This window comes from Apteryx mantelli, chromosome 3 (genome assembly GCF_036417845.1).
Source record: "Apteryx mantelli isolate bAptMan1 chromosome 3, bAptMan1.hap1, whole genome shotgun sequence".
Classification (NCBI taxonomy): Eukaryota; Metazoa; Chordata; class Aves; order Apterygiformes; family Apterygidae; genus Apteryx; species Apteryx mantelli.
This window is the reverse complement of record NC_089980.1, coordinates 66,304,094-66,448,272: the sequence shown is the minus strand read 5'-3', so window position 1 is coordinate 66,448,272 and position 144,179 is coordinate 66,304,094. Positions and strand designations below refer to the sequence as shown.

Here is a 144,179-nt window from a genome sequence, read left to right as displayed (position 1 = left end):
GGCTAACCAGCCATGCGCAGGAATCCATTGCTTGCTGACAAAGACAAGGAACTGCATGATGCAAACATCTGCCATATAGCATACAGGTTTGAGTTTGTTGTCCCAAAGACAGCTGGTGAATATAGGTGTGCACATACTAAATCTGCACTTGCTCATTCAGCCCTGATCATTACACAGCAACTCCACTGGAGAACATTTTAACTGTCTAACAGATGAAAGCCAAAAACTGAAGAATATACTTACCTGTACAAGCTCACAGAGCAATAGGTTAAGAAGATTGTTTAGATCTTCTAGCCCCTTGTAAACATTTTAAAAATATTAGAAGTTTTTGCAGACAGTATATTTGCTTCTCTGAGCACTAAATTCAGCTTAAGAAACGCTATGAATAAAAAGCTTGAACTATCTTTTATATTGCAACGTGGTTAAATCAAGAACCTTGTCTCTCCTCAGGTTTGAATAAGAACTCATGACATTTATGTTTTGCTTTGTTTTCTTTTCCTCCACACAGCCCAAATCTTTCAGGGTTACAAAATACTTCATCTGTACTCCAGGCTTGTTCACTTTGCTGCATTTGCCAAAACATGTTTAGTGTTTTAATGAGTCCCAGCTAATTAGAGGAAGATGGAGACTCAAAAAAGTGCAGTAACAAAGCTGCTTACAGTTTTTAAAGGAAAAACAATGCACTTCAGATGCAAAGAATCTCTATTATTAATCCTGCTAGAGACTATTGAACTTTCCTCTAAGACAGCTTGTGAAAATTTTGCTGTACTAACAGCAGCTGGTTCACAGAATAAAAGAAATAATGAGGGTCAAATCCATTCCTGGCCGAAGTCAACATTGTTAGAACAGGGATGAGATTAGGCCAGGACATTACAGTAATGATCTGAAACACATGAGTTCTCAAAAAATGAAAATTTATTTCTGACACTCATTCAGGTAACCTTGACCAGGGTCCTTAGCATAACACTCCAGTCATACACAACAGGGGCCAGGCACTGATGCTGAAAGGCCTGGAAGGTTTTTTTGTGGGGAGGGGGGACAAAACCTTTTGCCTATGATAAATCTTAAACATTTGTGGCAACCAAAATATTTTGCATGGCTGGGCCAATTTCATCAAATTTTTTGGCAAAAAAAAACCGCCAAACAAAAGCTTCACATGATAAACATCCTCAAAATGAAAGACATTTTAAAGCATGTGAAATTTCTATGGTTTGACATTTTTGAGAAGGAAACACTTCAGTATTTCTATTTGAAAGATGTTTCATGAAACTGTGCTTCAATTTTATTTTAAATAACATTTTTTAAAGTTTGAAAATGAAATGTTTGATGCTGTTGAAACGATTTTTTTTTTCCTTCTGGTTACACTGAAAATAAAAAGAAATTGGAAGTGCTCCAAACCAGGCCCCACTGTATAGTTGTTCAAGCAGCTCTCATTACCATACTGAGTAGTTTCTAAATAATCAGTCAGTTCTTATTCATTATGGCTACAGGTAAATCTAGAAAGACCATATGCCAAGTCCTAATTCCCTCAGCTTTTGTATATCACTTTAACAGAGTTGAACAGCCATGCGGTAGTCTTTTTTTTTCAGACCTTCATCCATTCAGTACCATACCTGCTGTTCTGATGACATTATCAATAACTTCCCTGGGGACTGGCTCATCACTGAGAAACCTGACAGACCGCCTCTTATTAAGAAGTTTGTAAAACTCTTGTGACCTTTTAATCATTTCAGCCTCAGAGTAGCGCTCAGCGAAGAAGGGGACATGGGCAATGTTTTCATCAAATCCTTGCCACTCCTCATCAACCTCTGCAAGAAAACAAAAGAAGTGAAGCAGGAACTATTAGGCCTTTCTTTGTTGGAGAAAGCCGTTTATATCTTTGGCATTCATTGCTGTAATGTGCTTTGACCTGTATTTGCATACATTGCACTTCTGCACTGCTAGAAAGCCTAAGTCTGAGGTTCCAGCTGACACAACTCATTGATTCCCAGCTCCAGCTACCAAATAAACATGTTTAAAAGCCATCAGCCAGAGGGGGGACTGGAGGAGGGGGGGGTGTCCTGGCTCACTGTAGCAAGTGTGATCCAGGAACAAGTTATGGCCTTCTGCACTCCAGTTTGCAAACCTGCCTGCAAAAGTGGTTTACAAGCTAAAACTGCAGTGAAGGAGAGGCCAAACTACAGCCTTCTTTTCTCATTAAGTAAATGTGAATATGTGTGTGTTCTTTTCGCAAGCATTCTACTAAGAAAAAAATCAATCAAATCACTAAAGTCAAGGAGAGGGCTTGACTACCAAGATGTGTAAAAGCTCCTCCGAAGGGTTGAATGTCGGCTTCTTCCCATATTCATGTTTCATCACAGGAATGTTACAAGGCTGGGCTCTGTGCAAATGTGACTTTGTGGTTAAGTTCTTTGGTTTCAAAATACTTCAGCATGAGGGGAAATGGGTGAGAGACATCTACACTTAGGATAACAACATATTAAATGCAGGATATTGTATTTCTTGCCTTTAATTTAAGAACTTAAATTGTGCTTCATTTCATGGAAATCTGCCCCCTCCCCCCTCCCCCTTTTTTTAGTACCATAGATGTTTTAACATAAAATACAGCTTCTGTTGCCTCGGAGATCTCTTCTTTCTCCCCTGCATTCCTAGTATCAGCAAGGATAGCATTTTTTGCAACTATGACATAGAAGTGAAAGCCGTTTCAATTTTGCATTTCAGTTAGTCAATAGTATTGAGCAATCGGCTACAGAGTGCTGAGTCAGGAGAAAAACACTCCAGTTCTTTTTTCAGTGACCGTTAGGCTATTATTCAAAAATCATAGCAGTCTCCAGTGCAAATTCAGATAGCAATTATTTCTATGTTTTAGTAGTATGCAGTTGTCTTGGAGACCAGGCTGATCACTTGTTCATTTTATAAACAACAGTAAAATGTTTCCAAGTGTGGCTCAGCATGTGCAAGAGGCTGCAATCTATCCAGTTTCATATGCTGAATCTGGACCCCGAACAACATACATTTTGCATACAAAGAAGTCACCATGAATGTTCCTTTCAGCATTTAGTGCCTGTGTTAGTACTCTCAATTACAGTCTGCAAAGACCTGTCTCCAGGGTAATGGGAAGCAGTCACCAGTTGTAAAAACTATTTTGAGGGGAATCTTGCACAACCAAACCAAAAGAAAGAGGACATATCTTTCTAGTCTGCCCTTTCTGTTTTACACTTATTATTGTGGATGATTATTCAATAGCAGCTGGCTGACTAGACTTGTCCTTTGCTAGCATTCTGGTGACCTTCAGAAACTTTCACATTCCCTTTTTGCTGTTCCTCCCCCACTTGGTGAAGGCGATACCATGGGGTTACAACAGCTGTGTTTACACTAGCAAATAGTGCGGTGATCTGTAGAGAGGAACAGCTTCAGCTGGGGACCCAGTGTTCAACACTCTGTGTTTTGGAGTGGTTATTTTGGAGGAACTCTAGTTTGGTACAGTGAACTGAACACTCACCAGTAGTTGGAGCACACCAGGTGCTTTCTGGGGATGCATCTCTGGCTTACTTTTATTCTAAAGGAGTCCAGTTCACTTGTTATAACTGTTCTGGGATGCGAACAAAAGTGTGGTACTGGGCACAATTAGGAGATTCACTTGAATCTGATCCAAATGCCTGATCCAGACTGAAACACTAACATAGATGCATCCAAAAATATATTTCCTTGGCCCAAAGAAATTAACTCCAGCTATATTTTTTCAAATATACTCCTCAAAAAAAGGGGGGGTACCATGTTAGACCACTAATAAATAAGAGTGTGTTAGGTAAGACTGACTGACCTCACTCCCACTGTATAAAAGTCAGTATGCAACCTCTCCATAAAGACTCACAGGGAATGCAGTTGTGAAACAAATCTCAGGATACTTATCTCTACCTCTTGCCTCTCTACATCACGGTTTGGAAGAAGATGTAACCCTCAGCCCAGGTGACTGGGTCCATGTAATAGGAGGCCTAGTGACCTTAGCTCAGTTTTACTGAGTCAATTGCTGTGAAGATTGAGAAAGAATATGAGATAAAGCCATACAAGATAAGAATAGTAAAAAAAAAAAAAAAAGCAAAAGTAAAAAACTGTCACAAGCAGAAGTGTAATATCTGAGACAGTGATAGTTAGCAGCTCAAGCATTTGAGAGAAAAAAATTCTGACCTGAAAATGTGTAAAGCCATACGAGAAAAAACATGGAGCTGGGAGATGGCAACTGGCAACTCAGCAACCCTTTCCAACCTGACCGATAACAGTCTGGCCAGCAGAGAAATTCAGAGGGTGCCTCATTAGGGCAGATAAGCCTCTCACTGTTTAGCCTAGTAGCTCATTTGTTCTAGCTATCTACTCTGTATATTAGCCAATAAATATTTGTTTTGTAGTCTTAAAAGTGTACATTTCCTGTGTGCAGAGTTTCTTTACATGCTGTAGAGCTTGCTCAACAACAATTAACCCACAGAGGGGGGGTTACGGAGAGATAACACTCTTTATTAGGCCAGTTGATACAGATATGAGAAGAAAATATGCAAGCTTTGGACACAAACTCTCATGCAAGCTTCTCTTGAAGGGCCGATGTGCCTGCAAGCTGGTTTGCTGCTTGCAACTGCCTTGATATGTCTAATAAAATAAATTCTCCCTCCCCAAATCCATCTTGCATATAGCAGTACTGCTACTACAAGAAAAAAGATATTCTTTGATGAACTGAGACCTAACAGTTACACAGACATGACATATGTCTTAGTTTTATCCATCGGCATTCATGTAAGAGGAGTTTCTAAATAGGATAAATTTTGTCCTTATGTTAACAAAAGCCTGAAATCGACTCAGGCTGTGCATGTGTATCAGAAGGCAGAATCTGACCAAAAAGCTATAGTCAAAGTAGGTATTAGATTGATGTCCTGGTGAAAATTTCAGGTCAGACTGTACTATTTGCATGATGCTCACATCAATATGCTGTAGAGATCATCCCTATCCATTTCCCAGTAACAAGTTACCGTTGTGTGTCCTGGGAGAAATCCTAGAAGCAGTCAAATAAAACTAACTCCAGGACCCAAGAGTTCATTATTTACTTTCTTAGGATGAGGATTTAGCAAAGTTCAGAAAGCAGGAAATAGCATACATTCAATGCAGTATACCTTTTATTCAGCCACTGATGGAGGAGATTTACTAGTCTGATCTTGGTTCCTAAGCAAATCAAGGGCCTACTTGGTCATCTCTTTTTCTAGTATTATTGCAAAACCATGAAAAATCATTTTGAGTTAGAGATACTTAAACTAGTGTATAAACTACCAAAACCCCTTACAAAAGAAAGTTTGTCAAATGGGAGCAAAGCCTGGAGGAACTTTATGTAATCTGTGTACCTGGTTTTGAAACATAGGGAGAGGAAAATGAGGTAGGTGATAAATCAGCAATAGATATGTAAATGTCAAAGAACAGCAAGATGAACAGCAAGATTAAATTACTTATATAGATGAGGGCAGTAATCAGAGATCTGACACAATGGAAAGATTGTACTTAGTCAAAAGGGGATGTTATTTGTGGCCAGTCGAATGCAGGGGCCTAACACGATAAACTGGAAGAACTATCAGTGTCTGTATAGCACATGAAACAAGACATGACAGGGAAAGGAGAATCAGGATGCAGTAACAATAGCAATACCTGATCTGACTTGTTCAGGAAGCACATCAGTAAAAAAATAAGGAATAATTGATGTTGTGCTAGACTGCAAAGAAATAAAAACATAGCATGGCTAAAACAAAGCTTGCTTTTTCAGATGCGCTGTCTTTTGTGATAGTGTGGAGTTTACAAAGGCCCCCCAAGGTCACATCTGAATCACAGGCCATATTTTTAAGAGAAGGACATATTGCCTCAACTGTGTCACTGTTATGAGGTATATGTGGGTGGTATAGCTTTCTAGGTATATACAGAAGAGGAAATATTATGGTAGCACTAAAAACCAGGCTTCCTGCTGAAGCATCTGATACCTTAATCAAATAACTTGTTCCTTTCTTGACTCAGTGACTCTCTTAGCTTTGGTTTCATTGGGAGGGGAGGGCATTATAAAAAAAGTACTCCTACATTGAGATTATCAGTTCATTCAGTTTAATTGACCAAATGAAAATGGTAAAGAAAAGTAGGTCTATAACTGTGGGTCTCAAGTTTTAAAAGAATAAATTTAGGGAGAATAAGGGATTAAGAAAAATTAAGTTGGAGAAGTCAGACTGAAGAACTCACGGATCAAGAAGAGAGACTTGTCATTTCTTTAAATCAGAGGTATAAAATCCATCTTTGTTCTAAATGGATAGAATTAAACAAAGAGAAAAAGTTTGGGAGGAAGAGGCCTTAGATATAATTGATTGAGTTAATGTCTCAAAGAAATGATCTATAAGCAGCTAGGAATGGAAGAAAAGGATTGGTTAGCAAAGAAAGCTAGGCCTTGTAAATCAGAAAGCATTAAACTTGCAGTATTACCTAAGGCCAGACTGAGTTAAATCTTACGAGGTTTGTTTGTTTGTTTTTCCATATAAGAGAAGAAGCTCTTAAGAAATCATATATAAGAAATAAGAAATTTATATAAAAGAAATATAATAAATAAATAAATAATATATTATATATATAAGAAATAAGAAATATATATAAGAAATGAAGCTGCTGTGCAGCCAAGATAGTTTGGATTAATAATAACATAGCCAAAAAAGAAATGTACTTTCAAAGATGTTGAACATGAGACAAGGGTGAGGTGACTGATGAGAATGGAAGTAGGAGAATCATAATATCCAAGATGTAAACAAAACTTAAAGAGCTTAACGCATTCAAAATGAGAATACCTAAAAAAGCAGGAGAAGAACCCAGAAGTGACAGAATTGACTTACAAAACCATATCTCCTAGCAATTTTTTTAATAAATTCATCTATTATTTATTCTCTTCCACTATGTGTCTACCATTCAGTCTTAGCAGTTAACGTTATCCATATGTTAAGCTAGAATCATTATCAGCACCATCTGTTTAGTGCATGCTCTCTATATCTTTAATTGCTGTGTTTGGACATATTCCTGTCTGTACATTCACATTAGACAATACTACAAATGCCTTGTTTAGATTTCTATGTATTCCATCATTTGATGGACAACAGGCATCCTGCTAGTGAGTCTATACCTTATTAGTCACATTCCCAAGATTCCCATCACTTCTGTTGTACATTTACAGTAGCCAACTCAGCTTCCTGCTTTTTAAGCAAATCTACATTGGCTTTAACTCAGATATCCCAAGTGAAATCTCATAATAAAAGTGCTACTTCTCTAATTCTATCAGAAATTCCTCTCTGGATGCCTTTTAGGATCATGTTTGCCTTCTTCCCAGTGGTTCACACTGAAGCTAATAATCAGCCTACAAGCCATATAATAAATTCTGCCTCTCAGTTTGTAGCAATAATTCTTGCTAGTACATTACCAGTACAATGACTTGTCATTTCACTTCTGTTGGCCACTTATTTTACCCACACTGATACTTCCTTGTGTTTGTGGCTCCTGGTTTTATATAACAAATTCCACTTGCACACTCCTTGGTTTTATGCCAAGACCATCAGATAATAAAGACTGGTCCCAAGACTGATCCTTGAGAAACATCACTATTAACCCAAGTCTAGACTAATGCGTCTGCTTTCCAAAACAGCTGTTTCAGTTTCTCCTCTAAGGAATTGCTTCCCAAGCTTAGAATTCCTCTTCCCATCCTGTTCACCAGTATAAGGATACAATGTATGGGAAAGTAATTAAATGCATATAAAGTAAGTCCCCACATCTTTGGACTTTAACTGCTGGGCAGCTGACCTCCTTGTGGTTTTTTTGCTTCTTTGATGGCAGACTGCTATGTAATATGCCACTGCAGGAATCCCAGTAATGAATTCCAACCCTGAATTGTGTGGTTAGTAGAAGGCTAAAAGTGGTGGAGTGCCTTACTGATGGAATATAAATAGTGGCTAGCAGGCTGACCCTGGAACCCACAGGAGCTGGTCAGGGGTCTTAAGCAAAAGAAGTAGCTATTGGGAGAGGCAGACCCTGGAAGAAGGAAGCCAGCAACAAAATTTTGTGAAAATGACCTCAGCTAGAATAGGGTTGGAGAGGGATTCTTAAGGTCTTCAGCAGAATGAAGTGGCTGTCTTATAAAGAGAGGATTTGCTGGTTTACCTAGCAAAAGGAAGATTGAGAGGTAATCTGACTGCTGTCTATGCACCACAGGAGTGTATATACCAGGGCTGGAAAAATACCCTTTAAACTACAAAAGAAGGATGGAAGAGGAAAACTGTATGTAGACCAGTATTAAATAAGTTTAGGGTGGCCATTAGAAGAAATTTTTTAACTCATAGAGTGAAGTTTTGGAATAGCCTTCCAGCAAGATTAATGAAATGGTATCAAAAAATGCCAGTTTTCAAGAGAAGTTCAATCAGCTGATGACAGAGACTGGAGGTGTCTGCAGCAGCAGGGAGATAAACACAATGACACACTATATCCATGTAAATCCTATGTTCCTAAATAACACAAAGCATGAATTGTTATTAAATTGGAAAATTAAACTGCTGCTGCCTCACTTATGTCACTACCTTTATTATTAAAATATATGGGAAACCTTTGAATGTGGTGGGGAGGGAGAGAAGTACTTCTAAGTGGGAGAGGTGTGTTTTAAGAAGTATCACAAGCAATGAGCAGTGCATTTGCAGAAGAGATGGAACATTTAGGCCTTTGCACCTTGCTTTATAGTCCTTGAGTATAGTATATCACCAAGCAAAGTCCCCGCAATTAAATATATAGCAATAAAATACCTTTGCTAATAACCTCTGCGGTTGATGCCCAGAGTAACAAGGGTACAAATAAAATTCATTCTAATCCTCCACACCACTGTAAACTGGGTCTATATTTACCTTATCCATCAATTGTTTGGCCTTAGTATATGAACCAGAAAGTGATTTATGCTTCTTCTTGATTTGAGCCTAACAGGTGTAGTGTAGTAATTAACTGGGGAAGGATGTGATTTCAGTAGCACTACATTCACTAAATTCCCCGGGCTGAAGAATGAATGATTTGTCTGAACTTGCCCTAACAACAGTCTAGATCAAACCATGTAAACTTAACGCTGTGAGGAACTAGGTACTACCACTTTGGGATCAGATGCCCATGACTATGAGAGATCTGATTCATTGTTCAAGACAAAGCTGAAGAAACACGTCTTCTGGCGGTGTCTATTTGGTAATCACATATGGCCTAATACAGTACATGGCCACATATACACACATAAAGACCATTTTTGTCAATCTGCAGCATGACAATGTCTCATTCTGGATCTCATAAATGAGGAAAGAAGTTATAGGACAGGTGATAGGCATGCAAAAAAATCTGAAGTACTGCCAGCCGAGGCATTAAACAAATAGACTGAATGCTATCCGCTTAACCAAAGAACTGGCTTTCTGGCTGCTCCAAGAAACATCCTTCCCTTCAGCCACAGAAAGCATAAATAAGACAAGCTTGGTAGCACCTGAATAGCCATTCACTTCCTGAATAGCCACTTCTGCCATTCACTTCCATTAAGTGACTCTACTGAGTCTGTCCAAGCAGTTCAGCTAATGATGCTTAATGCTTTACTGCACACAGGTATGCCACTCGCTGGCGAAACATCCCTGTGGTACTGCTTCACGGTTCACACAGCTGGTGACTGCCCAAGCAAGCTCAAGTGTTTTTGTAATGCAGTTGAAGAATATGGTTTGCCTCTTGAAGCATCCCAGTACAGTAAGAGTGCTATGCAGGTTTGGTTTGCTTCATTTTCTTGGTAAAGTGCCCTTTCTTTGATCATGGTCAGGTATGGAAAGACTTGGTCCTTAGCTGCACTTTCATACTCGGGGGATATTCAAAATTCGGCTCATTTAACTAGAGCAGGCCTAGATTCTAGTTTTAGAGGCCTTAAAAATGCTTGATCTTATTTAACTCAAACTCTCTCCAGAGGAACTTTGCCTTTAACCACAAGCCAACATGAGACATTTAAGTAGAAAGGAGCATTTCTAATAAAGTAAGATATATTAGTGAAGTAGTAGAATTGATACAGCATGCAAAGTGTGCTCTAATATTAACAAAAACTCTGTTTACATTCCATGTTTCTATTTCTACTATTTCTACTTCTAACATCTACTAAGTCAGTGAAAATTTTAACATTGACTACAAGGCAGATATAATTCGATCCTTAACTATAGCATTAGTAAAATAACATATCACTACCAAGGTGGCCATATTCTCTTCTCACTTGTGCTGTAGTTTTCTCTGCCGAGTAAAAATTTCCTCAACCATGTTGCAATTGTTCTAATTTTTCTGGAGATAAAAGACAGACCTGTTTTGCAAAGATGCTGGTTTAAAACCACATAGTATTCAGGAAGGGGTCATTATTTGTTATTAAAAACAATATAGCAAGAAAGCCTAAATTAAGATTGGAATATATGGTACACAAAGGGAGGTTTTATTAAAAAATCACTTCCTTTTAGCAACAGGGAAAAAGTGCCTATTTACCTGTCAATTTTTTATAAGCAATTTTTAACTAGTACAGTTTTGAATTCAATGCCTGAATAAAAGACAGGAAAAAAACCTAAGACATAAAAGAATAACATTTTGTACATAAAGCTGTGCCAGTAAGGCTCGTTATTAGGAGCTAATAGCTTTGCTTACTTAGAGGATCTAAAATTTTAAACTGATGGAAACAACTGCAGTCAAAGATGTCACAATGATAATAATTCATAGATTATCACTTGAACTAGCCACAGGAATTTTGATTTGCAACAGTTTAATTGAACTATTTAATGATTAGTGACAGAAAGAAAATACTGGATAATTTTTCAAATAATGTTTTGAATTGTATAAAGGAAGGTACGGTCTAGAACTAACTTTTAAACAGATTTGGGATATTTTGGAAATAGTCCACTTGGTTTAAAAGGTTCCGAGTATCAACTATTTCTGGAAATTGATACACAACACTAACTCAAGCTACACTCAACACTGAGAAATAAACAGAAATAATGTTTCTTAGCAGTAGGTATATTGCTAAGAAAAACAATAGGTAATAGCAATAGGTATATTGCTGTAGCAATAGGTATGTAGCAATAGGTATGTAGCAATAGGTATGTAGCAATAGGTATATTGCTAAGAAAAACAATTTAAGTTTTGAGATTCCTAGAAGCTGACTTGGGGAACATGTCATTAAGCGACAAAAAGCCTTCAAAAATCAACATTAGAAAAAAAGCTGTGTTAAATGAGAGTTAAAAACATTACAGGAACAAAACTATACATTTTTACTTTACAAGAAAATGAGGGGAGCTTATGCAGGATAATGAAGAAGAAAAAAAGATGGAGAGTATATTTTATGCTCCTACTTATGCCACAGCTGTGCAACTGAAGTCAATGCTGTGGAAAAGGACATTCTGTGCAGGTGCAGATACACAGTTGAGTGAACACAGATTAGCATCATCACCACATTTTGTTCTTAAAAATTTGACACAAATTACTTCCAAAATGATCCCAGTTCTAATCCAGCTAGTGCTCTCATGGACATTCACAGAAGTCACATAGAAGGGACTTCAGGAATGAAAACTGAACGCATATTTTGTTAGCAGAAACAGTTCAAGAAGATGAGCAAACAAGTGTAATAAATCCATTTCCATCTCTTTTGGGGGTGCTGAGATCAAATATAGACTGTGCTGTGTAGCACTGGAAGTTAAGTTGGATAAGATTTTTACACAATTAGCATGCTGACAGAAACTCAGTGGTCAGCTCTTCCCTTTCCTCATACTAATGAGGGCTGGGAAAGGGGAGGGGGCTTTAGCAGTATTTGCTTTCTTTTCCTATATTCTCCACAGAGTGCTTCATTGGTATGAGATCTGCTGGGCAGAGGGACAGAGAGCACTCCTTGAAAATGCATTTTCTTTTTGCAGCCTGACCTGTGGAATCTGGGGAAATGCAGATTTATACCGAGACCAACATTGCACCTGCACAGCCTCCTTCCCCAGAGCTGACGAACTCAAGGCACAGCAGCAGTGTAGCACTATGTATACTCCATCACGCTGGAGAGGTTCAGGAGTTCACACCTCATTTATTTATAACAGCAGATCAAAGTCAGACATCAAAATTGCTCACCTGGCTAAGATTTTTCTTACCTTCTTCCTCTAACTGGTGGTCAGTACCATCTTTTAAGTCTTCATCCACCCATGGGCGAGATAGAGCCTTGCTTTTAGTCTCATGTTTTTCTCTCTCTCCATTCTTCTTCTTCAGTATTACTCCAATCAAAACACATATAATGGCTATAAAGACTGGGGTCAGGGAAGAAAAGAATGCCATGACTACGGAAACGTGGAGCCGTCTTTCCAAGTTCAATATTTTCTCTCCTGAAAAAAAGAGGAGGAAATGGGAACAGCAGAAAGGCAGTAAGTGCAAAGGGGTGGACCCAGATACAGAAAAGAAAGGAAGGTTCAGTCCTCAGACTCTATTCTGCTTTCACTTTTCAGCCACTGCCCCTGCAGTCTCATCTGGGATGTGCTCCTGTTGTTAAGCAGACCCAGATTTATCTATTTTCTGGGAAGAAACTGCTTACTAACACCAAGCAGAGGCACTGACCATATACAAATACATAAATGCTGTTAAATGCAAAAAAACCAAAACTTCAAAACACCAAAATAAGAAAAAACACTCACTCCATTTTAGTTATGTAGATCCTAATAATCTTACTTATAATAATGAGTATGAGAAAGATTCAAGTAGGAATGTGACTTTTTAAAACTGACAGCATCTCTTTAATGATTAACTTATAATGCTTAGTCCTACTACATGTATCCTAGAAAAGCAGAATATGATCAATTGAACATGAGTTTATAGAGCAACCCTTGGCTGTATAAACAGATCAATAGAACAGATAAGTAAAGTGGTAGCATTACCTCTGTATGAAGCATGAATGAGATTATTCGCAGAACCCTATATCCCTTCTGGATGTTCTGGGGTGAAACAGAAGAATTCAGGGAATAGAAATGAGAATGGTTTGAGGGTTGAAGAATCTATGCTGTAGTGAATTTTAAAACTCTAATTCATTCAGCTTATCAAAGGAAAGATTAAAAAGTGGTAGGATCATGGTCTAATCCAGGAATGGTCAATGTCTAAATGCTTAACCCATTTTTTTCTTCTCAGTCAGCTGCCTGGGAACTGAATCAATACTGCAGTGTTGAATCAGTCTCTTTATGTGGGATAGTTGGGACATCCTGGATAATGAAAAAACAGATGGCAATGGAGGCTAAAGGGCATGCTGGAGAGCACAGTACAGCGATACCGACCATGTGCAGTTACCAGCACCCATCGTCCTTTTTAGCCCTGGCTAAGCACCAACCCTGCCAAGCCTTATCTCATTCTGCACAAGGCCAGCTTTGAAGTCCCTGCATCCATGACAGGCTAATCTGCATTTGGATAAGCCCACCGAGGGTAAGGGAAAGCAGTCTGTAGCTGTAGCCATTCCAGGAGACAGGGCGCCCAGGGCTGGGCACGTCGTGCACTGAGACTGGCACCCACCAGAGTGGACTGCAGTGCCCCCACTCTGTTGGTTCAGAAAGCAAAGCACACAGGGGAGAGCCAAGTCAGGGTGTGCCGAGGTTTTATCCTGACAGGGTCTCACTCATGTCATAGCCACTCATGTCTCTTGTCCCCCCAGTTTTGCAGCACTGAGCACACCCCTACTGGTCCCACTAAACACTGCCACACCACAGGGTCCCCGCCAGATGCTCTCTGCCTTCCCGTGCTTCGAGGAATACTGTCAGATGCCTAGAGGAGGGGTCCGTATGTCAGGAAGCATAAACTAAGAGCTGCCTTAGTGCACAGGCAGAGGAACGTGTGGTGGGGTGCAGGGCCAACTCAGGCCATACCGGTTGGCCATGCACGATGACTGTCTGGTTGATGGTCGAGGCACATATCCTGTTTTCATACAAGGCCCTCGCTGGTTTCTGCAGGCCAAGGAAATTGCTGAGCTGTGCACGTGTCACCTTGATGCCCTTAGAGACAGGATGAAACTGCCTCACAGCTTGGACCCAGGCTGGGCATTACCAGCTGCCCATCTCAGGTACAGAAAGCTTCATTGCTGTTGCAGTGCATCCTATCTCATCGCACAGTCCCCAGGTACAAGATAGGTCCTGGTCCTTCCATGCAAGCAATGGGATCCATGTAACGCTAGTTCATCCAGAACTAGCGTAAGTCCATCAGAGATGAAATACAGAGGACATGCAGAAGTCGACTTAGGTTTCCAACCCAGTAAAACTGACGCTAGACAGGCACCTACCTCTCGCTAAGAGGGCCACCTGCTTGAAAACTTTAGCCACAAATCTTCTCTTCCTTTTTTTCCAGTCCATATACAATCTGGATCATCTGCATGGGTCATTGATCTTGGGTTTTCTGTAAAACTATAAAAGAAAACACGTACACTGCACATGAATACAAAGGACAGCAATTATGTGGGAGAAAGAGTTCAAATTATCCTCTCTCTCCTTGATTCAGAGCAGACATTTAAACCCATTTCTCCTGCTTGCTGGCCATCCAGTCAAGAGGAAGGATACTTCACCTAATCCCAATTAGAAACATTAATTTTGTTCATGTGAGTAGAACAGATTTTATCAGATAGATTTTCAACATCCTACTGTATGTCAGGGAAGGAAAAAGGAATGCAGTCTGAATGTCACCAACTGTTTCTCTTGCTAGGAATATATTCTTGTTAACCTTGGATATTCACGTACACATAAATTAGTATCTGGATGCTTTGCAGCTGAGAATCCATTCTGCAGAGAGACAGGTCTGTGCTGAAAGAGAGAAAGAAGCAATATAGAAAGCTGAATCCTATTGTTTAAGATAACTACCTCTGTTTGCAATGCTGGGAACTTTGTAATCTTTCTCTCTTCTGGAATAACTTTATTTTCTCAGAGGTGATGAGATATTAATTTTTCTCTTGTAGAGCAGAGAAAGAAAGCTAAATAAAAGTCCCTTTGGTATTAACTTAAGCAAAATCTATATTAGCTGCTATATATTCAAGACTGGTAACTTGAACTTCGGCCCCACAGAAATCTCACAATACCCTGGTTTATTAAAACCTGATTTAGTTTCAATAACTCCATATCATGGATATTCAAAATATAAACACAGTGATGCTCTGAGGAACTGTGGGGAGGGGTGGATGGAAACAGTCAATTTGTGTGTAATGGATTTTCATCAGCTTTTCTTAATGCACTGGTGGATTTTCTTCCATCCAAACTTTATATAAATACAATGATTATTATCATGACAAGCAGAAACAATTTTATTACAATTATTTCTTCTGTTGTATTGTAAACCCTGAAGCCTAGGACCTGGGATGTAAATGATAGGAGAGCCCCCAAATACACAAATTATCCGTGAGCATATTATCTGTATAGGGTGAATTCTGGCCACACAAGGATACAGAAGTTGATGAGAAAGAGACTGTGAATGGCCAGGCAAAACCCAAAGCCAGCCTTTCCCACAATCTTCCCTACTTATGTTTTTCTAACAGTATTTTTGCAGAGAACTCTAAGACTTCTTACAAGATGCTATGGGAAACCAACAGCATCAAGACATTCAAGATGGGGATTCTGTTTATTTAATGAGGTTGAATTAGCTATTAAATACTTAATATGGTAGTTAAAACACCTAATTCAGTTAGTCTCTGAACTTCAGACTGGTGAAACCTGAGAAGATATACTGAAGGAGGGACCCCTTTGTGCAGTCCTCAGTCTTCTGTTTTTTCCTAATCATTTGCCTTTGGCCATGGCCAGACACAGGCTATAGTGCTAGGTGGTCTCAGATGGATTTTGGCTCAGTATGAGAATTCTTACATTAGCCAGAAGTACACCTGCGTAAAGGAGAGCATGACTAGAAGAGAAGAATGATAATGGGGAATATATAAAAGAACAGAGTAAGATGAAGGAGGTAATTGTGATAAATATAGTTCAAGTCTGTGAGAGAAAACACATTTTGAGTGCTATCTACAGATAGAAGTACTCCTCATGCATCTCTTTCTGAACGTTACCAATTACACACACACAAGGAACGTGTCCATTAGTTCTGCTACTAGTCAGTACGCATGCCACTGTCATCTGGACCCTCGAGTGATATACCAATATGTGCCCGTGAAAGTGTTCACATAGACAATTTGCAATAAATTTAGTTAGAAGCAGAAGAAAGTGGCCATGGGATGTTGTCTAGAAATGCAATAAAATATAGGTATTCTATTGGCATCAGAGATGGAAGTGAGTTTCAGATTAGAGCTAGTGTTTACTGAAAAACAAAAACAAAGACTGTTCAAATGCCATCTACGATCAGCCACTAACTCAGTGCATATCTGCTACGGGCAAGGCAGAAGCACATGTAAACTACTTAATCCAATTTCCCAATCAATGCATAGAAACAAATGTCTGCGATAAGTTGAAACTTATACTTCATCAGGTATTGGCATTACTAAAAATATCATTAGCTTGATAAGCGTCTTTAACTCCATGCGTCATCTAGTCCATACTCTTTTGCCTCCATTGGTGACCAGCACACAGTGCTTCTGAGCAAGGTGACCCTCACTTTTGTGCTGTCTCTTGCCTCCTCTGCCCTCCAGACATACAACCGCCTCCTTCCCTTCCCCCAAGTCAACTGTATGATCTCTTTATGACCCCTAGAGATATCAGATATCATGCTCTGTAGCATCAGATTTGATTATCTTTTTCATTAACTTAGCTCAGATTGCTGCAAATGTTATTACTGGTTATGAACTAGCCTTTTGAAATTTAACAGCACAGAAGCTTATACAATTACATCCCATCACAATGAAGGCACGAGACAAGGCGCAATGCAATAGAGCAATTCTTTCCATTTGTTTTCAGTGTACTGCCCTTTAGTTGCAAGCTCCTTGTATTTATATATTATGGGGCAAAAGAAATAACCTAGATAATGTGATTCATGAATATCTTTCTAAATAAAATCACCCATTTATTAGGATCTGTGCTACCAGGTAAATCATTACTCATGTCCAAGAGGACCACAGTAGTCCTAAAAATATTTATGATTTCAGAAAATAACTTAAATTTTAAGCCAGATAATAATTTACCCCCAGATTCATACCAAAAGGTGTGATTTGCTACTGCCATGCCAGTAATACCACCATACACCTAAAAAAGGGACTTTACCTGTGGTAGGAGTCTGACAGACATTAATGGTGGTGCTCCTTGTAATAAAGCTGCTTGGATGAGTTTTCAGGAACTTTAAAAGTTTCAGGTCTCCAAACAGGGATCTCAAAAACGCCACATAACTTGTAGGAGGAGCCACCAATGGTCTACAATTGTCAGAGCTTGAAAGTTATTTGCCCAGACTGTAGAGGTACATAAATCAGAAAGTCATAATATTATTTTTCCAAAATCAGTTTTAGGCATAGACTCTAATAGGCTATGTTTAAATCTGTTTTATTCTGTGAGTACCACTTGTTTACCCTTGATACAAGCTCACAGGGAAAACCAGGAAAAAATAAAGCATCATTTTTCTCTGTACTGAATACCCATGCATTAGGTGGGAGAGCGCAGACTAGTAAGGGCTGTTATAACCTCTTCAGAGATGCAGTGTTTGGGAAGATGGAAGGGGTTAGTAGTGACCCCCTCCCAACAGCCAGCAAGTTGAGAGTAACCTACACCAGGTAAAATACACAGCAAATTAATTCTCAGCATATTGGACCAAAGAGGGGGAGGCAGTGGCAAAAAGCTCAAACAGAAATTAAATAAGCAGATTCTCTATGTCCCTGCTGCCCACAGTGTGGGACTGAAGCATGTATAGAAATACCTCAGCCAGTTCCCTTATTAGAGCTGCATAAACCTGATGCCAAAGGCGTCAGGGAAGCCGTACCAACCTGCCTGAGACCCTGGGCCAAGACTCAAGCAGCTCCCACAGGCTAGTGCCCCACAGCTGCAGCACCCCCAGCTGCCAGCCCCAGGGAAGGAGATTAAAGCTAACACAGGTATGCCTGTACCTGCTCTGACTCTGGCTGTGACTGCAGCATGGACACCACCCCAGATCTCTGCTCCTCATCTGCTCATGGTGCAGGGGAATGAATGTTTATAGCGAATTTATAGCAGTGCCCTATATGAGCAGACTGTTCAAACAGTGCTGTGAAGTCAGGTAACTGCTAGTGATAGAGAAATGATAACTGGATATCCTTTGTAGCTGACATAATAAATACTCCTATTGTCTTCCTGATGTAAAGAAAAAAAACAGGAAAAGGGGAATAAAAATAGGATAAAAGGAAAAAAAGAAAAAAGTAGAAAACAACCCTACTTTTCAGAGGTAGATTTTTATTTCTGGTTGTTTAAATACTTTTTTTGTATGCTTATAGAGAGGAAAATTGTGTTTTGTTCCACCCTATTATGACAGGACAGCTGAATGGCAGCATGCAATATTTAAAATCAGCATTTCAAAGCCTCAGCTGTTCCTGGATACTTCACTTCTTATTTGCACCAAATCAAAACACAGCTAGTTTGTTTGAAGAGTTCCTTCGCTTTTTACATCTGAGCCTCTAAAGACTTCTTCTAGGAAAGCAGTTCCTAGCTGTGAAAGTGCAGGAAGCCTTGAATTCCTCTGTAATCCTAAACAGCAGTTCAAAGGTGTTTGTTTTTTTCTTCTTTACATGCTTTGAGTCATAGTTTCAGCTTCTCATGCCCTCTCCTAGTCTCATGAGGAAATCTGTCACAATGCCGATGCCCTGTCCCTCCCACAGAGAAGGTCCTCTCTCTCCCACGAGGTGGCTCTGCCCTTCCTTAGCTGCAGTTCCCTCAGCTCTCTCCTCCATGGGGGCAACCTACCTTCTGCAGCAGCACTTGCACAGCCAATCGCCCATGCAGGCTCCTCACCAACAGAGCAGCAAGACCCTGCCCTCCTCTGCTCTCCTCAAATGGACTTTGCAGCAGCCTGGAGATGCCTCCTGGCAAAACCCTTCCTCCCTGTCTGATCAGCAGCATTGTCCACCAAATGTTAAGGGTCACCATGACTCCAGTTCAGCTGCATCAGCAGTGGGTCTGTTCCAACATTTCCCTCCCTTTGCTCTAAGATGTCTTGCTTAGGAAGTGGAGGTGGCAGTGCCCCATGTGCGCACAGCCTACCCCAGTGTGTATGCTGACTCTGATCTCAGACAAACCGCAGAAATGGTCAGACATCATGGGAGACATTTTTCAAGTACCAGATAACAGGAAATATCTTGGTATCTGGGGAGGGAAGGAGAGCTGGGCAGCTGGGCCAGTGTGCTTGGGAAGGCAGGCTCCACAGGGGCGCCGAGGCTCAAAGGCCAGGCACCACGGGACCCAAGTTCAGAGATCACCTTCACATTTTGAGTCTTCCTTTTAAAGAATGATCCCAAGCACAGAGACGATTTAAAGCACCACCACAAAGAACCTGACAAAGACTTTTTCCCCTTTTTCCCAAAGGAAAGGGAAGGGAAACTTCTTTCTCCAAATTACTGATCTAATACTTCAGGAGATGCAGATCTCTTGCACAGCTCTACTGTTACTTTCACCCTGTGCATAAACACTTCTTTAGTCACCTGTCACATCAGCTAATCAGCGAATCACTTGTCTTGGGTTGCAGTGCCACCACCTGACAGATTGCCAAGGGGTGATTAACATTTAGTGTCTTCCCTCCCAGGGAACGAGGCTGCAGCTTTCCCTGGCTAGTCTGCAGAAAGACAGCATTTCTCACAGCAACATTCAGTTCAAGACCCCAGCACTGTTCAAACAATTCACTTAACCCAGACTTTCGTTACAGGCAGTCACTCTCTGAAATTGGACATTAGTGGACTGTCTGAAAAATACAACCACGTACTGCAGGCAGACTGTTTGAAATTTGCTACTCTGCAGTGTAGCACTCTGCAGTGCTACTTGGGCAGTGTACTCTGCAGTGATTTAAGTATTGTTTCTCTGATTGGGCTTCAATCTGATTTAAGCAAACAGGATTTGGAAATGGGCTCAGCTCATTTTTCCTTAGGACCTTTGGGACCTAAATTCTTTGAAAAGCTCTGACTCTAAAAATCTGCATCCCACTTTGAAATGCTTTGCTACCTCAGTAAAACAATAAGCTCAGGCCATTACAAACTTTTGAAAAGATTTTATTTTCTGAATGAACCATATTTTTATATATATTTTTTTATTATTATTATTTTTTTCTCTCTCATTCCTTCCAAAATAGGGATGGGGTCCCTGACACCAGGAGGAAGGTTCATCAGGGGAAAAGATGACCGGTGATGTCTGAAAGATATGGAGAGTCCCATGTTCAAATCCTTGCCCCACCACAGATATATTATGGCTGTAGCCAATTGGCTTGGTATGAGAAAAGGGAGGCTCTGGCTCCATAGAAGTTATTTTATTTCAAAATTCATGAATGAGTATTTCTAAAAAATACGTTGTGCACCTTTACTGAGTAAACTTAGAGAGCCACGCCTTCTGCCAGCGCACCCTAACCCTCACCTGCGAGCATAGCCATGGCCCTCTCTTACTACAGACCAATACTGGTGATGGAACAAGCTAATGCACTCTGATGCTCCCCAGTTATTTTCTAACAACAACAGAGTCCATGTGTACTATATGTTACGTTCATCTTAACCATCTCACTGGTAGCTCTGCATCTGTGGCTGCTGCTCTTTTAAAGATCACCAAGGTGCTGCCCCAAGTTCAAGTGATCAATCCAGTGATCAATCATATCTTACCTTGCAATCAGTGCACTGCAGTGGGTTACAGTTAATCAATGCCAGAGTTCTTCCAGGTCCGAAAAGATAAGTTAGCTCATTTTTCAGTATTGACTGCAAGTATTTGCTTTTCAGAGTAATTTCATTCCAAAATTAAAAGGAATTGGGAATTATATACTGCTCTCTCTGTGCTAAGAACTCTCCCATCCCTGCCACCCATAAAGTAGTCTGTCATCATATAACAGCTTTGCCATCCAATATGCACAAACAGAGGATCTTGCTTTAGTAGTTTCCCAGTGGATTTTGTAGATTAAGAACCCAGTTGCTCATTTTAGTCAGGTTCTCCTCAGAGAATGAAAAAGTAGCTCAACTTTATCTATGAAGCCAGACAGGGGCCCTGTCCTAGGCCTGCTGTTAAATGAGATGAGCCTGAGTAGCTTTACCTTACACCCAGTGTCAGCTGCCTTTGAGGTTGTGCTGACAGCAAAAAGAGAGCTGGTATGTGACAGCATTTGGTTATTTCCCCTTCCTTGGCCTATTCCTTATTCTACAAGGCTCTGAGGGACATGGATGTACAACCAACAATCTGTGAAAGCGTATTTCCCCAGCGGTTCCTTCCAAGCAGCATTGAAGTGTCAGATGAGGATAGAAGCTGGCCTTGTGCTACTGGTATGACTGAATCAAAACAAGAGGTCTGTGGTTAACTATTTAACAGTCTAGATATATCGTACAGCACTGTCCCATCTGGTTTCTGCTCTGCATTAGAGAAGGTTCAGGGAGCTAATTGTCCAGGAAAACTGTATAATAAGCCTGTCTGATCAGACACTCTGACAGATCCAAGCAATGGTGCAGCTCTTCTATCACTTGAGCAGGGATAGCAAAAAATGCCTCAGACATTGCTAAAACCCTTCTCCTCCAAAACCAGGCCCTTTCATGGCAGCATTTCCTGAAGATCACTGAACTGTGAAAATATATCAGTCTAACCCTCATGCCGCTTTCGTTGATGATCTCCTCTGTGCTGGTAGTCTAAGAAAAGGTTACATAGAAAAAGGTATCATTTCCATGATGTTCAATACATTTTTATCACACACACCTGGAGATATGCTGACAACATGCTAATGACAGGCTGAAAATGGCAGTAACAGTCAAGGCAGAAACACAGAAGCAAGTTAAAACCTTCTGGAGACAAGTATTTCCTCATAAGCTCCTTCTGGTGGGAGACACCCAGAAGCAAAAAGCTCTGTTCATTAAATACACACAAGTACAGTTGGAGTGTATGTGGAAAGGGGCTGCCAGAGGAAGGTGTGTGGTGCCAGGAGAGCTGTGCTGTGAGGAGTTTCTCGTTGGGACCAGAAATGACAGGTCTGAATCCCAGCACTAGTCCAAGAAATCTCCTAGGATTAGGAATAGGGTTAGGTTACAGTTAGGGTTAGAGTTGAGAGAGAAGGGTTTAAGCATGTTAGGAAATGGGGATCCTCCTGGGACAAGAGGTACCTGTACAGGTTATAAGGCTGTGCCTTAGTTTTAGTGAGCCCAGGTTCTCAGCACTGAAATTTAAAAAGGCTGTAGAGAAATATTCATACTATGAATTGTTCTCCCTTTTTTTGTCTTTTCTAATAAAATCGGGCAGAGGAAAAGTGAGATCTCATCCCTGAGAATTTACAGATCATTTTCCCAGACTGACAAATCACCAAATGCAATTTGCTTGCTGCTAACTCATCAACAGAGATGTCTGAGCAAAAGTAAACTCAGAGTCATTCAGAGCAGGATGTGGTGTTAATGGGGGTTTAATTACCCAGACATTTGTTGGAAACAAAACACAACAAAACATAGATGGTCTATCCAGTTTTTAGAGTGTACTGGTGGTGAGTTTTGAAACAGGGGTGGTGAGAGCAACTGGGAGGGAAGGTCCTTACAGATTTATTTCTAACTAGTAGGGAGAGTTGAGAATTTTATGTTGGAGGGTAGCTATGATGGTGATCACGAAATTACGCAGTTTATGGTCCACTGGAAGAGAGGAGGTGACAGAGAATAGCCAAAGTACCAGAAGACTAGAAAATTACAAGTCTGATAGTGATACTTAGAATTAAAAAAAAGGAAAAAAGGAGGAGCCAGGGAATTAATTTTGATCAATTATTTTCAGTTCTCAGAAACTCTGAAACAAGTAGTTAAACAGTATTCTGTAGGCGCCCTTGAAATAACAAGAAAATAAGTAGCATCCAGTATGAATTAACAAAATGTGTTAAGCCAGTCTAAATTCTCTTTACAACATGATAGTAAGTCTTACAGGTAGGAAAGAATCAGCAAGAGTTTGATATTAATAATGCATTTGACATTGTCTCACATGTTCTTATAAACAAGCTAGAGAAAAATGGTCAAAATGGAATTGCAGTGTAGGAGCAAAACTTCCTGAGCACCCATTGTCTCAGGTGATGTCAGTGGTTCATAGTCAAAGTGGAAGGACAGATCAAGTGGAGATTTGGGAGGTATGTTTTGAGTTTGGTTCCTTTTAGGATCAAAAATCATCTTGATAAATTGAAGAAATTGTGGGAAAATTAAAGAAGACAGTTCAATAGGAACAAGTGCAAGGTACTAGCCTTAAGTAGTCAATAAGTAGTCGGTATTTGCCCTGAGGTAGTCAGTCAACATGTGCAGTAGTTGATACTGGTATAAGAAGTGAGGGTAGTGGAGAGGTAGTGACTCACCAGAAAAGGGTCTGGGGGGTTACAGAGAAGCTGTAACCAGACATCTGCTTTTACTGGATTGGTCAGGCCTGGGCCAGAGCTTTGCACTTGATTTTGGGCAACCAACTTAAAGCAAAATGAGGGCCACCTCGGAGGACGAAAGTGAAGAGCCAGTGAGAATGATCAGAGGGCCAAAAGACATCATCTACTGGGTTGGAAGAATGAGATTAGTTTGCTGAAGCAGGGGTGATTGAGGGGGAATAGACAGCAGATTTAAATATCTGGAAGGTTGTTATAAGGAGGAGGAGAGTAAAATATTTTCCATAGTCATGATGAATAGGGCAAAAAGTAGTGGGAGGAGAGAGCAACAAGGAGGAGTCAAATTATATGTTAAGAGAAATATTTCTAGAATAAGGATGGTGAAGGACTGGAATATTTTCCAGAGTAGTAATGCTAGGGTGGCTCCATCACTGGATGGATTAGCCAAACCTGTTTTGGACGAGATAGTGATATAAGTTGATTGTGCGGTAGGATGCACAACTAAGCCCCATCTTGAGATCCCTTTTTTCCTCTTCCATATGAGTCTGCTTTGTTATTTAAAATTCAAAATCTTTTGTGAACTGCTTTCCCTTCTGTGCTCTATTTTGTGTTCTTGATGTGATTTTTTTTTGAATAGTGCTACTGATGCTTTTTTTGCTTCTCTTCTACCCAAACAAAACATCTTAGAAACTATTTGCATGATACTTGTACTTCTAGTCTCCAAAACCAGTCTGATGCTTGATGTGATAATTTCTAATTCCTGTGATGAAAAGTTCAGCAAACAGTTAAGGGATTGGAAATACTTTTCATTGTTTGCTTTCTGGTTACCCCTTGTGGTTTTTTTTGTTTTTTTGTTTTTTAGGATTCTGCTCTTCATCTATTTTATTCTTCATCTATTCTACCTGTTCTTGTTCTATTCTCTTCCCCAAAACCAGTAAGTATATTAGTGAGGAATTATTTACTTCCTATACTCACATAATCCTGTTTCCCTCTCCAAGTGATACTGTTGCCCTCACTGTTACCTGCGCTAAGGAGTTGAGCACTCCTATGTAATTATCTTGTGAAGTTGGAGAGATCTTTGTGTTGTCAGTAGCTGGGACTGTAATTTAGGTGCTTGCCATATGCAAACTTGAGCAAACTGCTTGAGCAAAAGGAAAGTTAGATGGATAAAAGGCTGCTGTCTGGTCTCTTTCATGTATCTGTTTATTCCTGAGGTAACTTTTTCCCTTACCAGCTGGCATGTGCCATGCACTCTAGATGGCCTCCTATCAGGAGCAGACAGAATAGCGAATCAATACATTTCCTTCTTCTGCAGGTGAGTACCGAGCTTTCCAAAAAGTCTTCCCATTGTGAGATAATGCGGTGGAAAGTCTGTAGCTTTTTCCATCATCGTAACCTGGAAGCTGGGGAACAAGAAAAGTTTCTTCCAAATCTGTTCAGCCTTTTGGTTCTGCTGGGATTTCTGAAAAAGGTTTCATCTGTGAGATACACATAGGCACCTTCTGCTACAGCTGCATGAGAAACTGGTTTTAACCTTCGAGCTTGACATGAACTGTCAAAAAGCCATAGTCAGGATAACTCATCCCTTGGGCTGGGTCTGCTATCGAAGGGTGAAATATGAATGGGACTGATGCTCATGAGCAGAAAGCACAGGCAGTCCCCTGTGACAACCTGCGCTGGGCAGCAAAACTGCATCCTTATCTCAGCTACATGCCCAGATGGTTTGTGCTGATGTTGCAGAGCATGAGTGAGAATAGCTGAGATGCAGGCCTTGGCACCTCTGGGGATGGCAAACTCCAGCTGCACCTCTGTACTGACAAAGGCTATAGTAGACAAAATAAACCTGGTCAAATCTTGCTGGGGCAGGTGAAGAGATTACAGTTCTGAGTTGTTTGTTTTGCCCTCCTGCTGGAGTTTGTTGCCTCTTTAAGTGAGCGGGATGTCCCTGTAAGATTTGGCATAGCTAGTTTACAAGAGTGACTCAGAGCTAAGTCGCATCCTGCTGTCTGCAGTCTCCAGCACAGGAAGAGCAGCTCCAGGGGTGAAGGAGCAGACAGCTGGGCATGGTATTGCCAGAAGCAGTTTTTGAACTGCTGAAGGCCATGAAAAATCTTGCCTCTGTCATGAACATAAATTCGCCAAAAAGCTGCCTCACCACTGGTAAATCCCTCCCCTGGGGCCATTGCAGGCAGCAATTGGTTTTTCAGTCCCTTGGAATGTCTGGTCAGACCTTCCACCATCGTCCCAGCTAAGTTAGCTTTGTAAAAAGGTGCACATGGGCTAGAAAAAGGTTTTACTCTCCCTTTGGTCAGTCTAACAATGCAGAAGGCAGTCCAACAAAAGATTCAGTGGAGTGGCTTTGAATGGAGAAAGGGCTCTGATGTAAATGTATGGTTGCATCTGTTCAGCCTTCATGCTGCAGTGGTAATGTTCATCAGGGAGTCTGAACTGGTTCAGCGGATGCTGTTGTCTTGGAGAGAGAGTTAACACTGATACCCTCCTTATTGCTAGCTGTGCTCAATGATTTCAGTAATAAAGAAGGAATCAGTACTTGCCTGTTAAGATTCTGTGCTAGAAAGAAGTATGAAAGATAGATGATAGAGCTTGATGGTTGTGACCTTTAGTTTTCCTAACAAATGTAAATCAAGTGTTCTACATTCAAAGGAAAACTAATGAATCAGTCACCAACTCGAAGTTCTTGTGTCCCTGCACCACAGGGTACACTGTGGGGTTTTAGAGAAAACAGGAGCACCCCTGTTGCTGCTAGTGGGAATGGGGAACCTTGGTGGGTGGCCAGGATGGGGTGAGCACTTTGATCGCATGGGTAAGATGGGAGCACAGAGACCTTCTCGATGTGGTGGTATCCCAGAGTGCCAACATCGCACCTGAAAGCAAAGCTCTCAGTGTGCACCAAGGGACAATGTGGAGGTTGTGTCTGTTTTTAGAAATGAATTATATTCCAGTTTGGGTGTCATGGAATGGCTGCTGCTGCTTGGGGCAAAGCTGAGCTAAGCCACACACATCCATGTTAAGCGTGGGAGTGAAAAGTGGCACTTGTCTCTCAGGGCAGTGGGGATCTGTCAGATCTACCTAAACGTGAACCCTGTCAGTGCAAGCTCAATTTCTGCCGATGCTATGGATCTTGCTCCTGCCAAGCCTGTGCGTTCCCTCAGCATCTGGATACGCTCTTTGCTCTTTCAGGCCGAAACCATCAGCTGTGGTGGCATGAGATGGAAAGGCTGATGTGCGGGAGATGCGTGGGCTGGGTGCCAGCTGTACCAGAGCTGTGGTAGGCTGGGCACACTTGTGCTTTCTCTTGATCATCAACAAGCAGGTCAGACCTACAGCAGTGCATCTATCTAAGAGGGCATGGAGGGCTGGAGGGTCTCAGCTACTGCTCCGCAGTAACTGGGATTTGGGTTAGAGCTGACACATGCACTGACAACATGGAAAATGAGGCAGTTCATATTGAGTTAGCATCCATATGAGGATTAAGAATCACAGAACTGGAGCTAAACCAGTTCAGTGTCAAAAAATATTGACTGTGTTTTTGACTGAGAATTAGGTTTCCAATAACTTGTGGCAATCATGGTAAGTGTAAGTTTCTCTTTAGACCTTTAAAATTGTTTCTGTCTACATGTAACACAATATTAAACATAAAACCCAAAATCTGTCCAAAAAAAAGAATTTTGCTCAGCTTCCAGCCAAAGCCTGAACATTTTTCAGACTGGTACATTCTTTTGTGGAAGTATCTTGGGGTATTTTTGAGCTCCTCTGCTCTGTGAGCTGGCTCTTTTGACAGTTTCTGGTTTTGGGGGCAAAGATGGCAGTCAGATAGAGCAGAGATTAAATTACTACAACCTAGGATAGTGAAATAGCATTTGACAGGCATTCTAGGAGGGAGAACAAAAATATATTACCTTTTCTAGATCATCCTGTGACTGAAATTCTTATATGGATCACAGCTGGAATGAAAAAAGCCTGTGTTTGGGGAAGTGAAAATTATTCCTCTGTTGCTTAGTTCCTTGTGACAGAGAGTTTACTTCCTTACATCTTAAAAATAGAAAAGCTCCCTCTCCACACTTTGAGCAGTAGCATCTTAATATAAGACACTTACCTCTACAAAACCCTATTTCTCAATGAGTGTGGCTTCTCTTCTATTGATGGCATTTTAAATTTAGCATAAAAGAGGAATATCAAGGCATTTTTCCTCTAACATTCATTATTTAATATGATTTAAATTGACTTGAGAAAACATTCTGTAAACTCTTTGGCTTTGGAGCCTCCTGTTTTTCTCTCTTTTTTCCATTTCTTCTTTTTTTCTTTTTTTTTCTTGAGAGGACAAATACGTCAGATCACTCATGTGTTATAACAAGAAGATGTTCATTCAGTGATTTCAGGCAAGCTAGTGCCCCCATTCCGTGTTTTTTCCTTTGATTAGCACCCATTACAATACTTCTGTGCATGAATTCATCATATCCTCCTCCAGCTCTCAAGAGCCTAATGCTGCCGAGGCAGTGCTGTAACAAAGAAATGGACCTTTTCTTTCAGTATGTGCATTGAACTAGATGGCAGTGATTTACAGCATGCCTTAGAAAAAGCAGGAAGTCAAGGGACTCTGTGAATTGCATTCATAAAACCACTGGACTGGCACTTTGTGACACTCCCTTCTGGGTGATCCATTGCAAATCCAGGCATAATCCCTCCTGTTACAGATGCCATCCTGTGTGATTACTGCAGCTCCACTTTAACCAGATCTGTTCCATGTAAGGTTTGTTTCTGTCTGTGTTTGAGAGGAACCAGACTTTGGGGGTCAGATTTGAATCCAGTCTTTTCCACCGTTGCCAGCAGAGGCTGAGGCAGAGTATGGGCTCAGTCTGCTCTGTAAGGCAGAGCTGTCAGTCAAGCAGCAAGCCACTGGTGGCATCTAGCCTATGACCTTTGCAAGGGGCAGGGGGGGAGTTTCATGCATGCAGATGTCTGTGTAGGAAACAGAAGCAAGTACTGAATTTGTATGAGGATTGATGCATATTCCAGAGCTCTCCTAACACTGATCTTGAGACACACACTAGTCTTGAGGCTTTTTCTGCAGAAGAGAATGCAGTTGAATAAAGGAACAGTATGCTTTCTGTATATATTTCATTGCATTCAAACAGATGAATGGGTGAGGTACACTCAAACCTGTGCAGCAGTCTAGGCTGAGAAGTGCTTGAGAGAGAGCACTCTCTTCTGTCCACCTCCCCATCATGCTTCTGCTGAGCTGGCACAGGGCTTTCTTTGCCTATGGTCAAGCTGTGGATCCAAGCTCCTACCTACAGTTCCTTTTTTTGCTTAGACAGCCTTTCTACCAACTTAAACCAACAAGAAATGATACAAAGCTTCTTGACCCTGTTAGTGGCCCTTAGTTTTTCCTGTTTAATTTCATACATCTCACTTGTTTCTGCATTAAATGTGGCACTGCACTTTGCAACACAGATGTGGACCAGATCAGTGAATTTTTCATGATCACAGAAACAGTGATTTTAAACTAAAATATCTGCACTGAAGTAAAGTGAGATATATATTGAGTTGATGACTGCTAAATAATTGATGCTGTAGTTCCCTTCACAATAAATGTGAGTTATTCCAAAATCTGTAAGACCATCTATATGCTGGGCTTCAGGCTGAATTTGGTACAGAATGCGTATGATAGAGGATTGCATTATTAGAGAAATTAAATGCCGGCAATGGGCTGGCAGCTTAATTTTGTTAGTTGGCAGCTCTTAAAAAATGGTGACTCATTTTGGATGGAAGTGTCTGTGTGATAACTCTTTCTGACTTCTTGCAGTTCTTGAAGTCGGTGCTGCAAGGCAGGAAACTGCCTGGGACAGGGCCCTGCTCAGATGGCTTATCTCTAGGTTCCTATTAGCACTTTTTGTTTTGACATGTGGAACAGCTATTGACCAGAGCCACTGAACAGCTCTGCAATTACTGTGCAGCAGTACTCTGTCAGATCAGTCAGAGACGCTCCGTTATTCAGTTTGTCTGGCTGTTAGGTTTTAGTTTTTTTATCAATTTTCATATCAGATACTGTATATGTAAGCATTAGACTTACATGGAAAAGAAACACTCGCATGAGGATTACTGGACATGGCTTGTACTCTCTGCAAGTACTTGAAAAATACACCCATTCAAAAGTGAGCATGAGGTCGTTTCATACACCTATGCCCTGGGAACCATGGATTACTATATTCTGTTGCATCTCTGTCAAATCCTCTGTCTCCTTCTACAGTGCCTCTTTCCTTGCCAGCTTCAAAGTCCTAAGACAGACTGGCTTTCTGGTAGGAATGACCAGGCTCTGCAGCGAAGGCCATCAACAATATTGGATTTCTCAACATGGCTCGTGAAAGAATTTGACAACAAGTATACATAGTCTAAAGCAAATGCTATCACTACTATCACTCTATTTTTAAATGATCCTTGGGTAAGGTCATCTACTGCATTTCAAGATTCAGTCAAGAGTTGCTAAGGATGGAACAGGATGTTGCACCTTGGGGGGAAAAAGGTACTAGTGGCTCTTCCAAGTAAACTTCTATTAACTCTGCTGTGGGGCACAACCCTGTGCTGGCTGCAGCACTGGCTACATGGCTAAGCAATGAGGTCTCTTTCCCCTCCAGGCTCTCTTGACAAACTGCTGTTCACCAGCAGTGAGCTGTAAAGCACTCCCAAACAGCTTTGAATGGTATCTCTCTGACTTTGCCTCCTCTTCATGCCTTTTGCCCATTTATGTGAAAACACTGTGTACCTGTTTCATTCCCCAGTTTGAATTTCTTCCTCCTTCAATTATGTTAGTTAGTTATGGGAACAGCTAATGGGAGAAAATTTGGTGTTTTGCCCAAATACAATATGAAATCATTTCAAAACACATTATGCATTGAATATCTGGGTTTCTGAAGGATAAATTAAAAAAGTGAGAACTGGGATGAGGATTGCTGTGTGAACAGCTTGTAAATACTAAGTATGCGGAGTGTTTTTCTTGTCTTCAGGCTGACTGGCATCATAAAAATGCATTCTAGTATTTTTGGTTCCACATGTTATGTGCCATGTAGTAGAGTGGTTTGTATGTGAAATTACATTTTAGTATAGTCTCAAATTCTTGTAAAATGCATATATTTTTTAGCCATGATGGGCATTTCTAAGGAGTACACTAACAAATGCTCCTAAATTCCAATGAGATTTGGGCCACTGAATCTCTTTAAATACAATAGTATTTTAAGAAAGTTCTTCCCATCACAAACAGAAAAGAACATGTATTATACAACTCCCTTCCTCTCCCAAATATATTCAGACCTTACCACTGACTTTCTTGGACCAGAAGCAAGACAAGAGATAGAGATTCCCAACACATCTTTTCAATGTGGTGTCATACGCTTTTATGTGGAGAACACTCATGTAACATGGCACCAGGGAGCAGCTCACAACTCTAAGATGATTTATTTTAAGTAAAAGTTGCAGATGACTGAGTGACTGAAAGAGTTTTCAAGCGCAAAATTTCCATTTTTGATCGGTGCAAAAAACTTTCTTCATAGGTGGTGGTTTTATTTACCTTGCCCACCGTAGTGAAGAGAATACTAGAATGAATTTTCAGAACAGCCCAGGACTGAGCTTTTGGTATTTGACTGAGACTGTAGGCCACTTTCCTAAGAGTTATGGTTTCCAGGTAGCCATCATCTGGGTCACCGTTTGTGACATGCTGAAAAGAAATGGATGCAGCCCTGCAGCTTATCGCCTGCCTTCTATAGATCTGCGTCACATCCCATGAAGAAAGATTTAGTACAATCCTCTATCTTTAATGCCAAGTTTGTTCAGGGTTCAGGCATTGATTCTGGACGTGGTACAGGTTTAGTGTGTTCACGGGGTGTTAGGAAGAGGAAAATGGACATGTCTTGAAGCATTCTGATTCAAACTTCAGGTTGCCCTGGGGATGCCTTAGGTGTTGATTTCTGGTATAAATTCACCAAATGCTATTTATATGACTTTAAAAAAAAACAAACTCACAGACAACACAGGTTCACACGCACACACACAGGGAAAAGAGGGAGATGATATGGAATTTGTACAAAAAAGTGGTGGTAGGTTTTTTTCCTCCTGTACAATGCTTGTATCAAAAAAGGGCTCCTCCAGGATAAGGTTGCCACCCCACCCTTTTCATAGTGACCCTACTGAGAAAAAAAAAGCCTGTTGAGATATCATAGCTGTTGCAGCTCTTTCATATTTATTCCTGGTTGTGTTTTCATCTGATATTTCTACCTGCTTTGGGGAATAGTTTCTGCTCAGCATATGCAGATTCCAGGGTAACAGTGGGAAATGCATCAAGGGTCAAAGCTCAGTGTAAGGAGTGCATCATGAAACTTTCTCCCTAAGTTCATGGTGCATATGCAGTATATTACAAGAGACACTGATAGCTGGGTTCATGCAGCATGCATTGCACCACTGTGTGGTGAGGCTGGGCACAGGTGCTAAGATTAGGCTTAATGTACTGGTTTGGTCATCTTGGAGCTTCAATTAGGATTGCATTTACTTAATGAGATCAGTAGACTCCTTCAGACTGCAGGTTGCCCCAGAAATGGTATTGAATGTATCCTTCACATATTCCTGGGATCTGGCCTGAGCTTGGTACTATTTAATGGTTTCCTTAATGGCTTCAGAAGTGGAGTAGAAAATACACTTTTTCAGTTCACAGTATCCTGGGAGCTGCTGCACATATGCTGGAGGAAAAGATTGGAATTTAGACTTGTCTTTGACAAGTCCTTTCAGGGAAAATGCAAAGCGCTACACAGAGGGAAGCAATAAGCAATTGCATTGTTCATTTACAGCTATCTAGCAATCTGGCAGAACGTCCTAGGTGATACAGGGGAGACGGACAAGAAGCAATAGCTTTAAATGAATCAAGAGATGTTCTGTTTTAACTTCTCTTGTAGTTTTCTAGTGCTAATGATAGTGAAGCTCTGGATCAGGTGAGGAGGTTGTGGAGTCTCTAGCAGTGGGGGCCCTAAGAAAATGTTAACAAAATATGCAATTGCATAGGCACAGCTGATCAACTTCATGGCAATAGGATGCACTCAGTATCTCTTGAGGTCCTTCACAGCCCTGGTGTATAATTCTGTCATTCTGTATAATTCTGTTTTAGTACTGACATCCAAAATTAGAGTTTCTAGAAAATTTGCTAAGTTGCCACCCAACTCTTGAGGTACCCAGACTCCAGCAGATGAAGGTGAAGAGATTGCTCCAGGGCTGTATGGTCTTTATGCAATGCAGCTTTTAGGCTGGGAAGGCCTAAAATAAAAAATTTCTCCCTTTGCAGTCAATGTGAGATGTACAATGAGGCATCCTCCTCCGCTATACTGTAGGATTCACCTAGGGTCTTTCAGTATTTTAGAGACTGCAGTGGGATTTAGACCTTTGGCCTTAAAAGCCTGCTGCCTTCTTGTGGTGTGAGAGTAGCCCAAACCCTGTATCTCATTTTCTACTCGAAAAAAGAAATCTGACTTTTGTGACAGCTAAGATCATCCTTTCCCCTTCCCTTGGAGAAGGTTTCCAACTGCAGTTCAGCAAAGAGAATTTCCACTTCCAAAGAAAGTCATCCCAAAGCACTAAAATCTTGAAAAATATTTTGTCCGACCCTTTCCTCGTAGGAGGAGAAGGGATTCTCTCAGTGAGGGCTTTCCCACAGTGTGGGTGGTGATGAAGCAGATTCTGAGCCAAGAGTAGTTTTATGATCCCAGCTTTGCCCAAGTCTAGCTAGTTTGAAGGGCTCTTTCAAAAGAACTCAGATATATGGTTTGCTGTATTTCTTAATTGCATCTAATGCAGAGAAACTTCCTGTTGCTTGCTTCTGTTATTGATGTAAAGCTCCACTAAGGTTTTCTAAATGTACTTTCATTCTCATATACTAAGAATTAATTCTGATTGAATACTTTGCTTCACTGAACAGCAGATAAGATGAACAGAGAATTATTGGCTAAGAAAGGGCTCATACAATGTGTTTTAGACTTCTGTGTCCCTGGGCAGTTGATCTACTGATGGGTTTTGCAATGCTGTTATCCCTGCTGTTCTAGTTGCAGCATTTTGCCTATACTGCAGAGCACCTGCAGAAGAGAAGAGGGAGGAGGGAGCAGTGGTGACCCAGTTTTTCTCATGTATGCATGCAAGGTAAGTCCTGGATGCCCTCCAAGTCATTTCTGTGCACAGCATTCTTTAACCTAGGGTTGGTCTTAGAGTTTGTTACTCCTACTAATGTCCATGGGAAGAAAGCAGCAGGGCAGAGTCTACAGTACACTCTGAATTTGAAGCATATTGTAAAAAGTTTTAGTTGGAAATGCCTACAGATGTGGCCTTGACACTACCTTACAGTCTGAGCCCCGAATCTGGCTTTTCAGCATTACTTTAGGAATATCCTCAGAAACCTCTTTTGAGGCCTAGGGTTTCTTGGTGGGAGTCCTGCAGAGTGAGGAATAGAGTCGATTTTAACTGTCCACTTTAAAATAAAAACAGTCCACTAGCCCTCAAAATCCTAATGCTGAAAGTGCAATTAGCTTCTTCCAAATGCTTACTCCAACCATAAGCTTAAAACTTGCCCGGAGGGAAACCAGAGATTTATTTAACTAGAAGAGACCTAACTGCAACAAAGGGGTGTTCCCTCTGGGACTTACGAGCATTTAGTGCCTCTTCTCAACTCCAGCTTCCCTGAAGGGAATAAAAAGCAAGTTATTTGCATTGTGGTTGTACATTCCAAGGCATAATCTAATTCTCATTCCTACTCCCCTAAGCCAGTCGTTTACATATTTCAAGCAACTGTAGAGTTTTTTTCCTTCATTAAAAATGAGTTGCCTTTGCTGAGTTCATCTTCCAGATTCAAAGCTGTACCTGGACGTTACAGAAAGAGCAGGGGAAACCATACATGCATACCATTGTCCCTGCTGTTAACACTGTCCATTTGCTTAGGTCCTTTCAGCAACCAATTACACATTTCTGGTCTTCTCCTGCCCCTCAGATGCTGTAATAGGTTTATAAGGAGCTTAAGAATAAATGTATGTATATTCTGTAGAGGGATGTCACATTGTACTGCATACCTCTGTTGCGAACGTTGGAGAGCAGGAAAATTAATCCCATCTGTCAGGCAAAGCTGCTCTGATGGTATTCCAGAGACAGGGTGCTCTCTGTCTTTGGCCAGTGCTGTGACTTTTTGAAGAGAAAAGGTAGCAGCAGGTACAAGAACCTCAGCAGACTGTAGTGCCAGCTAATTTCACCAGGATAAAGAAATTTCTTACTCTTTGGGTCATCCCTGGCTTGGTATATCTAAAATAAAGGGAGAAACGGTGCTGGAGAAACGCAGCAATTGCTGAATCTCAGGTCCACATTCCCAAAATTTCCACAGGAACAAATGACACACTACAGTGCATGTGGGTAAAGACCTACACAGCAAGAACAGCAACTAACAAAGCAGGATCAGATTGGCTCAACCAGGAAAAGGGGCCCAGTTTAGCCAAAAAGTCAGTAACATTACAACAACGCAGTACTGTGAACTACCCCATTATCTTCCACAGTTCTGTCCGCCTAAATAGGTCTTTAAAACTGAGATCCACATGGCCAGATTCCCAAATACTTTGCTGCTTCTTACTGGAGATACACACATATGGATCATCTGCATTTCTGGGACTCTTATTATAGTTTTATTGTGTACTATTCTTTATGAATCAACCAAGAGAAAATGAAAAATGTTAACTACTAACATAATATGCAGAATCCGTCTAAATAGCAAATGTTTTGGTCTTAACAGCAATCCGGCTTCATGTCACAGAAAAGTGCTACTCTGAGTCTTACCCATTGGGTAACCTGTGTGAAAAATCACCCATGGCCCAAAGTAAGATCCTGTTCAGATTTATGGTAGTATTGCCACGGTTATCAGTGGGGAGAAGGTTGTAGGGCTTGTGTAAATTTGTAACTTTCTGTGCCTGTAAAATTGTTGTGACTTTTTGTGAGATATAAAATGTACTTACGTACTCCAACCCCTTCAACAAGTTTTTACAGCTGACGTGTGTACACATATATCAATCCTTTCAGGGAACTCTGGCTGGCTGCCAAAACCACTGAATACAGTGACAGCCCTCTGTGAATTTGAACACACATCTTGACTCCTCTGAGATGCTGCTTAGTAAGTTATGAGCAATTGAAACAGTTAAAATGGTATTTATAAATCCACATTAAGGCAATGCTTGGAATTCTTCAAAACTTTACAGGGGTCTGTTGTTTGTGGGTTTCCCATAGGGCTTCTTAGTGAACTGTTTTTGTAGGGGGCAGAAAATTTTCACACAGTGTAATTCTGAGGTAGTGCTGCAAGAGATGAGCATAGGTATCTTTACAAAACATTTTATGCTGAGTATTGTTTGGCTATAAAACCACACTACATTGTTTTATTTTCACTGCCACAGTAAATTGGGGCTATCCGGGTTTAAGATAGAGGGCTAGCAAGAGAGATCCATAAGGAGTCTTTGACCTATCTGACGTTCCCTTCAGCAGCCATTGGCTGGGAGATCCAGTTTTAATGGGTTGGGACATCAGAGGGGAATATGAATTGCCTGACTGGTCTCTGTTCATTTTAGTCTGAGAAATATTTGCAACTAAAATTATAGGGTGAAGTTTTGGTAGAGGCAAAACAAGGGCTCTGTTCATGACTGACTCCTCAACGGCACTTGGAATTTCAGGAAAATAGAGTGGAGTTTGTCACAAGGGATTCTGTTGCCATTTCAGCTGTCACGGCTGCATGTATTGATTAGATCAGAAATGTCTTTTTGGAGGCTAGGTATTCCTTGCTTTGACTGTCATATAGGTCTCAAAGAGGGACAGTATCCTGGAAAGATCATTTCTTTCATAGCAATCTTTTATGGGCATATGCAACAACTCTAGGAGAGGCTTGGGAGAAGAGGCATAGTTTGAGTCTTAGGCATTAGGACTGAGAAACTGGGAGAGGTAACAGATGGAGGGTGAGCACCAAGGGTGTGCTGAGGTCAGGCACAGCTAGCCCGCAGTATGTGGGATCCAAATGGGGCAGTACAGCTGGAGGGTTCAGAGCAACTGGTCCCCCCCGGCCAATCCACACTTATGGCTTCTCCCCATGTCCTGTATGAGAGGGCAGCTGGAGGGCCCGGGCAGAGAAGCAACAAGCTCTGCTCAGTGGAGGTGTGTGGTGCTCCTGCTTGGTAACTCCTCCAAAAATGACTGCTGTGCCAGAAAGACCTTGACCAGCGCACAAGGGTAAACAGGGAAGCCCACTATTTTATCTGACTTTTTAACTATAAATGCAAGCATTTTCATTTCAGGTACACATGTTACAGAAGATGGTTAAGAGTACATGTGCTTAATCTATCTGAATGCCTGTCAGCCTGGGAGTCTTGGATCTTATTATTCACTAGGGAAAGTCTCTTTTGTTGACATTAGCTTTATCTGTAATAACTTGTCTTCTTCCAGAAAATATGGATGTATTGCAGCACAGAACCCAATGCTTGGCCAATATGTGAATATACTTCAAAGATGATATTCACCAATATATGTGTTCCTCTATATTCTAGAGAGCAGTCTTTAATTTTAAGAAGAGTGCTGAAAGAGGAGGTTTCTCTTGTAAGTGGGGCATTTTTTAGCTCTCTACCACATTGCTTTTCTAGTTTCTAATAAGAGGTGTATTCAGCTAGGGCACTTAAAATGTCTCTCTCTTCTGTCTGGCCATCTATTTTCAAGAAACATGAAGTAGCTGAAAATTACTGAACCTACTTAATGGCTTTTGCTCTTTTGTCAAGTGTGGTTGAATTCGGCCTGTGAGTTTAAGTTTCCACAAAAATTGGGCTAAGAAGGACAAGCTGCCCAGAGGTCAAATATCACAGAGAGGAAACTGAGTCTCAGTTCTTGGTTCAGTTCTGAATTAAAAATACTTGTTTCTAACTTCTAACAGTTCCTAGGACTCCAGTAGTTTCCCTACTTTATTTGAGAATTTCTGCAATTAGAACAGAATGAATAATGCAAAAACAGATTTGCAAATTAATGGGCTGACTTTATTCTGGTGTTAAAAATGAGGTTGTATTATGAATAATTCATGCATACCTGGGTGAACATTAACTTTTCTTAAAATGTTTGTGAGGCACAGAAGACCCAGAGTTTCTCTTCTCACCAAATTAGGCTTGTTTGGTAGTCAAAAGTAACTGCAGCAAAATCTCATAAGAATAACAAAAAAAATCAGATGAAATAGATTATGTAAGTCACAGTCATTAAATATGTAGAAAAACAACTATCCGTTTTAAATACAAACTAAAGGTTGAAGAAAAAACATAATCTAAATATTAGACAAATAAATCAGAATGAATGTTGAAGTCTTTGTAGAAGGGAAAGATTGTTAGACAGTGTCATGAATTATTTGTTCATAAACTTACGTTAGAAGGTCTTCTTTAAAAAGATTCAGCAAACTTCATAAAAGGTCAGAAACAATATTCTTGACTTAAGTGGCTAGGGACTTGCCATTGAGAAATTTAAAGTAAGTAGTATTTTACTTGGTGAACAATCTCAACCCTGAAGAATCATTTGCCTTTGTGGATGGCCAATATGAAGCATGATAGTTTTTAGGATATTAAAGATGGTTTGGAAATAACTAAAGATAGAAAGAAATGCCATATGGGTAGTAATACATAACTACATCATAATAAAGAGTGTACTACTTGTATGAAAAAGCTAAGTTTGGGATTTAAGTGCCCTGTGGACGTCTGCTCAGTACTAAGCTTCTGCAGCTCCTCATCTGGTTGCCTCTGGCTCGCAGGCTCAGCAACGAGGGGAAGTGCTGAAAGGGGCGACATACTGAGTTCTGACTTCTCTCCTTCAAATCTGAAATGGAAAAGGAAAATATTTAGCATCAAATGAAGGTGTCACATGAATGCAGATTTACTCACAGAACAACTATAGGCTTATACGTACCAGGAGCGTCCAGTTAATAAGTCATCGACTGATCCAGAGACCCCTACCTGAGGTGCCAACCTACTTAATGCTTTGTTTTAGGGCCCTGGCCCTGAGTGACACAGTAAAGTTATCTCTGCAAACTGCTGGAGAAGACAAAAGGCCTAGATGTTTCTCCTGTTTTGCTTTGCACATGCGTGGAGGATTCTTGAGATTATTTGTGGAGGGGAAAGTCAGATCATGTCCTATTTCCTCTCATCTCCACCTTTTACTTTGCTCCTATTTAAAGCCAGATCAGCATTAGGGTCTTTTGGATAGTCTCTGCAGATACTGGGCTTGTTCAGACCAGCTTACAAAGGGAAGAGAGTGTCTGCTCCTGAGATGCTGAGTACCCCAGGCTGAATACCCCAAATTTACAATGAGCTTCTTTTCCAATAAGTAAGTCTCCCCACCTTCATCTCATGTAATCGCTTCCATTAGGGCAAAGGGACTAGCAGCTGCTATTGCTAGTGGTAAAAAAAATTGACCATTTTGCCTGAGCAGCATTTTATGCTGACTCAATACAGGGATAAACAGCACAGGCAGCTCTCGGGGTATAGGCTAACAGTATGCTTCACCAGAACCTCTTTCTTCATGTTGATAAAGGGAAAGTAAAAGCAGAGGGCATAGGCTTAAATGTTCTGCTTTCAGGTTCTGTTTTTTCAATACATGTTTTTCTTTAATAAACATTATAATGTTTCACCAGTTATCTGTACTGTTATAGCACCCTAGTCTTCTGTCAGTGCTGACGTTCCGGTTTGCCAGGTGCTAGGCAGTGGCTGCCAAATTGTTTATAGCCTAATGAAGCCAAGATACTATGAACGGATAGAGCAAACTACTGAAAAGAAGGGAGGAGCATGAAAGGAAAAAATAGCCATGGGAACAGATGTAGGTTTGCAGGCCAGAAGTAAATGTAACTAAATGGCTTTGAATGGTTTATAATATTTACATCTGAATATTATCTCTCCAGGTTGCTATATTCACTTTCTCCCTGGCTGTCAGCATGTGGCACATCACACGGACACCCAAGTAGAAGTGTGTACAGAAGGATTTAAAGGGAGATAAATATTATAATTCAGTCACCCCCATGAGACTCTTTACATCTGTTTTTGCAAATACATATTGACACCAGGATATTTTCCAAGTCAAGAGAATGTGGTTGATGCCAAGTTCTGACTCTGTCAACCTATGAGCAATTTGAACAGCAGCTGCTGTATGTATTTGGGGTTGGAAGAAGGGGAGAGGAGCAGTGTTAGCTCTGGACAGGGAACTGCTAAGAAAAGCAATCATTTCCAAATCACTCTTTTTTCGAAAATGTGATGGCTTTGCACTAGAGACACTAACTCTTTCTGAAGTGTCTCTGTGCTTTTTTCCCCTTCTGTAATACTAACCCATTTCTGAGACACTGGGCATGGCTCTCTCCTGTCTCTTTCTCCTGTGATGTTTTACAGTGCTGTTGCGGACTTTGGCAGCTTCCCAGTTAGAGCAGATTCCCTGCCAACAGGCTCCCCTTATGGCTCATTTTATAAAGGGCTGATTGCTTTGATGGTCTATAAGGCTAAGGAGAATGAGGGAACAAGGGATTTGATTTTTAAAGAGGAAAAAAGCCCTCTCCCTTGCTTCTGAGAGACACATTGCAAATAGAGTAGATCCAAACCTTGCAGGGTTTTTATCATGGGGGAAGCCTATATCAGGGATGAAAGTCGTTCCTATGATGCTCTGTGTGTGATACAGTGGGGGTGAAACATTGAGGCAGGAAAGGCCAAGAAATGAAAAGAAAAAGGAATGAAAATCTTAGGCTAGGAAAAAAATATAGTGAGTGGAGTGACAGGGAAGATAATCAACAAAGGGAGAGGAATGGAACAAAGAAGGAGAGAGGCTGGAAAGAAGAGAGGGAGTGAGAGAGAAACAATAAATGGCTAAAAGCAGACTAAGACAGAAGCTGAAACTGAACAAAAGTGCTGGAGGAACATAAGACTGGTAGAGAAGGTTAGTGTGTGCATGCATGATAGAGGAAGAGGGAAGAGCTGAAACCCAGCTGAAAAAAACATTAGAAAAGATCACAATTCATCTTACAACCAGGCAATGAGAGAGTGAAGCCAATATAAAATGAAACAACATCTGAGACAGGAAACATCAAAAAACTAGCAAAGGACTAACCCCTGCTCCCCACTTCTGCTACTCCTGAAAATTTTACTTGCAGCAGTAACTCATGACATCTCCACAGCACACATTTTTCCTTGACAGATACCCAGCTTCCTCGCTACTACTAGGGTTGACTGGACAGCAACAATTAGTTTCATGGCAACTTTTGAAACCTATTTTCATTCTTTATTGATTTGGAAACAAAACCTTTTGACTGTGTTTGCAAATTTGTAATTGTGCTGATTGGATGTATTTTTATGCCAAAACTCCAACTCTTAGATGCAATAATGTATTTATCCGGTTAGGGCTGAGGGAGATCCAGGTACCAGTCCTTGCTCTCTCTGATATCATTCAGATCTTTTTTTTCATTCTGGAATCATCAGAGCAGGGATGTGCTAAGCCTGGGAGTGTAAAACTGTTTTCCCTTTCCTTTGACTCAGTTTTGTTGCAAGCAACATGTTTCTGCAACTTGTTTAGCAAAACTTCATTTTTTCAGAAATGCTCTGATCATGTCTGGTGATGATTTGCATGTAGGCTGCACAGTACTGTCCTTGTTGTCTGCTTGCTTTTTACCAAATGAAAGATTGTTATAGAGAACCTTTGCAGTTTGCCGTCCTTCTCATCAGTCCAGCTTGTTCCCTAGAAATGTAGTCAGTATATCTCAGCACTGAATTTAATATTGGCTTTTAGCACCATGCAGATCTCTGGCTGAGCCTTTAAGGCCAAGATTATATCCATCCTTTGTCTCAGTGCTCATACTTATTGCTGACCCAGAAGGAAATATATATTATGGATTGGCTCAGTGTTTCCTTCATTTTGTGTGTCCTGGCCAGACTCTGGTGTGGGTGACTAATTAAGCTTTACTTTCCTTAAGAGTTATGTTGTTTAGCAGCTATTCGCATCTTAACAACTCTTGTGCAATGCTACCATCTCCTTTGGACTCCTTTCACATCCCTTGGATCTATAGTGTAGAACATAAAATGAAATGAAACACTTCCAGCGTACATATGGTCTTTCAGCAGCATCAATATGTCACCTGATTTCCTGTTCCTTTCAGCAAGACCACTCATACAAGTACAATTATTCAGGTGCATGCAAGTTTAAGGGAGAGGCCCTACAGATATCAGGGCAGGAGCATACAGGTCCTGCATGCTTGTATAAAGCTCTCTTGGGTCCCTCTCTAGATTAGTTCATTATATACACTGCAGTCACACTGCCATTTTCAGAGGCAATGTACAGCATATCAGTGCTTACTTTGTTAAGCTTTTTTTTGCAGGGGATAAGGACTACAGCACTATCTTTAACACAGGGTAATTCCATGTGCCAATCCTATTCCTAGTAACAGAGGTAATTCTGCTTTCAGATTTGGACACATTTTTCCTCTACACCAGTAGCTCCTGGTGGCATTTCCATCTCATTCACACTTATTATAATAGCACAGATAACATGAAGAGAACAGCTCTCTAAAAATGATACATAAGGTCTTTTTCATTTCATGGCAGATTTTCTTTCTTTCTTTGACACTGCTTGTTGTGTTCTCTCTTTCCATATAGAGTCAGTGGAGTTGCCCATTTGCTTCAGACTGTGCCATAAAAGTTGGCACCAGCAGAGCTAGCGTGGCTCGTTGGTCGCTAGAGAGAACCACTGTGGGCCCTGCTGGAAGGGGGCTGCAGCACCAAAAGGCAGGAATTTGGGGAGACGGGAATATGGACATGGATGTGCTGTGGGTGAGTGGGGGCTAGCCTGGCAATGAAGGTTTCTACAAAAGAGAGGAACCCAGGGCATTTTCTTTTCCTTTCCAAAACTGGGTTGAAGCAAGCTGTGCTTTTAACAGTTGCTGACCTTCTGACTTCTGCTGTAACTGCAAAAAGCTCTGATTGTGGGGCTGGGAGGGTTTTTTTGGCTATTCATTGCACTGTCTGTTACAGGGATTGGGTATTCTTCACCATTACTTTTCTGTTTTACAATATAACAAACCAGAAATGATTTTAAACCTCAGCCCAGTTTGCTTCTTTCTATGCCCTAACCTCATTATTTTGTCCCTGCTTTAGTCATTGATATACCCAAGTTTATGAATCTGTTTCTTTAGGACATGGAGGGGACTTTGGAGGTATAACAGGGGCAAATATCTGCTTAGCTCCCATTGAGGTTTTGTGGTACATAGGCACTGACCTGTGCTCTGGACTTTTGAAAACAAACCGTTGGGTTTTTTGGGGGTTTTTTTTTTGAAGGTAGCAGGTGCTCACACTTTCACACTGAATGGTAGGATTCAAACCCGTTGTCTGAGTTACATATACATGCAAATCCTTCCCGTGACTGCCTAGTGCCATAAGAATTGTGTCTTCTGGGATTATACACTTCAAAAGGGCTTGCTGTGACCATATAGTCTGACCTCCTGTATCCACAACCCTTAGAGTAAGCCTGAAGGTCATGAAAATAAAATAAATGAATTAAAAAACCTCCCCACAAAACCAGAAGTAAAAATGAAATTCATTGCATTTTGCCTATACCCTTTTGTGGGTCTTTGCTTCTTCTAGCAATCAAAAAGAGATTAAGCCTCCACACTTCCTTAATACTTGGTTAAACATTATGTAGTCCATTGGCTCCAGCTAATGTGTCCCCAATTATGTGGGACTTCCACTAATACTACTCAAGTTAAGCAGCAGTCATTACAATAAATTGTACCTCTCAATAAAGTGGCCTTCAGCTGAAGTTGGGTGCACTGTAATCATGGCCCCAAGGACACAGCTTGATTGCTTACAACTTTTCATGTTGCACTCGGTATATTTCATTTTGCTAAAGGCAAAATTTCTTTTTTTTTCTTTTCCTGGAGCTCCTTTCAATTCATGATAAATGATCTCAAATATTTCTTTAAATTCCTTAAGGGAATTCTTTTTTTAATGGAATTTTTGGAGGGGAAATTAATGGGAAGAGGGGGAGAATTCTTGTATTTCCTCTTGCTCACCAAAATCTAACCTTGTTTGAGCTCATCAGTCAGAGTATATTCAGACATCAGAGAAGCAGAAGGTATTCAAGTTCATGGAATAATAGGCTTAAAAAATGCAGTGCTAAATATTGGATGATTAGCCACATGAAATCTCCAGACTTAGAGGGTGAGATCATTAGCCAAATTTCCCTAGGAAATGAAGCTTGAGCAATCATGCTGTCTTTCTAGACAACCTATCACTCCCCCAGGCATCATTTCTGAGCCCACTGGCCACTTCAGCAAATCTGACAGAGGCACAGGGTTTAAGAAAACATGGAGTTATTCCAAGTTTTGTGAAAGCAATCAGTTAGAGGGAAGAAACAAAGCGGCTCCGCAGGAGCTCAGAGATTTCCTGGGTTGCTGGGCTGGCCAAGGAGCAGGCGGGCACCCGAGGCCAGCCAGCCCCACAGCTCAGACCCGTGATAGCATGCACAGCCCTTGGTTCAGCCGATGGGGAGAGCAGGATGGGGATGCAGGCACTGCTGGGAGGGTGCTGGAAGGCTCCCATGGGTCACCATGTGGTGGGAGAGAGGCAGCAGGAGGTGGTGCATGGGGCCAGGAGGTCACTAGGGCTGCAGGGCATAAATTGGGAGGAAACCAGCTTCGTTAGTTCTATTGGTAACAGGACAACTTGTTAACGCTGCATAGAGGAAGGGAGATGGGGCTAATGAATCTCAGCGTGTGTTTAGGTGACCAATTTTCACGCATGGTTCAACACTCAGGAATGCAAAATAATACTGCGACTCCCCTCTCCCCCCTTCATCTGGTTCAGATAATAAAGCTCATGAGCAAGAGAGGAAGCTGTTAATGCAGAACAGTGCTGGGAAGGCATGGTGGGGACCACACTTGGAGGCAGGCTTGGTGGGCAGCTCTGTCCCCCCAGCACGATGCTCTCCAGCAGCCTGTCGCACCACGCTGGCCCCTCTGCTGGCACCCCTTCTGCCAGAATTACCATCCGATTGGAGGGGCCACCTGATCCCATGATCATATCCTATAACCTTGCCTCAGCATTTTCTTTTTATCTCTTTTTTTTCAGGAAAGGAAAGGGGGGATATGGCTGCTCAGCATGAACGAGATGTCTTTCCATCACAGCTGCTCCCACAGAAGCTCTGCCTGCTGCCGTTTTGTTTGTTTCACAGTAACCCTGTGAAGGTTGTGAGAATGGGACCAAACATACCATGTGAGCTCTGCTTCAAGGGATAGCCTTTATGGCATCTCTCCTTTTGCATTAGAAATGTGCAGAGAGAAAACAGCCTACTTTTCCTTTTCTTCTTTTTTTTTGCTGCAGTACAGTTTCTCCCCTGCCTGGCATACTGATTTGCTGGAGAATCCAGACAGCAATTCAGTGGAAAATCATTGAGATTGAGTACAAGCAGGCCTTGCTCAGCACTATATCATGACTGGACTACTACTATCACTTCGCTTTCTTTTTTTTCCCCTCCTTTTCCATTTTCAAAACCCTTCTTGTGCAAAATAGTGTCTGTGGAGGAAAAAGGATGAGCAGGGAGGCACTGCGGGGCGGAACATGGGAAGGTTGTAACGGGCGGAGCACTGCTGCCGGAGAAGAAGGCGGGGCTTTACAGCTTTATAATAGAGTAGGACACGCTTCATTAAACGCCATTTTGCCACTCCTCATATTGGTGTCTGTGTGGTGATGGTCCGGGGTCTGGGGGAAGGCCCCGTGCCTCCTCGGTACGAGCGAGAACGGTAACAAGTGGTGACCCCGACGTGATACCGAGGAGGCGGCTCGGCCGGCGCAGGCGCCGGGAGCGTGAGGAAGGGATCCGGATCCGGAACCATGGAGGCCATATGTAAGGTAGTAATGGCCTGCGCCAAGGAATGGCGGGCGCCGCTGAAGGCGGGCGCGATACGAGCGTGTGTAGAGAGGCTCGTGAAGGAGGGAGTGATTACTTCTCCTATGGAGATTCTGTGGGAGGAACTGTGGCTGCAATGCACAGCAGCGCTGGCGGAGTCCCCGATGAACGGGGGATCCGCGAGGGAGTTAAAGGTGTGGGGGCTGATAAGAATGCTCCTGCGGAGAGCGAGGGAGGAACGGGAGACGTGGAAGGCGGCTAGAGAGGCACTTAGAGGGAGTGGGGTACTCGCGGGGTCGACGGAGACGGAGGGAGCGGCGGAGGGGGCGGAGGAAACGGCACCAGAGGGGGGAGAGGAGCGGGTCGAAGAGCAAGGGGAGGAACAACGGGACGGAGGTCTGGTGATGCCAGCCGGGCTGGGAGAAGAGGATTCGCGTGCCCCTCCACCACACTACCCCTGGGAAGAGTTGCGACAGGCAGACAGAGCAGGACAACCTTGCCCCGTCGCGCCCAGTGAGCCCGAGGGGGAAGGAGAAAGGGGGGAGAATGAGCGAGAGAATGAGCGAGAGAATGAGCGAGGGAGAATACGAACACCGAATGAGTGGCTCCCCGGGGCACTCATGGTACCTGATAAGAGCTGGAATCAGGGCGAGTCAGCGGCCAAAGATGGCGCCGGGGACAGAGAAAGAGGGCGGAGGAGAGTCACCTTCGATAGTACGAGACGAGCCAGTGGGAGGGAACGGGTGAGCGAGGATGAGATGGACAGCCTTACAAGGCGGTTTCAAGAAGTCTATCGGGGGGGGGAGCGCGAGGAAGGCGTGAGAGCGGAGGAGGTGGAGGAGGATGTGGAGATAGGACTAGAGCAGGCGCTGCGGCTCATGCGGAGGCTGGAGAGAGAAGTACAAAAACAACAGCGGATGCTGCAGCGACTGGCCGACACACGATCCCAGGACGGTTCCAGTGGCGAAAAGCCCCGAGCCGAGTTATACCTGCCAGATTGGCAACTATCAGCGGGGGCGGTGACATTACGGGGTCTTAAACTCACGGCACCCCCTGAAACGCCATCGGCGCTGCCGGTACGCCTGGCGCCCGGAGGGCTCATAGAATGGACGCCCATCGACCCAAAGGCCGTGAACCATCTATCGAAGTGCGTTGCGGAGCAGGGCCTGAAACACCGGGACACACAAGTGGCACTAGACACGGTGTTCTCAGCATCCCTGACCCCCTCCGACTGCCGAATGCTAGCACGCGCAGTACTGGCTCCCTCCCAGGTTCTCCTATACAAGGACATGTGGGTTGGCCGATTGCATCAGGAGTTGACTCTGGGAACTCGCGATCCGAATCATCCACTTTACGGGTCGACACTGAACCGCCTGAAGGGGAGTGATAATGCCATGACCACTTCGCAACAGCAGGCCGCCTTACTGACGGCCGGTGAAATACGAGCCATCACAACGGCAGCGCGCGCGGCGTATGAAGACTTAGCGCGCGTGGTGACAAAGACGGACCCATGGGTGGCAGTAAAGCAGAGGCTGACAGAGTCGTTCTCTGCCTTCTGCGATCGACTCTATGCCGCCATTGAGAGCGCTGAAGTCCCCGAAGCGGTGAAGGCGTCACTGATGCTCGAGTGCCTGAAGAATCAGGCCAACGACGACATAAAAGAGATCATCCGCCGAGCCCCGAGGGACCTGGGGCCTACCCAGTTAATGAAGTACGTGCTGGAAGAACAGAACCGGTTGCCCGTGAGAGAGATCCGAACCGTTGTCGCCACAGCCATGGCAGCACAGGCCGCGGTCGTACGATCAAAGACATGCTTCGGATGCGGCCAGTTTGGCCACATCAGGGCGGCCTGTCCGAAGGCGCGTCAGGGTCCGAGCACCACCCATGCCCCACAGATGACATGCTGGGCCTGCGGCAGGCCGGGGCACCGGGCACGGGAGTGTCGCCGCGCGGCGCCGGGAAATGGGAGGAGGGGAGGCCAGTCGGGGACCCCTCCCCACCCTCAAAGGAAAGCCCCGGCCGCAATGTATACCCAAGAGGAGAGGGGAAGCTCGACAGGCGAGAGCCCAGAGCAGTGGCCCTGGTACTAGACTGCAACCACAGGCCCGGGGCCATGGTCACCCTGGAGAACCCCTGGGCCTATCCCCAGAAAACACGGCTCAAAATGTTGGTGGATACTGGGGCTGACGTCACTTGCATCCCGGGACGCATGTGGCCGAAAAACTGGCCGACGGACCAGGGAGGAAGTCTCACCGGGGTGGGAGGCAACGCGAAGGCGTACCGCTCGCGGTTCGCATTGAAACTCACCCTGCACGATCCTGACGCGGAACGGCACGGCGCGCCAACACAGGCGACAATCACACCTTACGTCACCGAAATTGCTGACCCGGTACTGGGCCGGGACGTGCTCAGCCAACTCAACATCAAGATCAGAAATTTTTGATGGGGGCCACTGGGACCGCCGCTAGTGAGATCAGGGCTATACCCTTAAAATGGAAAAGTGATGACCCAATATGGACTGACCAGTGGCCCCTGACTTCAGAAAAATTGAAAGCGGCGCAGAAGATAGTGGCTCGCGAACTGGAGCAAGGGCACCTAGAGCCCAGCAATAGCCCTTGGAACTCTCCGATTTTCGTGATCCTAAAAAAGACTAAGGACAGCTACCGGCTATTACATGACCTGAGAAGGATCAATCAACAGATGTTTGACTTTGGACAGTTACAACCGGGACTGCCGGTACTGACGGCAATTCCTGAAAATTGGCCAACTATGGCCGTAGACATCAAAGATTGCTTCTTTTCTATCCCGCTGCACTTACAAGATAGGGAGAGATTCGCATTCACAGTCCCATCGGTGAATAAGCAGGAGCCGGCGCGGCGATACCAATGGACGGTGCTTCCACAGGGCATGAAGAACTCACCTGCAATTTGCCAACGCGTTGTAGCCGACGCAATAGCCCCGGTACGAAAACAACATGCGAAGGGGGTCATGATCCACTACATGGATGATATCTTGATGGCAGCACCCAGCGCAGAAGTGCTGCAGGAAATGGCTGCTGACCTGAGGCGGTGCTTGGCTGCGGCCTCGCTGGCGATAAACGAAGCAAAGGTCCAGAAGGGACCAGGCATTAAGTTCCTAGGGGTGGAGATTGGATACTCGCAGATAAAGCCGCTGCCTATAACTTTGAACCCAGACGTCCGCACCCTACATGACGCTCAGGCACTAGTGGGGAGCCTCCAGTGGCTCCAGAATATGGTGCCCATAACACCGAGCCAGATGCAACCGCTGTACGAAATGCTGAAGGGCAGGAACCCATGGGAGGAGAAGCGACTGACCGCAGAGGCCAAGGAGACTCTGAAGAACATCTCTGAGATGCTGAGCCACCCATCGGTGCAGCGCTGGGACCCTGCTGATAAGATCACGCTCTACCCAGTGCTGAACCGGCAAGGTGGCATGGCTGTGCTCGGACAAGGACAACCAGAGCGGATGCGAGTGATCTGGTGGGTCACGCCCACGCGGCCGGCTGGAGCGTTTGTGCCGCATTCCAGCCTCTTAGCACGAATGATCACTAAGGGGCGGAAGACATGTATCTCTGCATTCGCACGTGAACTGGACGCGATTGCCCTGCCTTTCAAGAAGGGCACCGATGCACAGACAGAGACCTTCGCCGCGGCGATGGCAATGGCCATGGAAGGATTTCCAGGAGAAATCCAGCATCTCCCGCGCCTCCAGCCGTTGAGGCACCTGGACATTATAGAGGTTGGCGGGCCTGCTCGAGTGCTTCCTACTCCGAAACCGGGGAACACCGTTTTCACGGATGCCTCCTCAAAGACCCAGACAGCGGCCGTCGCCTGGCAGCAGAATGGAGAATGGAAAGAGGCCACCTTTCGAGCGGCAGACGTCAGTGTTCAGTACCTTGAAGCCAAGGCTGTAGAAATGGCCTTGAGGATGTTCCCTGATGACCACCTGAATATCGCCACAGATTCCATTTTCACGTACAACCTGGTGAGACAAATGGCCACGCGGGGTTCGGCGGGCACGCCGATCGCCACAATGTTAGAAGACGCCTTGCAGGCACGGACTGGCACGGTTTGTATTACGCACGTCCGGAGCCACAGCAAAATACCGGGATACTATCAAGAAGGCAACGCGGAAGCCGATAAGGCGGCCGGCAGAGTGATGACCCTGCGGGAGGCCAGGGACCTCCATGAGTGGCTGCACGTCAGAGCCAAGGCCCTGGCCAAGACTTGCCACATCCCCATCTCTGAAGCCAGAGGCGTGGTCGCCACGTGCCCGTACTGCTGCAGGCGGCCTTTGCAGGAGGGAGGGACGAACGTCCGAGGCCTGATGGCGAATCAAGTCTGGCAGACCGACTTTACTTTCTGTCAGAGGCTCCGACCAGATCCCTGGCTGGCAGTCACGGTGGACACATACAGCGGCATGATCGTAGCCACGCAGCACAGGAAAACCACGAGCCGAGCGGCCCAAAAGCACTGGGCGTACGCTATAGCTGTGCTGGGGCTACCTCAGACCATCAAAACCGATAATGGATCCGCATTCACATCGGCGAGCACCGAAGGGTGGGCGCAGCAATGGGGAATCAAAATAGTCCACGGCATACCATACAATAGCATGGGGCAAGCCATAGTCGAGAGAGCCAACAGAACTCTTAAACAGAAAATTGATGTGTTGGGAGAGGGGGAGGGCATCCCCAAGCACTCAGCCATCCCCAGAGAGAAACAAACTGAAATTTTACAAAAAGCACCGTACGCCCTAAACCATCACCTCCAAGGGGAGAATAGTCATGAACCGGTAGCAAAGCATTGGGGAGGGACAAGCCCAACGGAGGGTCCCGAGGTGCGGGTCAAGAATCCCACGACGGGGGAATGGGAGACCGGGTGGAGACTACTAACGCAGGGCAGAGGTTATGCTGCGGTCGCGAGCGCGGAAGGGGGCCCGGAGACCGCGAGGTGGGTCCCCACACGATGGGTAAGGCCGCTTTTACGCAAGTTAGAAGCTCATCGAAACAACTCTGACACCTGAACTACAGGCCGTGCTACCGCGCCCTCCATCGAGTGCCAGAGGACTGCCCCCGTCTTCGGAATGTGCACTGGGCCCACCCCTGTTGCCTTTAACGGTCGAGGTTATATATGTGTCTCCGCAGATCGTGGTCCAGTGAAGGTACCCAGCAAGAACGCGAAACCTGTCTTGACTCACCATGACTCGTCCAACGGGCAAGAGGATGGGAAACCTGATGCTGGGGGTACTGCTCCCAGTGGTAATGACACTTCACAGGATTGACCCCAGGCCCAACATGTGGGTAACCTGGGCGAACGAGACGGGCCAGCAAGCGTTCTGCTTGTCACTGGCCTCAGCTAGCCGACCCTTTAGAACGTGTTTAGTAGGGGTCCCAAGCTTTAGCGCGGCAGCTTTCTCGGGCTTTGCTACCAGCAATTGTAAAAAGAGTATCTCAACCGCTACCTGCAGTGCTACGCTCATTAATAGCTTAAACGTAACTCTGCCCTGGAACCCGCAAGAATTAGATCTGCTCGGGGCAATGCGTATCGGAAACTCGTCCAAAAACTGGACACAAACGTGTCTGGTCTTTGGGGGGGGCCTGGGCTTTGGAGGAAGTAGAGAGAGGATTACACCACGCAATTGGACTAATATCAGTGAATCCATTCACAAACAATTGCGGTGGTTGAAGGAGCACACAGGCAGAATCCGCCAGAACCATGGGTTTTTAGACGAATGGCTAACTAACCTGTTTGGCAATCTACCACAGTGGCTAACAGGACTGCTCGCTGAAGGCTTGCGCATTTTGCTAATCCTCATAATTATAGGCTTATGCTTGTGTGTAATACTGAGCTGCGTTAAGAAAGCCTTGCTGAAAGTAGCGGGCCAAGTCTGGATTGCTCGAAAACAAGAAGGAGAAATTCTGGAGGAATGGCTGGGCTTTGGGGGGGGGCTATAGTCTGTTGGAACTGAGCAGTCCCGCCTATGGCCGCTGAACCGACGAAGACAAGGACACCGCCTGCGTTAAGAAGCGGAAGAAGGGGAGGCAGCACACAGCTCCGCTCACGAAGCTACTAATGCAAGGAACCACCCGATGGCGGTCCCGTCGAGACACGCCGCACTTCCGCGTGTTTTGTTGCGTCCCGCTCGATATAACGAAACAACGTTGATGGGAGAGGGGGAGATGTGGAGGAAAAAGGATGAGCAGGGAGGCACTGCGGGGCGGAACATGGGAAGGTCGTAACGGGCGGAGCACTGCTGCTGGAGAAGAAGGCGGGGCTTTACAGCTTTATAATAGAGTAGGACACGCTTCATTAAACGCCATTTTGCCACTCCTCATATTGGTGTCTGTGTGGTGATGGTCCGGGGTCTGGGGGAAGGCCCCGTGCCTCCTCGGTACGAGCGAGAACGGTAACAAGTGTCACATTTCAATGGTGAGATCTGCTTTGTTCATCTTTTCAACCTTTAACAGAGGAGAATGGCTGAAACTGAGCTCACCAGTCACCTCTTGGACATGTTAGAGACCATCTTTGTCCTTACCTGTGCCATACAGTTCTTTCTTAGAGCATTTTCACATCCTTGAGATGGGATGTTGCAGTGCCATGATTTCTCAGTTGTAAAGGGGTTTTGTGTTTAGACTGAACTGCACACAGAGCTATGCTGCTGATGCCAAGCCTTAAAATTATCAGGAGAGTAGCCTAAAAGTTGCGAGTTATAATAAATCTTGGATTTACAATTGTGTTCATTTATGATTATGCTCTTATTTCTGGACCTGGAAGTTACGTCCAAGTTTCTCTCTGCTGCAAGAAGAGCTACAAACTTTTAAAAAATGGACAATTCAGGCAGAACTACAAAATGCTGGGGGAAGGAGCTAAGAAAAATGGCAGGTTTAACCCAGATCCCCAATTGTGAATTAATCCATAAAAATGTTGTAGGCTTGTTGTAGGAGAGTTTTTAGTGTTTTCAGAAGATAGCAAGAGTGATACAGAGTCAGACCAAAGGTTTGCCCAGCCAAGAATATTATTTCTTACAATAGCAATAGGTGAAGGTCTAGGGAATTATGAACAAGACAAGCATGCATGGGACTCTGTGCTCTCCCCAGCCTTCACCTTTTTCCATCTCAGAGCTAGATATGGTCCCTGGGGATTTTTCTTCTGTGAGAATTTGTCCAGTTTTCCCTTGAAGCCATAGAAACTTTTAGCATCTGCAACACTCCTTGTTAAGAAGTTTGTGCTGCACCTTTTTTTGTTTTGAACTTGGTTCAAACTAGCTTCAGTTTATGTCCCCTTGTGCTGGTACTGTTAGAAATGTGGTTAATCAACCTCTATCCACTCTCCCCACACCCTGTCATGGTTTTGCAAACATTTGTCATATACCCGGAAGTCACCTCTTTCACAGACTGATGTGTCCTACCTTACTGATTTTTTTTTTTCCTTGTACAGCAGCCTTCTATACCTCTGATCATATATGCTGCCTTTCTCTGAACATTTTCCAGTTCTGCTACAAACGTTTTGAGGGATTTTCTTGCTCAGTCACATATGATTCCTCTGCAGTTGTTCACATTTGGTGCTAGTCCTTATTATCCTGATAACTTCTCTCGCTTCACCACTCATCCCCTTTTCTAAATTGCCTATGAGTACACTGAGCAGCAGAGGTCCCAGCACGGACCCCTCTTGAACTGTTGCTTTCTCTGCATTGAGAAAATACTCCTACTGGATTTCCTAACTTTCTACCAATTATTTATCCATGCTGGCACCTTCCATGGGTGCTTAGTTTCTTATAACACTTTGGTGAACATTTCTGGAAATCAAGACAATCTATGTCAAACACATCACCCTTATCCATGTGTTAGCTGACCCCTTTAAAGATCTCCAGTGAGGGCAGGGCAGATCTTCCCTTTATAAAGGCCATACTAATTCTTCCTGATAAAATCATCCCAAGTAGATTGTACTTTTCTAGATGCCCACTAATTCTAGTCCTTATCACAGCTTCAACTAACTGTTCCTGGATCAAAGGTCAGGCTAACTTCCCCAAATCTCTTCTGGTGCTTTTCTAAAAATTGGTATCACTTTCATCCATTACAGTGAGCGAATGCTACACTGGATCCTGAAGCTGAAGAGAGTCTCCAGTAGCTCAGAGCTCTGCCAGCATGCAGGTTTCTTCTCAGGACCTCTGTAGAGCCTGATGGTCTATGGGGACACATTATGCTGTTCTCAAGTGAAAAACTGTGTGCTCAGACAGAGGGGCTTTACAGGTGCTTTATACAGCATCTTTTATCTTAAATATAAACAGGAAGCATAGCCTGGGTGTTCAGACAGCAGGGGAGGTGTTTGGCCCCTACTGTGCCGCAGCAAGGACTACCGGCAAGTCAGTGTCGTCTCTCTGTGTCTCACTTCTCTGCCTGTGCTTAGTGGTATTTCCTAGCTCGCAGAGATAGGGTAGGATAAATAAACTGAAAACAGTGAGGACCTTATTTACTGTTGAAATTGGTGGCATAGTAGAGCCAAAAATAGATTGAAGAGTATACATACAGCACCAGTGAAGTGTAGCTAATGGTATACGACATAGCCAGGACTAATGCGCGAGGAACTTGTGGTGGGAAGGAAATCAGAAACCCCTGGCTGAGCAGAGCAGGGTCAGTCTCTTCTGGTACTAAAGGCAATGGTGACTATTTAATGCCCATACAGAATAGGGGAGATTTTTATTGTCAAAATGCCTTATGCAGTACATTTCAAACAGATATTGATTTTTCTCTGACTTGACCCCTTGCATGTGAATCTTTGTGCCCTGCTTAGGACCTTAAACCCATACCTTCAGATACGTCTGGGATCAGAAATAAGTTTTGGGGGGTCTGGATGTGAAACTAGGACAGTGGAAAGAGTGAGGCCTTGTGAAAAGTAGATCAGCAGGTCTAAATTGTCACACAGGTGCATATTGGCTTCAAATATGTTAACAGTAGTTAAAAATGTCTGGAGCACAGTTATTTCTTATATTGAACTAGACCTCTCATTTAAGCTTCCACATCAAAATTACTTTCAGCAGGTAGTGATTTGCAGCAAATAAAAAACTGCTTTACTGACTATTAGGAGAGAAATCACAGACTGCTTGAGGAGCATTTGTGTGCCTTCACTTACTGTATGGATTGTGCATTAGTCCAGACACACTTAAAGGAGGCATTTGCATGAATAATTAACTGTGATTTCCTGCAAATCAAATCACTTTGAATTAGGATTTGAAATGACTTTACAATTACTGAAACATACTTGTTAGCAAGAGAGAGTTATGTTTTTACCCTGTGACATTTAAAAAGGGGCAAAAACTCTTAAATCTTCCAAGAGAGCAATTATTTCTGAAATGCATTATCTAAGAAGCACATTGTGCTAAGATCCAAATCTTATCTGCTATATGCTAGCAACCCTCCCAGAGCTGATGAAGCTGCTCTCACAAGTGAGATAAATGAATTTGGATCTTAAACTTTATGAGTAAAAGAACATAAAATGTCATATATTGCTTTCATATTTCAATAGTATTTGTATGGGTTTCTGTACTGAGTTGTTTTCTTTTTTAAAGTGTCCAGCCAGGTTTTTACGGTTTTTTTTGTTGGTGGTGGGTTTTTTTATATGACAAGCTGGATAATTGTATGTGCAATTATGCATATAATTGTAAATTAAGATGTCCATTTTATCAGCTCTAGAATCCATTTAAGTTGCCCATAGGAACTGTATTATTTCCTAAAATATATTCTCTGAAAATTTACAGATTCTGAATTTCCTCACAACTTGTGTCGGAGAAGTGGATGCTCTGAGAGATCATCTGTCTTTCTATCTACCCGAAATACAGACAAATAATAAGAGGAGTTACACGTAAGTGATGGAATTAGGGCATCATATTTTAAAGTTATGTTATGGGGACTTTGACTGGTATACCACTTCCATGCACCGAAGAAAATAAATGTATTCATGTTTTTTTAGTTCTTGCGAACCAGATATTGCATGTAGCATAAATGACTTCCTGGCTAGCTAGCATGACTTCACAGAGTCAGAGCCTTAATATGAATGTCTGCTTGAAGAACACAGTGCCCTGTTAACTGTTAATAGGAGTCAATGAATCCTGATTGATTCAGTGACCAGAGAATATCTGATGCTCAAGATCATAAAGCATTATGAGAACAGACATTAGTTTTACTGTCTGCTGCCTGGGAAAGGAATTGATTTAGTTAAAAGAAATAATAAAAGAACAACTTGTTTTTCCATATTATATAAAAACATAATGACATCGTGTAGCTAACTTGAGCTGACAAGAGCAATGAAATGTAAGGTTAACATCCTTACTACCTTTAACCTTGCTGTGGCTGGCGGTAGTGCAGTGCGCTGAGCAATAATACCATGGAAATATGGAGACCAATGTAATAGTAAGCCAAGGGTGCTGGAATAAGGACAGTGTGACACATTTCTTGTCAGGTTTATAGGCAGAACGTTAGAATAATCCCTCCTGAAGCAAATAGAATTCCCCAAATTAACAGTGAGAAGACAATTTGCTTTAAGTTTGCCTCTTCTCTTCCTGAATGTCCCTCTTAATTTACCTTACCAAGTTATGGGGTCGGTTTTTAAGGATGGACTGACCACAGGAGAAGCACTTCATTAGTGCCCGCTTCCTTCCTGTGTTTGTGGGAGCTCTCCTGCAGGCCATGTAGCTCTGGGGAAATGTGCAGCGTTTCCTTGAGGCTGTCCATGGTGCAGTGTGGATGGTGGCTGCTGGAGGTGGGCTCCTCTACACCTGCCCCAACAGTTCACGTTAGGATTTCACCAGCCCTCACACTATTCAGAAGGGAGGGCACTGTTTGTACCTTTAAAGAGTATTCTGATGTGCATTGGGGACTGGAGAGGGAAATGTGTTATGGATTTGGATGGAAGAGAATAAAAGGAGAGGGGAGAGGTAGGTAGCAACAGGTAAAATATACTCCATTACATGAGTGACCAAGCTAACCTGGGGCACTCTAACTAAATCCTCACCAGCACTAACTGCCCCCTTCACTGCACCCCCCGACTGCTCAGCCACTCTCCAGGCCTGGGCACCCCATCCCCATGTCAGCCCTAAAGAGACCATTTTCCAGGCCAGTTCACACTCCCGAGGAGCAGCTGCCCTGCACAGCTCCTGGTGGCTCAGCACCTTCTCAGACACTCACCCAAAACTCACAGCCACCCCCAAAGGACACCCACTGATTCCATAAGGCAGAAATTCAACAAGCTTATTTGCTTTCCAGGACCCAGACCTCTTTTCTTCTTCTTCTTTTTCTTTTCTTTTCTTCTTTCTTCTTCTTCTTTCTTCTTCTTCTTCCTTCCCTTTCCCAGCAAAACGGCCCCCTTGTTTGCTCTCTTCTGTTCATTACCCAGAGAGGGAAGGACAACCAGAAGACTTCTTGGCTATGGAAATTGCAAGGTTAAGCTCCTGATGAAAAATTTTGAAACCAGTCTTCTCTCCCACACCTGTATAGATGGATACCCTGGGACACCTTGAGCTCAGTTTTGCTGTCTAAATATAGGAGTCTAGTGCCACCTGAGATATCCTAGTTTATCGCACCCAGCTCCAGCTCAGTAAGGTATGGATCACTTGCTCCGTGTCATATCTGCAAATGTTGTGAAGATCTATCAGATACTCTAAGGCACTCAAATGGCACTAGATGGCTATTGTTCAGGCAACTGAACTGAGTTCCTTATGAATGTGAGATTTGCCCTAATACAGTAGAGAAGGGCTCCCAAACTGAAATTACAGAGAGGTTTTGGCAGAGCTAGTTATATACAATGGATGTTACTTCCTCTGAGGAAAATGCGAGAACAAGAAAGCAATTATAGATTCTTTTTTCAGAACAGAGATATTCAACTTGATGCTATATGCTGCTGCTCAGAAAAATGATCCTATCATAGCAGTGAAAACAAAAATAGCAGTGAAAAAGCGGCCAGAGGTCCTGGGCTCAGAGAATTCTTTTGGGCCACTTTCTGGTAAGCACCTACTGACAGGAACCAGCTTTTCTGAGCAGGGCAGCAAAGCAGAAGAAAAAGCCCCACCAAAAACGCTTAATGAATCCTTGAATCCTCTGGGGTTTGAAATCAGTTTTGATGCTTCCTTTCCAGCAGACTTTAAACCCCTGAGATCAAGGATGCTATATGCTACACATTTTGTTATTAGTAGCAAATTCTTTGCCATGAGGTTTGTAGTCTCTTTTGCATTGCATATTCTTTTAAGTATGGAATAAGGGATCTCAAATAGAATATTAGAGATAACTATTTCTAACCTCATAATTAAATGCTCTTCAAAGTCCTGACTTTCAGTATACAGTGATTGAGGGCTTTGTAGGATAAATTCTGTGCTTTTAGAGGCATCTAACATCTACACAAAAGTATCAAGAGTACAGTCGTGCTGAAGAACATGTAATCTAATTTGCTTTGATTTTTCATGCAGCTATGGTTTCTGCATGTTCCTTCCAAATACAATTCAAATTTGAAGATACATAGTTTTTCTGTACAAAAATGCTCTTCTGCATGACCAAGGAGATTGTCTAGTGCCACGGCACGGTGTACCATACTCTCATATACCATGTAATTCATTTTCAATTAAACCATTACCTGTGTTTTTCTTTGAATTTGCAGTCTGGCTCCAAGGCCAGTGAAAGCTGTAGAAGGGTCCTGCTGGGATTTCTCCCAAAATTTCATGGAACATTCATTTTACATTTCAATGCCTTATGGAATATCACTCACTGATCTTTTTCTGTGGGTGTCTTTACAAAAAAGCATGTACTTATTGCTTGTGAAATAACCTCATTATGGAATATACAGAGCTACACACTGCAAAGTATATTATGACTAAAAGTAGGAGTTTTTCCTTCAAATGATGTAAAACCATGGAGCACAGGGCAATCCATACTTAAATATGGGCTTTAGTATTTCTGATTTGGAGGTGACTGAGCTCACAGGTTCTCTAGGGACAAAACTTATCACCCTGGAGGGGTGATATGGCTATGGAGCAATAACTCGCTGGATGTTTTACTGTTTCAGATTATATTCCCAGCTCCTGAGAAGGCACACTGTAATAAAGTAAGTCATGCACAAGGAGATGAAGTCGTCTTTTGGACTGTTTTACAGTGTCACTCTTTTGACTTCAGTGAGACTGATGAACACCAGTTAGATAAGAATGCTGCCAAGGGTGGGCCCTGTATTGTGCAAGAACAAATGTAGCAGAAAAGTGTTTCAACAAATGAGCTATAGCCTTGATAGGAGGCTGCAGCATTAGTTGTCCAATTTAAACAACATACAGGCTAGGCTCTTTTTAAAGAAGTCTACAAAATTTCATTTTTGCTCTGAGTCAACACCCAAAGAAGTCATTGAATATTATTTCATCAGGTCTCCATTTCCCCAAAATATTTTTCGTTAGCAAGGACAAAGAAATCCCAGGTACTGCAAAAAAATGGTGCTAGTGATTCAGCAGGGACCTTCCCTCTGTATCTGTGCTGAACTAAAGCCATGACACTTGGACAGGAAGCAGAAGATTGCTTGTTCATTTTCTTCCATGCTGAGAGAAGTTAACCCTAGTGTCTTGGGAAAACTGTATTTTGAGTCATTAATATTCTGCCCACACAAATCTACACTGTAGTTTCACTTGGGCATTGTACTACCTTTAATGTGTGCCATAAACTATTGTGTAATGTTGCAGCATATTGTTAAGCACTGGTCACATTTCTTTCAAAAAATAGTTGTATTTCAATGGCAGAGGAAACAAGCATTTAATATAAAAGCTTCAGAACAAAAACATATTTTTGACCTTTTCAGAGTAAAGATGCATGGGATAGTGGTAATGAAACGCAAAGCTGACTGGCTAAAACTCAGAGGAGTTGGTTTGGGTTTTACTTTTTGTTAAACATCCCCAAATAAGCCTGTTTTAGCACATAGGAACACTTTTTTTTATTTTTAAATGCTGAATAGCCTTGTTTCCAATCCAAAAACTAAATCCTGTTTTCAAGCCAAAAAGTTTTTTTTTTTTTTTCCAGAAGTATAAAGGAAAGAATAGGGTTGTTTTATTTCCTCCAAGTTGTGTGAAATGTGGTAACTGGAAGCTGCAAGATGAGAGATTAAAAAAACACACAAAGTGGTGAAAATTTGTATGTAAAACAGAATTTTGCACAGCTCTACCAGAGATAAAGTGCCACTTCAGTGAAAGATATTATTAGAATTTGCAATGCTCTTGCCATAGAAATAGCTGTCCTGTCACCCACCAGGATTATGGCTGGGTGGACGAATAAGAAGAGCAGATGATACATGAAAGCAGTAGTGATGGAAGCATTTTTCAGAATTAGACAGCAATGACAAGGGAAATGAAAATGACATGTAAGGTCTAATTGGAATTCCTTTAGTCATTTGGAAAGGATATTAAAAAGCCTTTCTCAAAAGTGCTCTTATCAACATTTTCTTCAGGAATTAGATTACAGCATAATTTAGTCAGAACATAAGCATATTAATTTTTCATTCTGAGAGCAGGTGGCAGAAAGCTTGCAGATATTAATGACAGCCAGTGAATTCTTGTTTGACTCATAGCAGCGAGCAAAGCTGGGAAGCAGCAAGCTGTGGGCTGTCCCCTGCGTGGCTCTGTGGGTTGCCCTCCCTCTGCAGCCTGAAGTGACACTTGTCCCACAGCAGCGATCCTGCCACACAAGCTCACAAGAGCCCCCCAACTTTTGGAGCTGGCTCAGGTTCATCCCAGAAAAGGAGGTTTCCAGGTGCTGGAAAAATTGCAGTCCCTAAACTTCTGACACTAGGAGGAAGAGAAGGTCAAACCTTGTATTTTTAATGCTCCCATAATGTTAAGGAGCCTGACCTGTAACTTTCAAGCTCTTCTCCAGATGCACAGAAAAAGAACCAGAGAGTAAATTCAACATGAAGCCTGGTTCACAGCAAGGCAACTCTCACTACCGGAGGCTATAGGCACACAGCTGGGAGGCTGAGTTGTGAGCCTAGGGAGGGAAACACCACAAACAGGGTGTGCAGACTTCATTTGTATTTCTTCATACTGTTCAACAAATGGTGCAAAAAGCAGCCAAAAGAAGGATTCAAGACACAATCAAGTGTCTACTGTCTTTGACTGAATACCTATTCGATCCACACATGCACACACACACTATCTCTCACTCCACAAGACAAATCTACCCTTGGAAGCAGTGGTCACCACTATAGCAATGGAGGTTGGTAATAAATGACCAATGGGAGGGAAAAACTGGCATTTCCAACCAAATAAAAAGTCTCATCTGCCACCCATGTACTGACCAGTTTATTCTGGAGACTGGAAGGCCCAGAGGTTGTTTCTGTTAAGGACAATATGCTCAAGGCAATCAGTCTGACTCCAGCCAGAGGCCTTGTTCCACTCAACAGCTGGGCAAGGACAAGCTCTCACAAACACAAAAGGCACCTAATTTTCCCTGTCCTTGTAGAGTGCATTGGGGGTCAGTCTTATCCAATCACTTCTCAGACTGGACAGGTCCAAGTGTCAGAAAGATTCTGTTCATAGCATATATCTGCTGTTGACTTCCCAACTCAGGCAGGCAGCGTAATTATCCTTTTATGCCAATGTCTTGCATGAATTGGCCACATCACACCCCCTGCAAAAAGCAGGCAATGTGAGTGAATATGGGAAAAGACTTGCAAAATTCATGACTTCTTCACAAACAAGACCAAGACATAGCGATCCACAGTCTGTCCTGCTGTGATTAGCCTATGACTGAGCATGGGCCTGGAAAGAGAAACTGCACAAAAAAGTAGCCATTGAGTCACAGATAGACCCATAACAACCTGATTTAACTTTGAATTTAGCTCTGCTGTAGGCAAGTGGTTGGATTAGATAAACTCCAGAGATACCTTCCAATCCAGTTATTCCACTCTATTCTTCTAATAACTCCTTATTATATCTGGCCACTTGTAGCTTTCATGTATCAGTTGTATGTCCATGACAAAAACTTATTCAAGATTCTCACTCTCTTCTAAGCTCATTCTGAACTATAACCTCACTTCAAGGTCAGTTCTAACCCTGTGTTGACCTTAACAAAATTAACAGGAATCTTAACCGTCTTCAGGGTGAAACAAACTAGAGGAGGGGCTATTGAATTCCCTGCCACAGAGGTTATTGGAGGACTCATATGTTGGCCCTTTGCCCAGTGCAAAAACTGGCCTTTTTTGATAGAGGTATAAGTTCTTCTCCATACCAAAGGCATGGGGGGAAGAGACAAGGCCTGCAACTGCTCCTTTATTAGCCGTCTCCATTTTCTTTCTCACACTAGGAAATAACAAAAGCTCTGTGCACTCTCATCATCCAGCCCCCAAGAAAACCACAGTCAAAGGAAGGGCAGAGCAAAAACTGCTGCTCTACCAAAAGTAATATTTTCTGTAAAAGAACCATACTTGCTGCCTACATAATGCTGGAATGAGGGCCATACAGTTTGATTTGTCATGAAATGAGTGTTGGATGCAGATGTGCTTTTAAGAGAATCAGGAATACTCAGAGCTAGTTAAGACATTTCAAAACAGCAATTCAAAACTTCATTATAAAAATGTTTAGTATACTTTTTTGGCCCATTCTTTGGTTTGCATGAGAAATTCCTACATTCTACTGAGAGAGCAAGTAGTGACAAACCCAGCGTCCTGCTCCTGGAACTGCTCTCTCCAGGAAATAAGATCAGCTCATCTGGATCAGACCAACAGCCCACCTGGCCCAGGAACCTCTCTCCAGTAGTCGCCATAAGCAAATGTCTAGGGAAGAACAGGCATAAGACATGCTTGCATGATTCTTCCCCCAATACTGTCCCACCCTTTTACTACTTCCAGCTCGAGCTTGTCCTGAATCAGATACGCATGAACGTTTCTCTGTATTTGGGAGCCAATGACTCTCCCTACTATTTGTTCCAGCTCCCTTGAACTTTTGGCACTCACAGCGTCCTGTGGCACCAACTTAGTTCCTCAGGTCAGCTGAGCAGTTGTGTAAAGAATCCCATGTTTTTATTTGTTCTGAATCTGGATTGATTATCTTCATTTGTTGCCTCTTCGTCAGATCCTATCTGCCCCCCTCATGATTTTGTAATCTTCCATCCAATCCACCCTTAGGCATCTCTTTTCCAGTCTAGCATCTTTCTTCCTATACAAAAGGCTTTCCGCACCTGTGGTCACCCTTTCTTGAACCTTGTCCAGGTCTACCATAACCTGTTTGAGAAGAGATGTCCAGAACTGCACACAGAATTCAAGGAGAGGGTAAAAAAAAGTTATAGATTGGCATAATCTGTTTTGTTATCCATCACTTTCCTAATAATTCCTAACATTTGATTTGGTTTTTTGATCACTATTGAGCACTGACCACTATCAATGTTTTCAGGTATTTGTGATAACCCCAGATCAAGCTCCTGAATTATATTGTTCAGCTCAGAGGCTATTTGCCATTTTTTGCTCTGCTGCCCAGTCTTATAAGATTCTTCTACAAGTCTTCGCAGCTGGCCCTTCTCCTTACTAACTTGAACACTTAACATTGTCAGCAAATTTTGGCACCTCACAGCTGACCCCCTTTTCGAGGTCATTTATAAATCTGCTGAACTGCACAGATCCTAGCACAAATCTCCAAGAACTCCTCTGCTGATTTCTCTCCATTGCAAGAACTGGACATTTACTCCTGCCCTGGTTCCAAATTTTAAACCAGTATAAGGATCTTCCCTCGCATATGATGGACAAGACTGATATTCTAGGAAGCTGCAAGTAAATATTCCCCACTCTGTGCTAAATCTCAGGTCTTGAGTTTGTTCTGCTGGACTCTCTGTGCCTCTCACACATTACATTCAAAATTACATCTCTGAATCCTCAAAACTACATTAGTAATATTTCCACCCTGGAGATATAAGATACAAGATATACAGATACAGTGCACTCTGTTTGCCTATACCCATTCCTCACATACCAACCTCCTGCTAAATTGAAAGAGGACCTAGGAATACACCTATACAATTTTAGCAAGATGCTACTCTAGTGTCATGGGCAAACTAGAGTCTGGTCTGAAAGACTGCTGCAGAGATCCTTCCTGCTTAAACCTGTCTGCCTGACACTAAGCACTACCTGGGTGACTGCAACCTCAGAAAAAAAAAAAAAAGACATCACTTCTATCGATTGCTTTCATTTACTCTACAGTCTTTATAATGTGCCCACATTATTTTTTTCACTCTTGCCTTATTTAGTATACAGAATAGTTGATTTTCACTTAGCAGCTATTTAATATTTTGTTTTTCCCTTTATTTTTCTGCATGTAGCACAATTTAATCCTTGGTCTGAAGAAAGAATTAGTCATTTCCTACAGTGTTTTTCAAGGCTACCATCCCTATCAGATCTCTGTGCATGTCAGAAACATTCAGATGTCAAATGGGGAAAAATATGCCCAAGCCCTGCCTGAGTTTAGATATGCAGCTGACTGCTGCCACTCAGAAAAGAAACACAGTTGGGAGCCCAGCTTGGTTTGCTTCTTTTATCATCTGCAGCACCAGGGAAGATAGGACATTTTGCCTGAGGCTTCTGCACTCACCTGCTGACAGCAGAGGAACAGCAAGAGAGGAAACCTTGGGCTTAGGAGTAAAGAATGCTTGTAATGGACAACGTTTTGGGTCCTCTGCCCATGACCTAAAGCTTGACCTCTTTTGCCTCTCAAACCTAAAATACAGAGACACTAAAACTTCTCAAATAAAAAGTCACCAGATTTTTTTTTCCAGCACAGTCACAACAATGTCTTTCATCACAGCATCACAGAACCAAAGGGATGTTGGTTGGGAGCCAGTCTATCCCACCACTCAAAGCAGGGCTACTATCAAAGCCACACCAGGTCAGTCATGGCTTTATCTAGCTCAGTCCCAAAACCTCCAAAACCCCTCTGGGTACCTGTTCCTGTGCTGCACCACCCTCTTTGCTCCTCATGTCCAGCCTGAACATCCCATGGTGCAGATTGTGGACATTGTCTTTTGATATTCTGCCTGGCATTTGGCTCCATCATCTTTGTGACTACATTTTGAGTATTTGAGTACCTCAGCCTTTTCCATGTCATCCCTCACGAGGTTGTCTCCTACATCTGTGAACAGATCCATATTTTCACTGCGTTTCTTTTGGTAACTAGTTTCCTTCTTTTTACCCTTACAGTCTGTCTCAAGTCTTCATGCCAGCTGGGCTTTTGTCTTGATTTTGTTGTTAGTCATACAGGTGATGTTTTTATACTCTTCTTCTGTTGTCTGTCCTTGCTTTCATCTCCCGCATGTTTCCAGTCTTGTCCCAGTCTTCTTGAAACACGTTTTTTCAAAGACATTCAGCATAAGGCAGACAGGTGGTATGGAAAATTTCAGCCCAGTCATAGTTTCTCAGAGTTATAAGTAACTGAAAACAGGATCTAATAATGAGCAGTTTCAGAAAACTCTAATAATTGGCAACTATAGTCTTCACATCTATAAATATTTATTGTCACATATTACAGCCATCACTCACTATGGTCTGGCCAGAGCCACATAATCCTTTTGAGCAGCCCTGAAATATATTTGTGTTACCTAAATAAATATAATGTTAATGTAGCCCCATAAATGAGTGTGCACTTGCTCCGCTTAATATTATTATATTACCTTCCACCATTTCTGCAGGTCCTATCATTTCTACTTTATTTCCATGCTTTCAATCTTCTTTTCCCCCAGCCATACCTCACCTTATGCTCTCTAGCTCTTGCTGAGTTTTCTATTCGTTTTTTTAATTATATCTAATATCACTTGCCTGTATTCTGTTCCACATTTTCTCTTTTGACCTCAAGCTGTTCTCTGTCTCTTAAGCTCCCTCTCCCTTTACTTTCCCCCTCCTGTACCTCACAGACATGCTGCTCCCCTGCATCTCTCTCTTACACGCAGTCAGTTCCTATCTTCATCTTTCTTCTCAGAGACAGCTCTCCAGCTTGACACAGCTCTCAATGATAGCCATTTTATTCCAGCACAATTCAGTGTCACGCATTACCTTCCTTTCTGCCGCTGGAAAAGCACAGACTCAAGTGCAGCGTTTCTCTCTGGCACATTCATTCCCTCACTCTCTTATGCAAACCTCACCCCCGGCCCCACAGCCGTCTGCTGTCCTCAGCAGCCCAGCACTTGGCAGTCCGGCCTCGCATGCAGACTTGTCCTCAGCTCACCCACAGAGCCACCAGCCTTTGGGGTCCTCTGAGAGAGCTAATGCTGTTCCTTGGCTTCAGCTGACAGACAGGAGACATGCTAAAAAGAGCTGCTCCTGCATTCAAACCTGAAAGCAGGCTGGGATTCCCCCCCCCCTTCCTTTTTCACCTCTTTCTAGGGACGCAAGATTAGTGTTTTATCTGCTGCAAAAGTCACCAGCCTTTCCTGGAGAATTGAGGTCAGTAAGTCATACCCACTCCTCCCTCCCAGGTGCTGTAAAGCGAAGCGGACATCTGCCCCTCACGATTTCTGGATGCCACTGGCAATAGCAGGAGGGACACCTTGCTGAGCTCCCGCAATGGAAGCCAAAACAACGGTCTTTTTTAGAGAACAGTAGATCTAGCGAACTCAGAGGGAAATTCCCCACAATGTATTTTCTGTGTGATCTTGAACAAGTCATTTAGTTGCTTCAGGCCTCACAGTCCCTAATGAGGGTAACATGCTGTCCTGAACCTACTTAGTCTCCCACCAGCCTATGAGATATCCTGAAAATATACAAAGCACCATGAATATTGATAAGTTAGGCATGATTTTGGAGTCAGGAATCAGAAAAGCTGCTGGGAGGGTGTTTTATATTTTCTTTGCCTTGCGAGAAGTGATTGCTCTCCATTCATTTTGGCAACATCCACCCATGCAGAAGGGAAGATGGAGGGAAGCTGGCAAAGAGGAAGCCCCAGTTCAGGTCTATGAGGACATACCACAGTGAAATTTGCTGACAGCAGATGCGTATCTAGAAAGAAGAGGGGGGAGAAAAAGCACGTAATTCCCATGGTGGTTAACTAAAACGATACATTCAATAGCTATAGAACAGCTGAATCTACAGAATAGTCATTCTAATAGCATTGTTCATTAAACTGATTAGTCAACCCCACACTGAAATCCAGATCAACCAGATGGTCTCCTATTACTGTGCATATCGCTCAGTACAAGGCAAATGGCCTTTGTATTCTTGTCTTTTGAGGTGTTGCCTAATTTGTTTTTAACTGTTTAAAAATTAAGTGAAGCCTCAACCCTTTAGTTACTCTTGTTTGTTTGCTTCATTGTGTTCGTAAGTACTTAATATTTAAAATGGTCTTACTAGGTAGTGTTTAACAGTAGGTTCAGTTGTTGCTGTGCTGCACATTAATAATTTAAAAACCCCTGGAATAAAAAGGAAGCCTGGAATAGCGTATTGCTATAACCTTTGTATTACATCTCTGTACAAAGGCACACAGACGACTATAGCAAGGCACTTCTGAGATTGCAGTAAGACAGCTCTGAACATAAGGGCCTCCCTGGTGACACCTCCATCCGCTGCTGCCTCTCTCCTTCTCGCACACATCCTGCCTCCGTGGAGGCCAGGCAGATGTGCGCGTGTGACTCAGAAAATGGATGGCCCTCCTTTCCTCTTCAGCTCTTCCCCTTATTTGCTCCACGCACCTTGGAAGCCTGCTTGTCACTCTGGTAATGCCGCAGCAAACAGGCAGTCTTCTTGCCCCAGGATAAATGGTGCTTTATCACAGTGCCACAGGCTGACTGGCATCAGCGTGCTGGGGTCCCCCTGTATATTGAAGGGGTAAGAAACACACTTACCATTGAGCACAAGCTTTAGACTGACCTTCCCCACTCCTGCAGAAAATTCCTATTCATTAAGGAAATTTTTTATGAGCGTTTCAGCCTTTATTGCAAATATTTCTTTGGTTTGTTTATTCAGCAGCTCTCCTTCCAAAGGCATTTGCACATTTGTTGATATGTATCACAGGAACCCTTCCAAGGGAGACAGATTTCCCAAACAGCTCCATCAGCAGTGCAGAGGCTTTACGTGTCCCAAACAGTAACAGAGCACGCTCTCAGTGCAAGCTTCTGCAGGTGATTAGAGGCAGGCTTGCAAAAAGGAACGTTGTGTCTGTAATTAATTGATCTAGCAACTTGCCTGTACATGTTGAGTGGCACTTGCATGGCCAAGTTGACTATGAAGGTATCAAGCCATCAGGCTGAAACTCACAGAAGCCATGCCGAGTACCCACAACTAGAGCCGCAAAGGCGCTGGGCCTTTGAAAGTACAGCTCTGAATATTTGAGCCAGACAGCAAAAGCTTTATCAAATTCAGTTTTCTGTCTACAAGATTAATTTTTTTAGCACAGAGCACAAGAGACTATGATGTAAGTAAAAAAAAAAAAAAGAAAGAAAAGGAAAGGAAAGAAGAAACCAGAAAAATAATTGACTTTTGAGTGTAAACCCCAACTTTGCCTCAAGTAACCTGGCACTGGGAGGCACTGCTGGGTAACAAAAGTACAAACAATACAGGCAGAACCTTAAAAATAGTAACATGGGAGTTACTGGCACATCAGCTTGTTATTCCCTTCAGCTCTGTAACCTGAGAGGACTCTGCTTCTGTTGAGCAAAATGTAAAGCATGTACTGTAGGTAGCATTAGCCTTGCAAGTACAGCACTTCCCACACTGTTAAAAATAACCTTTCTTGTCTCTATGCGCTGGATTTCTGGGTTGTTTTTGTTTTGCACTTTAAAACATCAGTACAGTTTTGAGGCAATCTGAAAAGTTTACTCCACCTGGGTGAAACTACATGGAAGAATTATGTATCCTGTTTATTCCATTCTATTTAAGAGTCAAAAGGCTCTCGTCACCACAGTATCTTCATGTTTCAGCTGCTTTTATCCTCACAGTACCCCTGTGACAAAATTAGCCCTGGATTATCACTGAAAGAGGGCCTGATGCACAGAAGTTACTTTTCCAAGGTCACTTAGAAAGCTGATATCAAAACAGTAAGTCCAAATTTTCAGAGCTGAGATGATCCCCTATATTTTTTCTCCACTCTGTCAATCAAGCTCATTTATATCATGACAATTACTTCCAAACAGGTGAAAATCTCAGAATAAAACAGAAGTGACGCTTCACTACAGTCACTACAATTTTTAGCGCAGTAGCACTGCACAGCGTGCAGGAAGGTGAGCTCTCTGCTCGCCGTGGGACCGGTGCGCTTTGCTCCTGCTGGCAAACAGCTCCGGGATGCCAGGACTGAATGGAGACCCAGGAAGGCCCAGCTTTGCAGACAGGAGCCAGGTCAAGCTCACTGCATTGCGTGCCAGTGCAGAGAAGGGCTGCGGAAGCAGGAGTGGTGAGTGAGCATGCCAGGTTGGGCACAGCCAGCCAGAGCCTGGGGGTAGCAGGGAGACCAGGTCAGGAATACTTTATCTGGCTTTTTTACTGAGCTGGATCAAGCCTCCCGCTGTAAAGCACGGGTCCAGCATAGGCTGGCAACATCTGGAAGTAGCTGTTGCAGAGTAGTGTTACATAGCCAGCACAGCAAGTTTAAAAAAAAAGAGCAATACCTGAAACTAAAAACAGATCAAGCACCCAAGAAACCCCACACATGCTATTTCCTATCCTAGAGCAGCTGCAGTGTGGTAATACTGTATTTGAATCATCTAGGTCTTTCCAGGCTGCCCACTGAGCTGGAAATCTTGGCCCTCAGAAGGTTTCTTCCCTTCTTCCTGGCTGGGTAGAAAGAGTCCCCCGTGGTGTTCAGCCATCTCCCAGCTGGGCCAGAACCAGCACAGGTACAAAACCAAAAGTTACTGGCTTAATACAGGCAATCCTTTAAAAATACTTAGGGTCCAAAGTTTCTAATTTCATTCGAGTCCATTAAAGCCAGCTCACACAGTAACTCAGCTATTGCCTTTGTCAGCGACACTGTTTGAAGCTGACCTTCTCCACGGCTGCAGCATCCCGAGATCTGATAACACAGCCTTTCTCCGAATCTCATCGCCCATTCAGAAATGCACCATTTGGTTTCAGGATTTCAAGCTTCGCTTGCTGACGGAGCACATTGCCTACCCAAGGCCTTCTCTTTATTCTTAGTTAGTTACCAGTGACTGCCTGTGCTTGGTTCATTGATTTATTCCCTTCCTCAGCCTGCTGTGTGTGACCTTGCTCTGTTCCACACACAAGGAAGGCCATGCTCTGTAGCAAAGAATGACATACGCCCTGCATTGAGGGATAACCCACTGAAATGCCTCTGCCCCGTTAAAATAACAGAATGTGCCCCTTCCAAATTATGGACAAAGAAGGAAGCCACAGTCAGGTTTAAATACACATTCTACATTACATTATTATCTACTGCATTTTAAAAAGACTTGTTGGGGCAAGAGAAGGTGGCTTTTTGGACACTTCTTTTTATTTGATCTGTTATTTCCACTGCCTGCTATACAAGTCAGAAAACATTAACATTGTCCCTTCAGAAAATGGCAGTTTGTGTAACCGTATAGCTTATCTTTTTTTTTTTTAATTTACTACTGTAGCACTAAGCAGTCACAGATGCTGCCTAGTAGATGGACAATGTTCGTTTTTGTTATCAGCATTCAGAAGTTTTTCAAGAATGACCAGTGAGTTCAGGAGCCTTGCTTTCATAGTGCTCCAGACGAGAAACATTGTGAAGAGAGAATTATGTTACTATTTTTTTAATAAAGGTTCTTCTAAAATGTCCCATGTCGGATGCTGAGAAATCAAGAACATTCAAATTAGCAGTTAATTGTGAATGTCTAAGCCATCGGACTTAACAAGCTTGCAGCAGAATAGGCAGTGTGCATTGCCAGTAAAAGAAAATCCTCAGGCTGGGTGAACTTCAGCTAGACTATTTAGGCTATAGAAACTCTATATTTGCCCACAGAATATTCCTCCATGACGTAAAGAATGGCTCATCTCTGATGTTCTGGAGGGATAGAGATTATTTCATCATTATTAATCATAAATACTTTAATCCTATTTAAACTTTTGAAATACACCCACACAACATCAATCGTCCCTCAGCAGGATTCCCATTTGTTTCATCTGGCATAGCTGCTCCTTACAGGTGACTCCACACAGTTCGCATCAGTTGCTTTGGCAAAAATAAATCTTTTCAAAGTCATATTAAAAATACTTCATTATTTATGACTTCTGTCAGTGAGCAACTGAAGGGTGATGGGCAAGAGAGACAGACAGAGAGACACTAGCTGTCTGTTCCTCAGCATTTATTTAGGAGTACGCCTTAAGCAGTAAAAAAACATTAATTTTCAGAATTTGAAGAGGTCAGGCTGCTGCTCCTGCCTCTGATGCAGTCACCTTGGGCAGGGTCTCTGCAGCCAGGAGGCAGGTCTAGTTTGGTGGTAGCCAGCAGCTCTGTGGGGAAAGATGTTAGAAAGCCACTAATCAGGCAAGATACTCCCTGCCGTTTTGCTGCATTTTTCCAAGTCACTGCCAGCTTCCTGTAGTCTCCTCCTGGATGCTTTTGACATGTCAGCTGCTAAAAGGACTGACTCTGCTCCTTCAGGAAACTAGAAATGAGAGAACGAGGGAGAAGAAATACTGATACACCATTAGATAGTAGCAGCATCGTGTTTAGGAAGCTGCTGTCCTGACAAGCTCTGTTGTCAAAGCCGTGAAGCGCACTGGGATTTGAGATGAAGATTTTTCCCTTCCTTTCTCCAGAGAGAATCACCACAATCTGTTTTGACAATGCAATCTAATATTAGATGCAGGAGAGCTGTATGTTTGTTTTCCTATGGGTAAAAGCATATATAGTACACAAAGTTTTCAGTACATTGACTGTTAAAGCTCCATAAATAAGAGCGGAAGGGATGGTCCATGGTTTTTGACACTAAACATCAGCTGTATGCCAGTCTGAGAGGTGTACAGGAAGGAAGTACTACCCATTTCCTGGTTTTCGGCTCTGGGGTTTGCCGACGCCACTTTAGGCAGCATCTGTGCGAGAGTGGGAGAATCTGTATTTTCTACCTGAGTCCCAAGGGGAACAAGTAGGCAGGATGTGCTCACTGGAGTCCTTTTAAGGCTCTGTCTCTAAGCAGAGATGGATAAAAGGCAAAATATATTGTCATGATCCAAATAGGAGATAGTGCGAGAAACAGGATTAAACAGCCGGTTTCTGTCATGGCATTTGGTTAATACAAAGCAGTCTTATACCCTGTGTTGTGAAAAACATTTTTCCATGATCTGCAAAGCAGGAGAGAACAGTGAGATAACAAAACTGCAGACAATAAGATATATTTAGGTTGGAACAGGATGGACGGGAAAGAAACCTCAGAGACGGAGACGAGTGTGCAACAGAACAACAGATTAAGTAAAGAGAATTCAATTTTATTTAATTAACACCAACAAACATTATAAAATTTAGGACTCAGCCTCAGAGTGTCTGCATTACTTGCCTCATGATTTTTGAGGATTTGGGATTAGCAAGATTCAGACCTGGAGGGAACTTTGAAAGAAGTGTAAGCTCAGGATATTCCTGTCCCTGCTATTTGACCTGGCCTGCTAGCCCTGATGCATATTTCTGACAGCTGCTGCTCTGTTTCTAGTTAACGAGTCAGTGGTTGGGTACATCAGATCTGAATGATCCTACTCTTATAATAGTAGTAATAATAGTAATAATAAAAAAGTCAGCCTCATCTGGCTGATCTTAGATTTTTGAACCAACTCCCAGAGTTTTAAGTGCTTTTTTTCAGGTGCTTCCTGCCTAGAAAAATACACCTTCTCTCTTATGAAGATTCTGCTTTTAGGAAAAAGAAAAGATGTGAAACTCAGGACTGGGGCTGGGCATGACAGCCTAGCTTTGTGTAACAAACAAAACAAGAAAATATTATGGGTTATTCTAGTTTATTTAAGCTCTTGAACCCCTCCCTGGTTAACTTTGCTGGTGCTGCAGAGGTGGTGTAATTTTGACACATTTAATTCCTGCTGCAAAAGGGATGAGAGCAACAGAGAGGAATTCTGAGGGAGGGGAAACATTTGTTAGAGTTAGATCAGATACCAACCACAACCATAAATAAAAGCTGTAGCAAATATAAGTACTAAGAGAACAGGGAAGCAGCTAACTATCAGATTGAAAAAGTCATGCTAATTTCAGAAAGCACTTACAGAATTTCAGATTTGAGAGGTAAGTAGAAGGGAAATGTTAAACAATTATCTTTCATACATTTCTCACAACCCTGGCATTAAAACTTCTTGCTTATTTTTGAAGAGTCTATATATATTTTTAAACACTTTGTCCTTGCGTCAAGGACAGAAAATCCAGTCTTACCGTGATTAAGTGCTGAGCTCAATGCACAACTTCATAGACAAAGAAACAATCAATATAATATGCTAAGTGGCAGCTCTTGACCAAGGCACATTGGAGGACAAAAGAAAGAGCAGACGCATGAGGTAGACTATTAAAATTTCAAGGATTTATCATTAAATAACATGCACCACTGTAGTAAATTGTTGATATGGAAACAGAAATACCTTTGACAAGTATAAAGAGGCAAATATTACAAACAAGTTACACCTTGCACAGCTTTTTTCCAGTTTAGAATCATTTTGTACTTGTTTAAGTCTAAACCAGCACCAGAGTAATTCCCCAAAGGGGTCTGTTAATCTGGCTTTCCCAGTTGTCAGAAATGCCTTAATAGGACAGCTGAGGTTTAGGAGGCATGAATTAAACAGATTCGGATGAAAGAACATTAAATAATTTCATTTTCTATCAGAAAAAGTTGTCATTTTGTCTTAGCATATATGCAGCTATAACTATTCAAGAGGCTTTTTTAAAGTACATACATAGAAGTGACAGAGGTATTTATTTTTATGTTTGGGTTGGCAACAAACTCCCATCCCTCCAAAAATAATAGCATACTTTTTTCTAATTTCAAGGATGAAAAGCTGCAATATTCCTTACTGGCAGTAACAGCAGAAACTACATGCATCACAACCACTGCAGAATGGAAAAGGGCAATACAGCCTGCCGATGCTCTGCCTGACATACTGGCTTATTAGTAGCCCGTGCATTGGATTCAGGGTTGAGCAAATTAGCAGGTACATGACTACACAAATGTGCTTATATCTGCATTACTCTTCAAGAACTGGTACTCACCTCTCCACAGGGCCACTGCTTGGACCCAGCGCAGAGCTCAGTGGAGCTTGAGGAAAGGAGGTTAATCTCATTGACAAGTGCTGGGTTCAGGAGACACAGATTTCTTTTTTTTTTTCTAAAGGACACAGAGAAGTTCTGCACTTGGTAAGTTTATATGGCAGCCACCAGTTATTTTTTGTTTTGTTAGCTGTGTTACACCTTCAGGTTTCCAGACAAGAACATATTCTGTGGCCCTGTGCAAATGCTACTTGAGCAACTTCCATACGTTTGGGGAAGAAATAAATAAAGGCCACATTTTTCCTTTTTTCTCTCAGAATGTAAAAGAAAGCTTGATTAACTTCAGGAGCTTTGTTCTCTCCTTATTGTACGTGACTGAGTTGCATTCACACACTGATGGAAGACATACTTTGGAAAGTGAAGTCAAAGAAATAAGGAAAAGTGAGTAAGCTTCAACAGTACTAGACTGTAATTCAGAAGACACTTGCATTTACAGCATCCTTTCTAGTCTTTCAGAATGATTTGGGATTAGCAGCAGAGCTTCTGTGGCAGAAATAGCATTAGAAGACACATTTCCCAATTCCATGCAATAGTAAAAGGTCCTTAAAAGAAATAATCAGGCTGTTAAACCTAAGGGAAGGGGGAAAATTAATGCAGACTATAGACAAATGCACCATGACAGTGCTTGAGGCAATGGATGCTAAAACTGACTTAGTAACTACTGCTTTGGTAGGCTAGAAATTAAGACTGGAGAGACACGAGAGGAAAAATGCAGCTCACTGAAGGTCATCAGCTGCAAGAACAAGGTGTGAAACTGCCTGAGGGCCCACCTCAGTACAAGCTGAGTCCAACACCATCTCTGGTGTGGCTGTTACAGTCAGACAAGGTGTAATCCTTTGCATTTCTAAAGTTGTGAGGCAGCACACCGGCACACTCCGCCCAGTGTTGTCCAAACAAACTGCAGGCAAGCCATGAGCAGCATCCAGAAATGCTGTTTGTTGTGGCAGCTCTTAGGAAACACCTGAGGAAAATTTTTAACCTACCAAAGCAATAGTTCACTAAATCAGTTTTAGCATCCTTCATCTCAAGCACCATCACAGTGCATTTGTCTATAGTCTGACATGGCTCAGACTCCATACTGGTTACCAGGCAAGCCTGAGGCACCCACCTAGGTCTCAGAAGGGCACCGCTCTTCCCCTTTATTTGCTTTATGGGGCTACCCCGCTACTTATTGCGGTAGCAGAGTCTGCACAGCCAGATGTGGAAGGCAGGTGCTGAACCAAAGCCTAATCCAGCCACAGTTGAAGGGAGACCTGCCTGTGGTCTCCCAGTCTGTGTCTCTTTCAGCCACCACCATCACAGATTAGTTTCTCTTTCTGGGAGACAGCAGCTGCTGGTGAAGCTTTGACATATTATCCCTATGGGGATACTCACCGCAACAGGTCCCAGAGGCCCCATCTGAATACTGGCTATATGAGGGGGCACAAACCTGTCCACAAAGCCAGAGCAAGAGTCAAAGCCTAGCTGTCAATAATGTAGGGTCTTCATGTAGGAGGTAGGAACACTTCTGGTGTTCCTATCTCCCTCTGCCACAAACAGGGTGGTCAGAGAAGTCTGTGGCCTTGAAGCGGTTCTGCTCCTGTATTTTTTGTTTTTTAGCTATTTGCTCCAACTCCAGCCCAACACTATACTGATAGTCAGACTGAAATTTCTGCCAAGGACTACGCCACTATATTTTTGATTTTGAACTTGGCAAAAAAAGTTCAAATAAATAAATAAATACCAGTGCAGCAATAGAAGATATTTAATTTACTACCAAACAAAATCTGTTAAATTCTTCCATCCAAAAGAGCTTTGAGTCTTAGATACATTTTAAAAAATAAGTTTTCAAATAGCTCAGTTTCCTTAATTCTAAATAGTTAATCTCAGTTTTTGCTGGACAACAGGAAAGTCTACAAATAGTGTAAGCCAATAGTTCAGAAAATTTGGTCACTACTTCTACTGAAAAAATAAAATAAAAAGAACAGAGAAAAGCCTACCAGCACTAGATAACATTACTTCAAATGGCAGTTTCAAAACTTCAGAAACACTCTGAATATACACTGTTGGCAGCGTCCTACTGTTAAGAACAGATTTTGCAGCACCAGTTGCTTAGTGAGCATATTTTCTCTTCTTCACTTCAATTTCTCTCTAGCTTTCAATAGCAGCATTAATTACATTCACACTTACCATTTGCTTACTGCCAGGAAAAAAGGAAAGTGAAGCAGCATGACAGTCAAATAAAAACTAGTACAGATGAATATGTGTTACTGGTGCTGGTAATTTGATTTGATCACTAAGTAAGTATGATAAAGATACAAATCAGTTTGTTTTACTTGTTTCCTCTGCTTTACAAAATAATAAAGAAATTTTAAAGTTGACACCTAGAATTTTAAGGCATTTGATCCTCTTGACTGAACTGAATAAACTTATGTAATGAGAACTTATCTAGAAAAACAAGCAGTTTCAATTTGAGGATATTGAGAGACTGTGATCCCATTTATTCCCTCAGAGGACTCCTTACCTTTAACATAAAGTGCTCTACCTTCTTCCATATTCCACCTTCCCTACCCTTATCTTCCAGGTAGGTATTCCTCCTTTTTATGCGTTTCTCCAGCAAAACCCATAAATCTCTCATTTTCTCCCCATGCAGAAATATATGCAGTAAAGCAAGACCCTTCTTGGTTGTCTTAATAGCTAAACATGTAACTGTAATTTTTTCAGTGATGCTTTTTTTCTAGACTTCAAGTACCTGATCTCTTTTCTGAATGCCTCCCGACATTTCAACAACCTTTAAAAAGCTTTGCAGTAAAATACTGCATGAGGTTGTTCAGCACCTGCTTAACATCTGTACATGATGCTGGCAATGGCAAACCTCACTTTGGCTTAAGTAGCCAAGAATTAATTATTCCTTTTGCTACAGCACCTCACCAATAGTTCAACTGTTTGTTCAGAGAAAGCACCTATATCATCTTTCAGTATTCAAGCAACACTTTCCCACTCTGTAGATATGGTCCACCCAATTTTTTCCTAAAGCTGCATGTTTACATATGGCTTTCTTAACACATTAGAAATAGATTGCTGAGCAATTCAAAATTCACACACACTATTGCCTACCAGGGTAAAGCACCAAGGACTCCTACTGAGGGTTCACAATGTCAAAGAGTTCAAAGTGTGCAAGAGGAGCAGACACTTCACTCCTGCTCTTTCTGGTCACCAGCTTTAAGAATGGGGAAAGGTGAGACTCTCTTCCTCCCACATTTTCCTCAGGTGCTCCCTGCATGAATGGCAACTTTAGGAGTAAAACCCACCATAGAATAACTGGCAAAGGGGGCAAGAACAAGGTTGGGGAAAGAATGGCTCATCTGCTTCCTTCTATGCCACAAGAATATGCTATCCTGCCATTGTAGCCTCATGAGGCACATTGTATGATATGATTACAAGTGCCTTCCTCCCCTTTCTAAGCCAACTGGAAGAGCAACCACAGAAGACACCACGCTGTCAGCTCCTGCTGTAAAACAAGCAAAGGCTAATTATGTCATGAAGCAGACCCCAGAAACACACACTCTTGCAGCCTAGCTTTGTATACAGCAGAGGCACTTCAATACCAAAACAAAAAAATCAGCTTCACTACATATTTGTCACAGGGCACTTCAGTTCCTTTCATTAACCATTTTTAAAAGCCAAAAGGAAGCTTTCATTGCAGCCAAATGTGGCCTTTCTAACGAAAGCGGTCCAACCAGGGCAGTGAAGAGCCTGGGCTGTAAGATTTAATTTCAAGTTGTTTCAGTAACAGTGTGCTATTGATATGTCCCTTGAATATTGCCCAGAGCCAAGAACACCCACGCAGTATAAAGAGGTAAAGCAAAATGAAATCTTAAGTGAATGAGTTGATTCTCTCCTCACTTACACTGAGGCCAAGAATATCTCCATTAAGTAAAAAGAAGTGAGAATCAGACCACATGAGTCTCCAGGAAATTTATGCCAGCTGCAGACAAGAGCTATTTAGAATTCATTTTTGCTTACCAACACTTTTAAGATAGCAAAACATTTAGGGCAGGCAGAGAGGAAGCCCTTCACAGTACTGACTACTCCATTCACACACCAGACAAAGTAAAAAACAGTAAGGGCTGCCCCAACCTTCACTGTTTTTAAGTGTATTACTGATGTCTTCCAATTGGTTCCAGAAGTAGTAGAGTGCTATTTTCCACAACCACTTCAGTGCCAGAGGAAGAGAACAGAAGATGCAAATAGGTGAAATGCACAGTAAGGCTTTTTTTAGCCAAGTAACAGGAGGGAAAAATATTTGTAGAGTAGCATTTTGCTGTATGAGGAAAGAAATAACCAGTGCAGTTTCCATTGTATTTCTGATTTTGCACATCATTATTATAAAGGAAGAGAAAATCTGTTATACTTAGAATTTGTGAGTTTGGGTTTTTAATGTCATAAAGTACATCTGTGGATGTGGACAGTATTGGAAACAGTATGTTCAGACTTGGGGTTGTTTCTAAATACCACCTGCAAAATGTCAACACCTATAACCACCTCAGAAGTTGAAAGGGTTCTTGTATGCTATCAGCTGTTTCACCTCATATGCTACATGTATGCGAGTAAGTTTGTCAGGGAACAGTACTCATGAGCTGACAGTGTTTCAGACACCAACTCAATACCTTAAACACTATTAACAAGTCTCAAATCAAAAGGCTTTTTTTTCCCCATTTTGGATATAACAGATTTGCCTCTTGCAAAAAGACTCTCAATGGTTTACAAGCCAACACACTTTCTAGAGAAAGGCCTGTTAAAGTCCTTGCCTAGTCAGACGTCAGCTGTTCCCTAGTGACTAAGAATTCTCTCCTTTACCACACATCTTGATTTCAGTGAAAATCTAACAAAAGGCCCTCTTACCTCAGGACTTATGGAAGATTTCCATAGAAGCCCTTTCCTTCAAAGGATAAGGTTGGTCCAAGCTTGATCATTTAGACCTAGCTACAGCAGATCCTCTACAAGGAGCACAGACCAAGGAGAGACAGTCTCCTTCTCCTTGTGGTAAGAGAGAAGTTATTCACACAGGCCTCTTTTAGCACTGAAGACATCCCACTGATAATGCTGACAATAGTGGCAGACAGCAGCACAAAGTTCCCACTGATTTCCCTGGAGCACAGGTTTCACCTGAAGTGCTAATTAAAAAAAAAGAAAAAAAAAATTGCTGTAAGACTCCATAGATAGCCAGAGCTGAATTGCGACTTCATTAAGGTACAAGATTTAAACTTAAGATGTTGCAAGACAAAACAACCAACAGCCTTTCCTCAGCACTGCTGCAATTTTCTTGAGGGGAATTAAGAGAGGCGGAGAAGGGAGGAAATGGAGAGGAGCACTTTATGAAAGATCCCTGCTGCAGCCCTTCAGTAGAGAACTGAGAGTCGCTCAATTGTAAGGGCACCCTACTCTTAATTCTGGGGGAAGGGAAAAAAGAAGCAGAGTATTTATCTGAAAGAAGTTCCTTGCCTTTTTTTAACCCTTAAAGCACAGGGAAGGAAGGCCTCATCTGCATACGACTTTCAAAAGTGAGGCCATGCACCAGGTTACAGCAATTCTGCTGAGTGATACTGGGTGATAGCTTTCATTGCACGTTAAAAGCCAACTAGGGCCTATCTTGCTGGGTTCCCGGGTACTTACCACCACACAGGCCTCTCTATGATGATTGAGTCCATGTTACCAACCTACTCAGCAACAGTAGTCTTATAAAGTGTACACATAACAAGTCACAAGTTGTTCCATTTATTTGAGTAAATATCTGGTAAATAAAATCATAGGTAAACATTACAAAATTAAATACATTAAAAAAGCTTGCCAGTATACATAAAATTAACAAACATGTACTTCTTTTGAAAAATAAAACATGTTCAGAGCACCCTTGATATAAAATGCCTGACTAGTGTCACTTACCAGCATATGGTAGCTTATAGAACATTTTAGGACGTTTTCCAGGAGGGAGCAGGGATCTCTCTTCTGCTCTTGCTTTTACAAGCAAGAGAACCCAAGTTAAGATGTCTCCCTACTTCTCAGGGCAGAGCCATAAGCAAACACTATAGTATTCTTTGTCTACTTTAATAGAGAGGAATCTGCATTTGATTAAAACCACATCACTAAATACAAGACAGTGCTTTTAATTCATTTTCATAGCACTGCCTTTTCCTCCACTGTGAAGCATCTTTTAAATGGTGATAGACATTTCTCTAGATATCACTGCAGGCCCTTATTCGGTGTTGGATAATACAGTTCCAAGACACCATGAGGTGGAGAGGAAATGATCTGGCAAGGCATCAAAGTCAATAAAATAACTTTAATTCTACAAATTAAGCCCTTAAAATTCCCAGTTCTCATATGCTGTGGTCTTAATAAGGAGATATGATGAAATTCTTCACCGGGCTGCTTTAAGGGTATTTAGAAAAATGGCAGCACTCATTTTAGTAATCTAAATTGTTGCTTTCTGGTAGCAAATTTGCAATAACCACCATTTAAATAATTTACTGTAACAAATTTTTCCTTCCATCCATGTGAAACAGTATTCACAACCCACTTTATAATTTATGTACAGACAAGCACAAGAAACTTGACATCCATGAGTTAAATGTACAACCAACTTAAAAAACGTTATCCAACTAGTTGCAAGGAAAAGTCTCCTAGCTGTGTAAATTTACAAGATCTTCTGATTCACCATGTAGACTGGCTGCCCCTCATCACTAACTCTTGGATTCTTCTCTTGCTTCAGTAATCCTCAAGTGAAAGTTGAGCAGCATCCAAAATGTTGATATTCTTGATAAAAAAAAAAAAAAAAAAATCGACACTTAAAAAAGAACCCTTAGAACACACAAAAGAACTTCCTTGAGTAAAAGTCAAAACTGAATGAAATCAAAAAAGTTGTGGAGATAGACAACTATTTTAATAAAGGTCTTGTATTCAAAGTCCAATTTCCCTTGCCATGTCTTTTACGGAGTGCTACTACTTGGAGTTATTTATATACTCTTCTTTTGAGGGGGACTGAGTTTCCTCATTCCTCTTATCCGAGTTAGCAACTCTTTGATAAATTCCTAGGAAAAAAAGATTAGAAAAATATAATTTATGATCCCATAATACCACAATTTTGAGTTTAAAAAAAAAAAAATCAAATTAAGTTGTACATCTTTAAGCTTTTACTCTTAAGCTGGAATCTCTCTGGCCTGATCTTCAGGTACCTTAAGTTATATGCATACTCTCATCATACAGTGGAGATGTGAATAATTAGTTTTTCCTCTGCATGGGTGTTTAGGCTTAGATGCTGGTCATCTTCCACCCTTCTACTACACAGGACCATCTACCAACTTGTGAATCAAGTAAAACCTATGACTGGATACAGTGCAGGTAGTCAAGGCAGAATTTCAGTCAGTTTAATCCTGCATAAAAATCAGTACTCCTAAAAGAGGTGTTTCTCCCACCATTTTCCATGTTGGCACTAGCATTTTGGTTGGGTGCATAGTCAGCTGCAACAGAGAGCTGATCTGGCTGAAAACTCAACTGTTTCTCTGTTGTCCTGTTACTTTTCAAGCTGTATCAGCTCTCTGAGCAGTTTCAGCACTCAGCCCCACACAAATACTTGTGCTAGTCAGCATTAAGGGCAGGGAAAAGCAGCCAGAGGTAGCAACACCAGCTTATGCCAGGTGAAACTGGCCGTGGAGCTCAGTGAACAACACTAATCTGGAAAAAATACATTCATGGACACAGTCTTTATCATAGTGATAGTTTCCCCAGCTTCAGTGGATTTTTTCTTCTAAAACTTTGTGGGAACAGAAGCTTATAGAGTTGCACCATTACTTGATATGCCTTTGGTATACAATTTCATACTAAAAACTGCAGATATGTTAAAAGCAAAATCACCTCATTATTGTCACAATAGTCAAATAATGTTTACCCATAGTACCATATATACCTACACAAAGGTTCTTATCTTGAAATCATTTAAGTATAAACATGCAATGTAATTATGGATTTAGTCAGTCAGGTTGATGTGAAAGGACAAAAAGTGTGACTTCCTAGATGATTGCTTGAGGTTAAAAATTCCAGTGAACAAGGCCACCACCTAAATGACAACATAACACCTTTCCAAAAAAAGTCACACTGAAACATTTATTATCCAGGTGCTACGCTATGCATAAGAAAACTGTCTGTAAATGTATATTTTAACTTGAGAGAGAGGTCAGTGTTGCTGCTGGGGCTACAAAGCTCATGGATATCACCCTGACAGAGCAAATTTCTTTCCTAACAATTTATGCATGCCTTTATTGGCTTGCACATACTGTTGCACCATGGTTAGAGTACCTGCACTAGTTATGGTTGCAAGTAACAGCAGCAAAGTCTGAGCAGCACAGGCATCAGCATGGGTTATAAAAGCTCACCAAGACCCTTGTATATCCTGGCCTCCACTCCTGAACTAGCTAGACCACAGTCAGTGCAGGAATACATCTATGCGTACCAATATCACACTTCCCATCTGGATAAGCGCATAGCTTAAAGAGTTGATTGGGGAAGCAGATTTGTTAAGGCCCCAGATCCTCCCTCTCCACCCCTTTGAAGTTGTATTTTTCCGCACATGCACAAGCCTCTGCAACAATATCCACTTTAAGTCTGTCAGAAATACAGCACTTAAACATTCAGGGGTCAGAGAAAGGAGGGAGACATTTTTACTACTAAAAACTCACAGCATTCAATGCACTATGTATTGATCCTGTATTATTTTCATCATCCTTTCATCCTGTAAAGGCCTGACAGAACATGCAAGACAAATGTGGCATGGTGCTGTTTGAAGGATATAAATACTCTTTAGGATTTTTTACTATAATATTTAAATGAAAACCTGCAATGAAATCATTACAGAATTATATTTTATAATGTGATCTTAAAAGGTTTTTACTTGGGATTAAAGCAACTAGTATTGTATCACAGACTGCATAAACTATTTCAACATCTCTTCCAACAAAAAGCTATATCCCCATCCTAGAACATCAGATTAAGATAAAGAGGGGAAAAAGACTTGGAATTCTGTTCTTCCTTTCGGACTACTTGATCGGTCTTCTGTTAAAGCTACAAATACTCTACTCGCCCTTTGCCCACCATCTAGGGAGTAACAAGACACTGCAAGTAGAAACTGGCCAGCTGCTTCACAGAAGTAAGAAGCAAAAGAGATTTCAGGAAGGGGCATCTGCAGAATCGACAGGGAAATCCATGAGTATTATTCTGATTGTATCCTGTCAGGATATCCTTATTTGAAAGACAATTTCACCATTTGTTTGCCCACGTTTTCCCATACCTAAAAGGAATTTGCACTAGGCTTCCTTTCAATATGAAATGCAACCAAGGGTCAGTTGATTTTCAATAGGACATAACAGCTGGAAGCAGTAAGGGTCAGGAGGGATGTGAGAAGAGAGTAGAAAAAGAAAATTTGCTATAAATTAAAAAGGGTAAGGTGGGAGGCAAGTTCTTTCCCTCATGCTCTGAAGTGGCACCACAAGCACCTTCTTTTGCAAAACAAGATATTTGCTTGAAATTTCCAATATTAAGGACATCTAGAAACTTCTTAGTGCTGCCATCAGAGCATCAAAATAAACAAAGCAGTTTGGGGGAAAACCCCTAACTAGATCTGAAGTAAGTGAGGTTGTTCTTAAGGAAGGGGAAGGAAGTCACATTCACCTGAAGTTAAAAATGTTTCACTCCTCAGGAGCCATTTTACTTGCAATATGGGATTGCAGTGCTGAGCAGTAAAACTCAACGAGAACATTTTGTATGTGGCAGACATTTCACATAATGCAGTAGTGCTGTTTTGCGCACTCCACAGGTGTGCAAACCAGAGCATTGGTTCAGTACATTTCTGATTTGCTTTAAGCATCATTTTGCATTCGATGCTTGCATTAAGCCTGAGGTTGTTAATACAACTGTGCTCCAGTGCTTGCGCCCTTCCTTGTTACTCTTTTGCAGTTCCCCATCAAGGAAAGGCAGTTTTCTAGAAAAGGTACACATTTTTCCTCTGGGAGGCAGAAAGGAAGACTTCACAGCATTTTAATAAGCCTTCACTTTATACCTGACTCAGCTTTATGGCATATAGTAATACCCATTTGTTTTCTTTAAACATCACTCAAAAAGAGCAGTTTTTATTCCTTGTGGACATTTGAATTGAAGCTTAATAGAAGGCTTAATATCCACATCTATCCACATCTATCTCAGACCCATACACAAAAACCATTTTACACGCAGACCATTTTCTTGAAATCCTCTCTAGGAGATAGATTGAAGTTAAGCACCACACATGAAATCTGATCATGTATCAAAATAAATTAAAAGTAATTCTGTAATGCTGGCTGGGTTAGCTACTCCTTAATACCTAATTCTCACACTTGGAAAACACTTAACAATAATTCAGTTAAAGATTCAAGAGCTTACAAATTATTCCTTGGGGGGCTATAAACAGAAATATAGAGGGCACACATTTATTTTTAATAAAAGAAAAATCAAGTATCATTGGTTAACGAAAAAAGCAAAAACTTACACAAATGCAGTTTAAATTCTTTTACAGGTTTTCTGCAAGGAGACCATCTTTAAATACAGTTTTGTTACAAGTATGGAGACTCCTGTTAATTTATAATACAAGATTGTTTCTAGATGACATGTCTTTTTAATTCTAAAGGCAAATTTAAATGAGTGACAGAAACTAAATCTGTAGTTCATTTGAACTCCTTTATGTTCGGCCTTAGGCATTTGTCTTCTCCCTTCTCTAATGCTTTCCCTAGAATCAAAGGCATTCACTTCAGCAAAAGCATTCATCTAATGCAGAATAAAAAAAATAAAGGCGGCAAACAAAGGTGAAATGATAATTCAGCAAAGGGGAGGAAGTCACCTCTTTGCTTTGGAGGTGTGAGTCACTGTTTTAATGAGGTCATTTGACAGACAATGAATTCCAGGCTTCCTATTCAAGTCTTCCAAATAATTCTGGAGACTAATTAGACTTTGTCTCTTCAGATTTCTCTCCCACAAACAGAACATGTGTAGTAGGAGTAGTTCTTAACTGAAATGTAGGGTTTCTAGTGTTTCTGCTTCACTAGAGCGTGAAATGAATCCTAAACCAGCTTTCCTCCACGGCTTTACTTCCCAGCAGCCAAGTCAAAAATCAAGATAGAAATCTCCTGGAGAAAGCCTGATGGGTTGGATGCGATAAAGCCAACCTGGAGACTACTCCACACAACTACTTGGAGAAGAAACTGAACAACAGCTCCCAAATGCCATCTGTATTGGGGGCGGGGGGGAGGGGAGAGATGGAAACCTCCTTCCAAACATGTTCCCTTCCACAGGTGTGTCACAAGAAAGGGGCCAGAAGCTGCCTTCTCTCAGCAAGAACTGTTAGGGCATCTCTGCAACCTCTCAATCACATCGACATGGCCTCTCCAGCCTGGCCACCACAGCAGCAGTCACATCTTCTTGCACTCTGCACTGCCAGGGAAGAACTACACACAGCGCACAGCAACTGAGCTTCCCAACGTGCCCCAGGCAAGGCATTGGCCAAACACCACAAAGCTTAGCTATGGTCAAGACATCGACTCCAGTTACCCTCCAATTCAGTAACATGTAAACAGGCAAGGCTTATTTTTGTCAAATCGCTGTTTTCTCCTCCATTCTTACAGTACTGCTATGAGTACTTATAAGATGTATTCCTGAGCACTTGTAGAAATGAAAACATGCAAGTTTCTCTCCAACACTGCAGTAAAATATAGGACAGATCTCAGCAGGCATACAAACAGTTTTAGTTCACTGAATTCAGAGTGGTCAAATACATGAAAAAGAAACCATGTTTTTTTTGTTTGCTTTTAGAAATGCCTCTTTCTGCGCTTTTTTTTCATATGTATGTTTCTTTACTTAACTTTTTTCTTTACAAATGGCCTATTTGATTTAAAGTAATACAGACAAATAATACAGTTACTGTGGCTTAAAAATTTATCACCCATCAGCTGAGCTACATTAAAAGTCTGTGTGCTTCTAGGCTCCCCCGGATGTAATGCAGTATATTGCACTAAGGTTTTAAGACAAGTGAGGCTGGCTAAAGAAATGACATATCTTTAGTTACTACTGCTTAGAAAGGGTATCTTAAGTATTGCTTACCTGCGATTATATTAAAATCAAATAGTAACATGAACTTGAAAGAATTCATAACATAGCATGACCAAAAAAAGATATGATCCTTCAAAAGTTTAGAGGTTCCATTTCAAAGGATTGAGCTTTCTATTCATGTCTGCATGCTAAATACATACATTATGTGAAGACATACCCAAAATAGTTTTAAAACCACAGTGCTTGGACCACTCTAGAAAGCTGTATCACAAGCCTGTCATTTGCTCCAATTAGGAATAAAACTTCGGGAAACATATAGTTAGGGAAAAGCATCTCTCTCCCTTTCTCCAAATGAAGTGTTAAAAGCTGCTGAAATATTCTAGCCACTGAAGTAACACTGAGTACGCCAGAGACTTAAATCTCTGGCCCAAATTCTTCAGAGAATATGCACAGCAATTTAACATAGAGTGTTTGGACATCATATTGAAAATTGTTATTAATTGTAAGTTCCAAGTAAAAGAACTACCCTTTATGAGCCAAGTGATGCTACCTGGTCTCCATTTTTTCCCATTTTGCACTGAATGGAGAAATACACTAACAAGGTGGTCTGAATAGATTTAATCCTGCCTGCTTGAGCAGAAGAGACCTCTAACCCATTTGCCTGAAACTTTATATATTTCTATGAGAAAAGAAAGAAGTAAAGAAACCCCAAGCCTGATTTATCTGGTGCTCTTCAAAGGCTAGTTTTCTGCAGACATTGTATAGCTCAACCACATCTTTCAAAGCCAGTATACATACAAACTATCTACTCACTGGATTTCTCTCTTGTAGTAGTTTACAAGTTTCATGCCATTTCACCAATAGCTTTGGCAGTCCCTCTAACATAAGCTCTAATCCAGATCTGTCACAAGTATTTCAGATTTTCTCCAAAGGCCAGTTTTTAAATGGGTGGACTTGTTATTACCAATAGCAGAGATGCAATAACACAGATGTAGTCAGTCTCCTTCAAAGTACATGTCTTAATAAAACCTCATTTATTTCATGCCCACAAGAGTCCTCTCATTCTAAAGAAGAGTCTATTGTCAAAATTCAAAACTCTGTTGTCCTGACTAGTAACTATATTTAAATTTCTTTGTTACATTTATCAGTGACATGAGACTCCAGTTCCCTGTGGCTTATGTGAAGAGTCTCCAGCAGACAGACAGAACCACGACAGCCACTCGAAGAAAGTCCAGGTGGGATTCTCCACAGGGGCCAGGTGGCACAGAGGGAATCACTGGCTGCTCTGGTAATGCAAGTGACACAGGAGGAAACAAATCTCAGATTCAAACTTCTGTGGTTTTATGTCACTCATTTTCCAGATGGGACCTAACATACCCTTTAAGTTTATGCAGCCCTAAAAATGAAGTGTTGTTCTCTTACACCAAGTCTTGGCTTATGTCAAGACTAGATGACATGTACTTTTGAGCTATATATGATAGTAACAGAAGAGGAAAGAGAGTGTAAACCGGCTGAAGAATACTTCTAACATCATCTAATTTTGTATGATGGCCATGATTACATACCAAAGATTTGTCCACATCTGAGATCTCAGTGAGGTTTGCAACTTGTACCCAAAGTCTATGCTTTGGGTCAGGCAGCTGCTCAATTTCTCTTCAGCAAGTGCAGCTTAACTACACCACGCAAGGAGATGGTGACTCAAGTAAAAAATATGAAGTATAAATACATGAGTCACATATTGCAGTGATTAACACCAATGAGACTATATACTTCACAGTTTGCAAGCTAACAAACGCATCTCTTAGCCACTGTTTTTTGATTATTATGTTTGTAGAAACAGCCAAGTTGGCAAGTTGTGCCCTGAAATTATTTTTACTGTCTGGCACATTTTACAAAGCTAACTTTTAATATTGAATGACATGTCAGTCATGCTGTGCATCAATCTTGATTAGCAGATCAAAATTTTGGTTTGAGGATCATTTTTTAGATACTATCAAGTTTAAATTAATCATACTAACTGTGCACCATCCTGATTAACCTTTACAGCTCTGTTTGGGAAAACTAAGTGACTCCTTACAAGGTTACCACTTTAAACAAGTTTACATACAAATTAAAACAACAGCAATAGCTGTTACCTTAGAAGAGCTTTTAAAAGTTTTAGAGCACATTTAAGAGTCTAGCTATATTTCACTTGGAAGAAAGATTTCCTAGTAGTTCCTCATAAGTTACTGTCAGCTACTATCTTTAGCCAATTTATTATAGAGGCTGAGAACAGAGATTCTAAATTCCTGCCACCTATCAAGTGATCTGGATAATTCTGTTTCTTCTGATGGAAAAATCAATGTAGAATACATGCACAAAGCAACTCCTCAATCTTTTCTTAATCTTCAGACTAAGTAAAGCTGACTTAAGATATCCCATCCACAAAAAATATATTCACATAAGATTTATTCATAAAAGAGCTTCAAGTTACTGAGCTTTCTGTCTGTAGCAGTTTTCCTTATTTCTGAATAGTGGAGACATCGTACTACATAATTTTTCTCCAGTTTGAATTTAGGAGTACAGCCTTTTTCAAACTGTAGAACTCTTGATGCTAAAATCTCTGGCATACTAAAGGTCAGGAGAAATTCCATCAACTCACATCCATTCTCCACAAATCTTCTAGAAATCCTTTCACAAACCAGTTACCGCAATAGTTTTGAATGGTCTGCAAATTGGAAAGGATTGCAAATTTTCTAGAAGAGGTATGTATCCACATAGAGCAAATTTAAGCCTCATTATAGAGAGACTTTTCTTAGTCCACAGATGGCAAGTTAAAAATCACTGGTTTTAAGTGACCTAAATTAGCAGTCATGTAGTATTCCTGGGCTTATCATGCTACAGATGAGGAAGAAAAGCTGCTGTTGTGAAGACAGTTCTGGGAAATAACACCCAATTTGGCAACTAGCCTCCTAGCAGACTGGATTAAGTACTTTTCTCAATTGGGCTATCTCAGAAGATTGTCAATGAAGATGAATATTCCGCCCAGATAGAGAAGCTGCTTCCATTCCATCGGTAGAGGACTAAACAGCCAAGTCAGAAGCTCAGTATTAAAATCTCACCTTGACCCTAGTGCCCTGAGGACAGTTTAGCACCAACACACATATTCAGGATGTTGTTTCATGGGAATTGCCATGCCAACTTACTTTACCTGCGCTGCACAAAGATGTTCTACAGGTCTATAAATAAGCTTTCTAGTGGAATTCTAGCACAAGTCACTATCATCTGTCATGAATCCTTATTAGACCTGACATTTGTCCTTGCATGAAGTGTCAAACTTCAGAGCTAGAAAAATAATAATTCATATTACATGCTCAGAGAAGGAGCAAGAACAGTAATCATTTGATTCTCTGCCTACCCCATCCTCCTTCAGGTAACAGAAGGCTGTAAGAGGTCAGCACATGAATGGCTGCTAAAGTCCTGGTAACCTGTTCCTCCCACTTGCTCACAACCTCGACTCTCTTCCGCTACATTCTGACATGAACCATGTCAGCCTCCAGGCCATTCAGACCTATGTTATGAAGAACAACTAAGGTTCAACAGCACTTGCTGCAGAAGGTGGACAGGAGTCAACTGTCGTGCAGCCTTACTACAGTGAGACATCTGAAGACTTGATTTTTTTGGCTCAGCATCTCCACATCAGGAGGTGTGCGTTACCTACCAGAAAGAAACCAAGGAAGAGCACAGAACAAGCTATACAGGTGCTGCCATGTAAGCCATTCTGAGTCAATTCCCTGTGCTGTCAAAAAGTTATTACCAGCAACTGCAATAGCAATTACTGGAGGACTTTCCAAAACTACCATGAAAATCAATAAAAATGGAAAGGTCCCAGAGAAAATAGATAGGCTGGGAAGTGTCCATTTAACCACAACGGTGGTTCTTCCTGATAGTCTGACTGTCTTTAAGCCTGAGTAGCCTGAGTTTAAGTAGCTCCAGCTACAGACGTTACTGCATGGCTTGTTCTGGAAGAGGAACCAAGCTATGCACAGTCTTGTTTCAAAAAGCAAAACCTGACTCCTAGTCAGAACCAATTGAAAGATTACTAACCAGGGGAGTCCTATACACCACCCAGTCTATTAAATGTTACACAGTGGCCACTGATCAGAAAGCACTGACTTTATAAATTGAACCAAGACACTGACCAATAACCTAGACTTTGTCACCTGCTTTATTACTCTAAAAAAAAAGCTAAGTGCAATAACTAATGAGTCCAAGTTTTTGTTACAATACTTACTCTTCCTAGTAAGTATCCATTACTACGGGAAGTAGGTCATGTTGGCACTGTACATGTTAAGGGACATTCAAGTTGAAAGTTGAGTACTTTTAACTAAATCCTGCTAGTTCAGGTTGTCTCACTATTGTATTTAGTCCATTCATAAAGAAAGTTAGGTATTTAGTCCATTCATAAAGAAAGTTAGCTGAGCTGTGTATCTGCTTAACAATTCCCAGAATAAACAAGTTTACTGCCAAAGATAAAATTAAATGGCTTCACACTGAAGAGCATCAAGCTGAAATTTCACGCAAATATAGTAGGGCCTTTTTTTAAACCATGTGATGAAAATTGTGTTGAGTTCCCTTGTACTTTGATAGCTTTAAGCATCATGAAAGTCAGTCAGGACATTACAGAACACAACATTGATATTTCAGTTGGAATGATAAGCAGTCTCCCCAAAGGGCCCGATTCTAGTCAAATGACAGACATAAATATTCCCAAGAAATAAAGCCCCAAGCCCTTCATCTCTCCATGAATATTCCTATATTTACTTTAGCACAAGCAAAAAAAAAAAAAAGTTACTTTAGCTTGAGCATAGATACACTTTCCACAGGTAAATGGTATTTAAGAAAAGTCATTTTTTACCTCTGTTGGTTTGTAGCAATCTACAAGAGTTTCCTAGAAGTAAAACACGAAAGCATCAGTTTAAATACAAAATAACAGTGAACTCAAACAAATCTACAGTACGAAACCTGGCAAGGGAGTGGGAAAGAAGAAAAGGAGCAAGAACCACAAATCACTGGATGAAGCTGCTCCCAAGCACTGAGTGTTATAGCAGATCACTTCTGTTCCCTAGGTGGATCAGAACAATTTATGACAGAGAGAAATCATAGCTGCTTCCTCCAAGCTGGAAGGTACAAAATCCCTCTCTCCTGGAAGACTGGGGAGAGGAGAATCCAAGATCATTTCTCTCAGCAATACACATGTGAAAGGTAGCTTTCTGCAGGAGCACCACAGTATTTGTAATGCTAAAATACTGACATTAGCTAGGTCAGGCACTCCTAGCAGGGCAGGGGCAGCAGCTAGTTTGGGCAGAAGCAGCAAAGCTACGTGAACAGCTTGGGGGCATGCCCTGAGTGCCTGTAGCTGGGCAATAGGCACTGAGAAAAGGGTGTCAATATGTGCTGCAGTCAGATGTGACTGCAATGCTGGTGCATCCAAGCACCAGGTCAGTGATCTCCTAAAAGTGAACTGAGGTGCAAACCACTGCTCAGGAACTAGTTTCTGTCCTTCTGTACATCTGAAACCATTACAGATGGAGAGCCTTGTACTGTTTCTATATACGTCTCAAACAAGACAGTTACATCTCTTTTCTCTTCCCCCTCATTCTTCCATTCATCAGCCTTGACCTTCAGCTGGATTCAGGGAATTAAAGGGTTGGAATAGTATAATTTATGTAGACAGGTTCTGAATTTCCCTACTAATTCCTGTTGCTGACCATCTTGATCATTTCCTCACACTTTTACATGGGTTACACCAAGATAACTTGATGGGTTCCAATTACTAGCTGGTATAGCTAAAGAAAAAAAAGTTTCTAGTGTCCTGAAGAAAAGGAGGGATTTCTGGTCTGTATATGCACGCACATATATTTCTGCTGCTGTAGTAAATCAGAAGAACTATCTGGTCATCATAACTGATTCTCAGCTACATAATTTTTCTATGTTCTTTATTATATACGAAAGACAAAACACATGGAGGAAGAATTAGGTCTTTCTAACATGTCTCAGCGTATCCCCCTATATTACTAGATTCTTCGAACTTTTGTTTCCTCCTGTTATCATCTATCTTCCAGAAATTTCTTATCCTAAGAGATTTTGATTACCTTCATACAGTCCACTAGATTATGCTAAACTCAGAACTAGGATCCTTTCAGTTCTAATACTATTCTCATAGTGGACCTAATCAAAACTAAGATACGGGCCCAGACACATTAATTCAGCCCCACTCAGGTATACTATAAGCAAATAGTCTTACCTGTAATTTGAGAGCTCTCTCCTCTTCATTGGCTGCATCAAGGAGGTCATCAATGTCAATTTCTACATCAGGCATCTCTTCTTCCTGAAAAGGGAAAATTTCCATTTAGTGCATAGAGATATCTCTTAGCTAACCTCAAAAGCTGATCTGGCAGTCTAGTGATAGCAAACATCTGCCAGGGCCTGGAGAAGAAGAAAATCAGTAAGCGAAGGAGGTGTGATTCCTTACTCCGAGGCCAGCAGCAGGCCAAGCCCCAGTCACAAAGGAGGTGACAGCTCTTAAGCAACCCTTCCCTCAAGTCAGGGAGTTGCGTTACTAATCCATGACAAGCAGCACAAGTCTGCTATTCTCAAAGTACTGGGCAAGAAGACGAAGAGAGGAGAAGAGGTCAGGGAACGGGATGCAAACAAAAACTGTAGCAAGCTAGGCAATTGCTTTGAAAACATTCTTGACTGGACTGCTGATTTTGTTACACTATGGATGATCTCCCTTTCTAAAAGTTGGCTTATAAGGATGATACATATCCCCTATCAGAAGGGCTCGGATTTCCAGTGCCTACACCAAAGCAAGAAATCTAATGCATAGAGTATTTTTTACTTAGATTTTTTTTTTTGCCTCCTCCATCAATATACTGGTTCTTTTACATCACCAGCAAATCAGGCATGTTGTTTCCTGAGACAGAACAGCAATTTACACATTTTGAAGCATCCCTGAGTACATTGTTCATGGATATTACTGCTTATTGCATTTGCAGTTATGCAAAAGAAAAATTCTGCTGGCCATTTTTGCATTTTCTAACAATAACAGACACTTCAAAATGGTAAAGACAGGTTCAAAACTCTGTAGCTTCAGAACCTCCCTGCACATACAAGCACTCTAGTCTCAAACTCTCCACCGTGCTGAGTCCCACCCTCACAGACATCTCAGCGTCACAGACGCACAGCTCCTCCATCTCCCTGCTCTCACCAAGCCAAAACCCTGACAGTCTGAGTCTGTCCTCTCTCACCTCTCACAAGCACGGCAGCCTGACCTGTCCCCAGCATCCAGATCACTACCTCTGTACCACCTTGGCATTTCCTGAATGAGAAGAGGGACCTGGAAGTGTCCAAAGGGGAGGATGGATTTGAGAGTCACAGGGAAGCATCCTGGGCCTGAAGACCACTATCTATAGCAGAGGCTGCTTCCTTGTACCCCACAGACACTTTTCAAGATCCTTAAAGAGGCATTTTGACAAAACTGTGATTCTCAAAAATTTACCAATTTTGAAATAATTTAGCAGCTCTAATAGCAAGCATCACGAGTAATACTAGACATACTCCTCTACTGGATAAAAAAAAGAGTCCAAACATTAGTAATGAAGTTACTTGCTCAGTTAGCAAGTTCACTCTTTTTTCAACATGCATTTTAGTCAGGAAGTGTGGTGCTAAGATGCATCATAAAAATATTAGTTACTGAAAGATATTAGGGCATTTTTTAACCTAACGCTATAGACTTTTTAACAATTTATAAAGAACAGGGAAAAGGGAAGAGAAAAGAAAGATCCTGAGTCTTCCATGGACTAGAAAGCTATTCAGTAAAAGCAGTCAGAATTATAGGGGATAGAGATTGTTCCACAGTAGTTTCTTATAAAGGTGCTTACTATTTCAACCCTACACTATTCCACATATCACACTAAGAACCAGAAATTGACTAAATAGACCACACACCTCCTGAACATGTTACCTAAGCAGTTCCTTATAAATACAGTTAATGGAGTGTTCGAAGTTACCATTAACACTGTAAACATTCATCAAAATAAACTTCCACCAAACTGCATAAATGCCAGTTGGGTATCTGTCATCATGCAGAAGTGCTGTTCAGCACATTGAATATTTTGTCAGATACACAGTTTGAACTTTTGCATGCCAGAGTGTCGCATGCATTCTGGCAAGCTTAAAAATGGTGTAGAAAGGTAACAACAAGAGGGAAATGCCTAGAACGTAAATAAAGCTTTCTTGTGATCACATTTCATCGACAGCTGAGAGCTCCTGAAAGGTTAGATTTACTCTGACCAGTACCAGTTATGTGGAAGAAAATCTCCTTTCTATCCCTCTCCACTCTGTCTTCTTCAACTTTCTCCTACACCTTCAAGGTCCATTCAAGTTCCTGCGCAGGGCAAGGTGCAGGTATGGTAGAGTTTACATCCTCACATCTTCAGGTGTCCATTGATAATGCCAAGGAATCTCACCGACCCTGTCTTTGGAGTGCTTGCGCTTGAAGCATAAAAGACAGAATTCAGCATGAATCTCTTCTCCCTAGGCACATACTTCACTATACCATCTTTAGTTACATTACCACATTACTTCTTGCCTGTATAAACAGCAGGGTTCAAACCCAGTGCTTTCTAATCCACAACTCAGATCTCTTAAGCTGAGCTAGAAAACAAACTGGCCATATGAGTGAGGAGCTGATCATGATCCGGGAGATTTTTTTTCCACCAATAACAGTAATGCAGTATTGCGCTCCTGGTTACACACAAGACAGCAATGCCTGCAGACCTGACAGATTCTTTGCTGCCAGCAGTAGTTAATAGATCCAGGTCTTATTCTTGATCTCTGGGAAAGTTTCAGTAGTCTATCACCAGCCCAGCCAGGACACATCCCACAAAAAGGGAACATATACTTTCAAGTTGTTCCAACAAAAATCTTCGTGTATGCAACGGACTGCACTTTCGGAATTAGAAGATACTTCAGGTCAACATTTAGACAACCCAGATTCAGCAAACTAAGAGTAATACCTTATCTAAAAGTTCTCCCCGACATGTCCAGATGGTAGGTATTTTTGATTACACAGATCGTTGATATCCCAAACTTTTTTTTTAAAGTCATTAAGTGCTGTTTTGGCCAGTGAGACGGTAATACATTTGAACCTCACAATTCTCCTTCCACCCTAGGCAGCAGCAGCCTCAACCTCTAACTCCTCAGTAACTCTTCCAGCTGAGCTTCCCAGGATCCCCAGCACACCTCCCCAGCTGCTTATTCACAGTGAGACTCCCATATCCTTTCCCATTCTGTAGCTATCTGCCAGATTGCCCTACTCAGGATCTGATACTTCAGGTTAAGTTAGGATCTTCTGTCCCCCTCCCCCTTGAAATTCCCAGTTTCTTTTGCAAGGCTTCAAATCCTTCTCCACAAGCCAGATATTTCCCCTCTCTGACTTTTGGTGGTATATCCAAGGCAAACAGAGCCCAAGATGATGCTGCACTTTATCCTTCCCCTGGAAATGATTACCATCCACTGCTGAGCTAAAACTCAGTGCTTTCAGTGCCATGTCAGCTGGGTTAGCTTAAAAGCAGCCATCAGTCCAGAGGGCAGCTGTATCAGTAGTTCACTGAAGCTCTGACGTAAGAGGTAACACAGCTCCTCCACATCAAAGAAACCATAACAAATAATAACTTAGGAATACTTCAGAAACAAGGGAAAATAATTGCATCTGACATACTGGCATGCAATTAGGTTACATTTTCTGTAATAGGTTATGTAGATCTTCATCACTTCACCGCAGATTTGAACTCTGATATTCAAGACAGAGGGAGAAAGGAAGCCCAGGAAGGTAACTTCTGCTTTTACTTTTGGCTGAATAAACAAGCAAGCACTTGCATCAAAACATTTTTGTCTTCTGAACTACTACTGCGCCTGCAAGATCTCAGAGTTCGATATTAGCCATGAACAAAGTGTTCAGGTTAGGAGCCTCAGCAGGCCACAGCAGCTGTAATGACAGAAGGAAGGAAAAAAACTGTTGCATCTTCTGTTTGCCTGAGTCTTAAGGGGCACCGGTGAGACAGATGTGGTCAATCCCACTGTAGTTAAGCAGCTAAATGAAGATTAGTCTGGGCCAAGCCTGAAAGGGTGTATTTCAAGGAGTTTGTTATTGTCATTAGGCTGTACAAGGAATCCAAAGTACTGCCACCTTCTGCTTCAGTGAGAGGGAAACAAGGTATTGTAAATAGCAGTTGATGGGGGGAAAAAAAATACAGAAGAAACAACACAAAGCATGCTGGCAGGGAGCAGCCCCCAGACAAGCTAAAATAGACGAGATATGGGGGTTGCAGGTGAGAACACCCATCGTACGAAACACTGCAGGGTGTGGGGAGGAGGGGGAAGACACTCTCCTTTAAGCACCCGCTCCAGTGTACGTTAACAATGCAGGCAGGTTCCACTTGAACGTTCAGAAGTCCAAAAATATCACTGAAGTTAACTTCTGAGCTACTTTATGCAACTTAAATAACCATGAGGCTGTCTTCCAACGCAAGTTTGAATTTAAGCTGCACAAATTCTTTGCAGGCTACCAGCAAAGGACCTTGGGGCACAGACATGCATTAATTAGTAAATAGCTGTGGCAGTTTAGGACATTACAACCTCCCCAACTGTTTGTTACTTAGCCTCTGGCAGAGAGTATCCCTGTCCTGAACAATGGAAGCAATGGAAACAGGTGAGCACTTTTTAGCAAGGCCAGTGTAAAGGTCTGACAGCATCTCCAACCACCTCCCACAGCAGTTTAAACCAAACTGCTAGATTTTGCCAAGGCAGCTGAAAAAAATTTCACACTCTATTCTGCTGACTATGAGGACTGTACCTCCAGCACAAGAGTGGGGTCTAAAATCATTGCAGGTACTTACTAATTGAACATATATCTATGGCTTTAAAACTTAAATGGCAATAGTTGCCCTGTGGTTAAACACAGAATCACAGAATCACAGAATGGTTGAGGTTGGAAGGGACCTCTGGAGATCATCTAGTCCAACCCCCCTCCTCAAGCAGGGTCACCTAGAGCACATTGCACAGGATCGCGTCCAGGTGGGTTTTGAATATCTCCATATCTCCAAACTTCCCATTACAAAACCAACTCTCAAATTGGCCTGCTATCCCCATTCCTCACTGTCCATTCACTGCATGTCATCCTCTCATTAGCATTCTTGGGAAGTAATGAAATAGGGGTTTTTTTGTTTGTTTCTTACTTTAGATTTTGAGGTTGGGAAAGAAAGGAGAAACTGAGTGCAGCAAGAAAGATTTGCCAGAAAGTTAAGAGTCATCATTTGTACAGTGAATTCAGAAGCAATCTGTCTAGAAAGGACAACAAGAGAAAGATAAAGGAAAAAAAGAGGGAAAGAGCGCTGACGTTAAAGATATTTTAGAGCTTCCGAACATAAAAATCAGGAAGTTCTCTCAGAGTCCTAGAAGATGGCTGGGGCCTAAGTAATCAAAAACAAACTACAAAATAGGACCAGTTATTCTACAAGAATCCATTTAATGTGTCAAAAAAGATTGTATTTTCAGAGACATCTGCTAGACATTCTAATACAGTTACCTCTAAACAAATTTCCTAAAGTTAATCTGCAAATCAAGGTGGCAATTCCCCAATTTAAGATAACTGCTCGAACCTCAGGATGATAAATGAAAATGCCATAAACTACTGGGACTGGAAGCTGTTAGTTGTGTATGTAACTTGGTAGGCTTATGATGGGATTGAATTTAATACAGGTAAAAAAAACCATTGCCAAATAGTCATTTGTGTAAAAAGCGAAGAAACAAAACATGCATCCCTTTCTTTGAAGTATTTAGGTGTCTTTGGGGACTTATGAGTCAGAGGCAAAAGCAGATAAAAATGAGAATAAAAAGAATATTTTAAGTGATCAAAAATTATGAATCCATAATCAAAAAAGCAACTTTGTACTTAAAGCTAAGCCTGGTTAAGTGGAGAGTCAGAAGACAACAGCTAAATTAAAGTTGTTTGCAACACAAAAGGGCTGCTAGTGTCTATTGATTGGTATGAGCTACAAAGGATTATTAACATGGGATGTTAAAGACAGCACAAAGAGATTTGGAACTGTGAGGGCAAAGGACTTGTTCCTAATTGCATTAGGAACAAGCATCCATATAGTGGTATAATCCAATTACTACATGATCATGTCTTCCCCAACCTAAAATATTAACAGTAGCAATGCCATAGCAGCCATGATGATCTAATGATAGAAATATAAAAATCACTACCTCTCATTTCAGTTGGTCCATGTGAAATGGATCATACAACAGTAATGTTGATGAATAGTAGGTTGCAAAGTCAATAACCAGTGAACAAATTTGGAAAGCTGTTCTCATAATGACACAGTCTTTATCATGCAATTATGTGCTGCTTTCTCCCCCATCAGACACTTATCTAATTAGCGACCAGTCAGTTGAATGTGAAAGCACCAAAGGAAACACTGAGTACATAGCTCCACACCCCTGAGCACATGCCATCCACTCTTGACTGAGAGTTAGAAATGCTTGTGCTGCACCTGAGCTGTTCTGACCAGAGTAGCTGCCTCTTCTGCAAGCATCGAGTTCACCTTTCTTCATCACCTTCATTTATTAAATAAAAGCACAGAGAAAATAAAAGGCAAAGTTACCAGATTTGCCCATGCATTTTGAGACAAGGGTCCTATTGTTTCTGAATACTCAGGATTTATCTGTAGTATTGCATATATTTATAGTCACCTTCTCCTGTGATGAGCTTGTCTTCAAGCCTGACCTCACATGGATCAAGTTAAGTACCCAGAAAAGGTGGGACACCAAATGCTCACCTATCAACACAATGGCTTAAGCAAGTTGCCCAGTGTCTATAGGAACACCAAGTGCTACATAATATGGTATGAACGGTGGGATACAAGTTAGGGATACAGTGATTTACCTGTATGGTCTGGATCTGATCTACCCTCATCACTGAAGCTAGCAGCAGGACTATGCCCACAGCCCTGCAGACACACCACTAGAGGGAAGTAACACTCTGCAACCACAGCGAGGGCCCACAAACCTGCTGGTAGAGCATGCAAAAGTCTTCTGAGACCTCGAGTCAGTTCCCACTTCTGGAGAAGGGCAATCTTTAACTTTTGTCCTCAAGTATGCATTTTCCTCTGTTCCTGTTGTTAAATGTTGAGTCCTCTGTTTTTACTCACATTGGTTTGGTTCCTACAAAATCCTTCATCCGTTTGTTTTTTGCGGTATTGCTTCCACTCCTTTCCCAGGTACCTTTGCTCCTCCAGTCAGCCCAGCTGAGTGGCAGAAGACAGGGCACTGTGAACGGAGAAGGGAGCCATGCTCAGCTCCCAAGTACTGTCATTAGTGGCTCCCTGCAAAGAAGAATTGCAAGAGGAGTCCAGCCCTTCCCAGTTGCCTATTTTGAAGCACATTCACAGAAGACAATCTTTGGAGCTTGTTGCCAAACTTTAACAAGTTTGGGCACATGACAAGCTTCTGCAGAAGAGGAGAGATTAAACTGAGAACATTTTCATAAGCTGGCCACAGGCATCTCTAACACAAAGCAAGTCTGTTTCCTCCCAAATTGCAAGATCAGACATACTAGAGCTTCAACTAAGCTGTTGAAAATCCTCTAGATAATATAGAAAACACTGTCATTTTCTCCTAATCTTAGTCTCAACATCTGAAATAATTGAACTCTTACCTAAAAATCTTTCCAAGAAATTCCAGCTGAGGCAGACACCTACTATGAATCTCTTCAGCTCAGATGATTTCAACCTGGACAAGTTTAACATTTTAAACGTGTATGTCTCAGTTGTCAAGTCAAGGCTAATGCCAAGAACAATGCTTACAAGGCTTTGCAGGGAAGAATACACACCTTGCTGTGAAGCAGAGGGGGAGCATAGGTAGGAATCATTAGCACATGACAATAAAGAGGAAGTAACAGAAAGCTGCAGGGAAACGATACTTAACTAGATGAAAAGAACGGACAGATCCACACAGTGTCTGCACAGGCAGGTACAGTTAAACCTGCGCTTGCTCAACCGGTGCACACAGGCTGCATGGTCCAGAAACTATATCTATGTTAGTGCGGCTTTAGAACCAAGAGAATACACCCTTTTAGCAGAGCATTTACATTCTGGTGCCATAGTATATTAACATGGCAGTCAGACTTCCAGAGCTCACCCACATCCAGGTGGCTCAAAGAAAGAGCTAGCTCAAGCCTGTCTGCATCTGCACTCCACCCTACATTGTTTAGCAGGTAAGTGGGCAAACAGCCTGAAGCTTATTTTAGGAAGAGCACATCCTACCCCAAGGAACTCCCAAAGAAGAGAACACTTATTGCAGATTCTTGTCTGTACCATGGGACCGCCGACTCTCAGTCTCCCAGCTCTTAAGTGCGCCCTAGCCACATCCCAGCCCCATGACACAGCACATGACTCAGGTGTGCATTGCCCCCAGCCAAACACACACTATGAGAAAAAGCACAGGATTACATGTTAAAAGGATACCACCACGCCACCTGGATGACTGGAAAAGCATGCCCGTCCCACAGTCCAGCCAGCATTCACTGAACTGCCATGGTTGGGAATACTCCCTTCTCCTTCCTCCCCTTCTCCCATCACAAGCAAATGTACCCTTCTAACACATCCAATTCAAATTACAAAGACAGGTATACATAAACGACCTTATTTTAAAATAAGCCAGACAGGTCTAGAAGGACAACACTGAGTGGGTGGAGGATATGACAGTGACTAGATCCCTTCACGTTTTCCAAGCCAGTACTTTCTGTATAAGCCACACCTTCAACATATTGTTCATCTATTTAAAATGATGTGTATGGGCATGCTGATAAGTGACTCATGATAACATGAGTCCTGTGAGCTAAATCCTCTAAGAGCAGGGAGGTCACTCTTGACCACCAGTGAGCAAGGAAGAGAGAAGACTGAAACTCCTTCTTTAGCTATAGATCAGCAGTTCATTTACTATTGCTGCTGAAGAACCATATAGCTTTCACAGCATTGTCAACTGCAAACATTTGAAAAAGGCACACAGGGCTGCAAAAATATTGGGTGTGACAACAACCTGTTGCTCCAAAGTGTTTGGAAGCCACCAGTCTGGACAAATAGACTAGCGGATGCTCTCTAACAGGCATCAATGGAGTTCAAGGGAAGAGGACAACAGAGATGAGAGGGGCTCTCACTCACATTTCAGACGATCATCTGCAAGAATTTCAGTGAAAAATTTCAGTTCCCTTTTAAATGCTTGGCTAAGATGTCCCAACGTTATCCCTAGTTAAAAATCACAGGCTCTGGGCATATCTGGAACAAATGGTCTCCTTAGCCAAAATACAAAAACCAGATAGACAAAGACAAGGAGTCTTGTAAGAATATTTCCTTGATGGCTGGGACTCTTATGAGTTTTCTACACTCTGGATCACTGATTCCTTTCTGGAAGTTATGAATTTGAGCAAAGTTAGCTAAGAGGGAGACAGAGGGAGAGACAGAGAGCTGAAGATGTATGAGGGCCACGTCTTAGTAGCTTGGGCTCCTTCATACCCACCACCATCCCCATAATCATTTCCAGTTATACAGGTAGCAGACCAGTTTGAGCAATTTGTCCCATATGGGCAAGAAAGACCCAGAGTTTGGATACAACTAGTTTTGATGATGACAAGTTTAGAGATGTAGCTGAGAAGAAAAATTGCTAACTTTGGAAAGTGGTATCAGGCTCTCACTACTAGGTGACAGTCAAGGTTATCAAAAGAAACACTAAGAGGAAAACAGGGTCTCATCAGGGACCAGGGTTTTTAAAATGTAAGGGATGCAGTCACACAACGGAGACTTCTGTTAGTTGCATTATCTGAGAACAGAACACATCATCCAGTACTCTCCTGAAGGCTGCTTGGAAAGGATAAATCAGGAAGGTAACAGTTTTGGTGGTTGGTTGGTTGGTTGGCTTGCTTTTGGGGGGAGGAGGAGAGGAAAGAAACTCTGTATCCAAAAAGAAATCCAGGCTAGAAGGATAATCCCTGCATAAAGATATCATCACAGCCAAACTGAGACACTCATCTTATATATTAGTGTCATTTATCAATAGCCAAGAACAGCTCAAACTTCTTTACTTAGAAACAGTTAAAAAAGAGCATACACAGAATTTAAACAGCTTCTAGGAATCACTTAAGTACTAGGGCGTCTTAATGTTCCCATATATGTCAGAGTTAGATACAGCTGTAGCTTCAGAATTCAAATGGAAATGAAAGGTATACCAACAGGGCAATGACTATACAGCACACACAAAACATTTCAAATTGAACCCTATTAAAGTAATTAACCACAACTGATATTTTCAGTAAATAGGGGAGGAGCACCTACTGAAGCTGAGTGCCTCCATCTCATTGTTCAAGCTGGCTCCTTCTCCTCCCTCAGAGACTGTGAACCATTTTGCTTTGTTTTGCATTAGCACTGCCACAGAATGTCCTCTCCTCCTGGATCTCAAGTGATTAAAGAGCAGATAAAGTGGCCATGATGCTATTCCAATTACAGGTCCTTCTGAAGCAGTACCATGCATACTGCATTTTTGTTACAAAAGAGAGCTTAAGTACCCCACATAGCAACAGTACAATCCTGGTGCTTCAGTGATGCAAAAAGAAGCAACTCGATTGTGCTCTTACTTCAGCGGGAGTGCCTCCATGAGTGTGGAGGGAATAGGATTGTGGGCAGAGATAAGAATAGCATCCCTCATGGCAATTCTTATGAAAGCCCCCTTTATGGACAAGCCTTTGTCAAAGAGGACAGGCAAAGGAGCTCAACATCCAGAACAAAGCTTTATCCTCCTCCCCACCTCGCTGGGTATCTTCACCCTCCCCAGAAAATAAGCCTGCCTGCATTGACACTGTACATAGGAGCAACTGCTGTCTCTACCGATGCCACTGCAGTTTTGCCTTCCTTTCAATTAGAAGGCTACAGGGCAGAAAGACCATGAGAACACACCAGCATTTCCTCAGGACAAACTCCTTATCTAGGCTACAGGCCGGCTAAATACTAAATTTAAGTCAGACACGCAGGTCCTACAACAGAACATAGCTAGCATGTATAACATTTTACCCTGTGTAAGGAGTGAGAAAAAACGAAGACTGACAGTTCCCAAAACTGTGTCAAAAGTCAACTAGAAGAGGGGAAAGGGAAGTTTAAGTTAAAACACAGTCAGACGAGTATAAATACAGCTAAACCATTCACTGAAGTGAAGTTACTCTGGGAAAAGGAGGTAGGGCCAGCTTCAGAGGTCATTTCAAAATATAGACGCTATGTAACTAAAGGTTTTCAGAATTAGAGCAATACAAAAATCGGACTGTTCTCCCTGCTATTGGGTTCTGACATGCCATTGACAAATGCTGTATGTTACATCTAAACTGCATCAGTACCAGTTTTGCCCACACCAGGCATGGAAAAAAACATGGTACCACTTAGCACACAGTAAAAGTGCAAGCAGTTGGAAAACTGTTGACCTATTTATTCAAAGCTGGAAGTTTAATAACAGTAGTAGCTTGTAAAAGACAAAGCACCAAATTTCCACCAGCCACTTCAACATAGGTTCTGGCCAATCTATACCCAAGGAGGATGGTAGCAGGATTTTCAAACGGAGGGTGAGGTTTGGGGGGATCCTTCCATCAGTGAAGGTTAATTAGCCATTAACATTCATTGAACACTTCTGCACCAGTGTGACTGCTGCTGTCAGGGACACTTCAGTGTTTATATAGCCCATATGAAAACGCCAGGGTGACCTTGGTCAAATATTCTAAAACCTTTTCTCCAAATGAGGAAACCTTGATTTCTTCCCAGTCCTCTATTTCCACAGTTCTCTGTTCTGCTTGATAGCAGGGCCACAAAGCTGCTATTGAAAGAATAATGTGCTAAGAGAGCTAAACGGAAGTTTTATTGCACTTAATGCTCTGCCAGTTCAGCTGAGACTGGGCATGCCTAGCAGACACATTGCCTATTGCTGATCACTAAACCTCCTGTCAAGTTTTCTTGGCTGGAAGGAAGACTTTCTGTGCTCCTTCCAAAGGCCATGCCTTTGTGTTCACCCTAGCTAGTGGGTGATGGCTGCCACATTTCACTGAATGCATTCTCCCATCAGCAGCAGGGAGATAGCTCTGCACGCATGGATGCAGGCTGCAACTCCAAAAACAGCACGGGAGGCTTGTGCAGACATCTCACTCAGTAAAGGGAAATAACAGAGCCTTTTACTTCTCCTCTCCCTATTTCTGTTCAATAAATTTTTCCCTCTCAGATTTTTTTTTAATTATATGGGAGCTAAGGAAGTCATTTGTAAAGAATCAACAGCAGTAACTTTTCCTCTAATTAGCTGCTAAATGGGCTTTTGTAAGAGGAAAAAAATGCATACATACACTACTTAGGTTTTTTCAACAAATGAATTTCTTGGTATCCTGTGCTTTGACAACAAGTTTTCAAAAGAGTCTATTATGTAGGTGACTGAAAATACTTATCCTGGGCCTCGGACTTGCTATTTTTAGTTTGGCATTTATCTGTTCCTTGAATGGCTGACTGAAACTCTAGTCAGGGGTCACGCACTTGCAGTACTGATTCTGGTCTGTCCATACACAGTAGTTCTTGTGAGAGCAGCTGTTTAGGAAGCACTTGCTCAGATCTCCTGCCACAAAACATCCAACAGTGAGAAACCAAAATAGGCTCTGACTTGGAACAGAACAGCTCCTAGGAATCCTGAGCTAGCCAAAAATACAGTTTGGCAAGCCTCGCTTGCTTGGTTCTTGGCCCCATCATTCATTTAAATACTTACATTGGTTCGTTTGAGAAATGGAAGTTGAGAGTGAGACACGACTTGTTATTTTACCATAAGGATATTTGATAACTTTAGAAAAATTGTGACAGTCCGTGCAAATCAGATGGGTTTAACTATGACATTGATGCAGCTGCCCATTACAACGGAAACATGGCAACTTCTCTTGAATAGAGAGAATATCTCATTGTGCTTTCCTCTCCTGGCTGGTAAATCCTTGCCTATATCTACAAGAAACAGTCTGTTTGTGATGCCAATGCAGATGCAGCTGCTACATCAGAAAAGGCACCTTTTCCCAACATTTCTGTACAGACAAAACAACACAAGGAAGTAAGAAACGTACAAGAAAAGCTCAGTTTCTTTATCACTAGACAATTTAATACAAGTCTCTCATCCGAAGAGTTTATATCAACGGAAGCCAGAACAGGTAAGTAAGTGTTGAAAGGTGAAAGTTAAACATAAAGTTCAGATTACACTATATTCTCTACCACACTGGTTAGTAATGATGTATTCATTCTTTTCAAAGTAATTATTTTCAATGGAAGCATTCAGTTCTCTCTTGTATGCAGGCAATGTCTACCCAGCTGGTTTGTTTACTGGGAATTTGTCTTTCAGCATCGCTGTTCTGGATTGAGTCACACTTGCAAAAGCACCGTTTCACTACCTGACGCATTTGCTCACAAGTCCCATGTCATCTCATCCCGTTTCAGTTATCCTCTAATCGCCAGGGAGTTTTAGCCCAGCTCTTTTTCCAAAATTGTTTCAATATACCCAAGTACATCATGTTTGAGAGCAATTTAAGTTCTAGACTTCATTTTAGGATACCTCAATTTAAAAGCCCTATTTTGACAATATCTTCCCATTTAGTTTCAAGTATACACATTCATGCTTTTGTGAGAGTCTCTGATAAACAGGTTCTAATGAGGAACCATATTTCTACATTAAAAGCATTTCCTTGAGTCCAGAGCACTGAATGCAAGAGAAGAGTTTGTTGCTTCAAAGTAGTCTGGAGCATCATGAAAAGAAAAGCTTCCTGAAAATGCTTCCGAATCTCAACTTCTCCCACATCGTTCTACACATTTCACAGTGGAGCCCCTTCTGACCACATCGGCATGTTTAAGTATACCAAGACAAGCGAACCTTTGCTCATTGCTGAAGAATCATACTCTGGACAGTCAATCTTATAAAGCGTTACATTTTTGACGTCAGGATTCGGCCATCCTGGAAATGGAAAATGAGCAAGACAGAGTCTGCAGATAATCTGAAACAACTGTTTTAAAAATGGATACTAGTTTAACTGCTTGGCAAGGTAGCCTGTGGGTGCTGCAGCATCAGGACCTCTCATTTCTCTCCCAGTATCCTGAAACAATATACTTTTGTGGCTGACTTCTCAGTTGTGGTCAGCCTAAAAGTTTGTTTTCCTTCTCCTGCTTCTTCCTCAAGCTTTGTCTTTTTAAAGATAAATAATAAAGATGTCACAAAAATATATTAAAATATTTTCCTCCAGTTTTCCCAAAGACACAAACAGGCAAAGTCAGGACTTGTCAAAGATCTCTGTTCATCTACATTGCTAGAAATGTTCAGATCAAAGAAAAACATGTATTTCTGCTCCCAGTGGCATCCCAGAAGAACTAAGAGTTATGGATGATATGGGTACCTCTTTTTTTAAAGGAGTGAGGGCTTTGTGGTTCTATAACCATAGCCTGAAGAGTCATTTAAGGCACACTAAAGGAGGAAAATATAGCATAGGGCAAATATTTGTTTTTGGCTTGGTATAAAAGCACAAAATGAAGTTGTTCTGAAGTGTCTAATTTACTTACAACTTTAGTTTTCAAATGCTAAAGAGCCCATCATCTTCCATGACACACTCTCTTGCCTACAGCAAAAGTGTGGCAGACTTTTTCACGTTGGATAATGAAAACTTGTGGTGGGCTACATAATAACGACTGTGTTAGCAAGCCCAAGAAACACAATGCTGCCAAAGCACTAAAGTGTCCCTCTGCTCCTTGGATACACAAACAGTTGGATAAAGACAATATTTTCCAGTGCAATTGTAAAAATTCCAGATGTTCATGCAGCAGCTGTTAGCCCCCACAAACTGCTGTTTGAGACAACAGCTAAAAGATGATGCAGGCAAAGAGAGCAAGTCCAAAACTGAGAAGGGCCCTTAAATGAACCTAAATGAGATGAGCTTATGGATTGGTGATACCAAGAACTGAGAAACTGCAGTTGGGTTGGAGTGAGCAGAAAGAACCCCAACAGGTTACTGAAGGATGAACGCAACTGATTTTTTTTCCCCCCATTCCCCCTCAGGACCACAACTCTCATGTACATGCAAAGAAAATAACTATTTAGACTGTTTCCTATGAGTGAAGTACAGCTTTACAACTCTATTTTTAAAAAGCTACATCAAACCTAGCCCTTCATTACTGGGTTGAAGCCCTGGCAGAAGTGCTATAGTCCACATGTTGCCAAGATAACAAAAGAGATAGTCTACCCTTAAATATGTTAACTAACAATGTAGCTTAAAACAAAAAGGTAGTAGTGGGGAGAAGATCTGAAGGGAAGTGCAATTTTCTCAAGTATCCCTTAAATGCTGGAAAGCACCACCCTCAAACATCAGGGATACCAAAGCTTTACTGTTCCCAGGAAAGGAAAGAACTCACACGCATACTCGAGATCCCATTTCTAAATAGTTTCCTGGTTCTAGCAGGATAACACACACCAGGACTACCTGGGATATGAAGTACTTAAGTGTAAAGCAAAGGTCCTCTCCAACTCCTGTAAGTGCAGCATACAATCAGACTGATGCTTCTGGTTAGAATTGAAGTTCCAGAGACCAAAACACACACGTGTTAGCAGGGGCTTTCTCTTTGCCTGTGGCTGACTAGACTTGGCTTTTCAGACAGACTCCAAATGAGTACAGCAGTCTTTCAGTTTTCTTCTAAAGTTATTTACCTACTATGTAAAGCATTTGCAGCTGCTTAGGTATATTAAAAATATAGTCGAACAGTAGCTTCATTCAGTTTCATGTTATACTGAATTACAATACTATTTTGCATTATGTCATCCAACAGCATACTATATATACAGTACACTAACCCTTCAGAAGCATATATATATTTGTGGTACATTAATATGTACGCATATATATGAGCAGTTACCTGTTTTTATAGAAGGTTACCAGAAGAGAAAGAAAGTACACAAACTTATGCAATGGAAAGTTTAGGTAGCAAGGTCTTGAAAAAACATTGCTAGGTGTAGTACAGCACAGCATTTTAACAAGCCATCTGTTCATTATAACAGGCTAGACAGGATTCAGCTCCTAGCTGCAGAGATGCTACCTAGAGCATGTCCCTTGATCAAGCAGACAGTTGTTGGATATTGCCAAAGTCTTGCCACATCCATTTCAGAGAACATGTTATATGTCTCTGCCACCAACAGTGTCTGGATTTAAAAACTGCTTTCCCAGGAGGCCATGCCTTTGAGCAAAATTAGTCACACTAACGAGCAGCCCAGAGTCAGGTTCCTCTAGCTAGAGATATGCAGTCCTAACCAAGGCTATTTGCTTAAAGCTCCAAACTTCTGCTCTCACCTCAGAGAAAGACACATTTTATTTCCAGACACATGAGCACTGTTCTTCTTGGAACAAATACCGACTCTTGGAAAAAGATGCAAGAACCAGCTTTCTCCCTCGTGCTTTGCAGGCACGATGACTAGTCTCACAGTCTCTCTCCCCCACACACATCCCTGCTACATTTCTCCCTTCAAACAGAGAAATTGCGAAACAGCTGTTGCTTTCACCAGCTTTGTGAGAGGCAAAGAACAGCAGTTAGAAGGAGCAGCAGGGGAACAAAACTGTAATATACGCTGGGTCCCATCTGCTGAGAGACCAGGAAACAACAGACAGAGGGTGGGGGGAGAAAGAGGGACTCCAATGTACAGTCCAGCAACTCCTTTCTCACCACCAACCCTGTAGTTCTTTGGCTCCGCAACTAGGGCAAGGGGAAGGACAAAGCACTTCACATTAAATGTACAATATCTATTAATTCAGTATCATGATAGCGTTCGCAAGCAAGTTGTTGAATTAATATACCGTCCAGTCAGTATTTTGGCTTAGTTGTACTCTGCCATGTGGCAATCTAGACAAAACAGATGGTCAATAAGCTCTGTTAAACTGTCAGGGCCAGCCATTATAAAGAAATGAAACAGCTCTCTCCTAGTTCCAAAATTTTTAAACTAGGTCTTAGCAAGTCCAGTTTAATCCCTCCTCCTATAAATGCTGGCATCAAAAGAATCAAGATAAAACTAACTACTTTCCCAAGGCTCCAATTCTCAAGTTTAGAGCATACCAGGCTCCATCCAAAAAGATGCTCAAGTTTATTAAGAGCCACAAGAATGTAAGAATAGGCAGTACCATCTGCAGCACACCGAGAAACTACCGGCTTGTTAAATCATGCTGTTTTGCATCACAAAAAAAAAAAAAAAAAAAGTGTAGCACTTAAGTCAGGAGAGCTAGGATTAAAGCCAAATATTAGTTCCTCGGTTTTTGAACTCCAAGCAGGGAGACTAGCACAGCATGAGTCTTACTTAAAAGGATGAACAGGTTAACAAGTCAAATTTCAAAACATTTTCTGCTCTTCACCAAAAAAGCTGTTGTCATTCTTAAACTCTGAAACAATCTCACGCACTTTACATCTCATGTACCTCCAGAAAGTACTTTGATCCTCACAACAAAGGCAGACCAGGAACACTCTTAAAAATAAAGAAGCAGAGTTCAAGTCTGGTTCAAACTGCAACAGCTTTGCTGGGTTACAGTAGAAGGGTCTTGACATAGCATGCTGCTACACCTTGCTTCATTCTGCTAAAACCCATCTATCCCTGTCACAGCACCCTCCTTGCCTATTAGTCTAGAGACATTCATGTAAAGGCCTTGTTTTGAGATGTCTTCAGAGACAAAATGTTCACGTTTTGACAAAATCATTCCTTCCCCTCCCCTGCCACTTCCCATGACAGCAGGTTTTCCTTCAAGGCCTTCAGGAACTACAGTTTAACCTCTATGTTTCACCCAAGGAAGGGAGCACTGTGCAGTGTTAGAGCAGAGCATGGTTATGACAACCCTAATCCCAACTGCAACAAACTCAACCAGCAAAACATGATATACATGCAGCCCTGGGGCTCCACAGAGCTATTCTGAAATAAAGCATCAAAAAAGGAGACTGGTATTTTTGTAGTGCTCAAGCAAGAGATGTTGCCATTTTATCTGAAGATAGGAAGTTCTGCTTTCCCAAATAAAAGCAGCTAAACCTGTACTCCAGGAGTCTAAAAATGATTATTTTTTTTAGTCTCCAGTACAACAGACTAACTTCTTAAACAGAGCCAACCAAGTAATGAATATGTTTGCCTAGCACAGGGTAGAAGTGAAAGGTTTTTTAAAATCACGTTTTAATGCAAACACTCATCACTCAGCATTCATGTATCTACATCCTCAGAATTCAGTCCCACCTACACAGGATATTATATTGGCTATCATAATGCCAGCCATGTTTTGCTCCCATAAAGAAGCCAGGTAATGCCATTGTATACTGTTCGTTTGTGATATAATGGCTGAGCATGAGGTGTGCCTTCTACTTTAGCACTACATCTAACTGAAATAGCTGAAGTTTGCTTAGGATTTAAAGGTTTTGAGTTCAGTTCTCTGTAAACCACCATGAGGAGAGAACAGAAGCATAAGTGTGCCTTTCAGGCCCCGGAACACAAGGAATAGTGCTGCAAAAACACTACAGTTAGTTGGTTTGATGATGCTACTTCTTTTTCCATTTTAACATTTATGTTTACAGTAACTGAAAGTTTACAGACAAACTGGGAACTTTATTAGAGAGTCTTGACATGGTGTCCAGCGAGCTGATATCCCTGCCACTGAGAGCTCTTGAAAGGCAAGTTCTTGAAGCATCCTTCCGGAAGCCAGGCTTTGTTTTCACAAGCAAAATATTAGCAGATAAACCTTCAATGCTCAGCGCCTTTTCAAGGTCCAAAATTGCCTTCATCTTTAGGATACTCCTTTGAAGCCAGCCACCCTAGATGAGAGCTTTAGACTTCCAGCAGCTCCTGAGGAGCTCCTACATCGGCTCACTTTGCTACACTACAGTCACCATCACCGAACCTCTCAGCACCAGATTTTTCAGGAAGGACTCTCTCTCACTTGTGTTTGCAACCGAATGTTAGTCACAGCAAGGCCCTAATTTTAGTTGCTTGCTCTGGCAAAAGTTCCCTCAATAGCCGCCAAAATCATTTTATTCATGATAAGTCTGCAAGAGCTGGCATCATTCAGGAGTTGCTGGCAAGAGTAATTAAGGTATCAGGAGATAGATCAACTTTGTTTATTTTCTAAATCATCTCATGATTTGGGTAGTATGGGCTCACAATTTCTGTTTTTTGGACTCAGCCAATACAATGTATTTACAGCAAGGACCCAGATCAGCTTGAGCAACCTCACATGAGGCTGCAACAGCATGCGTTTCCTCCTTCTGGACAACACCTCTGGCAGCCTTTCAGAGAGCCATTCAGAGATCCACCTTTCAGCTACTCATCCCTGTGAGTTTCACCTTCCTTCTACTGTCTTCCACCTTGGAAGAATGTGGAGGTTAGCCTTCTCCTTCCTTCACCTTCCCTGCTTCCAAACAAAGACATGGATTGTGAAACTGCCAACACTCATGCATGCAAAGCCACTCAGTATACAGTCACACCTGACTTAGAGCAGGCACCCGAACAAAATCATTTGTGTTGGGCAACATCTTAAAGCAAGGCTACAAAAATTACAGGTTCTCTACCAAGGTCCAAAACTCACAGGTTGGGATTTCTCTCACCTAACTTTAGATGTTTACCATCCATCTACAGTAAACAGCAGGAGACTAAAGGGAGCCTCAAGCAATGACGCAGCACCTAAAAAAAAAGAAAAAGTAGTCAAGCCACTTAACTGCCTCACGTTAAGCTTGGACAGTTTTAAACTAATGTGCTCAATATACTGCAATAGTCTTTGTGGTAGAAAATGATTTTGCACTTCCAGGTATGAAAAAAAGGAAGAATAGCCCTGACAGCATCATTTCTTAAAGCAGAGTTTAGCCTTTTTTGGTTAGCCCATGTTAGTCAAAAAAGGTTAACAGTTTTGCATCCTTCTCACACATTATTTCATCTTTAAAATCAAAGATGGAAATGCAGGATAAGAAAATTTAAAGCCGTTAAGCATTACAAAGTATAAATTTCCAAGGATGCTTTCCAATGCTCTCAGTGACACACCGTACATACATAGCATAGCATATACATTTACATCCAGAGACTTTGGGTGGCAGTGAAGCATGCATAAGCAGCATAACATCACTACCCCATAGGGCACAGATAAGGCACTAACCGCAAGGAATTCAGAACAAAGTCTTTCAATAGACCTCCTTCTCAGATGACGCAGGTCTGCAAAACGCTTGCATATAAACCCAAATACCTGCAGCAGCTTCTTCCCACTCTAGGGACAAAATGATTACTGAAAGAGACTACATAGCCCTAATTAATCACACACTTTACACAGACAAAAGACAGAAACCCCACGGAGTAAGACCTCATAGTCAAGGTACAAAACCAATGCCATCAGAAAGAATCCAGAGGTGCCCTTGTGCATCTTTAAATTTAAAATGCTTATTCCAGTCCTGAATTAGTATATGTTTAATACAGTACAGCCAGTTCAAAGTAACTTCGAATTCAAAGTATAACACTGGGTTAAACAATGTAAAACAACCAGGTCTGTTTTTAACTGGCTACTTTTCTCATAAACATCCAAAGTCTGAGATTTGAGGCCCTTGGAAAGATCAGCCTGGGCACAAATATGTATGTGAGGAATGTTCCTGCAAACTTTGCTCCTCTGGATTCTCACAGGCCAGCTACTATTCCCACCTACAGTGTTTCTCAAATGGGAGGTATTCCAGGGATACCAGAGACGATAATCAGGTCTTCAGACATGAAACTGCATGAACATGCATGCAGAGCCAGGTGGAAGGAAGGGAGTAAGATCAAAGTCAGGCACTCCCTTTTGCTCTCTGGGAAAGAAAGATAAGACAGGAAGCTCCATATTGTTTCTGCCTCATATTCCTGTTGTTTCCTGCTTTAAAAGATTTCAGCCACCAAAATAATTTTCGGCACAAACTACACCTAATGCATTCGGAAACAGTTAGCTTTTACAAGACTTCTTGTAGGTGGAACAAGAGTGTTCATCCAGTTTCCAAGGCAATGTACAAGCCCACTGGGGCTTGGGGGTATTTTTGCGGTGAGTTGTTTTGTTGTTTTGTTTTTTTACACTGTAGCACACAAAATAGCAATGACTTACTCCACCAATGAAATGGCACATCAGCAAAGCAGATTCAGTGGATGACAAGAGTAGCTGGAAAAAAAGCTTCACATCAAAGTCTGATTTGTTACTAATAGATAATTTTCTTTAAGAGAATGTTCACTTTAAAGTGAGCATTTTCTCCCATAAGCCAAAAAGAAAAGGTTGCAGCATGATAAATTGCCAGAGTTAAAACAGCAGATTTATGTCAGGTCTGTCTGAGACCAACACAGGAGCTACTCAAAAGAAGGCTATGTACCACATTTGAAATTGGACTCCTCATGTCTATTCTTACACAGAGTAGAAACAAACATGGGCTAAGAAGCCATGCAGCTGGGGATTCCTGTGATTCACGTCTTGATTCTCAGGCGCCCAAGTAAAGCTTTTCCCCTTAGTAGTTGCATAACAACTTTCCTATGTGGATTTACTAGCATCTAATAAAGTATGGACATCTTCCCTTCAGTGAGTATACTAATAGGGTCTCTTCCTAGGTTTTGTGAAAAAGGGCAGCTGGGTATTAGCGTTGTCATTATCCCATAAGCTCACTAGCCCTCTGGTCTATTTTAAACAAGTGTTACAGGAGTTAGCATGCCAGGAGATCCACACATGGATTTTTCTGCCAAGCACTTCTAGCTTGCCATTTCAGCTTGGTAATGGAAACAAACACAGTCAGTGCCTCGAAAATACAACCACTCTGTTCTAGTGGCAATACAAACTGGCACCAGCTATAGAAGCAGCTTTCCAGATTTGTATTCGAAGGGATTCAGCAAGTTCTTTAGAGCTTGGAAAAAGTACTGATGCCATAATTCACTTCTGCTCAGCTTTTAAGGACCATGTAGCACCAGCTTAGAAGACTTTTCACAGTGGTAGAGTGGTATTGATCTTAAAATCTGTAATGGTGAATCAGGGGTCAAGTAGCCCAAGAACCACTTTCTTGCCCAAACTAAAGTCTAAGGTTCAGAGAACCCCCTGTTCAGCACCACAACTGCACACAATGGCTCTTTGTCCAACCCACATTACCAGAATTCTTTAAAGCTCTCAAGTACTCTCTTTTTAGTCATTCTAAAGTATGTTAGCATGCCACAAGTATGTTAGCATGCCACATTAGCCACAAGCTGCAAGGGATGCACATTTCTTTAATATTTTCTCTTATCAATGAGCAAGAAAACAAAACAAGGAAAAAGCATAATCAAAGTGACAGGTGGATTTCGAAAATCACTTCAGGCTACAGCTAATAATAGAATATGCAGCTTCAAATTAAAAGTTTGGGTGAGTTGTCTGACACGCTCAGATGCTAAAGAAACATTCGTGCTTTTTGACGAGCTGGTCAGGGAAAGCGAGCATGCCAAAATACGAAAGCAGCACGAGAAGCTTCTCTTGCAGTAACTGGCTTGAATCCAACCTCCTAGACAGACTCTCTCCTCCAACAAAGGAGAGCAGGGCTCTGCACATATGCAGCCTCTAAAGGCAAGCTCAACTTCAGCAAACCCAAGCCAGAGTGCTCGCAACCTTGCTCAGAAGAACCACTGCCTGGCTCAAGCCATGCCTCTCAGCACATGGCACTGTACATAATCTGCTCCTTCCCACTAGCCCTCTGCTTGACTGGCTGCCAGCCTCAGCCAGTGCTAACCTTCCTATTCAAACAGCTAGTGAAAGCTGAGTTTAAAGTTCACCTCACAGCTTACAGGACATTTCCAGAGTGAGTGTGTGGTTAGACACTGCAGCTTTGAGGACCAGCAGCAGCAGCAGCTTTGCCTTCCCCTGCACACCCCTATTTACTGAATGCTTGTGCCAGAGCAGCAGCCTCAGAAATGTCTCGCTCCTGCCTGACTGAAGGCTTGAACAGCTTGAGCCATTTAAGAGAACTCTACTTCCTGGCCCAAAGATGGTGTAAAGAATTGGGAGAAGGCAGGCTATTTTCTGAAAATAAGAGAAAAATGCTGATATGCCTCTTAAGTAGCTACAACTGGATACTGTCTACAGACCCCACTTTTTCATTACAGCCCCTCGCTACCATAGAGCTACATTTAATCCTCTTTAAATACTTCCAGACCCACTGAAGATGGAGTATCCCCACCCACCCATCCTCACAGCTTATAGACGGCACGTGTACAAGCCCCTGCACCAGCACTCCTCCGAAGACAGAGGGCTTGGGTAAAACACACAGGGCCCAGCTCTGCACACACACTGCCAAGCGTGGGAATCGGTACTCTCATAAATCCTATGCTCACAACAGGCAATGCTACCTTCCAGAATAAGTTTTCACAGAATAAAATCTAATTAATATAGAACGGGTGCAGCAGCCATCAGTTGGTCATTCCAGTGCAGCAGAAACAGACATCCAGGAAGCATTTTAGGAGCAGGAAACAGTCTAACTCGAGCTTCTCCAATTGCTCTATGGAATAGGGAGTGAAAGGAAGGTGGCAGAATCCATTGCCACTCACTAAAATTAAACATATCCCATATTCCTTTGTTTAAGAGCCCCATTACCTACAGATACAAGCAGGAGGTGAGCTGTACCAGGAGGTACTCCAGCGTGTGCTCCGCCTTAAAATTGCTGAAGATCCTTCACATCATGCCTTTGGCTTCCACCACTGAATAAAGACAACCCAAGACATAAAACACTTTATAACACAGCAATATTCAACACTAAAATATACAAACTTGCAACACCATTTCCCAATCCAAAAGGATTAAACAACTATGTATTTAATTAGAAATTGCAACATCAGATTCACCTTGTTTCTATGTAGACCAGAACTCTTTTCCTGCTGTGGTTACAGATGCAGCTCTGGATAACTGCTTATGCAAAAACAGTTAAAAAGTCAAGTTAACTTTTAAGTCCCTGCATGTTGCTCTTATGAAAAAAAAAAAAGTATTTACATAGAAAAAAATGCATAACCACTTTTTATAGTTTGAAGAGGTTCCAGGATGTATACATTCAAATAGTGAATATTGATGTGACAAATCCTGAAGAAATTCAGATGTAGCCAAAGAAGAAATAATAGCTGGTTGAGCTTTCCGATCTACAAGGAAGATTCCACCTATCTAGAGAAATTAGAGAGGGTAAATTAAAGTTGGAGTTAAAAATTACTCATCCCTTGGTAAGTGCAGCTTGATAGCTTGCGTTATATGCACATTCAGCCTGGCAACCTGGCTCACATGGCAGAGTTGTTTTGAGCACTTGGGCCAAGGTTTTACATCAGAGCAATTTTACAATACCTTAGCAGCCAAGGCAATGGTATCTTTCTTGTATGACCATTTTTCCATAAAAGAAGGCCAGAGCAGTTGCTTAACACTTTGTTCTGTACCAAGGCAGCGTAGGCCTTTACTCATGCATTGCTCTTAATGAGCTGCTACCCACACAAGCACTCACCATGCATCACCGCGCTTCGTTCCAGTCTCCCTGCCCTATTTGGAGCTACAGGCAAAAACCTGAGCGCTGCTTACTCGTGGGCTGGTACTCTTCCACCTTTGATGATTACAGCCCTCTGATTACAGCCCTAAAGCAATCTCAGTCATTTGATGCTTTCCCACAATATCTTCCTCCCTCCCTTCACCCCAAAACATGCCCCAAGGACAGACAAGTTCCCACAATTCACTGGGAAATAAAGAGCTGCTCAGTTTACTGCAGCAAAAAGAACTACTGGAATAAAACGCTAGCAGTCCTAGCAACGGGCACATGTGACTGGAGTGCCTAGGTACACACAGTAATCCACGCTGCTTACGAGTTCACTGGGTCTAGGCATCCAGGTTTGCCCACCTGCTTAACTGCATCTGAGTTAAGGATGTTTTACATGTAATGCTACCTTTTACACAGAGAGAAGAGTTCTGAATTTAGGAAATGGGAATTACCGATAATGAATAAAGGTAGTCTTGCACTTCAAATACATGAATGAGACTAACAACCTTGCAGTCAGATCCTACCATTGAAATATCTGTGTGACGTTAGGCAAGTCATAATGTGACTGCTTCCAACTCTGACGTGGAGGAAATACTTAGCTAGCCCTTAGTTCTGAAGCTTTGTTCATTAAGCTTTGAGCACTTGAGACTGACTGTGTTTCAGAACTAAGGCAAAGTAAATATTTACCTGGGAGACAAGAAGAATAAAATACCGCAAATAAAAGAGTTGAATTAAAACTAAGCTCAGTTTTAAAACCCATCCTGAAGTTACTCGACTGTCCTCAATTGCACAGCCCCAATGTTATATTAACAGGCTTCTCCCTGTTTAAGCGCATATAATTTTTCTTGAGATGTGTGTTTAATCCTGGCAGTTAAGTGGATCATTAGGATTGGAAACATTCATCTCTTTGGAGATGAATTGGATAGAATAGGCTAAGTTTCTGTTTTCAAAGCTGCCATTAGACTGCTGACAGTTTTCTTTAAGGCACCATTAACACAACAGCAAAGATTGGTTTATATTGTTGCAAAAAAATTATTATCCAACAAGTTTAATTCTTTTTCCCTTCCCTCACCAACATGAATCTTTGCAGAAATTTTTGCATGTCTGGTTCCACACTGAATATTATGAAGATACAACTGGAGAAGTCAGTAGTTTATGTACATCCTTTTATTTGATATTATCTATCACTGCACTTCATGACAAAGTGATAGAAGAGGGATTGTGTGACTGACTTTTGGAAGAACACTGGATCTGAAAAAGTACTCGTGCTCTTACTATCTTTCCTTCCTTTAACACCTCCATCCGTCCTTCAGCCACCTGCATTTGACTCCAGCCAGGGCTCCCAAGAGTTTCAGGTAGTTCCTGAATACCAGAAAACTCAGTATCATCTGTCAGGAGACTCCCTCAGAACTTACATACGCCAGCTCACATTACTTAAATGGGCAGTGGGGTTTGCCTGCTCCCTTCTTCTTTCCGCCCTTTCCTCTACTCTGACTTGCAGGGTTATTTCATCCTCAATATTGTGAGTCTGTTGCAAGCTGAACCTTTCAACATATCGAGCAGTTGTGATATAAGCAAACTAAGATAAATGTTCCAGAAATAGACCTCTAAATGGATTTCATGGTTGAATAAATGTGCTTCAAAAATGAGTCTTTAAACAGAAAAGTAAATTAATGGCATGGCATACATCATCTCATCAGGGTTCACATGACCACTCTGATTATTATAAAATAGCTAGATCTATACGGACATCTTTGAAACTCCAACACATCTTTAACCTCACACCCACACATTAAAGCCTCAATTAAAGTCTGATTTCCAGAGCTTGAGCTCTCCCCATGAGGCCAAGCAACACAAAAGGCCAGGTTTTGGACATTTCACCCTGCCCCAGACAGCCTTAAGAAATATCCAGGACTAAAATCTTCTATAACAACATATCCTAGATCATGCTTTGTTCACAGGCCAGTCTCAGAAGCCAAACTTACCTTAGTGTCAGGATGCAGAAGGCACCATCAGCCCTCCCCATCATGGGCCTGCCCTTGCCTGGCCAGGGGCCTCCCGACCCCCACCCTGGCCCCAGCCCCAAATCACGGGCACCTGCCTAGTCCAGCCTCAGCCTGGCCCCATGGTCCTGCCCAGTCACCATGGGGCTGTTCCTGACCTGGGTGACCCTCACCAGGCCTGATCTGGACCCCGACCCACGGGGAGTCACCCAACTTTTTACAGAATCAGTGTCAGAAACATCTCCAGCAAAGCTGTGGGCAGAAACACTCCCATCAAATGCAGGGGAATCAGCCACAGAATTACTGTGCACTTTACCTTATCTCTAAGGGGTGCATAATTTTTCCTTTGCTTGTTTCCAACCAGCGAAGGTAAACAGTATTATTGCTCTGAAGCCATGCTTTGACCAGAAGTTGACTTCAGCATCACTGCTGTACAGTACTAAGCACTACGAGATTTGGGAAGGGTGGTAATTTAATTTAGGGGAGAAGAGATCATGCAGCTCTTCCCCCAGCTCTTCCACTCTGTTCCTCATTTCCTGCAGTGCTTCGAACACTGAGTCAGAATGTCAAATGGGTAAATCTCTGCATATTTTAATTCCCTTCATAACACATATATAATATACACATGCACACACACTGCTTGCTACTGTTTTTCTCCTTCTCCTTACCCCATAGCAAGCAAAAGACTCCATTTTCTGCAGCACAACCATTTCCCTAAAACAGCTGTAAGCCAACTGCTCCGCACACTGCTCCTCTACCAGCGAGCCTCTGTTAACATTTAGATGGGTTCGCTTGTTTTGCCTTTGTCTGTGTGTTCTGTCTCTCAGGGCAAGAAATTTCCAGACTAGGTTTTAATGCAACTTTCTTCGCATTGATTTGCTAACTGACTAATTTCAAAGTAGAAAACCAGAAACCAGGATGACTGCTGAAAGAAGGAACCACACAGGTTGGAGTCAAGATGAAGAACATACCAGTAGGGGAGGACGGAGTCAGACACACTCTAGCTTCATTGCTTTGATGCCTAATACCGCAGCTGTGAAAAATCAGAAGAGAAGAAACCTGCTTTATCGAGGCGCAGCCAGCTAGTTTTCTGCAGTGTTTCAGAAGCACATCCCTAGTGCTTCCGTTCAGCACTGTGGAAATAACTGCATGTACAGTTCAAGGTTTGCCTTTTTAAAAAGATAAAAAAATGTTAAAAGGATGAGAAAATGATGATAGCCTCGAATAACAGCAGATGTCATAATGTGGCTGGTTGAACAGGTCACTGTAAGACTAATGTTGAAAGACCACCACATTCTAATACTAACTATTTGTACCCTAGCTAGAGCACTAAAATTAAGTAAGTGTTAAGCTGGGCTTGGTGAGTCGAAAATTGCTTCTATTAAAAATTTGCTGTTAACATGCCCCTCAGAGGCATAGCGTGCAGGAAATCAGCTCATAACTGTCTATTATTTCATCTTTGCTATAGCCAGTACTTCAGACATTTGGAGCTGGCAGTTCTTGTTCTGCGAGAATCTCTTTACAACCAGCAACTATTTATCTTACTGAACACCTGTCATCGCAGAAAAGTCTGAGGATAAGCCATTTAAAAGGTCAATTCACCCCTCAGTGGTAGGTAACCACATCTGGAGCGGGACGGCAACTGCACAAGTGTACCTGTGGACACTGCCCAGGACCTTCTGGACAGGAAGTTACAAAACATGTAGGACAGATTCTTTAAAAGCATTTGGGCACGCCATATGGCTTTGAAGTTAAATGAACAGACATCTCTCACTTGACCATACTTGACTAAACTCTAGCAGTTGTTGACAGCGATTGTATTATTTCTCTCTGTAATCTGCTTCCAGTGTTATTGCAGATATTCTAGTACAGGCACTGCTTTAAACATTATTCAAATAAGTTTTCACAAAGTATGAAATTCCAACACCACACTGCTTTTTGTCCCAAAAGCAAATGCTAGAGCAAGTAAAGCAAACCTACAACACAACAACTGTCAATCTCTTCATTTCTGTGCTCCCTGACTTCTGAAGTTTTCTCTCTTCCACTACATTTGGTGTGTGAACATTCCTGTGAGCCTTTAAAGTCTTACAAGGAAGATAAAGAGAGGAGGGGTCAGGAAACAAACTGGATCAGGAACCTGGAGGAAGAAGAAAAAAGCACTAAATAATTATCTCAGAGCTTTTTTTTTTGTTTTTAAATGAAAAGCACCACCTAGCTCTATATAGCAGTCTTCCTTTGTTGTATGTGAGGACACACATGATGGATTTATATGCATCAAATGATCATCTTCTACTGCCAGTGCTCTTTTACTGCCAGTGCTCCTGCTATCAGGAGCAAAGAAGCAGACATTACACAAGGAGACATCTACCCACATACCTGGACCAGAAGTACCCACTAGCGAAAGAAACAACATGGAAAAATGCAGGGATACGGCAGGCAGCCAGCCATAGACTCTCCATATTCAGTCCACTATCTGACCTTCTTTCTCCCTCTCCAGTTTCACCCAGCTTTCCATTTGCTCCTTTTTTACTGCAGTCCCTGCCTACTTGGCCCTGATAGCCCAACACTTCCTACATCTTTCCACGCCCTATTGTAGAGATGGGCAAAAAGCAAGCTCTAGAGGAGAGAGAACTATTTGTTCCCCACTGACAAAAGACATTGTGTTTAGGGCAGCACAGGACTTGCTGGCACAGCAGTGGAGAAATAGGTGGAAGACAGGTGGGAAAATCCTAATCTCCTCACAGCTGTACCTACACCTGCAGCCCTTGCATCTTCTAGGACAATGGTTCTCAAAAGAGTTCCCAACCACTCCATCCTTTCAAGCACCTAATTTCAGAGCAAGCCTCAAGGCAGGGGATGTGCCTTTGCGGTATGCATCCTAAGTGGGTAAAATACCCTAGAGCCACAGGCAGTATAAGCAGGGATATAGCCAGCAGGTGGAAGTGTGGCCAAGACACAAGGTGGAGCAGCAAGTTATCTGGGATTCACACCATTGATACTGAACTCTGGAAAACGACCACCGCAAGAAATAGAGGACCAAATGCCATGAGATTCTGAATTTTGAGAACTCTACAATTCATGGTGTCCATAAATTTTATTATCAAAATCAATCTTGTTACTACAGCTGTAGTTCTTTATCACCTTCGTCACAACACCAAATAAACTTGCAGGGTGAGAAGATACTGCAATTATAGGTAAAAGATTTTACGATGCCAAAATACCTCTTTGTTTCCAGAAAAAAAATACAGCATATCAGGCCTTCCACTCAGCCATAAGTTTGATCTTAAAAAAACACTCAACATGCAGAGAAAGTAAAGAATCTTGTACTTTGCAAACGCAGTGTCATTAGTAAGCATAAAGAAGGACATCCAGCCAAAGCAAGGGTTAGACTTCATTTAGCCTTCTTTAGTACTAACACTGGTATTTCACTGTTTTTATACCTGAACTGTCAAAACAACTTCAGCATATCCAAAAATATCCATAACACATGCTGGTTAAGGAATTGTTGTCTAATTTGTGCATCTCTTCAGAAGTCTAAAGGAATCACTAGAGTGTGAAATTGCTAAATGAAGAAGAGACATTGATCACAAAGTATACTGAGCAGAGTAAGAGGGAGGCATTCAGCACTTCCTAACCATGCCCATGACATGGATCCAATCTCAGCAAAACATTTGCTAAATTCAAGTTCTGTCTCTAAAGCAAAAGCCTTGTGTCCTTGTCTTAAAAATAGGACATGCTAAGTCTATTCTTGCTTGTCACTTCTGTTAAATAAAACACTCTGATGCAGATAGGGAGGACACATCATGTTTTTGTCCTCATCCACTTTCACACAGGCAGAAATAGTTCAGTATTAGCAAATACATGTTGTACTTTAAATCACTGTTACATAGTCATCTGTGAGAGGCACAGTAAGTTAAGCCATCAGGATCTTTCTAAATGGCTGTTCTTTCAGGATTATGCCAGTGCAATGACTTTCCACACATACCCTGTCATGGGACATCCCCACGCTTGATCTGCAGGTCTCTCTCCACATCAGAATAACAAAAGCCTGATTGACTGCTTCCTTGAAATTTGTACATACCTCTACATGGGAGAAGAATGCAATAGTTTTATTTCAGCTAAGCCCATTTTGTGTGGTCACACCACATAGAGGGCAGTGGTGAACCAGAGAAGCTGAAGAGAAGACTTGTCATCTAGGAACAAAGTGCTTGTGAAAGCTGCCCTACATGGAAGCAAAGTCTGAGTGTGCTCTGAGTTCCATAGCTAGGCCACACAGCAGGAACATGCAGGGCATTTTCTGTAGTCTTGGTTAGAGCACCTCATCTTTGCACTTCCACACTAATAAGGTTTTACCTGGAAACTATATAGCATACTTGGAACTGACTTACTAGCCTGTGGAAAGATCTGTTTCCCTTTGAGAAGGGAATAAAACTCATACAGAACTAACTTAAGATTGCTAAGCATAGAACTATCACTTCAGAGGAGCCCTGAGATTCACCAGCAGTTTTCTCCTTCAATCAGGCCACTGTGGTGACTTGCTCTCCTAGCACAACCCCTGATGACTAGGACAGTTCCATGGTAGGTCTGATTTGACAGACTGACTGCTTCGTTTAAAAATGAAGGTGAAAAAGACCCAAGAAATAGATTTTAAGAAAAGATTTCAAAGAAACAGGATCAACACCAGGTCTTCTGTGCTCTGGGGAGTTAGGCTAAATAGCAGTGCAATTAAGCAGGTGTGCCTCTTGGGACACTTCAAAGATTAATTATTCCATCAGAATGCTTGAAAAAAAAAAGGACAAGGAGAAAGACAAGGAAAGAGTACAGTGAGACACTGTAGCCTCTAAGTGGCCCTTCTCACTTTTAAAGTCTTGTAAAAATAATCTGTTGTCTCCAGCACTAATTTTCTCTTGGCTGAGAAGTTGTGTGTAAATTGACTTCTGCAATAAAAGTCATACAGCATGGGTGCATCAAGTATCTGACAAACCCATGGCGTTCTTACCACATTTTAGTCTGATCAGCTAATTATGATATTATCAGTTGAAATAACAGACAGTTTTAAAATGCAAGTATCTATTTAGTCAGAAGTATTAGGTCATCTCAGATTTGACATGGGAAATAAAAAGTGTCTCTTTTGTGGGGGAAAAATGTTTTCTTCAGTAGAACCAAAACAAGTATTCTTGCATTCTGCAGAATCTAGGAGAACTGAACCTTCTTTTTGAAGAAATTTAGTTGGCAAGACATCTGGAGAGCTAACCATTGTTTGCAGCAAGTCCTTCAAGTGGTGCCTGGACATATCAACGTACTCTATACAGTAGTTACTACTAGGCCTCTCCTTCTCCCTCCCCCAACATACTAATTTTGGGCACCAGGAAGACCGAGTACTAGCAGTTGATGCATTTTGGCCCTGGTCCATCAGTGTCAAGAAATATCAACGAGTTCCAACATGCTTTAGAAACAGACACTCCTCTTCCCCAAGGGCCAGAGACATCAGTTAGCTCCTCAGGCAAGTACCCAGTCTGCCGAAGTTGGAAGACTGCCTAAGGGATCTTTACCATGAATTCATTAAACTGCTTCAGATCTAGGAAGTGGAATAATCTGCTGGAAGCGTCCCACTGAAGATGACAAAACCCTGGAATAATAGACCTAAAGACTACTATTTGATTCCAGTGTTTCTCCAAACTCACAGTCAGTTCCCAAAAAAGTATTTTGGCACATGGTCCTCCCTCTTCCCAGTTGCTACATCCAAGGGCCTGCAAGCTATTCACCTCGAGTAAGAGCCCATGATTTCACTATCAAATGTAGTCATTACGTAAACATTTGAAGTTAAAATCTGACATGAACATTTCAAAATCATGCCATGATAAAGCCTCCACTTGCAGGGAACTCGAGACAGGAAGACAGCCTCCAGATTACAAAGTGAAGTATTGACCTCGCTTCCTCTTATAATGCATTCTTTGGTTATCAGAATTACTTTGAAACACCACAGAAATTCTTCCATATAAGAGTTTGGTCTTGATAAACAAACAGCAGTTTGATACCTCTAAGCAAGTGGAATAAACTAGACCAGTAAACAAGTACTACAATGACAGCTGAAGTAAGAACTGAGATATTTGTGGCTGCCAGTGTGCAACTTCCCACCAGCCCTCCTCCCCACATTAGATTCTGTCCTGATACTAGAGAGTATTCAGTGTTCAATACTAAGAGGAGGAATTCAATCATAATCCAAATTTAGGAAGTTTTGTTAATTTTCTTGGAAAGAAAACTAAGCTGTTTTGCTTCAGTGCACTTGACACAGGAATACACAGTTTGACAATAAGTCTAAAATAGCTTGATTCCTACCAGCATAACAAAAATAGAAAACACAAGAATTTATTTCAGAATGTCCAGACTTAATGACTTCTCTTCACATATATCTAGGGTAGTACATGCCTCAGGTATTATCCTTTAAAATGTAAAGCAAGCAATTGTAAAAGCTCAAGGCATGCTTTGTGTTTATAGTAAGTGTGCCAAAATGTTATATATCGGTACCTAAAGTGGAATAGATCATTTGTACCACAGAGTTAATTTAGATATCTACTTCAAAGAAGTTATCTTTCAAGTCCTAAAACAAATTAAGATCTTGAGCAGCTAACATCCTATATTTTCTACAGTATTGCTAAGTTAATTCAATGGAACATTGGTGAATACATTTCTCCCAGAGTCTGCAGACATCTACCCAAAAGGAAGATTCTGTTATAAGGTAGTAAGCAGCCTACAGTATCTTGATATTTCTGCCCCGCATTGTGGCCACCACTTGACCCTAACGATGTCCAGAGTAAGTACAGATAGTAAAGTGCATTTATAATCTAATTAAACTTCACCCCAGTGCGAGAGTCCAGGCAAGCCCATCTCAAGCAAACACAGGTCTTTTGTTTGTGTCTTCCTATAATTTACAAAGGAAGTGAGAAAGAGCCTAGTGCCCAAATGGTTTAAAAGGTGCCTTTAAACTTATGAAATAATGTGGAAAGAAACATCATATAACAGAGTTGCTCTGTTAAACAATTACACCAAATGCAAAAAGCTTATCTGCAAATGAGAGAGCAGGCTCTGTGACCCAGAATGTTCCTCCCAGTTCTGTGTTCTGGAAAGTAATCCTATTAAGACAGGCTGATAAGAGGTTTTTCATTAGGCATTCACTGCGCCATCATTTGCATTTATGAAGTCCAGCACACAGGACTGAAGTGTGTGATCTCCTTATTAGCAGCATACTCAGAATGGTGAGTTGTTCTCAACCCAAAAGTTTTACTACTACAAAGCGGAAGTGTCACCTGTAGATCAGCACCCACTGCATAAGCTAGACACTTAAATACTTGCCATTAAGCCTCTTTAAATGAATACTGTCTTTTGTACCAGCTTTGCTGCACATGCAGAACAGTATTACATTGAATTAATTTAGCTATCAACATTCTAATAATTAAAGATCTATACAACATACTGTGATTTCTCTCTAGGCTGATATCTAGTAGATCTGGCACTACTGATAAATATCACATGAATTAAAAAGAAACAAGATGCCTTCTGGGGCTGTGATCTGTCTGTTGCCTGAAAATAGTCTAAGATACTGTGATGAACTGGTTCCTAGAATAGATATCATGCTCCTTTGGAGAAGAAAAAAAAAAAATTCTGCTATTCAAATGTGAGGCTCAGAATTAAATACTTATTACTTCAAAGAACATTTGATTTGTTTCAGTGTGTACCTCTGCCCAAATGATCCTTTGTTCCAAGACAGTCTTTAACAGGCAAAATTTATTCTACCTTTGAAATACAGTCATACTGTTGCTATACGGACTGCATGCAATTATGATTTTATTCCCCTTCTCCAACACTGATAACTTTGAGAAATCCTGACTTATGTAATTCCATTCCATGTGTCACACAGACATACAGTAAATGTAACTGCCAACGTTTTATGACAGGCAGCCAGAAGTTGCAGTGACACAGATGGATGGCCATGTCTAACCTACTTAATTTGCATTGTCAAATGAAAGTTTCTGGAGTTAGACAGAGGAAAGGGAAATAAAAAGGGAAAGGAAAAATAAGAACTTAGCTCTCTTCTATTGCAGGCAAGCCACAAGGCTGCAGGAAGAATAGATTGATATTGCTGCTGCTTTATCACCAGGCGACAAGAAGACAAGGTGACCACAATTCAGACTGAACTGGGTTAGAGACTGAACAGCGTATTTTTCATCTGCGTTTCCTGTACTCTCCAAGAACAACTGCTTTGAACAGATTATCCCTAGTATGCACTACAAAATTGTTCAGAGGTTTGTTTGTTGGGTCTGGGGCCAGGTACTGTGACTTTTCAAGTCAGTGGGCATAACCTAATCTAAATGGGGAGCTATGAGAATATGAACAAGAGTTCAGCCAGCCTTTGCAAGGCAGAGACCAGTTAAGAATCAGGCTACTCTTGTGACAAGCCTAAGTTACCACACTGCTTGCAAAATGAAGTTTTACTTCAAGTAGAACACCTTTTCACTTGGGCATGAAACCTATTCAGAAACATTCACTATGCCTTTTAATAGGAGGCAGATGTGCCAAGGAATACATATTTTCTTCATTTAAACAGGGTTATTTTTGTTTCAGGTAACTGATTCTGCAGCAGAATTTAGATCAGCTAATGCAAAGCTATGAGAATAATGGGAGAGAAACCATCCTGACTCGCCCAGTACCCAGCACACAAGTCAGCTTAGTGTCCTGCTCACCGTAAGCAACACTCAGCTATCTATGGATAGATAATCCACACTGTAGATTAATTGTACTGCAAGTGCAGAGACATCCAAGCTAGACTCAAGTCCAGAAGCAATGCAGATGTGTGATGTGTGTGATGACTTGGGCAGGAGAAAGGGGTAGGTTGGCAATTTCTCCCCCCACTTCAGCTGCATGTTCACTGCATGATTTATAGCATAGTTTACATAGGGTTTTTTAATCCATGTTTTTTCCATTGCATCCATGTGCTTCTCTCTTCTACCCTCTCCCCATTCCCCACCCTCTTTACCCTGGATAATCAAGCACTGACTGTATGTAAAGCAATTTGCCTAAAGGCAGAAGAGTCTTTGCAGCCGTGACTGTTTGAGGATACTGCTTATACAATTGCTGCAAGTACAATTATAAAAGGTAAGTGATATAAGCAATCAATCATTTCTTTGCCTTGTCATAAAACAACCACACCTACCCCTTCAGCAAAGAGACCAGTTCAATCTGGAATGGAAAGGGGGAAAGGACAAAAGATTTGATATGGAATAGTTCATGGAAGATGTAGGTTTGCATAGTAAAGCTTCTAAATTAGAAGTCAAGGGTATTGCCGCTACTTAAAATAAGACAGTGAGCCAAGATCAGTGCAGAAATGACATCCAGACTATACAAAGTTTAAGTGGTTTGAAAAATAATTTTCCTAGACTCCTTGAGATGCAATGTAAACTTTGCACTTCAAAAGGAGGAAGGTAGCTGAATGGTGCATTTCCTGCTAGAATTAGTTTTCTTCAGAACCCAGGATCAGAGTTTAAGCAGCACATTTAGAGACAAAAGGCTCTGACCCCATTGCCCTCAGGTGCTTGGCACCCTCGTAGGTAGTCTAGCCCACTGCTTCTCTGAAAGCAGCAGCATGCATTTTACAAGCATTGACTTATAGCAGCATGCATTTTAAAGGCCATTTGGGGCTTCCTATTTTCTACACTTAGATCCTCCAAACAGAAATCCCTTTCCATGATATGAGAAGCCTTTGCTAGCCCAATATGAGCCCATGTCCAGTGAAGGTCTCTGATCACAGTAAGCTTTGACTAGCACAAATCAGTTCAGCAAAATTCCCCAAATGAAGAGTGCTCCAAAGTTCATGCCGTACAATGTGAAATTTTGACATCATTAATAGACTTCCAAAAGAAATAACTCAGTCACATTTCTAAGCAGTTAGATGAAGCTCTAAGTACTTTGCTTGAACACACCTATATTATAATACTCTATTTCCTGAACAAAGAATCCTTTTATTACAGTTGCTACTGACTTGCTTCCTTTTAAGGAGCAACTTTTTTCTTTTCCCTGATGATTCTCAGAGCCCTCTCAGTCTCTTTTCACTTTAGTTTCCTTTAAAAATATGTTCACACTTAACTACCACTTGTGAGGTCTTAGTCCAAGTTAGAGAACTATCCAAGTCTATTCGAAGAGTCAGACAGTCAGCATAAGTTTGTTTCTGCGTTTTTTTATTCAGTGGAGTTCCTTACCAGATTAAAGCATCTTTGTGACAAATGAATAATACATTTCAAACATTACCTCATGATAGCCTGAGGAGTAAGTAGTACCTGACCATACCATCAGGCCCACATTACTAAACAGCAGCCTTAACAGCGTGCTGAGCAGGCTGTTTTGCAAAGAATGGGACAATAAAAAGAAAAAGAAAAAAGCATTTGGCCTTCAAATCCTTGCACCATTCATTCAGTGTTCTTCAAACCCAGAGCAAAACAGATCACTGGTAACCATGGTAACTGCCTCAGATACACAGGATCTGCAGGATATGCAGAGCCACCGACCAGTGAGAGGATGGGCTGGAGAAGAGGGACCATACTGTGCATAAGGCCAGTAGCATGTAGGAACACAGCCCCAAATACTAGGGAAAGAAATAGCTGTAATTGAGTCCAGTCAGCCCACAAGGTATGTCTGTTTTGATGCAAATACTCAGAGGAAGTGATATCCTGTACCATGTCTGGTTATGCAGCAGTGCTTCTGATAGACCATCAATACTCATCAGCCCTGCAGCTGGATTCTGTATTGAGAAATATTTTAGAAATATAGTCAAGGTAGCTAATTTGTTCAAATGCCAAGGTTAAGTGACTAGAACAGCTCTTGCAAAAATCCATCCTTTTCAGAAAGCTTGACATGAGACAGCACACCTTCCCTGCAACCCATCTTTTACACCATGCCACTAGCCTCACCATTGCAGCCAAAATGTTTGTGTGGCAGGAGGGGATGGGAGAGCTAGGCAGTTTTTACTTTTGTGATCCAGCTCTACAGTGTAGATAAGTGCCTTCCTCATGTTTTCTCCTGTCTAACACCAAACAGTTCAAATTCAAGTGCATACAGACCGACAGACTCACCGATATTACACTAGGAACAAGCTGTCTTGCTAGCGTCACCCAGAAGCTCCAGGAAGGGGCCAGAGAGGGGAGTCACCAGCACTGAAGTCACAGTCAGAGCACCCAGGGAAGGCAGCTCCAACCATCCTGAACAGGTTTAATTGCCCCCCTTACATTCCATCCCCGACTAATACCATTTTTTACTAATAGCTGCAACAATTGGCCCTGCCAACATGAAATCCCTTACCCAGTTCAGGGCTTTATGCTACCCTTATCACTGTGGTACCCACATTTCAGGAAGTGGAAGAGAATAGTACATAATCATGATTCTCAGTTCAGCTTGGCTCTGTACTCTTGAAGGAAATGCTTGAGGGGCTTTTATGGGCAGCTCTTCCTTTTTTTTTTTTTTTTTTAATACATTGAATTTTTAACACAGCATTCCATAATAAGTATATTTTGCACTGAAATGGAAAAGGGGTAAGCTTTGGCATAATTCCCTGTTACTTCCGGACCAGCATCTTATCCTTTGCCAAGTTCTCAATACATGATTAGACATAAAATAATAAAAGAGTTGGTTATCAAACTATACTCAGCAATAGCTCATCTTAGAAGGTAAGTCTTATCTTCAGCTTTTACAGTTCAAGATTTAAGGCCTCATACTTTTCTGTACATCAAAAAGATTTTGCAACAAACCCATAGCACAAGCAAAATCCCTCTTTATTGTTTACTAATGTTTTACGTAAAATCTGTTTGCTCTCCATGTGCTTATTCCAACAGCATTCTGTTGTCTATAACAAATGCTTTACAGGCATACCTTGGAGATATTGCAGGTTCGGTTCCAAACCACTGTCAAAGTGAATATCGCAATAAAGCAAGTACCATGAATTTTTTGGTTTCCCAGTGCATATAAAAGTTATGTTTACACTATATTGTAGTCTATTAAGTGTGCAATAGCATTATGTCTGAAAAAACAATGTACAAAACATGACACAGAGACACAAAGTGAGCACATGCTGTTGGAAAAACGGCGCCAATATACCTGCTCGACACAGTGTTGCCACAAACCTTCAATTTGTAAAAAACATAATATTTGCGAAGCGCAATGAAGTGAGGTATGCCTGTACTTGTGGGCAGAATGTACCCTCAAGCACAGTAATCCTCTTGTGAAGTTGAATGGTTTCTGGGCCAAATCCAGTGGCCTTTTTCATAAAGTTGTACAAGTTTGGCAGGTGCATACAAAGTAGATCATATATCTGGAAAACTAGACCGTCATCACTTCCATGCTGAAATACAAGTAGCAAATCATAGAGAAATGAAGAGTGATGACGTAAGTCATTCTGCACAGCATGGTTTAGCAGTTCCCAACCAATAATCAATTTAGCCCAAAATGTGAGCATCTGTAGAGAAACTGTTTTTAGAAACAAGACACCTAGTAAAGGTCAACCTTGATGTCAGCTCAAGTCCTGTGAGTAAGGCACCACTTTTTCAATGTACTAATCCGTGACTGTATCCTCAGGTTCAGCATTCATGTAAGCCAAAACGAACAGGCCATAAAACATCAGTTTTTAATGACAGCTGCTCTAGAAACAATGACCAGTCAGACTGATGCCTGCCTGGAGCACTTGTCCTGAGTACATTAGTCTCACAGATTCTGGTGCCAAGCAAATCCTACTCGAGAATCTTCAGACAGGAGAAAACATGAGGAAGTCGAACACTCGACTGTGTTCGGAAACAGTCAAGCTGTTTCCATCCCTAAAATCTGCTTTATGTGGAGCTAGTCTTTCTAAAGATGGTCTTCGTATCACATATCACCACAGGTCAGCAACAAAAATAGTCTCAAAGTGCTGTTTTCTAAGCCACTTCACCCAACACCATTATCTTGCTTGACATCCATTTTTTAAAACTAAAACTGCCCAGCTAAAGAGTAGATTCACTAGAAAAGAACACAAACAAACCTGTCTACTTATTTCCCAACCTAGTCTCCTAAACTTTGTTGCTAAGCCAACACATAGTCACAGGCAGATACAGCTGATTTTTTCATGCAAGTACTTGTGAGACTGTGAATACAAGTCTAGCTTTAAATAAAGGGACCCTTTCTGGAAGTGCCCAATTACCGATAAATCTCAGCATAATTCAGTAGGAAACATTATTTAAATGGAAAACAGTGGGCAGACACTACATTTATTCAGTCCCACAAAGAGACATCCAGGCCTTTTTGCAGAATTTCAGAGCACTGCTCTGCCAAGCACTCTTTACTTCCCTACTTCTGTTCTTCCCAGGAATGGAGTGCATTGCTCCTTATCCCCAAGTCTGCAAAAACTAGAAACTTAGATCTCCTAGTCAGAATAGAGAGGAAACACTGACACCAGTTTGCAAGAGCCAGGATTAGCAATTTTACAGTTATTTCTGACATTTTGGAGTATTTCAAGCTATTTCAGAATAAGCATCATCACATTAGTAAATTATGCTAGATTTTCCACAGAAGTTAAGCTGAGCAATTCCCACTCTCTAACCTTCCTTCAAAGTTATTAACAGTCTGGATAGCTGGTTAAATTACGGTGTGGGAGCTACATCCGTAAGCCTAAAAGTAATTCTAGCACATTCAAGCAAAGCATCTTATATTAAATCGCTCAGGTCCTTATTCACTACACTCACCAAGTACCTTCAATTTTATTTTGATAGCCTACTAATTGTTTGACCTTTTGTCTACTGCCATCAATGCTGATACTGGAAAGCATATCAAATAACAGCAAAGAGCAGAAGGCAAGACTTAAACATTTTGCCCTCAGTCTTCAATGCTAAAAGGATTTTCATCTATTGTGTCAAACCATTCTTTCCTAAAAGTCATCTTATAAAGTGAATCAAGAAAAAAAACGTTTGGGTGTGTGCAGTCACATACAGGTCCCATCTTAATGGGGAGCCTTTTAGTAGCAGACCTCCTTCTGTTTCAGTCAGATGTAGCAACTACAGTAAGGAAAAATATGGAAGAATTTTTCCTAAATGTTTCCATGCAGCAAGTCAGACATCTGAATACTGTGAAGAGCAGCGATAATTTCTCTGGACCATGGTTTGAACAAGCCCAAACCTCCTTTCTTATATACAGAAGGACTACACCTGCCTGACAGAAAGCATACAACAGAGCCCAATCAGGCCACGTTTTCTAACAGTGTGAAGACCAGCAAGCCAGTCACTAACTACAATATTGAGAATCATAATTCATACAAACACAAATTCATGCAAACATGAATTCATCAATTCATGCAAACAGTTGCAAGTACTTCTGATCCCAGAGAAATTATTTCAGCCTACAGGCTAGATGGCCTAATAAATCATGAGGTTGAATAGGCAAGTCACACCAAAACAAAGCATTATAACTGCTTATTTTTAAACCAAAGTTTCCATTTATCTCTGTCCTTCCCTTAGTTCATGGATGTGAATAGTTAAAAGGGTTTAACTTGTCACATGCACATTTCTGATGAGGGCAACTCCTTTCGACAAATTTGCTGAGAAACTGGTTTTGAGATGAAAGATAGTTTCTTCAAACATTTCTATATACATGCTAGATATTCAGGGCCGGTTATTTAGGCTCTCACATCCACTCAAGACATCCACACCTCGGGAACTGTTGGGCTCTCCCTTCTTTGCTCAAGAATATTCCTGAGCCCTGGAGGGAGATGTTGGCTCCTGAGATGTTAATTACAAAATTCACACTTGGCTTCAACAAATCTCTCTTCAGAAGTCTCTAATGAAAGTGAGTTAGACCTACAGAGGTGAAAGATGAGTGAACCTCAGCCTAAACTTAATATCTGGATCTTTAATAAGATTAATACTAACATTGGCAGGGAGGGGGGGAGAGAATATCCTGAAACTAGAAGATTTACATTTCTACTGAAGCCTGACAAAACATACTAGTAATTCCTTACTACGGTATTGTTATCTTTATATGGAAGATAATAGTGTATTATCCCCCCAAATAATCTTGAAATCTCCTTTTCAGCTTCCCTCTACAGAAGAAAATTCATTCTGGCCCAGATATTCACCTTTTGTAGACAGTAACAGAAAAACAGGCTTGATATTTACAAGTTAAATACAACAACACAGTATTTTGAATTCTCATTGTAATGCTCTTCTAACTGCTCACCGAGATTCATTGGCTCTAATCGCCCTGCTCCTTAAGGCCGGCATAACATAAAAACGCTGTCTTCGAGCCGCCCATATCCGCATAGAAGTGCTTCCCTCACAATTTGCAGCTCTGACATTTTGCTACCTCAAGGCAGCCCCTCCGCGGAGCTCCGCGGTGCTGCCGCCTGCGCGGGCGGGCCGGCGCGGTGCAGCGCGGTGCGGGGACCCCGGGCGCCGCTGCCCGGGGCGGAGGCCGGGCGGCGCCTGGCCCCAGGGGCCGCGGCCAACTCCTCCGCCCGCGCCGGCTCTCCCAAACCACGCGCGGCCCCAGCCCTGCGCGCAGCCCCGGCGCGGGGGGGCCGCCCCCAGGCGCGCAGCCCCCCGCCACCCCGAGGCCGGTCCGCCCCGGCTCCCCCCGGTGCCTCCGCGCACCGCCCGCCGCCGCGCTGCAAGCGCGCTACAGCCGCGGGTACCCGCGGCCGTCGGGGCGCGCAGCCCCGCCGCCACCGAGCCACCACCGCCAGCCCCGGCGCCGCCGCAGCCCCCGGCCCGGGGCGCGAGGGGGGCTCGGCCCCCGCGGAGGCGCCGCGGGCCCCCGCCGCGTGGGAGAGGCGAGGCGGCGGCACCGCAGCCGCAGCCCCGCGGCCGGGCCAGCCCCGCCGGCTTCCTCCGGTGCCCTGTGCGAGAGAGACCGCCGCCTGTCCCTCCGGGCGGCGGCCCCCTCCCATTCACCACAGGGTGGGGGGGAAACCTCAGGCCCCTTTTCTTCGGGGTTCGGGGAGGTACACCTTCCCGAGAGGGGCACACCGAGGAGCGCCCGGCAGGACGGGGGTGCCCGGCGGCAGGCAGCCGGGAGGGGACGCCCGGGCTGCGAATGTCATTTGGAGGTGGCGCTGACAGGTCCCCACCGCCCGCAGCCGAAGCACGGCTGAGGGTGGGAGGACGCGTCCGGGGGCGGGAGAGGCAGACGTGCGGGCAGGGGCACCGCGGGGGCGGCCGCGCCGGGACCCGCCACCTCCGCCCGGGCACCGCGGCCGCCGCTGCTCCGCACCTCGCAGCCGTAGAGCTGCCCGAGCTGCTCCACGATCCACTCCTCCAGCACCAGCCGCTTCCGCAGCTCCTTCCGATCGTATTTCACCGTCACTTTGCCCTGCTGGTGGCGCCGCTGCTGGACCTGCACCACCGCCGCCGACACCGAGTCCTCCCGGGAGGAGCCGCCGCTCCCGCCGCCGCCGCCGCCGCGGGGGCTCTGGAAGAAAACGCGGCTCCCGCCGCCGCCGCCCGCCGCCGCCGCCGCCGCCGCCGCCTCGCTGCCCCCGGTCGCCACCGACATGCTCCGCTCCGCCGCCGAGCCGAGCCGAGCCGAGCCGAAAGGCGCCGCCCGCCGTCGCCGCCGGCGCGTGTGCCCGGCTCCCCCGCACCTGCCGTTTAAAGGCGCTCATGGCCCGGCGGCGCGGCCGCCCCGCCGCGGGGGGCCCTCCCACACCGGCGGGGCGGGGACAGCGCTGGCCCGCCCGGCCCGCCGCCCCGCCTCCGGGCTTCCGAAACGCCCGCCTGAGGCCGGGTCCTTACCCCCTTGAGGGGGGGGTCTTTTTTTTTGTTCTTTAAAGCAAAGGCAGTCTTGCCCTATTGTGCACGCTCATCAATATCATACCGCTGCTTACTGAAGCATTAACATGCTGAACGCGACCGCTTTCTTCTCCCCGGGGGAAGATGAATGGGTTCGTGGCAGTGAACCCAAACAGAAGGCAAGTATTTCAAGCAATTTTTGCAACAATTAGCCGTTTGCACAAGATGCCATTTAGCGTTGGTGGTCCCATTCAGCGTGATAGCTTGGCCTCTCCCAGGAGGCATGGAGTGAAATCACCAGCGTCCCCTCACACGCATCAAAATCTGCCTATGGTCACAAGTAGCAAGCTGTCATCGCTCAGACGCCGGTTGGAGGCCCCCAGGTGTCACTGTTAGTGAAGAGGTTTGCCTTTGCTGCAGGGCGGGAGACAGCCCCGTGCACGTGCAGACCTGGGACTGGGAATGCACCTAGTCCCAAAGCTCAGGTGTTGCTGCCAAGAGAGAAATAGCATCCCCTCCACACGCACTGACCAAATCTAGGGGAGGAGGCGTTGCATATGCAAGGGGTACAGGGGAACCCTGTGTGGGGAATGGGGCCAGTTATAACCACCTGGATGTTTCTTCCATCAGATCCTTGTCATTATTAGGGCCATGTGATATTGATAGCATTTCAACCGCTTCTCTGCTTTCGACACACTGTTTAACATGAGGCTAACATGAGGCATTTGAGTCCAGTACAATCTGTCTTAGGTGAAACTCAGTCTGCACTGCTAAAAAGATCATAATCTAATATGATCAAGAGCTAAAATCTCATTATTGGTCTTAAATGATGTGAGAGCTTTCAGATTTTCATCTAAGAAAAAAGCTAATTCTTCAAAGCAAAGCGTATAAAGTTAAGCTCCTTATCTGCATTTAGGGACCAAATAATTTTCGGAGGTACTGGCCAACTGCAGTTTGGCATCAGTGGAGATCACTCCTGAGGCCTGGGCTGTGGGCAGAGCTTGAAAGAAAGCCACATCCCACAAGTCTGACTTTATGCAAGGAGTCTGCCCTGTCACCTCTGCAATCTTCTCAACCACTATCCAAACAAATCTGGACTTTCAGCTGCGGCTGTATAGTGCTGCCCAGCTTTTATAACTCTGTTTGGGTAAATAGAGTAAGAAAGTATCATTGTCAACAATTTGTTCTCAGAGAAACCAAAAATATGAAGAGTTTTTAAAAGAGGGAAGCGGCTGTCTTTTAAACTTTTGGTTTTGGAGTGGCCTGTAATTTGAGTCTTAAGCTTTGCATGTCATATTGAAAGTCTGGTCCTGAGGTTTGCAGCCAGAGAATTTGAAACTTTCCTATTGAGAGCAGAAACATTTTCGTCTTTATAAAACACTGATAGACTGAGTTTATTTTCATTTGTTGGAATTTGCTGCAATTCAATAGTTTTCTGAGAAATAAATGAATTAGTGAAAACAGGAGGTAAATATTACATGAGAGACATTTTAAACCTATTCTAAGGATTATACGCACCCATGGAATATAAAGCAGGAATACCCAAACTGTGACCGTAACAGGATATTTTCTGCAGCCAAAAGAACACTGAGATGTTCCACACTGAGCCAAAGGCTCAAGGCAGTACCTGGATGGAAAATACTGAGATTTTTATTTCCTGGTGTACAGATGACTGAAATGTGCTCACTGACTCCGAGTGTGAGAATCCATAAAGTCTTAACTGAAGGACTCTTTCAATCCTATAGTAACAGGTTATAATAATCACTGCAGACATTAGAGAGTTGACACCTCTATTCAAATAGCACTTCCACCAACACTCTTAAAGCAGAAAATGAGGTGCTGGAGATTCAAAATCATGTCCTCAGAGGTTATCATTTTAAAGTTACACTTTTAACATAATGCGTAGTGGTTGGTAAATGTGGGTGGATGAGGAACTGGTAGAACGGTCAGCATTTTCATAAGGCAGTTTTATGTGCCATTGGGTTTTCATTCAGTTTTTAAAGAAAGTGCATTCCTCAGGAAGCCCAGGCAAAAAGCACTGTCAAGAATTTTTATTGCAACAGTTTTGCTTTACTGGAAAAAAAGATCTAGTTGTTTAAAAGTCAAAGTTGAGCAAAAACGTTTAGATCTGTTAACATCCTGGGAATGAGCAATGCAACACTGAGTGGGCACAATCTCTACTTTACTCCTGAGTATCTGGAGGCGTATGAGAGCATTTCTTGGAGTAAGAAGCTACGGAAGTTTCCTAGTGAATACTTTTCAAAAGCATGATAGAACTATTAATGATTACGTCCATAATAAAGAAAAGAGTTAATGTGGCGGGAGGGAGGAAGAACCTTTCCCAACCCTTCAGCCCCAATTTCAAACCTATCTCGAAGAATGAATTCAGGGGATAAGAGACCAGGCTTCATAGGCAAGGGTCTTCCAGCAGCCAAATCACAATCATAGTGATGCATTTCATGTAAAGCTAATGGCTGATCAATAAAACCAAAGGGAAGCCAGAGTATGATGCCACTGATGTGCTCTGTCAGTGTGATCATGTTCCAGTTTCTCTTGCAAGAAAATTGCATTAGGTGAAATGAAGAGTGAGAGGCTCAAGGTAAGTAGAGAAGAACAGATAGCATGAATTAGGAAACACTAAAGTCAGAGTAACACTTGCATTACCTGCATTTCCCCATGCTTTTTTCCCAAAGAACAGATATAGGAATCTCTGTGAATATAAGCAACATGAAACTGTATCCTCTTCCCATGCACATATTGCATGGTCCTAACCTGCTTCCCAGGCATTTGAAGGAAAATATTAAAGGCCAGCTGGACTATTTTTTCAGGAGGCTCACGCAGTGACCCCTGACAGTTCAGGACCCTGAGCATTGATCATGTATTCACCTTTAGTAACCCAGGTTGATATCAGATATATGCTCTTCCTAAACAATTGACACTTCAGTCAGTGCTAGCCACAGATGTCATTGCTGACTCACATCTGTGGCTAAAAGCTTCTTCTCTATTATGTCATTTAGAAAATAAAGTTTAGGCTTGTTATGCTCAGTGATAGTCTAAATACACGTATTTCCTATGCTATCAAACAAGACCCTGTCTTTCTTATGACACTCTTTGCTGTTGATAAGTTCCACAAGTTTTCCCTCTTCAGGAACTGCTCAAAGGAAGGAGCCTTCCAGTTTGCCTCTTTTCCGTGGCCTTCCACTGTTTCATAACAGCCTCTCTTAGATGTTTCCGTCTTCTTTTCTGAATAACTTTGGAAATAAAAAGTTGCTGAACTCTGAAATAATGTGTATGTGTTATGAAATCTCATTCAGTTTAGTATCTGGTATTTTCCTGAGGCATTTGCTCTTTACGGGATTCACATGTATGTCATTTTGATGGTTTCTGCTTTACATGATCATGTACTCAGGAGGAATTTAGAGTTGAGTTGAAGACCCATAGCCTGGTCATTAACTAGAGATTTTCAGTGACCCAGAACTGTTTAAACTGCAAAATACACACCAGTTTGTGATTTTATTTCCTTCTTGATATGCATATTAGCTTTTATATGTACTCAGAGTCATAGAAATTAACTCACTTTTGTATTCCTTGGCTTGCGGACTCTCATAAGTTTGTAATGATAGACTCCATTATTTCTGCAATGGTAGGCAGTCTCTGTCTACTAAGAGCTCTGTGTGGCATCTTTGTTGATGAGCCATGATACTTTGCTACAGACACACTAGCAATATACACTGTCATAGGGCTTCCCTTTCTCACGATTATTCTAAATTTTCATCAAACAGATAGTCAGTCTTGGTGACTGTTGAATTTCTGGTGACTGCACCTGAAGAGTCTGAAGATACTGTCCCAAGTGATTTAATGTTATTTTTATGCAAGAAAAGCATTCCATCAGCAATGAGCCCTGACATCACACTCAGCACCTAGGGGCTTTCACTCCCCGGGTTTGGGTACGGGGGTCTCACTTGTGCATTGCCTTCACAGGTTCAGGGTTGCCATTCTCCCCATCAACAAGCAAAAATGGTTCTTGGGAATATGGCCACAATTCACAAACAACAGCAGAACTGAGCTTTGTTTCCATCACAGTGGCAGCCCATGTATGTCAGATGGTTTATAACTGTCATTTTTGTGCCTCTTGTTTAAATTTAGCCTGGGGCAATGTGCTGTTAATGGGCTCTGTGTCTCTGAGTGATTTTTTACTTTGCCTGTCCTAATTAGTGCCCCTCCCTCTCAATGGTAACTTCCTTGTCCCCCAGACATATTATCATTTTGTTTTCATTTTCAGTCATTTTTCATCAGTTTGTGATATTGATGTTCCATACTCCAAAGACACTGTGTTTACCATAATCTGTTATTCTAAGCATGACAGAGCCTTTGTTTTTGCAGCCATCCTTCTAATACTCCAAAGAGCTACTTTTCTAGTTTGTTTTGCCTCCACTAAAGAGCTCTGCAGAGTCTGATTTTTACAAATACTTGTCACAAATGGCTACCTTTTTCTCTTTACCCTTTATTAAAAAGGAGATATCACTGGTTTGTTGTTCAGCCCCAGCTGTCATACCTGTGGTGCAATCAGTAATGCTTGTACTAGTTGTTGATAAACTAATGACACAAAGCAAATATTTGTTACATTGGAGTGTTTGCTCTGGTTCCTTTTGGTTATTATATAATATTTTTATAGCTTGAGACGCTCTGATAATGAAGCTTTGGAAGACTGTTGCATTTCGAAATAAGATGGTCGGACACTCATGAATCACACAGTCCAAGCTACATTTGGGCACGAAGTGACTACTACATGAGAAGAGAGAAAGAATAGAAGAAACACAGATTTGCATGTTACACATTATCTTCTACAAAGTAAATGGGCATGATGGTAACCTCTTCCTGTCTCAGAGCAGAGATCAAGAATGACGTGTGACTGTAGCCTCATTTCTCTTCTCCAACAGGAGTGGCTGGTGTTTGCAATGCCCTAAAGGCGTATACCAATGGGTGTTCCTCTGAGGTGGGACTTTTCCAGACTCTCATCTTGCACACATAGTGCAGGACCACATGTTAACTCCATATAGCCATTCCCAGAGAAGGCTAATTAGCCACCCCTCTATACTAGTTGTCCGTAGGAGGCTTGTTTCCTCCTCCAGGACTGCCTCTGGCTGACCAGCCCATGTCAGCGACACCTTGGGTGCACGTGCTGCCAGGGGCTCCTCCTGGGTGCACTTCTCAGCAGCCTGCATGGGCCCCACGTACCATTCAGCCCCCAGCCCTCCCCACTGCTCTTAGTGGCAGGGGCAGACGGAGAGCAGGCATCAGGTCCTCTTGAGCAGGTGGTTTCTCTGGAAGGGCTCCAATTTGCCGAGCTGGGCAGTCTGGATGCCTGCTGTTGGGTCTCAAAGAGCAGACAAATTCAGAGCATTCCTGAGTATCAAAAACATCTCTGCGTATCTCTGGTGAGTGCTGTTTGACCATGTTAGGACACACAGGCTCTACTCAGTAAAAAGAAGTATTTGGTGCTAAGGGTGGGTAGCAAATAAACAAAAAGTAGATGAACTCTGTTTCCTTGAACCCTCAATAACATCACCAATTCCTGATCCAAATAATCCATGACTGTTTGTCTGAGCGCCACCACCCAAGCTGTCACTCTCACTTAGAAAGATGTGGACAGCCTTCCTTTTTTATGGAAGGGATTGGTGGGGAGGTAGGGAATCAATAAAGGAAAAGATCTGAAAAAAACAACAGCAAAACAGACCGCAAAGCAGGGCTGGACAATTAACATCCCAGAGCCTGTAGTAATATTGATTGTTGTTTTGCCCTTGAGTCTCACTCTGCTTACATGGAAATATTAACCCTTTGGTATAATACAAAGGGAAAAAATCAGTGACACAGATAAAATGTTTGAGCCTGAATGAAGATTAGAGCAGAAAGCGGTCACTTAGAAATTTGTGTGCCAATAGTCCTGCTTTGTGTAATGTCCTCTCATCTGTGCATCTTGAAGCATTCTGCAGAGGGACATATGCAGAGTTAGCTTCAGGACCATTCGAAAATGGCATGGATAAAAAGCCTGGGCCCTGTTCTTGGTTGTGGAACAAGAATGATAAGCTGAACTCCCCAAGTTCTCAGTTGCCTCATATGGAAAATATGGGAATACTGCTTGGCTGTTTAGGGTGGAAGGAGCCTGTGGTCTTGATGGCTATAATAAGCATTGTGAAGAGCACAGAGTTATGAAGAGTAATAAGTGATTGATTCCATCCTAGTGTCTGTTCTTTCAAGCTAAAAGCTACTTTGTTGGAGGGCACATAACAATCAAGAGGACTAGCTATTCAAAGTTATCGGCAAACTCTGAAACTGTCCCCAGCACAGCTGGAATAGAGAGCAAAATGAGGACCAGAGCAGAACAAGTTCTACTGCTCAAGTGCCTTTTTCCAAAGGATTTTTGCAAGAGTGATGAACATACTTTTCTAACCTTAAGAATATTCCAAGTTACTATGCAAAATCTAATAAATGAAGAACATGGGGGATGCAAGCATTACAGAAGGGTGTTCAGCAGAATGTAGAGCAGCAGCTAAACTAGTTCATCAGTTTGTATATATATCACATATAACATAGTGCAATTCCATAAAAGAAATTCAGATATTTCATGTTAGCTTGCAGTAATCAATTGCACAAATACATGATTTGAAACAGCTACTTTGAAAGCAGTTCTACCAAAATGGACCAACGGGATCCAGATCACAAACTGAACATGAGTCATAAACATGCTGTGGTGAGAAAAACATATATATAAATAAGATGTATAAATAAGAATATTGTTTATAAGACACATAAAGTAACATTACTGTTCTAGATTCTGTGGATAATGCCTCTGTTAAGAATGCAAGACTCCAGAAGAGATCGGACCAATTTGACAGAAATAGGGAAAAAGCAACAAGAATGATCAGAGATCTAAAAGACATGTCCTTTCTTTAATAATCTATAAGGAAATACTAAAGGATCTAGAAATATTTAGTCTCAAAAATGCAGAAGTGTCAATAGAGATGAGGAAAGTAATGTGCTCTCAATCTCATGTGGCAAGCACAAGAAATAATGAGCTTAAATTGAGGCAAAGGAGATTTTGATTAAACATGATGAAAAGTTTTCCAACAGTAGGGATAGTGAAATGGCAAAATACACTGCCTAGGGAGGCTGTGAAACCCACATCTTTGGAAGTTTTTCAGAAAGAAAAAGGCAAATATTTCTCAGGAACTCTACAGGGAGCATTCACCCACCTGGACAGCAAGGAAACGAGTCTCTCAGGTTACATGTGTCCCCAAAAAGCTGCCCAGGGCCAGGCACTGGCTCGAGCACTGGTCTCTCACCAGGCTGCCAGCCCTCTCCCCAACTGAGCACTGCCTTGCGTGGGGCACCATCCCCGGGACATGTGGGCCAGGGAATGTCCCACGTGGCCACCCCGTGCTGGGGACGAGGATTCAACTACACCATGGCACTTGTCCCCAGGGCCACAGAACAGGTCTTCACTCCGTTGCTTGCCCAGACGCAGCCTCCAAGGGCCCTTCAGCCATAATTTCTGTGGGTATTTATATACCACGCTATTTTTACCAAGGAGAATCCAAGAGCCATCTCTAAATACGTGCCATTTAAATGAGTAAGATTTTAAGTGAACAACCATGCAGCTCTGGGGCATCTGTGTGATTTTGCTGCACTTAACAGCTCTGTATAAATAACATATGAAAAGAAATATTCCATGTGTAGGCATAAGATGTACATAAATACACAATAGTTACAATACTTCATTGCAATATTACCAAGATCAAAGTCCCATTATCCTGAGCACTTTTACAAATCTGTAGCAAGGCACTCCTGGTCCCAAACATTGTATAGCATGAGTTAAGACAATTCAGTGGGAGTGGAAACACATGAGCTTATGAACCATGGGATTACATAAAGTATTTTATTTTTTAAGTATGAAAATGAGATTGCCTGTAGTAATTTTCTGTATAAGGCATAATTTAGCATTTATACAACACAGCTAGGCACAAACAGTCCTGGAGGTTCCTGCAGAGCACTGGTGACAACTTCTTGACACAGGTGGTGGAGGAGCCAACAAGGAGAGGTGTGCTGCTGGACCTGGTACTAACAAACAAAGAAGGACTGGTGGAAGATGTGAAGGTCAGGGGCTGCCTTGGCTGCAGTGACCATGAGATGGTGGAGTTCAGGATCCTGCGAGGAGGCAGCAGGGCACCAAGTAGGATCGCAACCCTGGACTTCAGGAGAGCAAACTTTGGCCTCTTCAGGGACCTACTTGGAGGAATCCCATGGGTTAGGGCCCTAGAAGGAAGGGGGGCTCAAGAGAGCTGGTTAATATTCAAACATCACTTCCTCCTGGCTCAAGAGCGGTGCATCCCTATGAGTAGGAAGTCAAGCAAAGGAGGTAGGAGACCTGCATGGATGAGCAAGGAGCTCCTGGCAAAACTCAAGCAGAAGAAGGAAGTATACAGAAAGTGGAAAGGGGGACAGGCCACTTGGGAGGAATATAGGAACGTTGTCAGAGTATGCAGGGATGTGACGAGGAAGGCTAAGGCCCATTTGGAATTAAATCTGGTGAGAGATGTCAAGGACAACAAGAAGGGCTTCTTCAAATACATCAGTAGCAAGAGGAAGACTAGGGAAAATGTGGGCCCTTTGCTGAAAGGGGTGGGTGCCCTGGTGACGAAGGATGCAGAGAAGGCAGAGTTACTGAATGCCTTCTTTGCTTCAGCCTTTACTGCTCAGGCCAGCCCTCAGGAACCCCAGACCCTGGAGGCAAGAGAGAAAGTCTGGAGAAAGGAAGACTTTCCCTTGGTGGAGGAGGATCGGGTTAGAGATCATTTAAGCAAACTTGACACCCACAAATCCATGGGCCCTGATGGGATGCACCCACGAGTGCTGAGGGA

At 42.3% G+C, this 144,179-nt stretch overlaps 2 protein-coding genes across 4 annotated transcripts in view; both read right to left on the bottom strand.

The window, feature by feature from the left end:
- Nucleotides 1-12,423, bottom strand: part of IYD (iodotyrosine deiodinase) — a 17,319-nt gene extending 4,896 nt beyond the window's left edge. The window contains exons 1-2 of the mRNA XM_013957671.2: nt 12,207-12,423; nt 1,614-1,808 (exon numbers count right to left, since the gene is read on the bottom strand). Coding sequence (XP_013813125.1) covers nt 1,614-1,808; nt 12,207-12,387 — 376 coding nt within the window. The 5' untranslated portion in view covers nt 12,388-12,423. The remainder of the gene's footprint in view (nt 1-1,613; nt 1,809-12,206) is intronic.
- A 25,943-nt stretch (nt 12,424-38,366) lies between these two features.
- PPP1R14C (protein phosphatase 1 regulatory inhibitor subunit 14C) lies at nt 38,367-135,085 on the bottom strand. 3 transcript variants are annotated; one of them, XM_067294756.1, is made up of 4 exons: nt 134,744-135,085; nt 92,096-92,179; nt 90,707-90,739; nt 38,367-38,418 (listed from the first exon to the last, which is right to left on the bottom strand). In XM_067294756.1, exons 1-4 carry the CDS (start codon nt 135,023-135,025, stop codon nt 38,413-38,415), a joined length of 405 nt encoding a protein of 134 aa, XP_067150857.1. In that variant the 5' UTR covers nt 135,026-135,085; the 3' UTR covers nt 38,367-38,412. The 3 variants fall into 3 exon arrangements, with proteins under 3 accessions (XP_067150857.1, XP_067150855.1, XP_067150856.1); XM_067294754.1 differs by lacking the exon at nt 38,367-38,418 and adding an exon at nt 79,443-80,771; XM_067294755.1 differs by lacking the exon at nt 38,367-38,418 and adding an exon at nt 79,443-80,496.
- Nucleotides 135,086-144,179: the final 9,094 nt, after the last annotated feature.

What these genes read in the sequence shown, in the direction of transcription:
- PPP1R14C (XM_067294754.1), bottom strand. Translation starts at nt 135,025, where the DNA reads ATGTCGGTGGCGACCGGGGGCAGCGAGGCGGCGGCGGCGGCGGCGGCG. An exon ending in GGCAGCTCTACGGCTGCGAG is followed by an intron (nt 92,180 to 134,743) that starts GTGCGGAGCAGC and finishes TTCCCTTTTCAG; the next exon opens with GAAGAAGAGATGCCTGATGT. An exon ending in ATTGCTACAAACCAACAGAG is followed by an intron (nt 80,772 to 90,706) that starts GTAAAAAATGAC and finishes TTTTTTTCCTAG; the next exon opens with GAATTTATCAAAGAGTTGCT.